The sequence below is a fragment of the Nerophis ophidion genome, linkage group LG17 (assembly GCF_033978795.1).
Source record: "Nerophis ophidion isolate RoL-2023_Sa linkage group LG17, RoL_Noph_v1.0, whole genome shotgun sequence".
NCBI lineage: Eukaryota > Metazoa > Chordata > Actinopteri > Syngnathiformes > Syngnathidae > Nerophis > Nerophis ophidion.
Genome location: NC_084627.1, coordinates 16,536,505 through 16,680,683, shown reverse-complemented (window position 1 = coordinate 16,680,683; position 144,179 = coordinate 16,536,505).

The following is a 144,179-nucleotide window of genomic DNA, read 5'->3' as shown; positions in this document are numbered from 1 at the left end:
TTATATTTATATAGCGCTTTTCTCTAGTGACTCAAAGCGCTCTACATAGTGAAACCCAATATCTATGTTACAATTAAACCAGTGTGGGTGGCACTGGGAGCAGGTGGGTAAAGTGTCTTGCTTAAGGACACAAAGGCAGTGAGTAGGATGGCGGAAGCGGGAATCAAACCTGCAACCCTCAAGTTGATGGCACGGCCACTCTACCAACCGAGCTCTACCGCCCCAGGTACTTTTGACCTTTGGACTCTAAGTTCCTTTTTTTTTTCACTCCCTGTTTTGTTGCCATGACGACCAATCAGTTCACCTATCTTGTCTCACACCTGTTTTCACTTATCATGTTCATTATTTAAGCCACAGTTACCAGATAGTCAGTCTGGCAACATCACCTCCTTCACGACCTCGATTGTCTGCTTCATGCCTTGCTATGCTGTTCATTTTGTCCACGTAAGTTTTTGTCATTCATGCCATAGCACAAGTGTTTTGTTTCATTTTTATGGTTTGTAGCCTTTGTGCTAGTCTTTTGTTTCATAGCCCAAGTTTCGTACATCGATTGTGAGCGCTTTTTGTTTGTTCCTGTTTTTAGTTTATGAGTAAATAAATTAAATATGTTCCTACCATCACGCCGTTTCCACTCCATTTGCTTCGCACCTCGGGATAACAACCCAAGACCAAGTCCAAGCATGACACAAATAGCAGCACTTACCAGTGAGCTGCCTCTATTATTTAAATTGTATTTATTTACTAGCAAGCTGGTCTTGCTTTGCGCAACATTTTTAATTCTAAGAGAAACAAAACTCAAATAGAATTTGAAATTCCAAGAAAATATTTAAAAAACTTTAAATAAATTCATTGATATTTTTACTTTGCTTCTTATAACTTTCAGAAAGACAATTTTAGAGAAAAAATACAACCTTAAAAATGATTTTAGGATTTTTAAACACATGAACCTTTTTACCTTTTAAATTCCTCCTTCTTCTTTCCTGACAATTTAAATCAATGTTCAAGTAAATGTATTTTTTTACTGTAAAGAATAATAAGTACATTTTAATTTAATGCTTCATTTTAGCTTCTGTTTTTTTCGACGAAGAATATTTGTGAAATATTTCTTCAAACTTATTATGGTTAAAATTCTAATAAGATATTTGTCTTTGTTAGAAATATAGCTTGGTCCAATTTGTTACACATTCTAACAAAGTGCAGATTGGATTTTAACCTATTTAAAACACGTCATCAACAATCTAAAATTAATCTTAATCAGGAAAAATAACTAATGATGTTCCATGATTAATTTTTTTTTAATTTTTTAAAAAGATTCAAATTAGCTAGTTTTTCTGTTTTGTTTTTCCGGTTGAATTTTGAATTATAAAGAGTCGAAATGTATTTATAAAAAATATGTATCTGTTTCTATATACATTTGTGAGAAATCATTTAGGTAATCAGTGTTTCCACAAAGATAAATATCAATTATTAATAATAACATAGAGTTAAAGGTAAATTGAGCAAATTGGCTATTTCTGGCAATTGATTTAAGTGTGTATCAAACTGGTAGCCCTTCGCATTAATCAGTACCCAAGAAGTAGCTCTTGGTTTCAAAAAGGTTGGTGACTCCAGGTCTACTCAGTAGCTACTTTTTAAACGACTTCCCAACTGTAATAGTGTCCAAAAGCCTCAGAATCAAACTTTCAAACATTTTCTTTCAACGTTCCGGATTCTCATTATGTCATGAAGGACAATCCTTCTTCCTCGACATAACAGGTGTGAAACAAAAGGTGGGGGTCCAGATCTGGCCCGCCGCATCGTTTTAAATAGCCCGGGGAAGGCTGGAAAAAATATGCCTCAATAAAGTACTAGCACCTGCTCAGTGGCCTTGTGGTTAGAGTGTCCGCCCTGAGATTGGTAGGTTGAGAGTTCAAATCCCGGCCGAGTCATACCCAAGACCAAAAAATGGGACCCGTTACTTCCCTGCTTGGCACTCAGCATCAAGGGTTGGAATTCCAGATGTCCAATAATGGCTTTTTTGCTGATGTCCAAGATTGTCCAACTCTTAGTTACCGATACCGATATCAACCGATACCGATATATACAGTCGTGGAATTAACACATTATTCTGCGTAATTTTGTTGTGATGCCCCGCTGGATGCATTAAACAATGTAAGAAGGTTTTTCAAAATAAATCAACTCAAGTTATGGAAAAAAAAATGCCAACATATTTATTATTGAAGTCACAAAGTGCATTTTTTTTTTTTAACATGCCTCCAATTAGCAACTTGGAATTTGGGACATGCTCTCCCTGACAGAGCATAAGGAGGTTGAGGTGGGTGGGCGCGGGGTGTATATTGTAGCGTCTCGGAAGAGTTAGTGCAGCATGGGATTCTGGGTATGTGTTCTGTTGTATTTATGTTGTGTTACGTTGCGGATGTTCTCCGGAAATGTTTTGTTCATTCTTGTTTGGTGTGGGTTCACAGTGTGGCGCATATTTGTAACAGTGTTAAAGTTGTTTATACGACTACCCTCAGTGTCACCTGTATGGCTGTTGACCAAGTATGTTTGCATTCACTTGTGTGTGTAAAAAGCCGTAGATATTATGTGATTGGGCCGGCACACAAAGGCAGTGCCTTTAAGGTTTATAGTCGCTCTGTGTTTCTCCTTACGTCCATGTAAACAGCAACGTTTTAAAATGTCATCATTTTTACTTTTTGAAACCTATACTGATCAATTTGAAACCAATACCGATAATTTACGATATTACATTTTAAAGCATTTATCGGCCAATAATATTGCCAGTCCGATATTATCAGACATCTCTAGTTGGAATTGGGGGTTAATGTTGTGTTTTTAGTTTGCTCCTGCCTTCTCCTTGTCTGCACCTGTTTTTTAGTGATTAGTCCTCGGCGAAGGGCAGACCTTGTGGCGCACCTGCTTGTAATTAGCTCACCTGTATTTAGGCTCGTCACTCACAGCTTGACCCTGCCGGTTATTGTTTCCTGAACCCCGCACGTACATGTGCTTGCTTCGACTCATGTATCTTGGTACGTTACCTTTACTTAATCATGTTAATCTTAACCTCGGTGTGTTTGTTTTCTAGGCACCTCGATTTAAAGAGGACTTTTGCTGAGCTTAGTGTGTCCTGGCTTTTTCCCTGCCGACCACAGAAGAAACTGTTTTGTTAGTAATCATGGTGTGCACTTCTGCCCCATCGTTTTTTGTTACCCCTTTTGGACTTAATACATTTTTTCCCTTTTGTATTCAACCTTGACTCCTTTTGCTGCATCCTGGGGTCCACCATTGAACATTTCCTAACAGTTAAATCACCAAAATTATTCCACGCACACTAGGTGTGGCGAAATTATTCTCTGCATTTGACTCATCACCCTTGATCAGCCCCTGGGAGGTGAGGAGAGCAGTGAGCAGCAGCGGTGGCTGCGCCCGGGAATCATTTTTAGTGATTCGACCCCCAATTCTAACCTTTGATGCTGAGTGCCAAGCAGAGAGGTAATGGGTCCCATGTTTATAGTTTTTGGTATGACTCGGCCGGGGTTTGAACTCGCAACTTACTGATCTCAGGGTGGACATATTTTGTTTTGCCTCATCAAATAGGCTAACCGATCATGATGTCGCTGGTAAAATTTGAGTGCAATGTTAGCATTGTCGATAACATTGCTATGTTAGTGTTGCTAACATTGGTGTCCCACCGCCGTCGTACTGTATGTCAGTCTTTTTCAACCTTTTTTTAGCGAAGGCACATTTTTTGCGTTGACAAAATGCGGAGGCACACCACCAGCAGAAATCATTAAAAAACTAAACTCAGTTGACAGCAAAAAGTAATTGTCGCAATTGTTGGATATGACTTTAAAGCATAACCAAGCATGCATCACTATGGCTCTTTGTCTCAAAGTAGGTGTACTGTCACTACCTGTCACATCACACCCTGACTCATTAGGAGTTGTTTGCTGTTTTCCTGTGTGTAGTGTTTTACTTGTTGTCTCGCGCTCCTATTTTGGTGGCTTTTTCTCTTTTTTTGGTATTTTCCTGTGGCAGTTTCATGTCTTCCTTTGAGCGATATTTCCGACATATACTTTGTTCTAGCAATCAAGAATATTTCAGTTGTTTTTAATCCTTCTTTGTGGGGTACACTGTTTATTGTCATGTCATGTTCGGCTGTACATTGTCTTTGCTCCACAGTAAGTCTTTGCTGTCGTCCAGCATTCATTTTGCGTTTACTTTGTAGCCAGTTCAGTTTTAGTTTCGTTCTGCATAGCCTTCCTTAAGCTTCAATACCTTCTCTTAGGGCATGGGTGTCAAACTCTGGCCCACCGTGTAATTTAATTTGGCCCTTGAGGCAATATCAATTTAGCATTAGAGCCGCTGTAACACCGCATTCACCGCTAATACTCATACTTGCCATACCCTCCTAATTTTCCCGGTAGACTCCCAAAGTTCAGTGCCCCTCCTGAAAATCTCCCGGGGCAATCATTCTCCCGAATTTCTACCGATTTCCACCTAGACAACTATATTGGGGCGTACATTTAAGGCACTGCCTTTAGCGTTCTCTACAACCTGTCGTCACGTCCGCTTTTCCTCCATACTAACAGCGTGTCACATAATATTTGTGGCTTTTACACACACACACAAGTGAATGCAAGGCATACTTGGTCAACAGCCATACAGGTCACACTGAAGGGTGGCCACATAAACAACTTTAGCACTGTTACAAATATGCGGCACGCTGTGAACCCACACCAAACAAGAATGACAAACACATTTCTGATGAACATCCGCACCGTAACACAATAGAACAAATACCCAGAAACCCTTGCAGCACTAACTTTTCCGGAAAACTTCCAGCAAATTGACCAATAACTAACGTTTTATTCATGCATTTTCTCTTGCTACTTCAAGGCTTGAATGTTTGGTCCATTCATTATTGTTATTACATTTTCAAATGTATTATTAGCCTGTGGAAAAAAAAAGATATTTACCTCAGAAGATTGCAAATAGGAAAAAAGACATAACATTTTTATTCAAATTCTATTTGATATGCCATTGATATTCTTTAAATTATTATTATTATTATTATTTAAAACTGGATTTTGCATGTCACTAAAGTTATATAAGCCTTGCTTGTTCAATATTTAATGCAAAACTTGTTTGGGTCCCTATTAAAAGGTTAATTTGTTCAACCTTGGCCCGCTGCTTTGTTCCGTTTAAAATTTTGGCCCACTCTCTAATTGAGTTTGACACCCCTGTCTTAGGGGCACTCACCTTTTTCTTTATTTTTGATTTTAGCAGTAGACAAATTTTTACCTTCGCACTACCTCCCACTGTTTCGACAAGTACAAAGCAATTAGCTACTGGCTGCCATCTACTGATATGGAAGAGTATTACACGGTTACTCTGCCGAGCTCCAGACAGCACAGACACTCAACAACAACACATCATTTGCAGACTAGAAATACTGCTTTGCAAAACATATTTTTAACACAAATAGGTTAGACTAGATAATCTCCCACGGCACAACAGACTGTATCCCACGGGAAACTAGTGTGCCACGGCACAGTGGTTGAAAAACACTGCTGTATGTGATACATCGCATCTATTATGTTGGACAAATGCAGCTTCTTGAAAAGACACACTGTTGGACGACCACTCGCTCATTAGCATTAAAGCTACAGACATACAAAACAGTGTTCCCATCTGGACTTACTTCCATCCATGCATTTTCTTTTAAAGGTGAAATCATTGAAAACTAATACGTGTGAATTCTGTTTTACGAGCTTACATTTGCATACCATTAAAAAGTGCTACGATGCAAGTTGGAGGACTCCACCTTGTCTATCAAGGGAAGGCTTTTGATCGACTGCGATACGCGTTTACGTGCCACCCGCTGACTCGTCGCTCTCGGTCTGCTATCAAAGCATAACTTGAATGCTTATTATATCCGACCGTCTCCAAAGCCTTTTTTAGTTAGCGGATGATGAAAGCTAATATAGTCTCCTGGAAAGACGCGCTCGGCAAGTCAGATTTGACAGCAGTGCTGACCCTCAGCTCTAAATTACAACACCGAGGTGCACGGCACAGGCAGTCGTGTAAGTTGTTTTACATTACAGCACGTACTGTTACTTATTTCAAATGCAAGACATATATTGAGCTGTACAAAACTGAATCATTTAAACCAGGGGTCTCAAACGCAATTTACCTGGGGGCCACTGGATGCAGAGTCCAGGTGAAGCTAGGCTGCAAGAAAATATTATTATTATTTTTTTTTTAAATGTCTTTTTTATTTTCAATGCAAAATAAAATCAAAATATATATGAACAAAATGAGAATTAAGTAATGCAAATTAAACAAAAAATAATAATAATAACGATTTGAATTGGTTCAGTTTATTTGGGACTGCAGTCAGACACGTAAGAAAACCCTCGTCTCCATGACAACGTTTCTGTTGCTTTCACTCATTTGCCGCTTTTCCACTAATGCAAGCGTAGGCGACCCAAAACATTGAAAGAGCTATTATGGACCCAAATAACAAAAATCGTCCCCGTCTGGAGCTAACGGGAGGGGGTGTAGTTTACAGTTATGGTAACATAATTAGCCCCAAACGGATTAATACCACGACTAACGTGTTACACGTTCGAATCGCACAGCGACTCTCTGTCGGAGTATCAGCGTTGGGGTCCAGTGCACTACAGTTTTGTATTGTCGCTCGGTCCTTCGATGGAGTGCTTTGGAAGCTACTGGGCCGCTCGTCTACCCGGCCTGGACTGTTTACAGCGGCGCCGGCTGAGGGAGCGAGAGAGAGACACACACACAGTGACAGTGAGAGCTTGAGAGCGAGAGAGAGAGGAGGCGGGCGAGTGAGGGAGGGAGGAAGAGAGGAAGAGCGTGTGCGGGTCTAGTGGAAAAACAGCAAAACGTTTCTCTGCTTGCATCACACAAGTCACTTCAATGTTCGGCCCTCGAGAGCCACATACCACACCGTGATTGGTAGATTCCTTCAGCTCCGCGCACAACGCCGTCAAGTGGCATTTATATAAAACTTGCGGGCCGCACTAACGATAAACTTTCACAATAAGGTTGGGGCCGCAAAATAACGTCTCGCGGGCCGCAATTGGCCGGCGGGCAGCGTGTTTGAGACCACTGATTCAAACACTTCTTTTTGTTTTTAAAAAACTGGTGTCTGCATATGTGCGCCTGACTGGTTCTCTACAGAAACATAATGAACTGCGTCATGTCATTTTATTACCTTGCAGTGCAATAGGAATCAATAAATAAACAGAGCTTGGCCCGACAAACTGAGCTGTCACCGCATACTTAGAAATATGGCATACATAAGAGAAGCAGGCAGAGTAATGCATTACTATGTTAATATGATATTGTAACACATTGCTATGAGTAGGAGTAACTTGGGGCAGGACACAAGAAACTGCATTTAACGAGTAATAATGTATGGGGAACTGCACTTTTTGGGAGTTTTGCCTACCGTTCACAATCTTTCTTAGAGACAAGAACCCATTTTTTGCGTTCTAATTAGTAAAATTGGCTCGTTCTAGGTGGCGAGCAACACAGCTAATGGAAGCAATCAATTCTGCCTCCGAATCACTCGGAAAAAAAAATGCATCAAAAAATTGCTAAGAAAATATAATTTATGTTCCGTAACCTGTATCATTTTTGTTGTAAGAGCGAACACAGAGGAACTCGTGGAGTAACACATCGCCTTGTGACGGCATGCTACGATATTAGCCGTACGCTCGCTTCTATGTCAGCAGCTGAATTGCTTTTGACTTCGTAATTGTTACGGCGCACGCGCAGTCCGCTTTTCCCTTTTTTGCGGGAGCACCGAGAAGCTAGCACCGCACCCATGCTCCACCACAGCCAGGGGCAATCTGCAATCTACGCACCTGATTTTTGATAAAAAGCGACGGTATAAGAAGCCTCGCCGCTGACTTCTCTTTGTCAGAACGTAGCTCTGTGTATGGTACGTTTCTCATCTCTGACTCCTCTACTGCTCTCTCTCTCGCCCGCTTGTCTCCCTCGTGCCTTTTCCTGATTGTCCTTGTCGTCTCTTGTCCCCACCGTCCTCCGTGTCTCAGCTTTAGCTGTGCGCCTCTGCAGCTGCTCTTCCACCTGGCCTTGATTGCCTTCCACGATCCTCGACCCCACGCTCGGACTTATGGATGCCTCTCCTGCCCCACAACCCCGCTCGAACCACAGACCTCTTTGTTTCGCCCCCTCTGGACTTGGTCGTTGCTACATCCAATACGCACTTCAACAAACCCTCCGGTATTTACATACGGTTAATTTCCACACACACACCTCCTCTCTGAGCTGCTACCTTACCGTGGTAGAGGAGTTTGCGTGTCCCAATGATCCTAGGAGCTATGTTGTCTGGGGGTTTTCATTCCCCCTGGTAGGGTCTCCCAAGACAAACAGGTCCTAGGTGAGTGATCAGACAAAGAGCAGCTCAAAGACTTCTATGGAATTACAACGAAATGAACCCAGATTTCCCTCGCCCGGACGTGGGTCACCGGGGCCCCGCTCTGGAGCCAGGCCCGGAGTTGGGGCACGATGGCGAGCGCCTGGTGGTCGGGCCTGTTCCCATGGGGCCCGACCGGGCACAGCCCGAAGAGGCAACGTGGGTCATCCCTCCAATGGGCTCACCACTCATAGGAGGGGCCATAGAGGTCGGGTGCATCGTGAGCTGGGCGGCAGCCGAAGGCAGGGCACTTGGCGGTCCGATCCTCGGCTACAGAAGCTAGCTCTTGGGACGTGGAACGTCACCTCACTGGGGGGGAAGGAGCCTGAGCTAGTGCGCGAGGTAGAGAAGTTCCGGCTGGATATAGTCGGACTCACCTCGACGCACAGCAAGGGCTCTGGAACCAGTTCTCTCGAGAGGGACTGGACCCTCTTCCACTCTGGCGTTGCCGGCAGTGAGAGGCGACGGGCTGGGGTGGCAATTCTGGTTGCCCCCCGGCTCAAAGCCTGTACGTTTGAGTTCAACCCAGTGGACGAGAGGGTAGCTTCCCTTCGCCTTCGGGCGGGGGGACGGGTCCTGACTGTTGTTTGTGCTTACGCACCAAACAGCAGTTCAGAATACCCACCCTTTTTGGGTACACTCGAGGGAGTACTGGAAAGTGCTCCTCCGGGTGATTCCCTTGTTCTACTGGGAGACTTCAACGCTCATGTTGGCAACGACAGTGAAACCTGGAGAGGCGTGATTGGGAAGAATGGTCGCCCGGATCTAAACCCGAGTGGTGTTTTGTTATTGGACTTTTGTGCTCGTCACAGTTTGTCGATAACAAACACCATGTTCAAACATAAGGGTGTCCATATGTGCACTTGGCACCAGGACACCCTAGGCCGCAGTTCCATGATCGACTTTGTAGTTGTGTCATCGGATTTGCGGCCTTATGTTTTGGACACTCGGGTGAAGAGAGGGGCGGAGCTTTCTACCGATCACCACCTGGTGGTGAGTTGGCTGCGATGGTGGGGGAGGATGCCGGACAGACCTGGCAGGCCCAAGCGCATTGTGAGGGTCTGCTGGGAACGTCTGGCAGAGTCTCCTGTCAGAGAGAGTTTCAATTCACACCTCCGGGAGAACTTTGAACATGTCACGAGGGAGGTGCGGGACATTGAGTCCGAGTGGACCATGTTCCGCACCTCTATTGTCGAGGCGGCTGATTGGAGCTGTGGCCGCAAGGTTGTTGGTGCCTGTCGTGGCGGTAATCCCAGAACCCGTTGGTGGACACCAGCAGTGAGGGATGCCGTCAAGCTGAAGAAGGAGTCCTATCGGGTTCTTTTGGCTCATAGGACTCCGGAGGCAGTGGACGGGTACCGACGGGCCAAGCGGTGTGCAGCTTTAGCGGTCGCGGAGGCAAAAACTCAGACATGGGAAGAGTTCGGGGAAGCCATGGAAAACGACTTCCGGACGGCTTCGAAGCGATTCTGGACCACCATACGGCGCCTCAGGAAGGGGAAGCAGTGCACTATCAACACCGTGTATGGTGCGGATGGTGTTCTGCTGACTTCGACTGCGGATGTTGTGGATCGGTGGAGGGAATACTTCGAAGACCTCCTCAATCCCACCAACACGTCTTTCTTTGAGGAAGCGGTGCCTGGGGGATCTGTAGTGGACTCTCCTATTTCTGGGGCTGAGGTCGCTGAGGTAGTTAAAAAGCTCCTCGGCGGCAAGGCCCCGGGGGTGGATGAGATCCGCCCGGAGTTCCTTAAGGCTCTGGATGCTGTGGGGCTGTCTTGGTTGACAAGACTCTGCAGCATCGCGTGGACATCGGGGGCGGTACCTCTGGATTGGCAGACCGGGGTGGTGGTCCCTCTCTTTAAGAAGGGGGACCGGAGGGTGTGTTCCAACTATCGTGGGATCACACTCCTCAGCCTTCCCGGTAAGGTTTATTCAGGTGTACTGGAGAGGAGGCTTCGCCGGATAGTCGAACCTCGGATTCAGGAAGAACAGTGTGGTTTTCGTCCTGGTCGTGGAACTGTGGACCAGCTCTATACTCTCGGCAGGGTTCTTGAGGGTGCATGGGAGTTTGCCCAACCAGTCTACATGTGCTTTGTGGACTTGGAGAAGGCATTCGACCGTGTCCCTCGGGAAGTCCTGTGGGGAGTGCTCAGAGAGTATGGGGTATCGGAATGTCTTATTGTGGCAGTCCGCTCCCTGTATGATCAGTGTCAGAGCTTGGTCCGCATTGCTGGCAGTAAGTCGGACACGTTTCCAGTGAAGGTTGGACTCCGCCAAGGCTGTCCTTTGTCACCGATTCTGTTCATAGCTTTTATGGACAGAATTTCTAGGCGCAGTCAAGGTGTTGAGGGGTTCCGGTTTGGTGGCCACGGGATTAGGTCTCTGCTTTTTGCAGATGATGTAGTCCTGATGGCTCCATCTGGCCGGGATCTTCAGCTCTCACTGGATCGGTTCGCAGCCGAGTGTGAAGCGACCGGAATGAGAATCAGCACCTCCAAGTCCGAGTCCATGGTTCTCGCCCGGAAAAGGGTGGAGTGCCATCTCCGGGTTGGGGAGGAGACCCTGCCCCAAGTGGAGGAGTTCAAGTACCTAGGAGTCTTGTTCACGAGTGGGGGAAGAGTGGATCGTGAGATCGACAGGCGAATCGGTGCGGCGTCTTCAGTAATGCGGACGTTGTATCGATCCGCTGTGGTGAAGAAGGAGCTGAGCCGGAAGGCAAAGCTCTCAATTTACCGGTCGATCTACGTTCCCATCCTCACCTATGGTCATGAGCTTTGGGTCATGACCGAAAGGATAAGATCACGGGTACAAGCGGCCGAAATGAGTTTCCTCCGCCGGGTGGCGGGGCTCTCCCTTAGAGATAGGGTGAGAAGCTCTGCCATCCGGGAGGAGCTCAACGTAAAGCCGCTGCTCCTCCACATCGAGAGGAGCCAGATGAGGTGGTTCGGGCATCTGGTCAGGATGCCACCCGAACGCCTCCCTCGGGATGTGTTTAGGGCACGTCCAGCTGGTAGGAGGCCACGGGGAAGACCCAGGACACGTTGGAAAGACTATGTCTCCCGGCTGGCCTGGGAACGCCTCGGGATCCCCCGGGAAGAGCTAGACGAAGTGGCTGGAGATAGGGAAGTCTGGGCTTCCCTGCTTAGGCTGCTGCCCCCGCGACCCGACCTCGGATAAGCGGAGGATGATGGATGGATGGATGGATAATTTCCACACATATTAGTCCATTCACACACATAGTAGCATACACACCCCACGTAATCATCTCGTGCTCAATAAAGCTAGATCTCCGTTGTCTCCTTCCCCCTTATCGACATATAACCGTACATTCCACCAAGATAGAACCAGTCGGTACGCCAAGGTCCCACAACTACTGGCTTGTCGGACATCCAATCTGTCTTCCGACAACATCAGACCCGCTTTTCCAACCTGGAGGACAAATTGAACGTCACCTTCGCCAGCCTGTTGTCCAGGTTGGACACCCTCGGTCCCGGCCAGGTGACACCTCCCATACCAGCCTTGACGCCTTGTCGACACATAACAATAATGGCCAACACAATGCGATAAGACACCAATTTGTACTGACTAAAAAATATGAACAATCATACTACAGTATCTTTAATGTATTAATCCACATTTCATGTTTTGTTTGTACACAGCTTGCTCGACTGTGTATTAGTGTTGTACCGATATCAATGGAAAATAATTATGGTACCGGTACCAAAATTATTTCGATACTTTTCGATACTTTTCTAAATAAAGTGGACCACAAACAATTGCATTATTGGCTTTATTTTAACAAAAATCTCAGGGTACATTGAACATATTTTTCTTATTGCACATAGTCCCTTAAATAAAATAGTGAACATATTTGATAACTTGTCTTTTAGTAGTAATTCAGCAAATAAATGCTCGTAATTTATATCGTGTCATTTTCCATTATATAGTTTTGTCAAAATTATTAAAAACAAGTGGTAGAAATTGACCGGTACATTTCAGAGGTGGTATAGTACTGAATACGATTCATTAGTATTGCGGCATTATACTAATATCGGTATACCGTACAACCCTACTCTGTGTGTAGTTGTATTAACAAGCATGGTGTGCTGAGTAGATCATTGATCAATATTATCGTGACTCATTCAATGGACAGTTGTCCGTCTGGTCCAGCTGGCTGGGAACATTATTTTCCAGTTGATTTTGTTTATGCGCTACATTCCTGTCGGCTTATCTAGGCTCTGAGCTCCACATTGACACCGTCAAGTAATTACGGTCTTGACTCTCTCAGCTTCCATTTGCTCCGACGTTTCAATCTCTTTGTGCTAGCCTAGCTTCTATACCCGGCAGTTCATCTTCAGTATGTTCATGTTCAAAAAGATCAGGTTGTCTAAAGAATTGTCATATTCGTCTTCTATTACCATGTTTGCCATGATTAAAAAACATACGCGTTTGTTTCCGGATGTAGGAAGTGTGTTGCATTGCATTATATTTCTACTTGCAGCTTGTAAATGTTGATGGAGGGTTTTGAAGTTGTTTCAGAGGGCTTTGAAGGCATCATAGAGGACTCCCATTAGCTGCATCTTGCAGGCAATTTTTTAACAATTCCGAAAAAAGTGCAGCCGCCCATTATGATGTAAATGAAACTATACTGCATGACCTTGGGAACAAAGCGATGACACTGTGAAGCTTCACAGTTGACACCTGCACATCCGATACGTGTGGAAGTGGACAGTGACATTCAAGGCTTTACATAATATTAGTGCAGAAAGGCTCGGAAAAAAAGATCATTTTAATAGACAGTAGGAATGATTAGATGTCAAAAATGGCCGTCTTAGTTATGATGCATAAACAGAAGAGGGACTTGGTAGAATGATTAGTAGTAGTGTTGCTGTGGTTTGAAGAAATACTCACCAAAAATGCTCAATTGAGAAAGTACTTAGGTTGTTGAAAAGTGATGATGCTTCTGTATTATTATTGTTGCCATTATTTTGTTTTATTGAATTTCACTTTGGACATTATAAGTGGCCTTTAAGCGTATGGATCCCAATTCTCTCACCAGGTGTTTTGGTAGTGTCGTGGAAATTTCTCAAAGACGATCCTTTAGTGACAAATAGCTTTAAAATGATTTATTAAAGTAACAAACAAATAATAACAAGTTTTGCAAAGCGAGACCAAACCAGAACGACACATCCGTTCGTTCCAGCTTGTTCCAACTCCTTTAAAATTCGACATGACAATTATACATTCTCAGAAGTCCCACCCTCCATGCTCATTTACATACAGTACACCAGTGGAATGAATACCCAAAGTCCTGCGAAGGGGAGAGGGTGTCGTTTGCCCAGAGGAGGGGGGTCACTCAGGAAAGGGGAACAATTTAGCTCTGTTGGGGGTAAGGAAGAGGGAAAACACAAGCCCATGTCAACTATAGTCCACATGTTACATCAAAGACACAGGAGACAGAGCTTAATCAGATAATAGATCTCTTGCTAAGTGTCACATTCCTGAGCCCAGTAAACAACTTTTGGCGACCCGTTCAAAGAACATCATCAATTAAAATGAGTACAAGTAATTTTGCTATCACAGTAGCTGTTAAGGGTTTTACTTCCAGTACCATGGCTGTCTATGACCAGTAAGGAAAAACTACCATTTTTATCTGATACACTGGAAAACATCCCCCTATTATAAATAGTATGAAGACAAGAAGACTTAAGGCTCTGGATGCTGTGGGGCTGTCTTGACTGACAAGACTCTGCAGCATCACGTGGACATCGGGGGCGGTGCTTCTGGATTGGCAGACCGGGGTGGTGGTTCCTCTCTTTAAGAATTGAAACCGGAAGGTTCGTTCCAACTATCGTGGGATCACACTCCTCAGCCTTCCCGGTATTGTGTATTCAGGTGTACTGGAGAGGAGGCTACGCCGGATAGTCGAACCCTGGATTCAAGAGGAACAGTGTGGTTTTTCGTCCTGGTCGGGGAACTGTGGACCAGCTCTGTACTCTCAGCAGGGTCCTTGAGGGTGCATGGGAGTTTGTCCAAGCAGTCTACATGTGCTTTGTGGACTTGGAAAAGGCAGTCGACTGTGTCCTTCGAGAAGTCCTGTGGGGAGTGCTCAGAGAGTATGGGGTATTGGACTGTCTGATTGTGGCGGTCCACTCCCTGTATGATCAGTGTCAGAGCTTGGCCCGCATTTCTGGACACGTTTCCAGTGAGGGTTGGACTCCGCCAAGGCTGTCCTTTGTCACTGATTCTGTTCACAACTTTTATGGACAGAATTTCTAGGCACAGTCAGGGCGTTGAGGGGATCCGGTTTGGTGGCTGCGGGAATAGGTCTCGCTTTTTGCAGAGGATGTGGTCCTGATGGCTTCATCTGACCAGGATCTTCAGCTCTTACTGGATCGGTTCACAGTCGAGTGTGAAGCGACTGGTATGAGAATCAACACCTCCAAGTCCGAGTCCATGGTTCTCGCCCGGAAAAAAGTGGAGTGCTATCTGCAGGTTGGGTAGGAGACCCTGCCCCAAGCGGAGGAGTTCAAGTACCTCGGAGTCTTGTTCACGAGTGAGGGAAGAGTGGATCGTGAGATGTCTTCAGTAATGCGGAGGCTGTATCAATTCGTTGTGGCGCAGAAGGAGCTGAGCCGGAAGGCAAAGCTCTCAATTTACCGGTCGATCTACCTTCCCCTTTCTCGGTCTTTTTTTGCCACTTGTGCCAGCTTTTTGAAACATGTTGCAGGCATCAAATTCCAAATGAGCTAATATTTACGAAAAACAACCATTTCCAGTTTGAACGTTAAGTATCTTGTCTATGTAGTCCATTCAATTGAATATAGGTTGAAAAAGATTTGCAAATCATTGTATTTTGTTTTTATTTACAATTTACACAACGTGTCAACTTCACTGGTTTATGGTAGGCTGACCATACGTCCTCTTTTCCCCGGACATGTCCTCTTTTGCGGCGTTGTCCGGCGTGTCCGGGCGTTTTTTTTTTTTTAAAGGGGAACATTATCACCAGACCTATGTAAGCGTCAATATATACCTTGATGGTGCAGAAAAAAGACCATATATTTCTTTTCAACCGATTTCCAAACTCTAAATGGGTGAATTTTGGCGAATTAATCGCCTTCCTGTTTATCGCTCTTGTTGTGATGACGTCAGAACGTGACGTCTCTGAGGTAATACAGCCGCCATTTTCATTTTCAACACATTACAAACACCGGGTCTCAGCTCTAATATTTTCCGTTTTATCGACTATTTTTGGGAACTTTGGAGACATCATGCCTCATCGGTGTGTTGTCAGAGGGTGTAACAACACTAACAGGGAGGGATTCAAGTTGCACCACTGGCCCGAAGATGCGAAAGTGTCTGCCGCCAGACCCCCATTGAATGTGCCGGTGTCTGCACATTTTGCCGGCGATGACAGACATGGCACAGAGATATATGGATAACCTGCAGATGCATTTGCAACGATAAAGTCAACAAAATCACAAAGGTGAGTTTTGTTGATGTTGACTTATGTGCTAATCAGACATATTTGGTTGCGGCGTGACTCCCAGCTAATCGATGTTAACATGCTATTTACCGGCGGTGCTAAAGCAGACATGGCACAGAGATATATGGATAACCTGCAGATGCATTTGCAACTATAAAGTCAACAAAATCACAAAGGTGAGTTTTTTTTATGTTGACTGCCAGCTAATCGATGCTAAAATCAATCAATCAATGTTTATTTATATAGCCCCAAATCACAAATGTCTCAAAGGACTGCACAAATCATTACGACTACAACATCCTCGGAAGAACCCACAAAAGGGCAAGGAAAACTCACACCCAGTGGGCAGGGAGAATTCACATCCAGTGGGACGCCAGTGACAATGCTGACTATGAGAAACCTTGGAGAGGACCTCAGATGTGGGCAACCCCCCCTCTCTAGGGGACCGAAAGCAATGGATGTCGAGCGGGTCTAAAAAATGCTACGCTAATTGATGCTAACATGCTATTTACCAGAGGTGCTGAAGCAGACATGGCACAGAGATGTATGGATAACCTGCAGATGCATTTGCAACTATATTACATTTCCTTCCACCCACATTTAATGCGAAAAAAACACTTACCAATCGAAGGATTTAAGTTGCTCCAGTGTCACGAGATGCGAAAGTCCTGATCGTTTGGTCCGCACATTTTACCGGCGATGCTAACGCAGCTATTCGGCCATGCTATGGCTATGAATAGCGTCAATAGCTATTCGCTCAACAGCTTCAGTTTCTTCTTCAATACTTTCATACTCCAACCATCCGTTTCAATACATGCGTAATCTGTTGAATCGCTTAAGCCGCTGAAATCCGAGTCTGAATCCGAGCTAATGTCGCTATATTTTGCTGTGCTATTCGCCATTGTTTGTTTACATTAGCAGCACTGTGTGACGTCACAGGGAAATGGATAGTCGCATCGCAAATAGCGAAAATCAAGCACTTTAAAGCATTTTTAAGGGATATTCCGGGACCGGTAAAATTTTGAAAAAAACTTCAAAAAATACAACAAGCCACTGGGAACTGATATTTATTGTTTTTAACCCTTTTGAAATTGTGATAAGGTTCCCCTTTAAATGCGTCAAATGTCCGGCATTTTGCATTGGGGTTGCGTGTATTTGTTGGCTGAGTTCTTAACGTTTACTTTCAGAGCGTGCATATCACAACATGCAAGATGCCGTCATGGCGACACATCACCCCCCTTTACCGGGCTACCGCGCATGCTCGTCACTCCTGTTGCATGCTGGGTAGTGCAGTCCTTTTATTCCCTGGCTCATAACATCACACTAGCTGTAAATATTGTAGCGGCTGGCTAAGGGGTGTTTACCAGTGGCTTTGTAGGGGGGGCGGGACTTCCGGGGAAGTTATGGAAGTGACGCTATTGACAGGAAGTGTTGGTTCGAGTTTTGCCGGGAAAAGTAAATAGCCTTTTTGGTAAACACTAAGGTGAGTGTAAGACTCCAGAGATTTAAGCGCTAAATATAAAATGTATGTTTGCCCTGACACACCATTATCATCATTTTATGACCCAAGCAAAACAATTTTTACACTTTTATACTGAAATAAATACACCTACAACCTATTAAATTAAAACATAGGAAAAACTACCAGCAGCGGTAAAGTTTAGATCCATGAAGGAAAGAAGAAAGTGAATGAATGTTTACAACTGAATACTGTGACGGTCTCTTACTGTCGTTGCTCGGGTTCAGCAGACCACCAAGGAAGGACATCTCTATAGCAGGTTTGACTTCTTTATTTTGCAATAAAGCTTTGCTGCAGTTTGGGTCGCTTTTCAGCCGCCGTCGTCGTTGTTGTCGTCGTCTGCTTCCTGTCGCTCTTGCTCTTCATGCACTGCATCTGCTGCGGACACTCCAACTCCTTCCCTGATCTCTCCTCCTTCTCCCCTTTTATACAGCAGGAGGAGATGAGTTAATTGTGTGCAGGTGTGTGTGCCACGCACCTGATTTAGATTGTGGAGGCATTGCTCCCAGCAAGCCCCGCTTCTCCGCTCCACCGCATCCTCCACCTCCTTGCCGCCATCTTGGGCAGGGCACCGCTGCCCTGCCCTGCTGTCGGCCCGTTAGCTCCGCCTCTCCACAAATACATTTACATATGTATACACATTTGTTTCCTTTTTTTATTATCTTTTTAAATGAATTAAGTAACATTTATGACAACCCTTTTTCCGAAACACGATATAGAATGTGAGATACAACAGGATAATGAATACGTTTATCATTTGTTTTTCAAAACGCTTACAAAAAAGTGGGACCCCAGAAATTTACTGTGGGACCCCATTTTTATGACTTGAAATCCCTGGATTTAGAAATCCCTAGCGCCAACACAGCCGTCAACAGAAGAGAAAAAATGCTTTATTTAAATAAATATATTATTCATAAAGCAAGTTAGGGTATCATTGGCAAATTTTCACCTACTCCCGGCCTTGGCACATATATATGTGTCCTCTTTATGGGATTTCAGAATATGGTCAGCCTAGTTTATGGGGTTTGTAAATCAAATGAATTATCATTTATTAGTATGTCTCATATTCAGTGGATAGATATTTAGATATTTTGACTAGAAATGAAAAATATCTACCTGATGAGATTGTGAGTTTGTTCCAGTGTACCTACTGCAAGCACAGCTAGCTCCACAATGAAATGGCAACGCCATATTGTAGCACGCCACAGGTTAGCTGACGCTGGTAGCGCTTTGACACAGCAGAAGTGTTGGAACTGCACAATTGATTGGATCAATGCAACGATAAAGAATGGAGGAGGGCAACAGGACTTTTCACACTTATTAGACTCCTGTGATGAGAGTGGAAGCATGTGAGGCACGTCCTACGTGTTTCCAACCATGACGCATTTTCTAAAAAAAATAAAATAAAAAAAAAATGAGTCAGTGCTCCAAGCAAGACCAGAGGGTGGAAGGTCTTATAACTGAACACACCAATGTTATGACTCAGTTCAGGTTTCGGATTGTATTTGGTTTAAAAAGTTACCTTTTAGATTGTGACATCTTGGACAAGAAAATACAAGTAGTGTTTGAAGCACAGTAAACATAAAATGTCAAAGCTCACACTGGTGAATGAATGATGAATGAATGAATGAATGATTGGCGGTGGTCAGAGGGCCGTAGGCGCAGACTGGCAGCCACGCTTCCGTCAGTCTACCCCAGGGCAGCTGTGGCTACAGATGTAGCTTACCACCACCAGGTGTGAATGAATGATGGGTTCCCACTTCTCTAACAATAGAAAAGCGTGATATAAATCTACTCCATTATTATGATTATTATTAAAGCTTACATACTGGGGTGTTATGATCTGCTGCCCGGATCATATTTTTTTTACATTTTCAGTTCACTTGTGTTCTCAGCACCTTTTTGAGTCTGTATGTCTAAGTTGCCATGACGGCAGATTGCATTCACCTGCCTCTGGTTAGTGTTCGGGATGCGCACCTGTTGCCCATGCCCTGGCCTCAGTCGGTCTGGCTTCCTAATTTGCGCGACCCCGAAAGGGAATAAGCGGTAGAAAATGGATGGATGGATGGACTACAGATGACGACGTTTGATTCCTGTTCTGTACCTGCTAGCTTCCACAATAGGCTCTTTTTACCTTCTAGCTCCCACGCTAGCTCCTTTAGTTTCTGCCTTGAAGGGGAACATTATCACCAGACCTATGTAAGCGTCAATATATACCTTGATGTTGCAGAAAAAAGACCATATACTTTTTTAACCGATTTCCGAACTCTAAATGGGTGAATTTTCGCGACTTAAGCGCCTTTCTGTTTATGGCTCTCGTAGCGATGACGTCAGTACGTGACGTTGCCTAGGTAAGACAGGCGCCATTTTCATTTTTTCAAACACGTTACAAATACCGGGTCTCAGCTCTGTTATTTTCCGTTTTTTCAACTATTTTTTGGAACCTTCGAGACATCATGCCTCGTCGGTGTGTTGTCGGAGTGTGTAACAACACTAACAGGGAGGGATTTAAGTTGCACCACTGGCCCAAAGGTGCGAAAGTGGCATTAAATCTGCCGCTAGACCCCCATTGAATGTGCCGTAGTGTCTGCACATATTACCGGCGATGACAGACATGGCACAGAGATGTATGGATAACCTGCAGATGCATTTGCAACGATTAAGTCAACGAAATCACAAAGGTGAGTTTTGTTGATGTTGACTTATGTGCTAATCAGACATATTTGGTCGCGGCGTGACTGCCAGCTAATCGATGCTAACATGCTATTTACGCTAGCTGTATGTACATTTGAAACTAGATACCCACATTTAATGCAAAACATACACTTACCAATCGACGCATTTAAGTTGCTCCAGTGCCACAAGATGCGAAAGTCCTGATCGTTTTGGTCGGCACATTTTACCGGCAATGCTGACACAGCTATTCGGCAATGCTATGGGCCACTTCATTAGGTACACCCATGTTATGACCGAATAGCGTCAATAGCTATTCGCTCAATAGCTTCATTTTCTTATTCAACTTCATTTTCGCTATCTGCCTCCACACTCCAACCATCCGTTTCAATACATGCGTAATCTGTTGTATCGCTTAAGCCGCTGAAATCCGAGTCTGAATCCGAGCTAATGTCGCTATATCTTGCTGTGCTATTCGCCATTGTTTGTTTACATTGGCAGCACTGTATGACGTCACAGGAAAATACAGTGACTTCGAGAGAGCGAAAATAAAGCACTTTAAAGCTTGTTTTAAGGATATTCCGGGACGGGTAAAATTGTGAAAAAAACTTCCAAAAATAAAATAAGCCACTGAGAACTGATTTTTATTGGTTTTAACCCTTTTGAAATTGTGATAATGTTCCCCTTTAAGTGCTATGAGCACGTTTTTCTTTGTTACCGTCTGATAGTGATGCATCGGCACATGCGTCGAGCCCATAGAGCGAAACCCTGTGTTGGTGCGCGTACCACTCTTAGAAAGTCACGTGACCGATCATGAGCTGTTTTGGTCACGTGCCCGATACGCGAACTGTGTCACAATGGCACTTGCGCGCCAAACTGTGTTTATAAGGAAGCGTTATCTGTCAACGAGATGCTGCTGCCAACACAATCGCCGCACTTCTGTCAATCAATCAATCAATCAATGTTTATTTATATAGCCCCAAATCACAAATGTCTCAAAGAACTGCACAAATCATTACGACTACAACATCCTCGGAAGAACCCACAAAAGGGCAAGGAACTCACACCCAGTGGGCAGGGAGAATTCACATCCAGTGGGACGCCAGTGACAATGCTGACTATGAGAAACCTTGGAGAGGACCTCAGATGTGGGGAAAAAAAAAAAAGAATTCCCAATCCACAAGTATCCTCATTCACAACATGTTCTCTTAGAGTTCCATGTTATGATACATGTGCATACCATTTAGTGGTCAATTGTACGGAATATGTACTGAACTGTGCAATCTACTAATAAAAGTTTCAATCAATCAATCATGTTCACAATATTTATTGACTGTATCTAAAAAATGTAAAACATATTTTTTATTTAAATGAAAATATGAAATAATCCTAAATGAAACACAATGATTTGGTTTATATTTTTGTATATACTAGGTCATAAAATCAGTGTCAGTTGAGTCGGTCCATAGGCTGCCTGTAGGGATTTTTAAAGTCCAGCAGATATCGATATTTAGGGACACAGTATTGACACAGTATCAATACAGTTTTGCAATGTGTCGAAACGATACATGAAGCCTCATCAACCCATCACTACCGTCTGATTTATTTCTAAATAAATCATTTGTTCCTACCTGCACGCTGTGTCCGAAGCCTGGTCTGCATTCCTGGGAGAACAAACCCTGCATCACGATGCGACCCGGTCGTCACACTGGCGTACGCCGTTTTTTATTCAAAAAGGTCAAACGTGTGATGAATCATGTTTGGTTTTAGTTTAAGACTCTGGAGTTTGTGTTTCATGGTTGTCATGGGTGCTGATTATTTTCACCTGCCTCTGATTAGTGTTAGTGATTCTCACCTGCTCCTGGGAACTAATCAGAGATCTATTTGTACCTGCCTTTCACCACACTCGGTCTGGCTGTCTGGTTTGCTTCGTGCAACATGACATCTGTGTATACCTCACTTCTGGTGCCTATGCCTGTTTATCTTTCGATTCCTGTGCTAAGTTTAGCCTTAGCTCCCCGTGCTTGTTTGTATTTTTGTATTTTTTGAACAATTTATGAGAAAAAAACATTGCCTTACCTTCACTTTGCCTCCGGAGTTCCTGCTTGCATCCTGGGAGAACGATCCGCGCAGTATAATGCGACCCAAGCGTAACAGAACGATGACCGATTTGCCTGAAAACTATCCATCCATTCATCCATTTCCTACCGCTTGTCCCTTTTTGCGGTCGCGGGGGGTGCTGGAGCCTATCTCAGCTGCATTCGGGCGTAAGGCGGTTTACACCCTGGACAAGTCGCTGGGCCAAAACAGATAGACAACATTCACACTCACATTCACACACTAGGGCCAATTTAGTGTTGCCAATCAACCTATCCCCAGGTGCATATCTTTGGAAGTGGAAGGACGCAGTCACGGGGAGAACATGCAAACTCCACACAGAAAGATCCCGAGCCCGAGATTGAACTCAGGATTACTCAGGACCTTCATAATGTGAGGCACATGCACTAACCCCTCTGCCACCGTGAAAACTACAATAATGCAAATCCAATGAATCTGTTCAATCCACTCAAAATGTCCTATAAAATCTTACATTTCCCGCCTTTCTTGCGCTTTGTTTACACATTTTAATTTGTTGGTCAGTCCTGCCTGTTGGCTTTACACAGCAGTAAAATACGAAAACATTGGTACGCACAGCACTACCATGATGTACCACAAGAGACGAGGAAGGGGACTATTCTGGGGGGGTATTACCCACAAAGTGACTGAGATAGTCACGGAGGTCAGTCGTGGAAAACATTCCATTCGTACATTGGCCTGGTTTGGATTTTATGACATGCCCGGGGCGGCAATAGGTGAACCCGTGTCACCTTTAATGCGGGTCGATGTTAGAAATACACGCTGAGGAGTGTTCTGTGGAACACCAGAACACAGAGCAAAGTCCACGCTGTCGTAAAATCGGACCTTGGCACACACGTCAACTTAGAACGCTGAAAATTATTTGCCACTAGCCAATGTTTGAATATTTTAGACCTAGAAAAGTCCTAGTTTTAAGAGCCATTTACTTATTTTAAGTCACTGACCAATCTTAATTTTAGCATGAATACCTCATTTTTTCTTTGTTAGGTCATATGTGTTAAAACTGAGAAAATAACTATTCGATATGATGATTTGGTTTTCCCCTACATAGAAAATCTTGTTTAAAAATTCTGCAAAATCTCAAGGATGCTTGATTTAAAAACTAACAATGCTTGTTTTAAGAATAAAATACTTATTTCTGTCTTAAAAATCATGCTAATTTCTAGATAAACAAATCTTAATTTAGGGTGTCTTATCCGTCTATGCAGCTAGTTAATTTCATTAGTTTTTAATATATTTTCCTAAAAATCTAGTCTTATCTTATATTTGGACAGCTTTTATTTGCAGTGAATACTCGCCGATCTCTGTGGACTCCGATCTGCTCGACTATGTTTGGGACTTTTGAGTGCTTGAACGACTCATCACGTGAATAATGCCATCGGACAACCCAGATTGATCCAGTTATGACACAAACAAAATATACACTGGGGTGTTCATCTTTTTGTGTCCATTCTATAGACAAATAAACCAGAAACACTATACAGATGGTTAAAGGATTCCATGGACATAACAGGTCTGAGTACCCCGTGTGTGTGACAATCATTGGTACTCAGAGGTGGGTAGTAACGCGCTACATTTACTCCGTTACATTTACTTGAGTAACTTTTGGGATAAATTGTACTTGTACGAGTATTTTTCATGCAACATACTTTTACTTTTACTTGAGTATATTTATAGAGAAGAAACGCTACTTTTACTCCGCTCCATTTATCTACATTCAGCTCGCTACTCGCTACTTTTTTTATCGATCTGTCAATGTTTGTTTTGGTTTGTCAGACAGACCTTCAATGTAGGATACGCATGCCTGCGTTTCACCAATCACATGCAGTCACTGGTGACGTTGGACTAATCAAACAGACCCAGGCGGTCACATGACCGTCTCACGTTCAACCCGATTTAAGTTGAAAAACTTATTGGGGTGTTACCATTTAGTGGTCAATTGTACGGAATATGTACTGTACTGTGCAATATACTAATAAAAGTTCCAATCAATCAATCAAAAGTGTAAAGGAAAAAAGACACTTTTTATTTCAACCGTACTTCCCGTCAAAAGCCTAAAGACTGATCGCACAGTTCCTGTCTTCAAAACAAAAGTGCCGCTCCATCGTGCCTGCGCTAACAAAATAAGAGTGTCCGAAAACCAGTGCAAACAAGCTAGCAAGATACGGAGTTTGCCGCCGATGTAGTTCTTGTAACGTGTATAAAAACGAATATGGAAGCTGGACTAATAAGATGCCAAAAACGTTCGACTTTCATGTGGTATTAGACAGAAAACAGGAACTTTTTTTTTCTCCATTTGAAAACGTGGACGTTATCATCTATACTGTCTGATTCCAATCGATGCAAGTCATCAGAATCAGGTAATACACCAACTTATATTCTTGTCTTCATGAAAGATAGGAATCTATATGTTAAACATGCATGTATATTCATTAAAACACCTTTAACATGTCAACAAAAACGGCAAAATAAATAAATATAAATTATATATTATATACTGTATATATAAATGTATGTATATATACATATATATATATATATATATATATATATATATATATATATATATATATATATATATATGATATCTGTGTGTATATATGATATGTGTGTGTATGTATATGTATATATGAGGTAGATCACCTCAACTAGGTCATTTATTAAGTAATTGATAAACGTTGAAAACTTATTGGGGTGTTACCATTTAGTGGTCAATTGTACGGAATATGTACTGTACTGTGCAATCTACTAATACAAGTTTCAATCAATCAATCAATCAATCAATCAATCAATCAATCAATCAAATCAATTAATGCCTACTGAGCCTATGGTGCTGTTAAGTTATTGTGGCTCAATGTGCCATTTTTTTTATTTTATTTATTTAATATATATTATTGTTTTAGTTGCATAAGAGATATTCCTGGCTCTGAATTTGCTCATTGCTATTTTTATGTTTTTGTGCAATATTTGTTGCCGTAATCAGTTTACTCATCAGTTACTCAGTACTTGAGTACTTTTTTCACAACATCCTTTTTACTTTTACTCAAGTAAATATTTGGGTGACTACTCCTTACTTTTACTTGAGTAATAAATCTGTAAAGTAACACTACTCTTACTTGAGTACAATTTCTGGCTACTCTACCCACCTCTGTTGGTACTTTAGCTTTAACTCAAAAAGAATCACTATTCATTCGTCACAGAGACTGAGTCACCAGTGATTGGTATTCTTTATTTAAGTCTCATCTTAAAACTCATCTGTATACTCTAGCCTTTAAATAGACCTCCCTTTTAGACCAGTTGATCTGCCGCTTCTTTTCTTTCTCCTATGTTCCCCGCTCCCTTGTGGAGGGGGTCCGGTCCGATGACCATGGATGAAGTACTGACTGTCCAGAGTCGAGACCCAGGATGGACCGCTCGTCGGGACCCAGGATGGACCGCTCGCCTGTATCGGTTGGGGACATCTCTACGCTGCTGATCCGCTTGAGATGGTTTCCTGTGGACGGGACTCTCACTGCTGTCTTGGAGCCACTATGGATTGAACTTTCACAGTATCATGTTAGACCCGCTCGACATCCATTGCTTTCGGTACCCTAGAGGGGGGGGGTTGCCCACATCTGAGGTCCTCTCCAAGGTTTCTCATAGTCAGCATTGTCACTGGCGTCCCACTGAATGTGAATTCTCCCTGCCCACTGGGTGTGAGTTTTCCTTGCCCTTTTGTGGGTTCTTCCGAGGATGTTGTAGTCGTAATGATTTGTGCAGTCCTTTGAGACATTTGTGATTTGGGGCTATATAAATAAACATTGATTGATTGATGATTATTTGAGTACGGAGAATTATCGTGACGGCAAATGAAAATCTAGGCTTTTGCTGAAAAAACAATCAGAGCGTAGAGTGCAAAAAAAGCGAAACTGTACTGTCTTAAATTCATTGGAATTAGTAAGGGCAAAGTACTTCCTGTATTGCGTGTATCATTTTATATCACAATATATTCTGTTTCATCTGCGGGACGCACCCTGTTGTCGGTATTGCCCCTGTGGATTGAATCAATACCGTTCTGTGGATGTGTACCACTCTGATCTTGTTCCATGCTTCAATTATTATCGCCTTGTCGATGGGGAGTCATTGAGAGCCATTCAGAAGTGCAGAACAAAGACAAAAGTGGACGTGGTAATCAAGAACGTCACTCGGTCTAAGATACAATAAATTATGCGACGATTAAATCTGATAGTGTGGCATGTCGGAAGATAAAATACCACAATAAGTGTCTACCTGAGACGACTTTGATACTATCTCTGACATGGAGCTACATATAGCTTTTAGTTCAGTAATGGGCTTTTCCAAGACAAAAATGCTCCCCAATTTTAAGAATTTCACAGAAAAACAACTATAATTAGATTTTAAAAATGATGTTGTAGCCCCAGGTTTTAAATAAATCAATCTGTAATTAAAGAGTAAAATTCCATCCATCCATCCATTTTCTACCGCTTATTCCCTTTTGGGGTCGCTGGCGCCTATTTCAGCTACAGTCGGGCGGAAGGCGGGGTACACCCTGGACAAGTCGCCAACTCATTGCAGGGCTAACACAGATAGACAGACAACATTCACACTCACATTCACACACTAGGGCCAATTTTTAGTGTTTCCAATCAACCTATCCCCAGGTGCATGTTTTTGGAGGTGGGAGGAAGCCGGAGTACCCGGAGGGAACCCACGCATTCACGGGGAGAACATGCAAACTCCACACAGAAAGATCCCGAGCCTGGATTTGAACCCAGGACTGCAGGACCTTCGTATTGTGAGGCAGACGCACTAACCCCTCTGCCACCGTGAAGCCCAAGAGAAAAATTGATCTATTTAAATATATAGAACAAACCACCATGTTGAGGCATATGGATCCTCTCCTATCTTACTTTAAGGAAGGAATTTACCAGAAGGCCCAGCGGAGACTCCACTTCCTGAGGGTGCTGAGGAAGAACAGACTGGAGAGGTAGCTGAACGTGACTTCCTATCGTTTGGCTGTCGAGAGCCTGCTGTCGTACTGCATAACAGTGTGGTACGCCAGCTGCACTGAAGCAGACAAACAGGCGATTCAGAGGGTCATAAAGTCTGCACCAAAAATCCTCGGCTGCCCCCTGGGATTTACATAACTCTCGTTGCCTTAAGAAAGCAAAAACCATCACCAAAGAGAGTACACACCCTGGCTACCACCAGTTCCACCTGCTACTATCTGGCAGGCGCTACAGGTGCATCAAAGCCAGAACAAACAGGCTCAGAGACAGCTTTTTTTCCCAGAGTTGTCACCATGTTAAACTCTAACTTATGATAATAATAATTCACCCTAATAATAATAATAATATCCTGCCCTAATACCCTACTGTGCAATACTACCCTTCGAGTGCAATACGTCCGACACTGATTGTTATTTTTTTATTCGGTACTCTTGTCTTGTTCTGTATATTGTACAGTATTTTGTATTTCTACAGTGTTTTGTATATTGTGCAGGATTGCTTGTTATTTTTATTGGATAGTAGTCTGTTTATTTCAATTATTCATTTTTTCCTTTATTACCATCCATCCCCATCCATTTTCTACCGCTTATTCCCTTTTGGGGTCGCGGGGGGCGCTGGCGCCTATCTCAGCTACAATCGGGCGGAAGGCGGGGTACACCCTGGACAAGTCGCCACCTCATCGCAGGGCCCTTTATTACCTCTTGTGGTATTTATTTTACCCCGTATTTGTTCCCACGACCGCACCTTAAGTTGGAGTCTTTAATCTCGTTATATGCAAACATAATGACAATAAAGTCAATTCCATTCTATTCTTCTATTCTAAACATCTATTTGACAAGGAAACTGTTTTCAATTGGAATCTGAGGCGAGGATGCCGTTGGGGCTTGTGCAGCCCTTTGAGACACCCGTGATTTAGGGCTATAGAAGTAAACATTGATTGATTGATTGATTGATTGATTGATTGATTGAACTGACCCACACCCATAGAAGAGATTGCTAGATGCTCACCCACACTGTAGTGTTAAACTCTAAAGGCACTAAAATATCAATCTCTGTCGCTGCCCCATATTACAGTTGAATTATAGGATGTTTAATTATCAAACGTTTACATTTGAGATACTTCACAACATTACTAACCTGGAAAACACAGGCAATGTTTAAGGCACATAAAATCGTTGAAGCTTCCCAAGTTTCCTTAATGGGGGAGGGGGAGGATATACCCACACCTTTAAAGGGACCTACTGGCAACTACTACACTACACTTTAGTTCCGCTCTTCATTTCTATATTTACATTAACATGGATGGAAAATGACTATATTATACCTTCGTCAATAAAAAGTGGTTGACACAAAAAAACATATATACCATGTTTTTCGAACCATAGGGCACACCGGGTTATAGGGTGCACTGCCGCTGAGCGGGTCTATTTAGATCTATTTTCATACAGAAGGTGCACTGGATTATAAGGTGCATTAAAGGGGTCATATTATGATTTTTTTTTCTAGATTTAAAACATTTCCTTGTGGTCTACATGAAATGTGATGGTGATTCTTTGGTGAAAGTGTTGCATAGATTCAAAAAAATATTTTTTCAGGATACGCCGTTTAGTGGGTGGTTTTACTTATGTGGCTCACCTTTGGCAGCGTCTTCTCCCCGCCATTTTTGTTGTAGTGGTGTAGCGTGCAAGGACAGGAGTTATGCGCTTATTTTTTTATTCGATTTTGTGCGAGGCCTAGATTTGCCGTGCGCAGAGGACGCGTGAGGGAACGTTGGTCTGCACATATTTCTCATATATCACTGCCATCTACTGGCCACACTTATCATGTACCAAATAAAATTGCTTCGAGGTTGGTAAGCACAACCAGAATTATACCATGCATTAGGTGCACCGGGTTATAAAGCGCAGTCAATTTTCTTAGAAAATTAAAGGATTTTAGGTTCGCCTTCTAGTCCCAGAAATACAGTAACCCAAATGTAATCACATTGAGAAGGCATCACATAATGCAAATTATGTAGAAATATATATAAATATATAAATATATGAATAATAGAAGCATTTAAGTCTCACCTTAAAACTCATTTGTATACTCTAGCCTTTAAATAGACTCCCTTTTTAGACCAGTTGATCTGCCGTTTCTTTTCTTTTTCTTCTATGTCCCACTCTCCCTTGTGGAGAGGGTCCGGTCCGATCCGGTGGCCATGTACTGCTTGCCTGTGTATCGGCTGGGGACATCTCTGCGCTACTGATCCGCCTCTGCTTGGGATGGTTTCCTGCTGGCTCCGCTATGAACGGGACTCTCGCTGCTGTGTTGGATCCGCTTTGGACTGGACTCTCACGACTGTGTTGGATCCATTATGGATTGAACTTTCACAGTATCATGTTAGACCCGCTCGACATCCATTGCTTTCCTCCTCTCCGAGGTTCTCATAGTCATCATTGTCACCGACGTCCCACTGGGTCATTATTGTCACTGATGTCCCACTGGGTGTGAGTTTTCCTTGCCCTTATGTGGGCCTACCGAGGATGTCGTAGTGGTTTGTGCAGCCCTTTGAGACACTAGTGATTTAGGGCTATATAAGTAAACATCGATTGATTGATGATTGATATTATTATTAGCTTTGAGGAGTGGCTCCATACTGCGCATGGAGTCACATAATTAGCTGCTGGCTGCTCGTCAGTGGAGGGGGGCTTGAAATAAGTACAGTATCAGCCATGGGGGATCGGTGTTTGTGATCGACATTAAAAGGCAACGGCGATCACACGAGCGTCTTTCGCAGCGTTTTGAAGAAAAGCAACAAAATATAACGAGAGTATTGGAGGATTTTAATTGCTACGTCTGCATGTCTTGTTGGAAGCCATATTCCTTCGCCCATGCATGTTATCATTCTTTAGGAGAGACACTGCTAACGACCTCCCGGTTCCACCCCCATTACACACTGTCACTCTTTGGCATTTTTCCGAGGAAACACCACAATGGCCTCCAATTGCGAGCATGTTAAAAAGGTCACTCGTCCAAATAAATGCCAACAGTTCCAAAGTATCCCTCCCCACCATACATAAACACTCAAGCAACACATGGGGTTTGCTACATCCCAGTACGGTGGAAACAGCTTGACGTAATACAAGCCGTGGCCTTTAATTAAATAGCGCTCAATTGATTTTTTTTTTTTTTTTTTTTTTTTCAACCAGGACTGTACAAGTCAGTTACCTTTATTGGGACGTGATGTTTGATATCATTAAATCGCTTTTACAAATACAGTGGGGCAAAAAAGTATTTAGTCAGCCACCGATTGTGCAAGTTCTCCCACTTAAAATGATGACAGAGGTCTGTAATTTTCATTATAGGTACACTTCAACTGTGAGAGACAGAATGTGAAAAAAAATCCGGGAATTGACATTATAGGAATTTTAAAGAATGTATATGTTAATTATGGTGGAAAATAAGTATTTGGTCAACCATTCAAAGCTCTCACTGATGGAAGGAGGTTTTGGCTTAAAATCTCACGATACATGGCCCCATTCATTCTTTCCTTCACACGGATCAATCGTCCTGTCCCCTTAGCAGGAAAACAGTCCCAAAGCATGATGTTTCCACCCCCATGCTTCACAGTAGGTGTGGTGTTCTTTGGATTCAACTCAGTATTCTTCTTCCTCCAAACACGACGAGTTGAGTTTATACCAAAAAATTCTGTTTTGGGTTCATCTGACCACATGACATTCTCCTAATCCTCTGCTGTATCATCCATGTATCTATTTTGATATAAACTAAACTCGTCGTGTTTGGAGGAAGAAGAATACTGAGTTGCATCCCAAGAAGTCGACACCTACTGTAAAGCATGGGGGTGGAAACATCATGCTTTGGGGCTGTTTTTCTGCTAAGGGGACAGGACGTGTTAAGGAATGAACAAATGGGGCCATGTATCGTGAGATTTTGAGCCAAAACCTCCTTCCATCAGTGAGAGCTTTGAATGGTTGACCAAATACTGTTTTTCCATCATAATTTACCAATAAATTCTTAAAAAATTCCTACAATGTGAATTCCTGGATTTTTTTTTCAGATTCTGTCTCTCACAGTAGAAGTGTACCTATGATGAAAATTACAGACCTCTGTCATCATTTTAAGTGGGAGAACTTGCACAATCGGTGGCTGACTAGATACTTTTTTGCCCCACTGTAACTCAGTTCCACCATTAAAGCTCATTAAAATGTTTATTTTATTTTATTTTTTTTTAAATACATTGTCAATTTTTCTAGATTTTTTTATTCCCTTAAGTGCTTGTCAGGGAGGAGTGTGGTTGCATGACTGATGAGGAGGCGATTATATCGCTGAGAATAGCGTGCATTTAACGTTAACCTCCATCCGACGACTTGGCCAAGGTTACAGAGACATATGCCGGGTTGCCGTGGATTTGCACAATAGAAGAGAAAAAACTATAGGGAAAACTGTGATTTACAGTCGGCACGGCGTGTTGAGCAGCGAATTGAGGGTTCCAGGTTGTGTCCTTGGGCCCCTTCTCCCGTGCCGCTCTCACTGTATGTGTATGAATGTTTGGTGGTGGTCGGAGGGGCCGTAGTTGCAAATTGGTCCAGGTCTACCCCAGGGAAGATGTGGCTACAAATGTAGCTTACCACCACTAAGGTGTTATTGTGGAGTGAATGAATGATGGGTTCTCACTTCTCTGTGAGCGCTGTGAGTGTCTAGTCCAGGGGTCCCCAAACTACGGCTCGCCACCGTCCAAAATTAGGCCCGCGGGAAGTCCCAAGTAAAAACAAATAAAAATAAATGGTGGTTTATTTTATTATTAGTTTTTTTAATCTGTCCTTTCTCATCTATTTTCTACCGCTTGTTACTCTCGTTGTTTCTCAGATGCTCAGGCAAATCATATTGTCTAAAAATTTCCCATCGATAATGTGACATCATCCTGCTGTATATATACATATATATATATATATATATATATATATATATATATATATCTACATATATATATATATATATATATATATATATATATATATATATATATATATATATCTACATGTACTGCGATGAGGTAGCGACTTGTCCAGGGTGTACGCCGCCTTCCGCCCGAATGCAGCTGATAGGCTCCAGCGACCCCCCGCGACACCCAAAAGGGACAAGCGGTAGAAAATGTATATGTATATGTATATATATATGTATATATATATATATATATATATATATATATATATATATATATATATATATATATATATATATATATATATAGATATTTATATATAGATATCCTTTGGTCTGATTACTGTTTTGTACACTCTTGGCATTCTCTTGATGGGCCTCAGAGGTAGTCACCTGAAATGGTATTAACTTCACAGGTGTGCTTGAAGCTCATCGAGAGAATGCCGAGTGTGTGCAAAGCAGTAATCAGAGCAAAGGGTGGCTATTTTGATGTTACTAGACCATGAAACATGTTTTCAGTTATTTCACCTTTTTTTGTTAAGTACATAACTCCACATGTGTTCATTCATAGTTTTGATGATTTCAGTGACAATCTACAATGTAAATAGTCATGAAAATGAAATAAAAACGCAATGAATGACGAGAAGGTTTGTCCTAACTTTTGGCCTGTATTGCATATTTTTATTTATATGTATATATATATATATATATATTTATATATATATATATATATATATATATATATATATATATATATTTACATATATATATATATATATATATATATATATATATATATATATATATATATATATATATATATATATATATATATATATATATATATACATGGCCCCCGGGCAATTTTGTTTTAACCCAATGCAGCCCCCCACACAAAAAGTTTGGGGACCCCTGGTCTAGTGTATAGAAAAAGTGCTGTATCAATAAAATCCATTATTATTATTATTAGGGAAGGGATTCGTATGGCTCCATACCTGGGTGGATTTCCCGTGAGAGAAATAGGGAGGGGTTAATTGTTTTGCAATACAGTCTGCTGAAAATGACGGAAAGTCCCACTCTACAGTCCCACTCTTTATCGAATCACACATATTAAAATTCAATGATTTGGTGCATGTGCAAACAGCTAAAATTATATATAAATCAAACTATAACCTGCTACCCAAGAATGTACAAAAATTATTCCAACAAAAGAGGAGAAATAACCTTAGAGGAAAATATAATTAAAAACATTTGTATGTATGTACAACACTTAAAACCTTTAGTATATCAGTATGTGGAATTGAATTATGGAACGGATTAACCAAAAAATCAAACTAATCACCAACATAATTTTAAGTTAAGAGACTGTTAAAACTACTAATCTTCACAAAGTACACAGAACAATAATTATCATGAACATCTTGAACCCTTTTGTTTTTTTTGTTTTTTTTATTGAATTTAAAAAATATATATATTATTCATGTAATTAATATCTGTTTACTTACTATGGTATGTTATTTATTTATTATTTATTTATTCACTTTTCTGTTACAGAGAACAAGGAAATGGGATACAATTACTATGGTATGAAAGGGGGTACGATTAATGAAGCTCATTTTCTTCCTACGCCTTTACATTATATTGTATGCATGTTAGAAATAAACTGAAACTGAAACCAAACTGAACTAAAATAAATACCAACAGACATGTGGTCAAAGGCAGCGGGTCTCAGTCCGTTCATTTGTGGCAATTTCAATAATTTTTTGCAAAAGGAGTCAACATTTTCTTGACTAAATTATTTTGCATAGGAAATTAGGAATTGAAAAAATATTTTACCCTCGCATAGGCCAGGGTTTATAATAAAAAAATAAATAAATAATTGTAACAGAGTGCAAGAGGGTTCACTCTGTGCATCGCTCTCAGCAATCAAGCGGGTTTGTTCAATCGCGGAGTGAAATGAACGCAGTCAATCCTCCTGTCAGTCTTCCACTATGTTTGTTTGTGTGGGTGAAGGCAGGACTAATAGCTTACAGACAGAATGCACAGACAGAGAGCCGTGTAAAATGACCGCAAGATAACAAAAAATAAAAGGGAAGAAAGATGATTGCAAAGGCAAATGTCTGATGTGGGAATATTTTGCCTTCAAACTGAACGGGCAAAATAACAACACGTAAAAGCGAGCCAGTGTGATGAATTTGTCAGAGAGTGATGGCTATAAAAAAAAACAGTGCCAACCTATTTTTTTTCAATTGGCAAAAAAACTGCACTTAAAGATGTATACTATTTATTGAAGTTCAATGTTGTCAACAGAGATTGAGTCCATTTTATTTGTAGTATATTTTTACTTATTTAGGACTAATCAAAAAGATCTTGCTCTAAAAAAATATTTTACGCCATGGTCACAATTTCCTTCCTCCAGGATGCAGACGGAACTCTAGAAGCAAAGTACAGGTAAGAAAATCAATTAATGTCCATAAATCATTCAGGATACAAAAATACAGACTATCATGCAGATAGCATGGGCCTAGTGGTTAGAGTGTCCGCCCTGAGATCGGTAGGTTGTGAGTTCAAACCCCGGCTGAGTCATACCGGAGACCATACAAATGGGACCCACTACCTCCCTGCTTGGCACTCATAATCAACGGTTGGAATTGGGGGTTAAATCACCATAAATGATGCCCGGGCGCGTCACTGCTGCTGCCCACTGCTCCCCTCACTTCCCAGGGGGTGATCAAGGGGATGGGTCAAATGCAGAGGACAAATTTCACCACACCTAGTGTGTGTGTGACAATCATTGGTACTTTAACTTTAACTATGGTGAAGCTTAGCACATAAATAAAAATCAAGAATCATAGAAATTATCAACGCAACTCTTTGCATAGAGCAAATAAGATATCCAGACTGATTGTGGCGAAAAACGGGGATAAGTAGGTCTCGGATTAGTGCCCAGTAACACGTGAGCGTCCCGAACACTAATCAGAGGAAGGTGATACTAATCAGCATCCATGTTAACCAAAACTACAAACCCAGGGGTGCTAAAAAAGAACTAAGGTAGTCAAAAACTAAACAAAACATGATCCGGGCCACAGATCATAAAAAAAAACAACCAATAAGAAATCAAGGTTTACTGCGTTGAAAGGGGTTAATTGCATTATTATTATGATTATGATTATGTTTGTCCCTAATTTGGTCCTAAAACAATGCTGACAATAATCTTGTTTATCGACAATATTTTGTGGGACAGCAACATTTTTACCGGTCCAGGTCTACTCTCGCAGTTTGTTTCTACGTGTGTTCCGAGGAGTGTGTTGGAGACATTGACACAAGTTCTAAATTATTTTCTTTTTCCTTGGTGCCTGCTCATTCGTCCACTCTTCCTTTTTGCGACAGTCTATTTTGGCCGATTAATTATGACGCGTGTCCCTTTTTTTTTTTTTTTTAAAGTCCGTTGAACACAACCAGATCGATCATCCTGCAGTTGCAAATATGAGACTTTAATCCACATACGACAGAGGCTTGGGTCGGATTTTTGAAAAAATCTGATTTATACCTTTCAGATTGACATAAAAAAAATCAGATGTACAGTACAGGCCAAACGTTTGGACACACCTTTTCCTCATTCAATGTGTTTTCTTTATTTTCATGACTATTTACATTGTAGATTGTCACTGAAGGCATCAAAACTATGACACCTGTGAAGTGAAAACCCTTTCAGGTGACTACTACCGCATTTTTCGGCGTATAAGTCGCTCCGGAGTATAAGTCGCACCTGCCGAAAATGCACAATAAAGAAGAAAAAAAAACATACATAAGTCGCACTGGAGTATAAGTCGCATTTTTGGGGGAAATTTATTTTATAAAACCCAACACCAAGAATAGACATGTGAAAGGCAATTTAAAATAAATAAAAATAGTGAACAACATGCTGAATAAGTGTATGTTAAATGATGCATAATTAACCAACTGAGAAGGTGCCTGGTATGTTAACGTAACATATTATGGTAGGAGTCATTCAAATAACTATAACAGCTTCACGGTGGCAGAGGGGTTAGTGCGTCTGCCTCACAATACAAAGTTCCTGCAGTCCTGGGTTCAAATCCAGGCTCGGGATCTTTCTGTGTGGAGTTTGCATGTTCTCCCCGTGAATGCGTGGGTTCCCTCCGGGTACTCCGGCTTCCTCCCACTTCCAAAAACATGCACCTGGGGATAGGTTGATTGGCAACACTAAATTGGCCCTAGTGTGTGAATGTGAGTGTGAATGTTGTCTGTCTGTCTGTGTTGGCCCTGTGATGAGGTGGCGACTTGTCCAGGGTGTACCCCGCCTTCCACCCGATTGTAGCTGAGATAGGCGCCAGCGTCCCCCGCGACCCCAAATGGGAATAAGCGGTAGAAAATGGATGGATGGATATAAAACATGCTATAAGTTTACCAAACAATCCGTCACTCCAAATTGCTAAATCCCATGAATTCTTATACGTCTAGTCTCTTACGTGAAAGAGCTAAATAATAATGTTTGATATTTTTTACGGTAATGTGTTCGTAATTTCACACATAAGTAGCCCCTGAGTATAAGTCGCACCCCCGGCCAAACTGTGAAAAAAACTGCGACTTATAGTCCGAGAAATACGGAACTTGAAGCTCATCTAGAGAATCCCACGAGTGTGCAAAACGGCAATCAGAGCAAAGGGTGGCTATTTTGAAGAAACTACAATACAAAACATGTTTGCAGTTATTTCACCTTTTTTTGTTAAGTACATAACTCCACATGTGTTCATTCATAGTTTTGATGCCTTCAGTGACAATCTATAATGCAAATAGTCATGAAAATAAATAATTCACCATGTAGCTAAATATATTTGGTAATTGTCTAAAGTCAAAAAGAGCCTTTGAGTCTGTTACGTCACAATTCCGTTTCACTGCTACGGTAAGTCCAGTCTGACAATCCAAAGTAATATGGGGTTCAGCGGCTGTCCTAAGTAGTTTGGTTGAAATCCTGATCTTGCACTGATACCCTGAGGCAGAATTTCCTCGGACCAAGACCGCTGCAAGCGCTGCTCGTGGTCAACTACTTTCAAAAGTGCACAGCGTCTTCAAAACAAATAGCCTGAGATAGCACTTTTAAAATAGAATGTTCCATTCTACCTAATACGGTCGGTGAATGCTTCACTTGAAAAACAACGCAATTAACCACGGCAAAAAGAGAGTAGGTGTGACTAACTGAGCTTTATTTGGGTGCAAAAATAATTCCTTGGATTTGGTTTATGTGAATACCCTTTTGCAGTGTTTCATGGATTTTAGCTGTGTAGTTTTTGTGGAATCCCGAGAACAAACAAACGGTCTTTTGTGGCACCTCATTTGGGTGGTGCTCAAAATATTCTGGAAGACAAGTCTGCATGTAGTACAGACATTCTCAATGTTTTATAACCATTAGGCCAGCGGTGGGCATCCCAAAACGTTTAAAGAGCCATATTGGACCAAAAATACAAAAAAAAAATCTGCTCCAGCACCCCCTACTACCCTAAAAGGGACAAACGGTAGAAAATGGATGGATGGATGGATGTCTGGAGCCGCAAACAATTTAAAAGCCGTATATGAGTGTTATAATTAAGACAACACATGACGTAAGTGTCTATATTAGCTTTAATAGCCTACTATCAAAATGACTATGTGTCACAAATCTTCCTTTACAGAAATGTTGAAAAGTAATATTCATTCTACACATTTTTGCAACATTAGAAATTATTAGTACATCATTAGTGAGAAATGACTGGTTTTTAATGACCAAAAGGTATAAATGTGTGTCCAAGTTAAAGAAAATGGATGTATTACAATCTTTGGCAAGCTATATAGTGTTTCCTGTGGTCTGGAACAACATGGCACACAAACGACTATCTAAAATGCATCCAATACTACATGAGACATGCAAAACTAAGTTTTATACAAACAGAATATAAGTAAAATATATGAAGGACGGCGTGGCGCAGTGGGGAGAGTGGCCGTGCATGGCAGCTCCCTCCATCAGTGTGTGAATGTGTGTGTGAATGGGTAAATGTGGAAGTAGTGTCAAAAGCGCTTTGAGTACCTTGAAGGTAGAAAAGCGCTATACAAGTACAACCCATTTATCATTTATTTATTTAAAAGAGCTCAATATACTTACAAGTGAGGCATAATGGTGCAATATGTATATACATCTAGCCTAGATAGCATGTTAGCATTGAAAATCTTGCTGTCATGCACTGACCAAATATGTCTGATTCGCACTCCATCAAGTCAATAACATCAACAAAGCGCACCTTTGTGCATTCACGCACAGTATAAAACTTTTGGTGGACAAAATGAGAAGAAGGAGTGAAAGATTTCACATGTAAACAAACTGTTGCATCACAGTCCACACTATGGTGAGTTCAAAAACTGTCGAAATTATTAGGACAAAACGATGTTCACCAAAAACTCTCATCAGCGAAGCATACACACAAACATATTAAACAGTGGGCTTTCTAACAATTAGGAATGTTTATGTCATGTTTGTCCTCAAACAAAAAAACAGATATATATACAAATATATATATATTTTTCCCTCAGCTTTTCCATTTTCATCCATCCATCCATCCATTTTCTACCGCTTATTCCCTTTTAGGGGTCGCGGGGGGCGCTGGCGCCTATCTCAGCTACAATTGGGCGGAAGGCGGGGTACACCCTGGACAAGTCGCCACCTCATCGCAAGGCCAACACAGATAGACAGACAACATTCACACTCACATTCACACACTAGGGCCAATTTAGTGTTGCCAATCAACCTATCCCCAGGTGCATGTTTTTGGAAGTGGGAGGAAGCCGGAGTACCCGGAGGGAACCCACGCATTCACGGGGAGAATAAGCACAATCCTTTTTAAAACATTCTCCAGGAAGCCACTAGGGCAGCACTAAAAAGCTGACCCCTGCATTAGACAAATAGTCCTTAACTTAAGGACATTTAGTTGCTAAATCTGCCAAGACGTTTTGATTGATGACACCCATGTTTTTCAAACAATCTTGCTCAAATTTTACACACCTGTGCTTGTCAGCCCCCTGGAAGTACGTACCAATTTTTGCGGCGATCCAGCCAAACACCCTAAAGTTACGGTGGGTATTCGTAGAGCGTATTGAGCCTTGTGATACATTTCAAGTCAATCTGACTAATGGGTGAATGGTTTTCTTTTTCAAAAGAATAATAGCCCAGGCTACACAGTAAATTTGAACGGAGTTACAGAGTAGAAGAGCTAGCCTACGCGAACATATTTTCATGTAAAAACGGAGGACATAACTGTCACGTCGCGGACTCGAACCCGTTTTTTCTTGGCAGCTGGAGCTGACGGGACCTCTGCTGGCAGCGAGCACGGACACGCCCCTGGTCGCGCTGAGCACAGCACACCCACGCAGCGACAAGCCTGCAGACTATCAGCAATCTGCACACTTGGGACAAGCGGTATAAGGACCAGTGGACCCTAGAATCTTTCTGGGAACTTAATTTCTCAATGGTGAACCGTGTGCGACAAGCTTTATGCCCCCTCTCCTTGTTTTTTCTCTGTGGCTTGATCTGTCTCCCCTGTTTCCAAAGTGTTTTCCTTTTCTTTGCCCTGGATCTTCACTGCCTCCTTCGATCCTCGACCCCTGTCTGGACACGAACCTTGTCACCTCTCTCTCTCTGCGCCACGGACCACACTTGGATCACGGACCCCTTTCGCCTAGCCCCCTTTGGATTTGTCTGCTTCCCCATCCAACATCACAATAACACACAACAGTTAATTACACACATTGTTTAACACCACACACACTCTTGGATTTTGGTCACACATTTCATTCCTTAGTTTAAGTACCGTTAGTTAGTATTATTCATTATTATTATATATATGTATTGACAATATATGTAACACATCATTGAACATTACCGGCCCCCAGTGTCTGAGCCGTCATCTCCCTCAATAACTGCAATACTAATAAAAATATTGCTGTTAATTTAGTGGAATAAAATTCAAGTGAACTCGGATAGAGTTCAAACTGAAATGTGTTTTTGTAAAATGGGTCCCATGTCAAACTAAAACTATATTTCTTATCTCCCCTATCATAAAGAAAACTTGTTTACGGTTAAAAATAGCCAAAATAGATGTGTTCCATTGGACAAGGAAAGTATATTTTCCCCATTTCACCCAAGTTCCTGGAGCTGAAGTGGCAAAAAAACCATCAGTGTATTACTTTTTTTTTTCTATTTGGCAATCTTATGCGCAGTGTGAGGTACAAGTCGAGCAGGTAAATGAGCCATGTGATGCGCCCTCTTCATTACCAAAACTGCATGTTGCTGCTTACGACCATATAGATAATTTCATGTGGCTTGCGTGAAATATGAACACCAGCAATTGGAGGCATTTTTGAACTAAATGATGGGGAAATATAACACGTTTCTTTCTGCTTAATGACTTTCAAAATAAGCAGTGAGGAGGTGAAAGTATAGGAATTACGATTCAACTCCAGAAAGGAAACAGTGCGGATGAATTAAAAAGTTACCGAAAGGAAGTTTACCTGAAAATAATTGTTGGGCAATTTGCAATATACTGTAGTGACATGAATATAAGACAAATCCTGTGTTTGAAGACATGCTTATGGAAAATGATCAACAAAATCAGAAAACATTTTATTTTCAGTTTGTAGAAATGGATTTCTTATGTTTGATGATTTACGCTCTATTGACCATCATTACCGTATTTTTCAGACTATAAGGCGCACTTAAAATCTTTTCATTTTCTCAAAACTCGCAAGTGTGCCTAATAACCCGGTGCGCGTTGGTTGTGCTTACCGACCTCGAAGCTATTTTATTTGGTACACGGTGAAATATGTGTGACCAGTCGATGGCAGTCACACATAAGAGATACAAATAGACCGCAATATGACTTGAGTAAACAACACCAACATGTTATATGTTCCATTGAAAATATTGAACATTACACAAGGCGTTCAAAAAAATATCAAAATGTTGTAGTACGACTTTGGTAAGCTATGAAGCCGCATCGCTTGATGGATTGTACTGTGCTTCAAAATACGAGTATTAATATGGTCTGTGTATAAGGTAAGACACAACATCTGGCGTTTTGTTTCGTAATATTATGCAAAAGCACCTTTTCTAACCTTCTGGTACCTGTTGATCTGTATTTGAGATCTGCATAAGTCCTGAAAATGTGTTGCCGTTCGCCTTTGTAGTCCGTAAAGACTCCACAGTCGATAAGCTTCTTCTTTTTCTCTATCTTCTTGTTATGGGACATTCATCCTTCGCTGTTGCCATTTGTAATATAAAGTAGTGTAATGTTCTTACCATGAATTGATTAACGTGGACTCCGACTTAGACAAGTTGAAAAACGTATTCGAGTGTTACCATTTAGTGGTCAATTGTACGGAATATGTACTGAACTGTGCAATCTACACCCAATGAACTTTAGTTTTTAGAAAGTTCCATGCGCACATTTTTAACGGGACACATTTCCGGCGTTATGATTGCACTAGTGAGGCATGGATGAGAAGATGCTGCTCCGTTATTGATTTAGGAAAAGTCTGAATGTCATTAAAACAGTTTACTCCATCTTTTGACACTTCTTCCACTTTCGTCCTTGCACGCTACACTGCTACAACATAGATGACAGAGAAAAGACGTTGTCGACGGTGAGCCACGTAAATAAGAGTGCCCTCAAAATGGTGCATCCTGAAGCGACTGTCAGAAAGCGGTTTGAAGATGATCTGTAAAACATAATCCATGCAACATTTTGACCAAAGAACCACCATTATATGTTAATGTGGACCACAAGGAAGTGTTTGACCTTTCGAAAAAAATAACAATAATATGACTCCTTTATGGGCCCTATAATCCGGTGCGACATCTGTATGAAAATAGACCTGACTAGACCCGCTCATCTGCAGTGCGCCTTATGATCCGGTGCGCCCTATGGTACGGAAAATAGGGTATCTTAAAATTAGCATCCTAACTCCCTCTCACTTGTTTGCTAACTTGAAGACAACCTTGGAGACTTTTCCCAGTGAGTCTTTATGTTGTGTAGCATGAAAGTATGTGAGTGACAGAATACAAGCTCTGACTGATTTCAAGAGATGTACCAACTGCTATGTTGTTTATACAAACCCCGTTTCCATATGAGTTGGGAAATTGGGTTGGATGTAAATATAAACGGAATACAATGATTTGCAAATCATTTACAACCCATATTCAGTTGAATGCACTAAAAAGACAAGATATTTGATGGGTTTTTTTTGCAAATACTAGTAATAATTAACTTAAAATTTCATGGTTGCAACATGTGCCAAAGTAGTTGGGAAAGGGCATGTTCACCACTGTGTTACATCACCTTTTCTTTTAACAACACTCAATAAACATTTGGGAACTGAGAAAACTAATTGTTGAAGCTTTGAAAGTGGAATTCTTTCTCATTCTTGTTTTATGTAGAGCTTCAGTGGTTCAACAGTCTGGGGTCTCCACTGTCGTATTTTACGCTTTACAATGCGCCACACATTTTCCATGGGAGACAGGTCTGGACTGCAGGCAGGCCAGGAAAGTACCCGCACTCTTTTTTTTTTTCGAAGCCACGCTGTTGTAACACGTGCTGAATGTGGCTTGGCATTGTCTTGCTGAAATAAGCAGGGGCGTCCATGAAAAAGACGGCGCTTAGATGGCAGCATATGTTGTTCCAAAACCTGTATGTACAAACGTTTGTATACAAACATCTCTAGACTGGTCTTTTTTAGAGTGTTTGTTTTTCTCCCAAAAAATAAATGTTTTACATCCGAGTCGACATGGTATTTAGTTTGCTTGAGCATTAGTGTAATGGTTAACATGCTAGTCCGGTCAATGAAACATTGACATACAGGCTAACGAGATATATGCCCGATAGCCTGTATGATACATTGACATACAGGCTATCGGGCATATATCTCGTTAGCCTGTATGTCAATGTATCATCCAACTGACAGGGCAAAATATATTTTCGACAAATAAAATATGCGGATATGTGTAGTGTCAATGCCTATTTCGTTCTCAATATGCTGATACGCTCTGGCGAAATGGGTTCCAACATTAGCACGGCTGTCATCATGGCAATGTAAAACGTATGAAGAAAGCCAAATCACATGCATAAAATAATTATTCATTCGTGCAGAATTAAACGTACCACTCACATGCTGTCAGGGGAGGCAAGTGAGGCAGTGCCTCACCTTTCCACCAGGAGGGGTAAAAGGCTTTACTATGAGATGTTCATAAAATAAAATAAAATAAGTTTGAATATTTATCTTTTGGTCTATGCTTTCTATGTGATTTTGGTGTGGTTCCTGTATATTTGGATAATTGTCATGGTCATAATCGCGGAAATTCTGTGTTTCCTGATCAAAATAACGCAGCAGACCAGAAGTGAGGCAGACACAGGTGGCGCCTCCATGGCTACACACAAAGTGTATTGAGCGTGTGCATGTGAGGGTTCTCGTACTTGATGCCACGGGGAAAAGGCAGGGCATGAGGCAGCAAGTACCTATGCCTCTAAGTAGGGGGCGATATATTGTTCAATGCCTCAGCAGTATTCTGACTCACCACACTGGGGGAAATGGGCGCGCTAAAGCTAGCAGACACATTTCTTATCAGCAGAAGCCAGCCTTTTTTCTTTTTCTTTTTTAAACTGTATTCATAACAAAGCTGGCATTTTTATTTGAGTAAGCCAGCGTTTGAGGGTGTTATTGCTGCTTCAGGTACAAATACAGAAAGGTAAGATACACTCACAATACTTGATTTATTTTTTTTAAAGAAAATGGGACCAAAAAGTATTTAATAACAACTTTGTCAAATACTTTTTGGACCAAATTGTCAAACCATAATATCATTATGACAATGTTTATATGAAAGCAAATTACTCGCTTCCTTTTCCTGTTATTCTAATATGCAACCTAAATCAACAATGGTTAGAACTGCTCTTATGAATTTAAGTAAAAAAAAAAAAGTTTTGAAAAGAAGAAAAAAAACTCCAAATGTATCTATGACTCACCTGGTGTTTAGTTCACCGAACGTCACTGAAACATACCTTGGTAAAATGTCTCCTCTTTAGTTTTGAGCGTACATTAGGCTGCTAAGCATGCTTTAAGTATTTTCACCAGTACAACCATTGCTAGCGTCCGTGTAGTTTATTTTAGTCTTTGTTTTCTAATAGTACTTAAAATAACTATATGATTGCCATTTGTTGTGATATTATACACAAACATGACGTAAGTCGTCCTGAAAATAGCCTCGTTGCTGTGTAAAATGTGTTGGTTGGAGATTTGTAATTGGCAAAACATTTGTCTATCCAGCTATTATGGTCCCAGCACCTCAACCCTTAGTAAGAGGCAGTGGAAGTTTGAAGTTCCTTGGACTAGCCCAGTCGATCAAGCTGGATTCGGCTGCATATCTGGCAACTTCAGTCAGGGAGAGAGGGAGAGTGGTCAGGTTCAAACACTGATGAGATCTATTAATCAGACAAGAAGCAAGGAACCAAGCAGAGACAGAGTTCAATAAAGCTCATGAGGAGAAGGCACAGCGCTGAACACTTAGTCACAGTCTCGCCCTACGCTCTAAGGTTCAGCACCCGCGTCCCTCTTTTTATTCAGAGTTCCATATTCAACATCACTGAGGTCGCCTTTAAGAGGAATGTGTTACGGTTCAGACCCCTGCCAGCGCCGCTCGTCCATCTGTGCGCCACTCGGGACACGCCCACGGGCGCACACATCCAGGAACGAGCCGCGCGCGTCCCCGCCCTGCAGCAGCCGCCAGCTGCAATCAGTCACCTGCAAACTTCACACCTGATGGTAATGACGGAGCTGCCTTTATAGACCTGGACAACCTGCCATCACTGGCCGGATTATAGCCATCTGTACCTGACTATTCCCGTGTTTCTCCTGGATCCCCTGTTATTCCCCTTGCCTGCCTTTTGGATTCTCGACCTCCCGCTTGGACACGTTTTCCCACGGACTTCCGCGTTACTTCACTCTCGTCAACATTTTGGTAAGACATCCTCCATCTAATCTACACACATAGCCTTACACCATACACACTTGAGTTTTGGTCAGACTTCATTTCCTTGGTTTATTCATTAGCAGTATTAGTATTATTATTATTATTATTATTATTATTATTATTATTAGTACTACAGATTTATGTATATATTTACTATATATAATAAATCTTTGAACATACTGCCACCTGGTGTTCGTTTGCCGTCACCTCCCCTTTAGTCAAACATAACAGTATAATCCGGCCAATTGATTAGGGACCTGACGGTACCTTAGCCCTGCCCCAGTGACTTTCGTTCAGCCCCCTGTGAATTTTTTTTCTTTCTCCTCCTCTTCTCCCATTCACTTTCTTTTTTTTTGCTCCACACGGGAGGATTTGTCTTGTCCCGTCAACATGTCTTGGAAGGGGATGTTCAGTAGCAATATTAGCAAAGAGGAATTTTCTCGTCGCCTGGACACCCTCTTTCCACCCTTAGAGACTGTTCCTCAGTCTGCAGGAAGCGTCTGGCATCCGATTTTGGAGGGGGGGGATAGTACTGGTGGCTGTGCTGGTGTGGCGGCGCAGTGGCACCCAGACAGGCTACCCCCTGCCAAACTAATTCCACCTGTCTTCCGCTTTTCTCAGCCACAGCCACCAGTTCCCTGGCTAGCCTCCGAACTAGCACCAGTTCCCTGGCTAGCGACCGAGCTAGCTCCAGTCCCCAGACTAGCCTCTGAGCTGGCACCAGTCCCCAGGTTAGCGCCCGAACTAGCACCAGCCCCACAGCTAGCCTCCGAGCTAGCGTCTGTCCCCGAGCTAGCCCCTGAGTTAGCACCAGCCCCACAGTTAGCCTCCGAGCTAGCGGCAGTCCCCGAGCTAGCCTCCGAGCTAGCGGCAGTACCCGAGCTAGCAGCAGTACCCGAGCTAGCAGCAGTACCCGAGCTAGCGGTAGTCTCCGAGCTAGCCTCCGAGCTAGCGGCAGTCCCTGAGCTAGCACCCGAACTAGTGCCTGCCCCAAGGCTTAACCCCTCGTTTCCACCAGCTCCATGGCTGGCCCCTGTGTCTCCACCAGCTCCCAGGCTGGCCTCGACCTCTGCTCCTCGGCCTGCAGCGCCGACTTCAGTACATCGGCCAGCTCCTCAGCTGCCCTCCTCGTCTTTGGCTTTGATGACTTCCGCTGCTTCCACGCCGCAGATGACGTCCGCTGCCTTCACGCCGCCGTCTTCCTATGCCTCCACGCTTCAGACGTCACCTCCTCGTTTCTGGCGAGACTCACCATGGCGTCACTCGCGTCCGCCTCCACGACTTCCAAGATGGTGGCCGTTCCTTGGTTGCCCGCCTCGCCGGCGTCAGCTGCATTCTACTCGCCATCGCCACCAGACTCGTCCCCGGTGGATTCGGGGACACTTGGGCTGGCGACCCACCACCAGTTCGCCCCTCCGCCCTCCCTTGACTTTTGTTCCTGTGCTCTTGGTGTTTTGACCTGTGGGACATCTGGAAGCTGTCCATAAGAAGGGGGGTACTGTTACGGTTCAGACCCCTGCCAGCGCCGCTCGTCCATCTGTGCGCCACTCGGGACACGCCCACGGGCGCACACATCCAGGAACGAGCCGCGCGCGTCCCCGCCCTGCAGCAGCCGCCAGCTGCAATCAGTCACCTGCAAACTTCACACCTGATGGTAATGACGGAGCTGCCTTTATAGACCTGGACAACCTGCCATCACTGGCCGGATTATAGCCATCTGTACCTGACTCTTCCCGTGTTTCTCCTGGATCCCCTGTTATTCCCCTTGCCTGCCTTTTGGATTCTCGACCTCCCGCTTGGACACGTTTTCCCACGGACTTCCGCGTTACTTCACTCTCGTCAACATTTTGGTAAGACATCCTCCATCTAATCTACACACATAGCCTTACACCATACACACTTGAGTTTTGGTCGGACTTCATTTCCTTGGTTTATTCATTAGCAGTATTAGTATTATTATTATTATTATTATTATTATTATTATTATTAGTACTACAGATTTATGTATATATTTACTATATATAATAAATCTTTGAACATACTGCCACCTGGTGTTCGTTTGCCGTCACCTCCCCTTTAGTCAAACATAACAGTATAATCCGGCCAATTGATTAGGGACCTGACGGTACCTTAGCCCTGCCCCAGTGACTTTCGTTCAGCCCCCTGTGAATTTTTTTTCTTTCTCCTCCTCTTCTCCCATTCACTTTCTTTTTTTTTGCTCCACACGGGAGGATTTGTCTTGTCCCGTCAACATGTCTTGGAAGGGGATGTTCAGTAGCAATATTAACAAAGAGGAATTTTCTCGTCGCCTGGACACCCTCTTTCCACCCTTAGAGACTGTTCCTCAGTCTGCAGGAAGCGTCTGGCATCCGATTTTGGAGGGGGGGGATAGTACTGGTGGCTGTGCTGGTGTGGCGGCGCAGTGGCACCCAGACAGGCTACCCCCTGCCAAACTAATTCCACCTGTCTTCCGCTTTTCTCAACCACAGCCACCAGTTCCCTGGCTAGCCTCCGAACTAGCACCAGTTCCCTGGCTAGCGACCGAGCTAGCTCCAGTCCCCAGACTAGCCTCTGAGCTGGCACCAGTCCCCAGGTTAGCGCCCGAACTAGCACCAGCCCCACAGCTAGCCTCCGAGCTAGCGTCTGTCCCCGAGCTAGCCCCTGAGTTAGCACCAGCCCCACAGTTAGCCTCCGAGCTAGCGGCAGTCCCCGAGCTAGCCTCCGAGCTAGCGGCAGTACCCGAGCTAGCAGCAGTACCCGAGCTAGCGGTAGTCTCCGAGCTAGCCTCCGAGCTAGCAGCAGTCCCTGAGCTAGCACCCGAACTAGTGCCTGCCCCAAGGCTTAACCCCTCGTTTCCACCAGCTCCCTGCAATCAGCTGCAATCAGTCACCTGCAAACTTCACACCTGATGGTAATGACGGAGCTGCCTTTATAGACCTGGACAACCTGCCATCACTGGCCGGATTATAGCCATCTGTACCTGACTCTTCCCGTGTTTCTCCTGGATCCCCTGTTATTCCCCTTGCCTGCCTTTTGGATTCTCGACCTCCCGCTTGGACACGTTTTCCCACGGACTTCCGCGTTACTTCACTCTCGTCAACATTTTGGTAAGACATCCTCCATCTAATCTACACACATAGCCTTACACCATACACACTTGAGTTTTGGTCAGACTTCATTTCCTTGGTTTATTCATTAGCAGTATTAGTATTATTATTATTATTATTATTATTATTATTATTATTAGTACTACAGATTTATGTATATATTTACTATATATAATAAATCTTTGAACATACTGCCACCTGGTGTTCGTTTGCCGTCACCTCCCCTTTAGTCAAACATAACAGAATGGTCACATATATTATGCAATATAGGTCCAGGACGCACAGTACGTGATGGAATGGCCTGGAGGCCTTGTGATTTCGCCTTGTCCTCGCTTCATCTGCATGTTGTCATATTATCTTTGTTGAGGTCCTTGAAGTCCTTGACTGTTAGCCGGCTAAAACTCTGGCAGAGGCCACCCCTCAGACAAGAATTTTTGTCCTTGCATAGATTCAAAAAAGTCTAAATTGAGCACATTAGCTAATAACTAAAGCAACGGACTTTAGGCATACTAAAGTTAGTGTGATAATATATGCATAATTATTCTAAGAGAGAGGTACCACATATGATATGTTTTAAATTGCAGATGTGTTTAATTGTCAGAAAATAACCCGTTTGTACACTGTTGATGTGTTTCAATGAAGAGTAGTGCGTAAATGTGTTCCTGTATAGTATTTTTCCAGCAACGGTCATGTGGTGACATAAATTATGTTATTTTTGAGAAGTAATCATTGAAGTCAGACACCACCGATTAAGACCTTCAGTTTACTAGTATGTGGAATTAAATTATGGAATGGATTAAGGAAAGAAATCAAACAATGTACTAATATGATGCACTTCAAGAAACTCTTCAAACTTTAAGTGTTTACAACGTAAGAAGAATCAATCCATCCATCCATCCATCCATTTTCGACCGTTTATTCCTTGTTTGGGGTTGCGGGGGCGCTGGCGCCTATCTCAGCTACAATTGGGCGGAAGGCGGTGTACACCCTGGACAAGTCGCCACCTCATCGCAGAAGTAAGAAGAAGAACCATGATAAACATTCTGAATTTATTTCATCCATCCATTCATTTTCTAGATAATCTTACACATCTCACCATATGAAATATAACTTACTTCACAGAGTATTATGTATTTATTTTCAATGTTAGTACTTATAGAGTATATTGAGCATAAATTCAGAACAGGAAGTGAACAAAAGTTTTAGCAACTGCAATGCAAAGGAAACGGCGTTGGATTGAATAAGTTCTACTTCTTGCTACTCCTTTTCGAACATGTTCAATAGAGAAACTGGAAATGGTGATGTGTATTGTTGTATGCATGCATGTTCCAAATAAACACAAACTCAAACCAACCCACTGAAGGCCCAGGCGGGAAAGGCATGACCCGCCACTGGTAAAAAGTAAAAAAGACGAATAAAATCAGTCTTGCTGTTGGAATACTTGCGAGATTAGGGCCTGTTCACAAAATGCCAGCCGTTGATTTTGTTTTGGGTGGATTGCAATGCTTCGAGTTGGATATTTCCCCCATTTCCAAGTTCTCTCAAATGCAGCAGAACACCATCTGTGTAGACAAGGGAATCATTTGTTTGAGAAAAAAAAAAAAAATACCGAAAGCTGTTGAAGAAAGCCAAATAAAAATGGGGGCATTGCTCGGTTGGTAGAGTGGCCGTGCTAGCAACTTGAGGGTTCCAGGATCGATTCCCGCTCCCGCCATCGTAGTCACTGCCATTGTGTCTGTCAATACTTGGAGTTGGGCGTGGATTGTTTTTCCGATGCAAAGGAAGATTGGCACGAGCGAGACTACAAACAAAGGAAGCAAACAAAAGGCGCGCACAAGGGCGGAGAACAAACTTGACTAGAAAACAAAACTAGCACTACGGCATGACTAAAGACAAAAACTAGACTCAACAACTGTGACATAACCAAACCAAAAACTTACTATCAATCAATCAATCAATGTTTACTTATATAGCCCTAAATCACTAGTGTCTCAAAGGGCTGCACAAACCACCACGACATCCTCGGTAGGCCCACATAAGGGCAAGGAAAACTCACACCCAGTGGGACGTCGGTGACAATAATGACTATGAGAACCTTAGAGAGGAGGAAAGCAATGGATGTCGAGCGGGTCTAACATGATACTGTGAAAGTTCAATCCACAATGGATCCAACACAGTCGCAAGAGTCCAGTCCAAAGCGGGTCCAACTCAGCAGAGAGAGTCCCGTTCACAGCGGAGCCACCAGGAAACCATCCCAAGCGGAGGCGGATCAGCAGCGCAGAGATGTCCCCAGCCGATACACAGGCAAGCAGTACATGGCCACCGGATCGGACCGGACCCCCTCCACAAGGGAGAGTGGGACATAGAAGAAAAAGAAAAGAAACAGCAGATCAACTGGTCTAAAAAGGGAGTCTATTTAAAGGCTACAGCATACAAATGAGTTTTAAGGTGAGACTTAAATGCTTCTACTGAGGTGGCATCTCGAACTGTTACCGGGAGGGCATTCCAGAGTACTGGAGCCCGAACGGAAAACGCTCTATAGCCCGCAGACTTTTTTTGGGCTTTGGGAATCACTAATAAGCCGGAGTCCTTTGAACGCAGATTTCTTGCCGGGACATATGGTACAATACAATCGGCAAGATAGGATGGAGCTAGACCGTGTAGTATTTTATACGTAAGTAGTAAAACCTTAAAGTCACATCTTAAGTGCACAGGAAGCCAGTGCAGGTGAGCCAGTACAGGCGTAATGTGATCAAACTTTCTTGTTCTTGTCAAAAGTCTAGCAGCCGCATTTTGTACCAACTGTAATCTTTTAATGCTAGACATGGGGAGACCCGAAAATAATACGTTACAGTAGTCGAGGCGAGACGTAACAAACGCATGGATAATGATCTCAGCGTCTTTAGTGGACAGAATGGAGCGAATTTTAGCGATATTACGGAGATGAAAGAAGGAAAGTTTTACTAGGCATGAGCAAGAGGGAATAAACAGCATGGCATGGCATGAAGGAGGTATGTGTATATGTAAAGTCGCTATGATGAGTGCAAACAAGTGTGAGACGTGAGGACTGGGGCGTGACATGAGGACAAGGTGAAAACTAATGAGTTGCTATGGTATTAAGACAAACAAGGAAGTGCAGGAACAAGAACTGAATGTCCAAAAAACAAAACCAAACATGACGGAAACAAAAGGTGATCCATAGACGTGACAGTGTCCTTGGGCAAGACACTTTTTTACCTACCTGCTCCCAGTGCCACCCACACTGGTTTAAAAGTAACTTAGATATTGGGTTTCACTATGTAAAGCGCTTTGAGTCAATAGAGAAAAGAATAGAAACATAATTCACTTCAAAAAGGGCGTCTTCGTTGCAATGCATAAAAAGGCCCTCCTGCACAACTCGTCCTGATGCGCTCGGTTTTCTCTTCAGTCGCAGGTTGGTCCTCCCCCCCTCCGCTCTCCTTAATACCGTCCTCTCCTGCTCTTCTCGCTCCACTGGCCTCCTTCTGCCTCCCTCTTCAACTCTCAGCTCTTCATTTCCTGGAGATACACCAGCCAATCTGGTAACTGCTGTGTGCTCCTCCGCCTCCTCCTCTTCAGGATCCGTCCCTGTGTATTTATGTTTCAAACACTCGTGTTTGTGGTGGAGAAGGGAGCGCCGTGTCCTTGGGGTGGGGGGCTGGGGGGTGTACGCGTGGGGGGGTGGATGTCTCACCGGGCCGGAGAATTAATGTGATGTTTAGATGTGAGCGTATCGTCCATCATTGTGAACTATTTCCTGCGTGCGCCGACGCTTACTCTTCCCTCCGCTGCCCACTCCTGTGGGCGAGTCGCTTTAGTTACGAAAAAGACGGATGATGTTGTGAATTTGACGGAGCTGTCCGATGTTCTGTGTCAACAAAAATAAAGTTTCACTTTTATGTGTTTATTTTGCTTACTGTTTTCGTTTTATTAGAGGGGCTTCTTAATTTATGAGCACGCTCGTTCATACGAGTCAATAAAATTTGCTGGTAACACTTTAGTATGGGGTACATATTCAGCGTTAATGAGTTGCTTATTAACATGCAAATTAGTAACATATTGGCTCTTAGTTAGTCATTATTAAGTACTTATTATGCATGGCTTATTATAACCCTAACCCGAACCAAAAAACTCTAAATTAAGTCTTTGTTTCTTAGAATATGTTCCCCATAATAAAGTGTTACCAAAACTGCTTAATTCTTATGGAAGGGAAAATAACCTCCCAAAATTAAGGCTGCAACGATTATTGGAATAATTATGTATATATTATCACACAACTCTTATGCTTAACGGCCGTTGTTATAGTTATTATCAATCGTGCTGAAATTGCTTTTTCTTTGTCAGTGCAAAGCTGGCAATCAAAAAGATTGCAAGCCAGTCTCGTATCAACCTGCTGTCTGCCAAGGCCGAACATCGAGTACCGTGATGCAGACAGAGCAGAGACAAGGCGATATCACGACTGTCAGCACATTTGCATCTTTGTATAATCATATATTGTGTCTAACTGGAGCTGTCGAGATTACCCTCTTCCCTCAGCGACAGCTTCAGTGATGTAACCAGGGACCTCCCAAATAAATAGAGGAAGGACTTGGGCTGGACTTTTAGAACGTAGTTTGGATCTGTAACTGGAGTACTGTCAAAGTTAGTTTGTGTCGAACCCCAATATGCAGGGAAGGAGGGAGGCATTTTGCAGGAAAACATGATTTAATTTAAATACAAAGAGAAAAATAAACAAAGGGTTCAAACAAAAAGCGCGCACGTGGGCGGATAACAAACAAAAGGCCTAGCGTGGATGCTAACAGGTATCTAGCAGGAAACAAAAGTCGTACTTGTAAAATGAAAGAACAAACTGGAAGCAGGGAACAAAAAAACAGTATACTACAAACATCAAACGAATATAGCTTACCGCTACGCTGCAAAGACACGACTAGGTACGACACGACAGGACCAATAATATATGACAAGAGCGACAAGAAGTGACATCGACAAATCAATAATCTAGCACTGACTGGAAGAAAAAGCAGGTACAAATAAGAGTGGGCTGATTGACACCAGGTGTGGCCAGGTGCCAATCAACCGCAGCTGAGGGGAAACAAAGCACTCAGGGAAACAAACAGGAAGCTGAACCAAAATAAGAGTGCTGACAGGAAATACTAAACACACAGAGGAAAATCTAAAACACAAACAAACTGTCAGTGGCAAGCCTGACATGTACTGCCCAAAGCACGTCTCTCTTCAATTGAGCAAAATTTAATTCTGTCTCTGCATGATTCCTTGCTTCTCATCTGTTTAATAGATGTCATCAGTGTTTGAACCTGACACGATTAGTCGACGTTAGAATTTGCCACCGACATTTATATTTGTCGACAATAGTCGTGACGTCATCGCTCGTGTTTTCTTCCGGGCAGAAGTGGGTCACTCGCAAAAACATTGCACGTGATTACTCATAACTTATTCTTGTTAAAACATGAATACCTTGTGTAATGGAGTTATTAATACTTCGCAATGTTTTTATTTTGTTATTGAAGTATTGTGTTTTTGTGAATTTGATCTTTAAAGAGTTCTTTATTTTTGTTGTTATTTAATGTTACTCCTTCCTGTCATGGCTTCAATAGTTTCCTCCAGCTTCTTCAGTTCCTCCCCATCCTCCTCACTTAACTGCTTGCGATGCGGAGGTGAGTTGTGTCCGAATTGGTGTCGTCCTGTGTGTCGTTTTCTAACAAAAAAAAAAAAAACGGTTTATTTTTGTAATACTTGCAATGTATTGTTCAGTGGCCTTGTGGTTAGAGTGTTCGCCCTGAGATAGGTAGGTCTTGAGTTCAAACCCTGACCGAGTCATACCAAAGACTATAAAAATGGGACCCATTACCTCCATGCTTGGCACTCATCATTAAAGGTTGGAATGGGGGGTTAAATCACCAAAATGATTCCTGAGCGCAGCCACCACTGCTGCTCATTGCTCCCCTCACCTTCCAGTGGGTGGAACAAGGGGATGCGTCAAACGCAGAGGGTAATTTCACCACACCTAGTGTATGTGTGTGACTATCAGTGGTACTGTGACGGACTCCTGCTGTCGTGCGGGTTCCATGGACCATCAAGGAAGGACATTCCTTTGCAGGTTTGACTCTTGTTTTTTTTCAATAATACAAGCTTTGTCTTTTGGTCGGATCGCTTTTCAGCTGCTCCTCTCCTGCTCGCTCCTCGCTCGCTTTCAGTCGGCCGCGTCGTCGCTGTCTTCGGCTCGCTGTCTGTCGCTTTCGGTACTCAGGTTCTCTACCTCCTTCTGCCACGATCCCTCCTCCTTCTCCCCTTTTATACAGTCAGAGGAGATAAGATGATTGTGGGCCGGTGTGCGAGCCACGCACCTGATCTCTGCCTCCTTGCCGCCATCTTGGGCAGGGCTCCAGCATGCCCAGCCCAGCTGCTCGTTCGCTGACTCCGCCTCTCTACAGGTACTTTTTTTTTTTTCTTTACTTTATGTGTACCCTTGGGATATTGGGTGTTTTTGTGTTGTTTTGAGCACTACAAGCATTTTGTTTGAGTAACAGTGTTGGCGCGATTTGTTTGAAGTGGTCCTCTTTCATGCCATGTGACCACTACGCAGCCTATGTCCTGTTGGTAAAAAGTACACTATTATTGCCAAAAGTATTTGGCCACCCATCCAAATGATCAGAATCAGGTGTCCTAATCACTTGACCCGGACACAGGTGTAGAAAATCAAGCACTTAGGCATGGAGACTGTTTCTATAAACATTTGTGAAAGAATGGGCCGCTCTCAGTGATTTCCAGCGTGGAACTGTCAAAGTACATTCACGAAATGTCCTCGCTCCTAAATATTCCAAAGCAAACTGTCGGCTTTATTATAAGAAAATGGAAGAGTTTGGTAACATAGTGCAAAGAGGTGTGTCGACTTTTTGCAGTTGCTACAGAGCTCCAAACTTCATGTGACCTTCAAATTAGCCCACGTACAGTATGCAGAGAGCTTCATGGAATGGCTTTCCATGGCCGAGCAGCTGAATCTAAGCCATACATGGACTCTAGAGCAGTGGAGACGCGTTCCTTGGAGTGATTAATCACGATTTTCCATCTGGCAATCTGATGGGCGAGTCTGGGTTTGGAGAAGAAGGAGGAATCGTGGCAGAAGGAGTTGGAGAGCCTGCAGGAGCAGATGAAGAGCAAGAGTGATCAAAGAGCGATAGAGAGCGAGCCATAGAAGAGGACGGCGACAACGACGGCGGCTGAAAGAGCGGACCGTGAGCGATCAGTGGAAAGGAGCACCTGAAAAGCGATCCGACCTACACTAAAGCTTGTTTATTGAAAAATAAACCTGAGTCAAACCTGCTAAAAACATGTCCTTCCTGGGTGGTCCATTGAGCCCGCACGAGGACGGCAAGAGACTGTCACAGATATTTTTCGTGGTCCCCTTTATTTTGAAAAGTATTGAAATACATTTTGGTACCGGAACCAAAATATTGGTATTGGGACAAGTGATATCCTTGAACAAAATATAGCATGTCTTTCAGATTTTCCAGATTATTTTTTTTTTTGGTTAAAGAAACGAATGCACAATAATAACATTGCCGCCACTGATGTAGTATAATCCCCTCATGTTGGCAGCTGTTGTGTTCTGCTAAATACTTAATATCGGGCACACGCACAACTTTTTACCCCCCTAACTTTTGCAGGGAATACATCTTCCTGCCCATCTGGCAGCTCACCAGCCAAATGACCTCACTATGGAGAAGGTCGTCCTTTTTCGTTATTTGCACCACTAGCTCTTGCAACACCGTGTTCATATCTTTTTTTTTTTCAGTTTATTTTATCATCTTTAGCCAAGACGGAGATTAGCGGGGCACCGCAGGAAATAGTCTGACTAAAAGGGTAGCGAGATGTAATAAAGGATTATTAAAACGAGGTTAAAGAACGGAGCGGGGTTTGGTATTTAAGAAAAGAATAAATGACATAAAAGGATATTAATGGCAGCCGGCCGTATGTTAATGAAGCTGCAGTTCTAATTGAATGTCTCCCAAGGAAGAGGACAAACTAGGGCAAAGAACACTCAACAGGCGGACATTTCCTAATTATATGCGGTGACTTGCATGCTGTTCTACTTTTGTCCTTAATGACGCATCTGCTCAGAAAAAAACATGACTTGCCTAATCACTGAATCTTGTAACATGGCAGCCATTCGAGAGTCCAGTTTATATTTGCCTTGTGTCAGGACTTGAACTTGGATTTGTTTTGCTTCCTCGACGCAGAGGATGATTTGCACAAGCGAGACGTGAGTGTAAGTACACTGTTAATTTATTTAAACACTACAATACAAATGCAGGAAAACAAAGGACGTGCACAATGGCGGATAATAACTCCAAACAAAACAGCACAATGGCATGACTATGTACAAATAAACAAAAGATACTATCTATGGTACAAAACAAACCAAAAACTTGCACTAAGGCATAAATAATATAAATACAATCAAAAATCTTACGTGGCGTGGTCAAATCACTAAGCAGCGTGGCAAGGCATGAAGTTTGGCAAGGCAAGGTATGTGCGTGGTCATGAGGGTTCAATACAAAGTCCGGTAGGTAGGCAAAGTTCCCAGCCAGAGGAACAGAAAACAAATGACTTAAATACTAGCTGCGGTAATTGGAAACAGGTGTGAGAGCTGAGGACCGGGGCGTGACTAGGAGACCAGGTGGAAACTAATGGGCTACTATGGAAACCAAAATAAAACCAGGAAGTGCAAAACGGGAATTGAGTCCAAAAAACAAAACATGAACAAACATAAGACCTGATTCACAGGCATGACACCTTGCCGACATATTTTTGATGATATGGGTTATATAGCACTTTTCTACCTTCAAGTTACTCAAAGCACTTTGACACTATTTCCACATTCATCCATTCACACACACATTCACACACTGATGGTGGGAGCTGCCATGCAAGGCTCAAACCCCGACCCTTCAGGAGCAAGGGTGAAGTGTCTTGCTCAAGGACACAACGGATGTGACGAGGTTGGTAGAAGGTGGGGATTGAACCAGGAACCCTCAGTTTTGCTAGCACTGCCACTCTCTCAACCGTGCCACGTTGTGCCCATTATCGTATTTTCCGTACAATTTTCGGATTTCTCTGAACCTTATGATGATATTATGGACCATAGATTCTAAAATCCCTATATTTCTTGCAATTTCACTTTGAGAAACGTTGTTCTTAAATTATTTGACAATTTGCTCACCCAGTTGTGGATATTGAGCATTTTTTGGGAAGCTGTTTTATACCCAACCATGACACCCACCTGTTCTCAATTAGCCTGCACACCTGTGGGATGTTACAAATAAGTGTTTGATGAGCATTCCTCAACTTTATCGGTAGTATTTATTGCCACCTTTCCCAACTTCTTTGTCACGTGTTGCTGGCATCAAATTCTAAAGTTAATGATTATTTGCAAAAAATAAAATGTTGTCTTTGTAGCATATTCAACTGAATATGGGTTGAGAATGATTTGCAAATCATTGTATTCTGTTTATATTTACATCTAACACAATTTCCCAATTCATATGGAAACGGGGTTTGTATTAGGTGCACCGGATTATAGGGTGCAATAGCGGAGTTATATTTTTTATTTATTTTTTCCAAATGTAAAACACTTCCTTGTGGTCTATATAACATGTAATGGTGGTTCTTTGGTCAAAATGTTGCAAAGATTACGTTTTACAGATCATCTTTACGCCACTTTCTGACCGTCGCTTCCGGGCGGTCTTATTTACGTGGCTCACATTCGACACCGTCTTCTAACCATCATCTTTGTTGTAGCGGTGTAGCGTGCAAGGATGGGAGTGGAAGACGTGTCAGAAAGATGGAGCTAACTATTATAATGACATTCAGACTTTACTTCAATCAATAAAGGAACAGCATCTCCTCATCCAGAAACAACAACACCGGAAATGTGTCCTGTGAAAAAACGTCCGATCAGAACTCTAATAACTAAAGTTCCTTGGGTGAATAATCTAAACTCACTACGCCGGTATGTTTTAGCACTTTCATGGCGAGTTTACTTACAGATAAAAGTAAGAACTTGAGGACTCCAGGTTTGATAAGACACTTTACTTCCTGCTCACACTAGTTTAAATGCATCCTAAAGCTGTAGACAATGTGTTTCACTGTGTAAAACGTTTAGAGTCTCTACAGAAAAGCACTGTATAAATATAATTTATATAAACCCTGTTTCCATATGAGTTGGGAAATTGTTAGATTTAAATATAAATGGAATAAAATGATTTGCAAATCATTTTCAACGCATATTCAGTTGAATATGCTACAAAGACAACATGTTTGATGTTCTCTGGGCCCGAGATCATCTAAGATGGACTGATCTAAAGTGGAAAAGTGTTCTGTGGTCTGATGAGTCCACATTTCAAATTTTTGGGGGAAATATTCGACATCGTGTCATCCGGACCAAAGGGAAAGCGAACCATCCAGACTGTTATCGATGCAAAGTTCAAAAGCCAGCATCTGTGATGGTATGGGGGTGCAGTAGTGCCCAAGACATGGGTAACTTACACATCTGTGAAGGCACCATTAATGCTGAAAGGTACATACAGGTTTTGAAACAACATATGCTGCCATCCAAGCACCGTATTTTTCATGGACGCCCCTGCTTATTTCAGCAAGACAATGCCAAGCCACATTCAGCGTGTGTTACAACAGCGTGGCTTCGTAAAAAAAGAGTGCGGGTACTTTCCTGGCCCGCCTGCAGTCCAGACCTGTCTCCCATCAAAAATGTGTGGCACATTATGAAGCGTAAAATACGACAGCGGAGACTTCGGACTGTTGAACGACTGAATCTCTACATAAAACAAGAATGGGAAAGAAATCCATTTTAAACACTTCAACAATTAGTTTTCTCAGTTCCCAAACATTTATTGAGTGTTGTTAAAAGAAAAGGTGATGTAACACAGTGGTGAACATGCCCTGAAATTGTAAGTCAATTATTATTTGCAAAAAAAAATAAAGTTTATGAGTTTGAACATCAAATATCTTGTCTTTGTAGTGCATTCAAATGAATATGAAAAGGATTTGCAAATCATTGTATTCCGTTTATATTTACATTTAACAAAATTTCCCAACTCATATCGAAAGGGGGTTTGTACTTCAAATGTTATAAAACACCATTTTAACCCCTATGAAATGTAATTTGGTGTTGTATTACTACTTCTACCAGACGTATAACATTATCTAATATGCCATCCATGTTTCATGCACAGGATGACACTGCCGGCGTGATGTAATAGTTGCATGCAATCTCTTAGTACAGGCGTCGGGAACCTTTTTGGCTGAGGGAGCCATGAAAGCTAAATATTTTAAAATGTATTTCCGTGAGAGCCATATAGTATTTTTAACACTGAATACAACTGTCAGGTACAAACACTGATGACATCTATTGAACAGAAAAGAAGCAAGGAATCAAACAGAGACTGGATTCAATTTAGCTCAATGAGAAGAAACGCGTAGACCTGTACCCTTGTATCAATCAATCAATCAATCAATGTTTATTTATATAGCCCCAATTCACAAATGTCTCAAAGGACTGCACGAATCATTACGACTACAACATCCTCGGAAGAACCCACAAAGTGTACAGAGTCGTCCCACGCTCTGACAAGAGATTTGTATGCCTCCTCTTTTATTTGGACTTTCCCTGATTCCAACAACTAAATGCATGCATCTCGTATTCTTTTTAAAAAAAAACATTGATTTTCTGAAGGTAACCAATAATAAATAAAATACTTTTGACCATTAATGTGACTTCTTGAACAGGTGCGATAGAAAACGGATGGTTGGATTAAAATGCATGAGAATGTTTTATAATTTGAACATTATTTTTAACACTGTGATTACTAGCGGAATTATGAATTACTTATCGAATTAAGCAATGTCAGTTCAGATTTATCTGAGAGCCAGATGCAGTCATCAAAAGAGCCACATCTGGCTCTAGAGCCATAGGTTCCCTACCCCTGTGTTAGTACATTTGAGGAAGTAAACAGCAGAAGAAGTCTACAGACGAAAGAAGAAGAAGTAGAAGAAAACAAACGGGGACTGTGACAGCTTAAATGGGCCGCTCAATTGTCTGTGGCAAAATGCAAGCTCAGCTGATGCGCCACCTGAACTGCTAGGACAACAAGCCCCACAAAGAAAAAGGAAAACTGCAGACGCCGTAGTTTCCTCCTCTTTTCCAAAGCGTTTTATCGAATCGGAACAATGCTCCACCCAGAATGAATTATTTACGTTGAGATTCTGATGCGAGGCTCAGCTTGTTTGTTTTGGAGAAAAGCTCGCCAAAGCTCTTTTCTTCATCGTTCTACCGATTGAGGCTGTCAGCCAACCGTTTTTTTTGGGGGGGGGGACTTTTGCGACGGAGTATGACAAGAGCAGAGTTTACAAAAGAGGCAAAATATTGAAAGTGTGGCCATGTGCAACGTGTTTTTTTTTTTTTTTGCCGTGCTCGATTTAGTCCGTATTGGTATGAAAAGTCTAGAGGTAAGAGGTTCTGGAGAAACTTCAAAACTCCTTTACATCCTTTCTAACGCTCGCAAAGGCTTTGGACTACCTCCTTTCTTTTGCACGTTTCTGGCACCACAATAGCCGATCGCTGTTTTTTCTCCGTCACTGTTATTTCCTTCAAGTGTCGCCATCACTCCCTCTATCAGATCGACGTCCCAGCAACCAACCTGCCTCTGTACTCCGCCATCAGTACTCAAGCCCTCGGGGATTCCATCTGTCCCGTAATCCTCATGGGCTTGTGCCTAATGAAGATACATAACAGTGGTGGGGCCTCGTCGCCAAACTCTTTTCATGTCTTTGAATCTCATTGCTGCGTCTCTAAATGCGATGCTTGACACCTCATTGGTATGCACGTCTCATAGCACGCTTTATAGTGAGCTCCACCACCTTGTTAGTCCACCTTAAATATCCGAGTCAGTTTCAATTGATTCAAGACTACTCCTGCAAATGCTCTATTTAAGGCCGATGTACAGCTGGGGCTGGAGACAAACATCATTGCTCAATGTCATGAAGTCCCATGACAATTATTCTTAGTTTCTGGTATTGTTTTAACTCCTTTTTGCCAAATACTTCTCCCTCACCTAGTCCTGATTGGCAATTAGGACACACCGGTTCCTGGTTGCCAATCAGGATACTTTTTTTGTGCTGGTTTTGTATATTTGATTGATGAGTGATGAGCCAAGACGACGCCAACGAGAAATTGTCGAAGAAAAAGCTTTAAATGTTACAGTGAGCCTCAGACTGGAACTGCAGTTTCCGGGAGAAAAAGTGGGCCTGATTACTCCTCTGTTGTCTTCTTAGACAACTGTCCTTTAATACCTTTTACACGAACGGTCAGTCTGGCCTGTCAATTTTTCCATGACATTATTCTTCTGATCAGTTTGAGTCAGGTGACTTCCGAACCCTATCCTCTACTCCAGGGCTCGGGAACCTATTTGGCTGAGAGCGTCATAAAAGCCTATACAACTTTCCTTTAAACCTTTTACACGAAGACCCTTACTCTTCATAGTTCTAGCCTTAGAGACGGTCAGTCTGGCCTGTCAATTTTTCCATGACATTATTCTTCTGATCAGTTTGAGTCAGCTGACTTCCGACCCCTATCCTCTACTCCAGGGGTCGGGAACCTTTTTGGCTGAGAGAGCCATGAGAGCCTATACAACTGTCCTTTAAACCTTTTACACAAAGACCCTTACTCTTCGTAGTTCTAGCCTTAGAGACGGTCAGTCTGGCCTGTCAATTTTTCCATGACATTATTCTTCTGATCAGTTTGAGTCAGGTGACTTCCGACCCCTATCCTCTACTCCAGGGGTCGGGAACCTTTTTGGCTGAGAGAACCATGAAAGCCAAATATTTCAAAATGTATTTCCGTGAGCGCCATATAATATTTTTTTACACTAAAAACAACAGTCGCTCCAATTCTCCTTCTCCTCCTGCACCCGGCCGCTCACTGTTAAAGACAACGGATGATTAGATTAACACGTACCACCTGTGCAATCTTAATCATCTGCCAGCTGTGTCTTGCCGTCAGCACATGCCACGCCCCCGTCTGACGGCGCTCTGTTTTCAGCACCCCGGATAGAGGCGGTGACCTTTTTCTCCTGCAAGCGCGCTGATCACATTCCCTTTCCACAGCTCGATTAAAACGCATGCCTCATGACTTCTTTTTGACCTGATAAACCTGATGACGTTCAGTTACTGTTGAGCCACAAGCTCGGAAATAGCGAGCAGACGTTAGAAATGGGAATCTCAGATCCAAAGACATGATAAGGCATTCTCCCAACAAGACAAAACTGTTTTATCTCCGGTCCGGCATCACGATAACAGCGCTATGTGTCACAATCAGTCCAACTACCATATAGAAATTAAAAATTGGTTTTACATTGCAATCCTGCTTTGTCAAAGATGTTTTGTCATGCAATCTGTGATATGTCTACCTAAATACATGTTTTCTGGCAAACGGAAATAAAGTTTATGTTCTTTTATAACAAGTTCTGATCAATAGTCCACAATTACAGAATGTTTAGTAGACAGAATATTAGATTTTAATAATAAATAGAGAAGATTAAGACATAGTCATGCAGCAATACGAAGACCATTATGTTGTACATGTTGTCAATCAATCAATCAATCAATGTTTACTTTTGCAGCCCTAAATCACGAGTGTCTCAAAGGGCTGCATGTAATGTGCAGAATATCAGAAGCTTTAATTCGGGTGCATATATCACAGATCTCCCGTCCAAAGGCAAAACCCAGTAACTCAATTTTGGTCAAAACAGAGCTTATAACAATTTTGGAGTTCCTAGGTGATATGCTTTAAATTAGTGTATGCGATATTGTAATTTTTTCCGTAAGTAAGCTGTTACACGCATGGCAGGACCTAGCAACTACCACATAACCGCGTAGATACAACAGAAAAACCTAGTATCTCAAGGGACCAATCGGAGCTTCTTTGTCAGTCGCCTTATTGTCTTTAATGAGACATTTGCACGAATGGGGGCCGACGGTCAACCTGATTATGTGATATTATGGCACGAGGGGATATTTGGAAGATTGGCCCAGGACGTTGCAAGCACCTTCATTAAATGTATTGTTCTTGATTCTTCCCCTTGCATACTCTTTTGGGCAGATAACTGTGGAGGTCAAAATGAAAACTGGACGCTGTACAAGGCTCTTGCCTAATGTGCAAACACAGAATGGGGTCCACCCGAGATTGTGATAAAATATCTGGAGAAAGGGCACAAGTTCATGAGAGCAGATTCAATCCATGGCTCAATCGGCAAGAAAATGAAAGCTCAAGAAAACATCTATACGTTTGATGACTTTGTAGATCTTTGTAAGACAGCATCAAGATAGATTGGTTTTCCTTTGTTTTCTCGAAATCAGCTAGAGGTGAGTTACTAGGTTTTGCCTTTGGACGGGAGAGATTACATCACCAAAGATCTTTGACAATCAAAGCACGAGCGAAACAATCCACATTTTGTGTTATAAATGCTTGAAACTGGTATCTAAACATGGTGTATGTACCTCCTCTCCTCTGAAGGCAAGTGCTCCTAAAGCAGGAATACAAGAAAATACAAAATATGGCAAGACACCAACACATTGCAAGTATTTTTTATTGTCATTATTGTCATTAAAAGCGTTTTTATCTAGGGTACCCTTAAAAAAATATATCTATATGTGATTCATCTTAAGTGAACTATGACCAAACTGTGAACAATCATGATTAAATATTGTAATAATTTGACAGCCTTAGTATAAAGGTGTTACTTTTTGTGTCCTTGAGACCGGACTAGAGAGTTCCGGAACATGCGTGACACCTTTTAGTTTTGGGAAAGGTCTAAACGAGCAACACATGAGACAAGAACCACAATCGTGAAGTAGATCTGCCCCTCGGAACGTCACTCTAAAAATATTTCACTGTCTTATCGATCTTCGATGGCCGAGGGCGTCAGTCTATGATTGGATGGACTCAGGACAAGCTGTGCTAATGGAGTCAAATGGTGTGGTCTCCTGCTGGGTGAGGTCAAACACCCTGCGAATTTGAGGAAAATATGTCCGCTGACAGCCCTTTAGGCGACCTACTGTAGGGACGAAGTCAATCCGGCGTTGTTTGCCTTTCGCTCGTGCGGACCTCGTGTTTGGCGCTGGAATTGTATTATACTTGTACGCTATAACCCCAAAGGGGACTTGTGTTATTTTTGGTCAAATGCACTTCACATGCTCCAGTGGATTTTAGGGACATGCAAAGCAAAGGGAGAAATGTCAAAGTCGTGTCCCTGAGCTGGGGAACCTTTCTCGAGCCTTGTTCAAAGGCACCTTGACAGTGTGCAATTGTTTCTTTGCAACAACCACTCCTAATTTCCATCCGTTTTTTTTCTGTACAGTTTTTTAAGCCTCAACCTAGTCCTTACACCCAGTTTCGGCTATGTAATTGAAATGATACTCCGAAAACAGAAAATACATTTTATTGATATAATACAAACGACTGAGTCAAGGCAATGCAATCTCAGCTCTCGGGAAAAACAGATTTACAACCCTCAAAAGAGCAGTTGCCGGCAAACTGGATCGGTTTGCAGCCGAGTGTGAAGCGACCGGAATGAGAATCAGCACCTCCAAGTCCGAGTCCATGGTTCTCGCCCGGAAAAGGGTGGAGTGCCATCTCCGGGTTGGGGAGGAGACCCTGCCCCAAGTGGAGGAGTTCAAGTACCTAGGAGTCTTGTTCACGAGTGGGGGAAGAGTGGATCATGAGATCGACAGGCGGATCGGTGCGGCGTTTTCAGTAATGCGGACATTGTACCGATCCGTTGTGGTGAAGAAGGAGCTGAGCCGGAAGACAAAGCTCTCAATTTACCGGTCGATCTACGTTCCCATCCTCACCTATGGTCATGAGCTTTGGGTCATGACCGAAAAAATAAGATCACGGGTACAAGCGGCTGAAATGATTTTCCTCTGCTGTGTGGCGGGGCTCTCCCTTAGAGATAGGGTGAGACGCTCTGAAATCCGGGAGGAGCTCAAAGTAAAGACGCTGCTCCTTCACATCGAGAGAAGCCAGATGAGGTGGTTCGGGCATCTGGTCAGGATGCCACCCGAACGCCTCCCTAGGGAGGTGTTTAGGGCACGTCCAACCGGTAGGAGGCCACGGGGAAGACCCAGGACACGTTGGGAAGACTATGTCTCCCGGCTGGCCTGGGAACGCCTCGGGATCCCCCGGGAAGAGCTAGACGAAGTGACTGGGGAGAGGGAAGTCTGGGTTTCCCTGCTTAGGCTGTTGCCCCCACGACCCGACCTCGGATAAGCGGAAGAAGATGGATGGATGGAAAAAAGCAATTAGTTTCTCTGGGTTTGGATTTATCCCTAAAAGTGTTGCACTCCTTCTAAGCGGGTTGGGTGTGAGGCCTCCTCAAAACCACTGTGCAATCATTTTGGACTGATATGAGCTAAACAGATTATAAGGCCTTCTATCCTGATAAGACTCCCTGGGTGTCTTTTGATTTTGAACAATATGTATTATAATGAAAATATGCGTTTTCGTGCATTGGAATTGGTACCAAAAACGGGCCAAACTCAACCGCATTACGTATCTGAGTCAGGAGTGAGAAGATTCTTTAATAGAGACATCTTTGCTTGTACTTCACAATCCCGATGAGATATAAAAACACATGATGTTTTAAAGCATTCAAAATTGTACAAACCCCCGTTTCCATATGAGTTGGGAAATTGTGTTAGATGTAAATATAAACGGAATACAATGATTTGCAAATCATTTTCAACCCATATTCAGTTGAATATGCTACAAAGACAACATTTTTGATGTTCAAACTGATAAACATTTTTTTGTTTGCAAATAATCATTAGCTTTAGAATTTGATGCTAGCAACACGTGACAAAGAAGTTGGGAAAGGTAGCAATAAATACTGATAAAGTTGAGGAATGTTCATCGACACTTATTTGGAACATCCCACAGGTGTGCAGGCTAATTGGGAACAGGTGGGTGCCTTGATTGGGTATAAAAGCAGCTTCCATGAAATGCTAAGTAATTCACAAACAAGGATGGGGCGAGGGTCACCAATTTGTAAGCAAATTGTCGAACAGTTTAAGAACATTTTTCAACGAACTATTGCAAGGAATTTAGGGATTTTACCATCCACGGTCTGTAAAATCATCAAAAGGTTCAGAGAATTTGGAGAAATCACTGCACGTAAGCGATGATATTACCGACCTTTGATCTCTCAGGCGGTACTGCATCAAAAAACCGACATCAGTGTGTAAAGGATATCACTACATGGGCTCAGGAAGACTTCATAAAACTACTGGTAGTTCTTACAGTTGGTCGTTACATCTGTAAGTGCAAGTTAAAACTGTACTATGCAAAGCGAAAGCCATTTATTAACAACACCCAGGAACGCCGCCGGCTTCGCTGGGCCCGAGCTCATCTAAGATGGACTGATGCAAAGTGGAAAAATGTTTCGTGGCCTGACGAGTCCACATTTCAAATTATATTTGTAAACTGTGGATGTGGTGTCCTCCAGAACAAAGGGGAAAATAACCATCCAGATTGTTATAGGTGCAAAGTTCAAAAGCCAGCATCTGTGACGTTATGGGGGTGTATTAGTGCCCAAAGCATGGGTAACTTACACATTTGTGAAAGCACCATTAATGCTGAAAGGTACATACAGGTTTTGGAGCAACATATGTTGTCATCCAAGCAACGTTTTCATGGACGCCCCTGCTTATTTTAGCAAAACAATGCCAAGATACGTGTTACAACAGCGTGGCTTCATAGTAAAAGAGTGCGAGTACTTTCCTGGCCCGCATGCAGTCTAGACCTGTCTCCCATCGAAAATTTGTGGTGAAAGCGTAAAATACGACAGCGGAGACCCCGGACTGTTGAACAACTGAAGCTCTACATAAAGCAAGAATGGGAACGAATCCACTTTCAAAACTTCAACAATTAGTTTCTTCATTTCCCAAAAGTTTATTGAGTGTTGTTAAAATAAATGTGATGTAACACAGTGGTGAACATGCCCATTCACAACTACTTTGGCATGTGTTGCAGCCATGAAATTCTAAGTTAATTATTATTTGCAAAAAAAAATAAAGTTTATGAGTTTGAACATCAAATATCTCGTCTTTGTAGTGCATTCAACTGAATATGAGGTGAAAATGATTTGCAAATCATTGTATTCCGTTTATATTTACATCTAACACAGTTTCCCAACTCATATGGAAACGGGGTTTGTAAGTAGTCTGCATCCAATGGAGCCAATGGGAGCTATGACGTCTTATTGCGTCTTTTCCGACTATAAACCTACAAAAAACCAACTACATTTACATTTTGTGACCTGAATATTAGTCAAGTATTGCATTATTGTCATTATAAGTGCTAACGTGAAGGCATACTTGCCAACTTTGAGACCTCCGAATTCGGGAGATGGAGGGCGGGGTTTGGTGGTAGCTGGGGTGTTTATTGTAGCATCCTGGAAGAGTTAGCGCTGCAAGGGGTTCTGGGTATTTGTTCTGTTTTGTTCATGTTGTGTTACGGTGCGGATGTTCTCCCAAAATGTGTTCGTCATTCTTGTTTGGTGTGGGTTCACAGTGTGGCGCATATTTGTAACAGTTTTAAAGTTGTTTATATGGCCACCCTCAGTGTGACCTGTATGGCTGTTGATCAAGTATGCCTTGCATTTTCTCAAGCGTGTGCAAAAGACGTATGTATTATAAGACTGGGCCGGCACGCTGTTTGTATAGAGGAAAAACGGACGTGACGACAGGGTGTAGAGGTTTGCCAAAGGCGGTGCCTTTAAGGCACGCCCCCAATATTTTTGTCCGGGCGGAAATCGGGAGAAATTCTGGAGAATGGTTGCCCTAGAAGATTTTCGGGAGGGGCACTGTCTCCCTGGAGGGTTGTAAAGTATGCGTGAAGGACCAGAGAGGGGTAACTTCCTTATGCTGCTTCATTGACATTATCAGATGGTGAGCTGCTTTCTCACCTGGGAGCTTGTGTAAGTGTATTCTAGACTATAAATAATGCCTCTCACCTGGATAGTAAAATGATGTGGACATGAACTGAGAAGTTGGTACACTTTGACAGCCGACTGTCCGTTTTTATTTCTTTGCAAGGATTAAACGAGAATATATCAACATCCTAACAGTTGGCATTCCAGTGAGCGTGGACATTGTGCAGGAAGTGAAATGTTGTTATGTTTGTTGGCTCTCGTGAGGTCTGCGATGAGTACGGTATATTCGGACTATAAGGTGCACTTAAAATCATTTTTATTTTTCAAAACTCGATAGTGCGCCTTATAACCTGGTGCGCCTAATGTATGGACTAAGTTTGGTTGAGCTTACCCACTTTGAAGCAATTTTATTTGGTACAAGGTGTAATGAAAAGTGTGACCACCAGTCAAACATAAGATATAAGTATAGGCTACACCGTTTGATGTGTGTCAACATATGGCTGGGCAATGTATCGATATACTCGATATATCTCGGGTTTGTCTCTGTGTGATATAGAACATGACTACATCGTGATATTTGAGTATACATTTTCAGGCAGTTGCTTTTAGCTGCGGGTATTACACTACAGCCTTTTCTTCAAAGCTACGGCAAAATATCGAGATATATATCGTGTATCGCGATATGGCCTAAAAATATCGAGATATTAAAAAAAGGCCATATCGCCCAGCCCTACTTCAACATACAAGTATTATTATGGTGTGTGTATAAGGTAAGACATATTATCTTCTTTTGCAATATAATGGAAGTGTCACTTTTCTTACCTTCTGGTACCTGCTGATCTGTATTTGGGATCTGCATGAATCCTTAAAATTTATACCCGTCCCCCTTTGTAGTCCACCGTAGTCGATAAGCTTCTTTTTTTCTCTATCTTCTTGTTATAGAACATTCATCCTCCGCTGTTGCGATTTCTAATATAAAGTAGGGTAAAGTTCTTACTTAAATCCGTCAGTAAACTCGCCATGAAAACACTGAAACGTAGTGAGTTTACATTATTCTCCCAAAGAACTTTAGTTATTAGACTTCCGGTCGAACTGTCAGACTTGCCACTGACAGTTTGTTTGTGTTTTAGTTTCTCCTCTGTTTAGTATTTCCTATCCTTAGTTCCTGTCAGCACTCTTATTTTGGTTCAGCTTCCTGTTTGTCTCCCTGAGTGCTTTGTTTTCCCTCAGCTGTGGCTGATTGGTACCTGGCCACACCTGATGTCAATCAGCCAGCTCCTATTTTACCTGCTTTGTTCCTCCAGTCAGGGCTGGATTATTGATTTGTCGATGTCACTTCTTGTCGTTTTTGTAATGTGTTATCGCTCCTGTTGTGTCGTACCTTGTCGTGTCTTTGCAGCGTAGCGGTAAGCTATATTCGGTTGATGTTTGTAGCTTACTGTTTTTTGTTCCCTGCTTGCAGTTTGTTCATTCATTTTACAAGTACGACTTCTGTCTCCTGCTAGATACCTGTTAGCTTCCACACTAGGCCTTTTGTTTGTTATCCGCCCACGTGCACACTTTTAGTTTGAACCCTTTGTTTGTTTTTGTCTTAGTGTTTAATTAAATCATGTTTTCCTGCAAAATGCCTCCCTCCATCTCTGCATCTTGGGGTTCGTCAACAACAAACCTTGACAAAAACTTTTTTTTAATGGGACACATTTCCGGTGTTGTTTCCAGATGAGGAGATGCTGCTCCGTTTTTGACCAGAAAAGGGTATGTATGGCACGATAGACTATTTTCTTGGGTTTGGAATATGTTAGTCAAGGTTCACATTCTTTGGGAAAAAATCTGTAAAACTATTGGTAAAATATTCCGCACCATCCATCAAAAGATTGTTGTTTCATTCCACTGCACACAACAGGAATGCCTATTCCATCTCAATCGTCAGGATCCTACTTAAAGTGTCTCTTCTCTGGTAACTGCAGATGCAAATGAGGTTCTCCAAAGACAAATTGGCCTCCCTGAAAAAGAAGGCCCAATGTCCCCTCGTTGGCTCGTCCAACGGAGGGTAAAATGTTCCCCGCCGAGATTAATAAAAAGTGACTGATAGGCCGCTTAGAAGTGTACTTAAATGAAAAGTAAAAGTTCTGCTTTCATTTTTCTCAATCCTGCCTGCAAATTATGACCAAAGCAAAGCCCAGAATTTACATAAAGGGAGGGGAGGAAAAAACATTTAAAAGAAATGGAAAATTCCTACTTGTGAACTTTCTTTTCCAACTTTAATTGAGATTCTCTTTTTAAGCTAACCCAGAATCCTTTTGCATCTCAAGCAGGGGTGTCTGATTTTTTTTTTCCACTGTGGGACACACATTGAAAAATTAAAGCATGCAGGGGCCATTTTGATATTATTCATTTTCAAAACCAATACACAATATATTGTGACCAATGGGGCTTCCCTCAATTTTGGTCACTGTTAAAGGTCCCGGAGCCCTAAAAAGGTCTCCGTCATCAAAGTGTTGAAAATAAATCATAGATTTTTTTTATTTATTTATTTACTTCCAACACTTAAATATCTATAGATCAACTTCAGATCCAACAATTAACCTCATGGGAGTTTTTTTATGTTGTTTGCATTTTTTGTCAAAACCCACATTTTTAAAAGGAAAAACACAAAATATGCAAAATGTTCCCCCTAAAGTTCAAAGTGAAATATTTGATGTGAAGTAATTGGAGCCAGAAATGGGTAGATATGTTATAAAATAATTTATTTTGATTCTTTTTTTTTTTTTTTTTTTAACAATGACAGTTTAAAAAAGACAAATCCCACTACAGGCTTTGGAATCCAGAAGGCCCCCACTCATAAAAGTGTTGAAAATAGGTCATATATCATCCATCCATCCATTTTCTACCGCTTATTCCCTTTTTGGGGTCACGGGGGGCGCTGGCGCCTATCTCAGCTACAATCGGACGGAAGGCGGGGTACACCCTGGACAAGTTGCCACCTCATCGCAGGGCCAACACAGATAGACAGACAACATTCACACTCACATTCACACACTAGGGCCAATTTAGTGTTGCCAATCAACCTATCCCCAGGTGCATGTCTTTGGAAGTGGGAGGAAGCCGGAGTACCCGGAGGGAACCCACGCATTCACGGGGAGAACATGCAAACTCCACACAGAAAGATCCCGAGCCTGGATTTGAACCCAGGACTGCAGGACCTTCGTATTGTGAGGCAGACGCAATAACCCCTCTGCCACCGTGAAGCCTGTCATATATCAATAGTGTAATATTATAGGAATGTAGGTTCACACATCTTGTTGACTTTATTCCACAAGATGCAACACAACCAGACAAAAACACACCAAGGTGCGTCACTTCTCTGTTCCCCGCTATGCAAAGAGCATGCAGATGAGCTTCTCTCAGATGGTTTCTCACAGTTTGTGCAGAAATTATTTGGTTATGCAAACCAATTGTTGCAGCAACTGTCGAGGTGACTGGTATCAGGTGCAACTGCTGGATGTAGAGGTCCTGGGCTGGTGTGAGTACACGTGGTCTGCAGTTGTGAGGCCGGTTAGATGTACTGCCAAATTCTCCGAAACGCCTTTCGAGACGGCTTATGGTAGGGAAATTAACATTTAATTCACAGGCAACCGCTCTGGTGGACATTCCTGCATTCAGAATGCCAAAACTTGCGACATCTATAAAAATATTTACCCAATGCTGGCCTAAGCCATGATCATGTGAACCCCTAGTGGTTGTGATCATAGGCAACCATAGTGTTTATGCGACGGGCTGGCCCTGGGTATGGTTATGTTTCATCACCTAATCAGATATCGTAAAAAACAGACAGAACAGTGCTCAGGCACCAAGTTGTCTCGCCGTAGTAATTTAACATTACAATCATGTCAGGGCTTAATAAGGACAATGCGGAGTGAAATCATTCATGTTAATTTGGGCATACACAGGTGCAACCGGGAGAGCAGTCATGCATTTTAATTAAGCCGACACTGAACTCTTGGGTAGCGGTGTGTTCAGGTGTGGAAAATATGTTACCGCCGAAGTTCTCTGGAACCACAGCCCTTGCATGGCCCCGTGAACGGAACACAAATTATCAGGTGCGATTAACATGCACACTGACTCGTCGCGATTCATTTGAAGACGTAATGAAGCGTCGTTCATACCTAACGCTTGCATGCCATCTCTGAACAGTTGGCGACAAAGTGATGACACGGTTTACCTATCCCGTTTGGTTCGCATGGCTGCGACGGTCGTGTTTCCCGAGATGCGGAAGTACAGGCAGGGGCAGCGTGCAGGTGAGAGTACTATTAGTTCCGACGACGAGGCAAAATAGAAAACGGCGTGTAGCTCGCAGGTGCCCAAGGCAGAAACTTATAAGTAAGGCTGCCAAAATGACTGCATTTACGCGGATTAATCCATCATCGTTATTAATCGATTTAACATTTTCACACAATTAAAATCCCTGAAATACGCTGTATTGCCAAAAGTATTTGGCCACTCATCCAAATTATCAGAATCACTTTGTCCGGCCACAGGTGTATAAACTCAAGCATTTAGGCATGGAGACTGATTCTAAAAACATTTGTGTAAGAATGGGCCACTCTCAGGAGCTCAGTGTGAAATTTGGTGGAGGAGGAATTATGGTGTGGGGTGTTTTGTCAGGAGTTGGGCCAGGCCCTTTAGTTCCAGTGAAAGGAAATTTTAAATGCTCCAGGACACCAAAACATTTTGGACAATTCCATGCTCCCAACCTTGTGGGAACAGTTTGGAGCGGGCCCCTTCCTCTTCCAATATGGCTGTGCACCAGTCCACAAAGCAAGGTCAGTAAGGACATTGATGACAAAGTATGGAATGGATTAACTTGACTGGCCTGCACAGAGTCCTGACCTGAATCCGATAGAACGCCGCTGGGATAAATTAGAACGGAGACTGAGAGCCAGACCTTCTCGACCAACATAAGTGTGTGACCTCACCAATGCGCTTTTGGAAGAATGGGCGAATATTCCTATAAAGACACTCCACAACCTTGTGGACAGCCTTCCCAGAGGAATTGAAGCTGTAATAGCTGCAAAATTATATTAAACCCTATTGGTTAGGAAAGGGATGGCTCATATGTGGGTATATAGTTGAAGTTCATATGTGAGTCAAGGCTGGTGGCCAAATACTTTTGGCAATATCGTGTTTCTCTGGCAACGCAGGCAGTTTGTCCAAGTAGTGTCACAAATGCAGAAAAGGGCAGTTGGTCTGGTAATGACAGGCTGAACAAACAAACAAACAAACACGTTGGTCCTTTGATTACCACAAAATATATATTAACAGTAAATGAACTAATAGATTAATCATTAATTTCCTACCACTTGTCCTTAACAATGTTGACAAAATAATAGAATGGAAAATGACACAATATGTTATTGCAAATGTCAGCAGACTAAATTATTGTTTCCTTAATTACTACTAAAAGACAAGTTGTTTAGTATGTTTACTATTTTATTTAAGGACAAACTTGCAAAGGGAAACACATGTTTAATGTACCTGTGGAGGGGGGTGTGGCCTGCGGGCCTGCAGCAAAGCGGGGTGTGCCAAGACCGGGCTATAAGTCAGCGACAAGTGAGTAGATGGCCCACATGGGCCTTGTTAGCTAATCACTTTTCGGTCTGTATAAGCAGCAACCGGGATGAGAGACGTTGTTGGAGCTGGAGGGAGAGCGAGAGCGAGTCTGACAGAGAGACAAAAGACAATTGCGGAAAAGCAACCCATGGACATTGAGACAATACAACTGTATTATAACCATGAAACAGGCTCACATGGCAATGCCTGGTGGTCTGGAGAACTTCCACAGTACCGTGAGATTGTTTTGTTAAAATAAAGCCAATATTGCCATTTTTGTGGTTCTTTTTATTTAGAAAAGTATCGAAAAGTATCAAAATACATTTTGGTACAGGTACCGATACTAATAAATTTATTTATATATATATACATATATATATATATATATATATATATATATATGTATATATATATAAATAAATTTAATATGTTTTTTATATATATAGATTAAATTTAGTTAGATATATATATATATATATATATATGATCGTACATTATAAACATTACAGTCATGTCGGGTTAATATATATAGATGTATAGATATATATTTTTTATATATATATATATATATATATATATATATATATATATATATATATATATATATATATATATATATATATATGTATATTGTGTATAACCAATAATAATAACTTTATGAAAGATGAATAAGGAAACCATTTTTTTTCACAATAGAACTTGATTTAAATAGAACTATAATGTTTGCTCTTCGCACATGTCTAAGCTCTCTTCCGGTGGGTCCTCTTGACCACCAATCATCTCCCAGCGAGCCCGTTTCATGGTTTGAAATGCAGTTTTATTTTTCCAATAATGTTCTCAGGTTGCTTTTCAGCAGTAGTCTGTTGGTCTCTCACTCTCGCTCGAGCTCTTGCTTCAGCTCCAACAACCTCTCTCCTCCCGGTTTGCTGCTTATACAGAGTGCCAGGTGATTAGATAACAAGGCCCAGGTGGGTCTTCTACGCACCTGACATTGACTTCGAGGCTGGTCCTGCCACAACCTGCTTTGCTGCAGGCCTGCAGGCCACGACCCCCCCCCCCCCCCCCCCTCCACGGCACAATAAAACAGAGATGACGGGCAATTGAAGAATAATCTAAAGTATAATATATTATACTACCCCCAAAAAATATCACAGGATTATAGTGCAGCGTTCAGAGAATATTAAAGGCAAAACATTCATTAATTTGTTTTCGTACATTTACACTAAATCTGTTCATAAGGCATGGTGAGGGATCATACTTTTGATAATGCAAGGAACGTCATCAACTAATAAGCCAAGAAGAAGAGCTCATTGAACTAAATAAACTGCTACAAGGGTATAGAGGCAGGTTAACAAGGTAAGCATTTTGGCATTCTTCTAACGAGAGGCAAGGCAGGCCCACTCAATCTCCCTCAAATAGCCCACCGAGAGTAACATCTCATTTTGCAGTATTGTTCAACAGATGTTCGCTTATACAAGATTTATGAAAAGGGACCGTGGTTGTTTGGAAAGCCACACAGCGGGGGATACCTTGGGAGTCGGTAGCCTTTAGGTTTTGATTACTTCAACAAAAGCGCGAGTGGGGCCTTGCATCATGGAGACGTTGTGAGGAGTGTTTCTGGGACATTAAAGGACAACTGCAAAAAGTAAAGGCAAAAAAAACGTGTTGATTTTGAAATTGTTCATTTGTATTTTGAACACGAATGACATGTATAACATCTTATTTGTATGATCAAGGTAATAATAAAATAATGGTAATGCGTGGATTTGAAAGCATAAAGAAAACAATCTCCCGTTGACTACATGTTCTTTTAAAAACAATCATATTGAACATCACAACAGCAACACAATCTGTGTTGTAATAGCGGATAAGGGGGAACATGCTGATTCAGCATTAATATTGCACATAAAAGTGAAACAGGCAAGATTTTAACCATTTTTAAAAATTATGATACTTCAAATGTAGCGACTACTCCCGGTAGCATTTAAGTCCCATTTTAAAACTAATTTGTATACTCTAGCATTTAAATAGTTATGTTAGATCCACTATGGACTGGAGTCTCACTATTATGTTAGATCCACTATGGACTGGAATCTCATTATTATGTTAGATCCACTATGGACTGGACTCTCACTATTATGTTAGATCCACTATGGACTGGACTCTCACTATTATGTTAGATCCAGTATAGACTGGACTCTCACTATTATGTTAGATCCACTAAGGACTGGAATCTCATTATTATGTCAGATCCACTATGGACTGGACTCTCACTATTATGTTAGATCCAGTCTGGACTGGACTCCCACTATTATTTAGATCCAGTATGGACTGGACTCTCACTATTATGTTAGATCCACTATGGACTGGACTCTCACTATTATGTTAGATCCACTAGGGACTGGAATCTCATTATTATGTTAGATCCACTATGGACTGGACTCTCACTATTATGTTAGATCCAGTCTGGACTGGACTCTCACTATTATGTTAGATCCAGTCTGGACTGGACTCTCACTATTATTTAGATCCAATATGGACTGGAGTCTCACTATTATGTTAGAGCCACTCTGGACTGGACTCTCACTATTATTCAGATCCACTATGGACTGGACTCTCACTATTATGTTAGATCCACTATGGACTGGACTCTCACTATTAAGTTAGATCCACTATGGACTGGACTCTCACTATTAAGTTGGATCCAGTCTGAACTGGACTCTCACTATTATTTAGATCCAATATGGACTGGAGTGTCACTATTATTTAGATCCACTATGGACTGGACTCTCACTATTATTTTAGATCCACTATGGACTGGACTCTCACTATTATGTTAGATCCACTATGGACTGGACTCTCACTATTATTTAGATCCACTATGGACTGGACTCTCACTATTATGTTAGATCCACTATGGACTGGACTCTCACTATTATGTTAAATCCACTATGGACTGGACTCTCACTATTATGTTAGATCCCGTCTGGACTGGACTCTCACTATTATGTTAGATCCACTATGGACTGGACCCAGTCTGGACTGGACTCTCACTATTATTTAGATCCACTATGGACTGGACTCTCACTATTATGTTAGATCCACTATGGACTGGACTCTCACTATTATGTTCAATCCACTATGGACTGGACTCTCACTATTATGTTAGATCCCATCTGGACTGGACTCTCACTATTATTTAGATCCACTATGGACTGGAGTCTCACTATTATTTTGGATCCACTATGGACTGGACTCTCACTATTATGTTAGATCCACTATGGACTGGACTCTCACTATTATGTTAAATCCACTTTGGACTGGACTCTCACTATTATGTTAGTTCCAGTCCGGACTGGACCCTCACTATTATTTAGATCAACTATGGACTGGAGTCCCACTACTATGTTAGATTCACTTTGGACTGGACTCTCACTATTATGTTAGATCCACTATGGACTAGACTCTCACTATTATGTTAGTTGTAGTCTGGACTGGACTCTCACTACTATTTAGATCAACTATGGACTGGAGTCCCACTATTATGTTAGTTCCAGTCTGGACTGGACTCTCACTATTATTTAGATCAACTATGGACTGGAGTCCCACTACTATGTTAGATTCACTTTGGACTGGACTCTCACTATTATGTTAGATCCACTATGGACTAGACTCTCACTATTATGTTAGATCCAGTCTGGACTGGCCTCTCACTATTATTTATATCCACTATGGACTGGAGTCTCACAATTATGTTAGATCGACTATGGACTGTACTTTTACTATATTATATGAGACCCAATCGACATCCATTGCATCTGGTCTCCCCTAGAGGGGGTGGGGGGTTTCCCTTATTTGCGGCCCTCATAGTCATTCACATTGACATCCCACTGGGTTGTGAGTTTTTCCTTGCCCTTATGTGGGATCTGAACCGAGGATGTTGTTGTGGCTTGTGCAGCCCTTTGCGACATTTGTGATTTAGGGCTATATAAATAAACATTGATTGATTGATCAACCGGTTGACCGTGTTGGACTGGTTCAGCCCCTCAGCTGTTGGTAGCATCAAATTGCCAGCGTGTGTATTTTCGAAGTTGACCAACTTCCCGGCTTGGTACCACAACATTCTACTCGAGGGGTGAAATGCATGATTTATAACCTGGCATTATTTTTTAATGATTCAAAGGCAATGAATGCAGCAGGAACAGAAGTAGCTGAAGCTCCTTCTTTATTTCATGGAGGTTCGCAACCAAGTTATTGGCAGCTCAAGCTCACTAGTATCTGACTAGTGTCGATGTTTTTCTTTTTCTAAATCCAATTTCGATTCTCAAAAAGGTGGATTGGCATCAATTGTGTTTAGTTTCGAAGTAACATGACCTTACAAAGCCGGTGGTGAGGTCTTAGAAGACACATAATATAGACAACAAAATAACTTTTGACAATAAATCAAATAAATTGATATTCTTCTGTTGTATTGAACACAATAAAACTTGTGCAAGAACGTAATTTTTTATTGACATTTTCAAAACTTTTAAGTATCTTTCATCATCTCCCTAGAACAGGGGTGTCCAACTTGTTTTCATTGAGGGCCACACTGCAGTCATGGCTGCCATTAGAGGGTCGCTTGTAACAGTCGATAATTCATGAATTTGCCTATGAATTTAAATATTTTCAATTTTTTTAGGTAAAGAGTATAATAAAACAATCTGTGTATTTTACCACCGTTTTTTTTACAGAAAAAAATGGCATCTTAGTTGCCAGACATTTACTGTAAATTGTATGGTGTTTTTATTTTATTTTCATTATTTTTACATTATTACATTACATTATGTCACAGTAAATATAAAGACAATACCGTTGTTTGGGCTTCACGGTGGGAGAAGGGTTAGTGCGTCTGCCTCACAGTACGAAGTTCCTGCAGTCCTGGGTTCAAATCCCACTTCCAAAGACATGCACCTGGGGATAGGTTGATTGGCAACACTAAATTGGCCCTAGTGTGTGAATGTGAGTGTGAATGTTGTCTGTCTATCTGTGTTGGCCCTGCGATGAGGTGGCGACTTGTCCAGGGTGTACCCCGCCTTCCGCCCGATTGTAGCTGAGATAGGCGCCAGCGCCTCCCGCGACCCCAAAAGGGAATAAGCGGTAGAAAATGGATGAATGGATACCGTTGTTTGATTTAATTTTGGTAACTCAGCAGCCAGTTTTTTTTACCATTATAAAAATTTCTACCATAAAATCATCAACCGTGAATTTTACAGTAAAAGAATAAATACATTAATTTAAAAAAAATCACAGCTAAATTGACTTAATTTTGCTGTAAAAAAACAAACATTGGTCTTTTTTTTTTTTCATGATGAGGTGGCGACTTGTCCAGGGTGTACACCGCCCTCCGCCCGAATGCAGATAGGCTCTAATGTCTCCCGTTTATTATTTTATTAGATAAGTACACAGTATAAGCAAAACCCAGGACCCTCGGCTACATAAAGAAAGAAAATATAAGGTATTTTATTGCAAACATATTATTTCCAGGCTTTTGCGGGCCAAATAAAATGGCGCTGACGGCCAGATTGATTGATTGATTGGTTGATTGATTGATACTTGTATTAATAGATTTCACAGTACAGTACATATTCCGTAAAATTGACCACTAAATGGTAACACCCGAATAAGTTTTTCAACTTGTTTAAGTCGGGGTCCACGTTAATCAACACATGGTAAGATCTGGTCTTCAGTTTGACACCTGTGCTTCAGAATATATATTGGTGGAACTCAAAATATTAGAATAGTTTGCTTAGATTTACAAGGTATATCTATCATAAACATAACATGCAACTCAAGATTTTTCAAGCCTTCTTTTGATATAATTTTAATGATTATAAGCTTATTGCTTATAATTGGAGAAGGCATTCGACCGTGTCCCTCGGGAAGTCCTGTGGTGAGTGCTCAGAGAGTATGGGGTATCGGACTGTCTTATTGCGGCAGTCCGCTCCCTGTATGATCAGTGTCAGAGCTTGGTCCGCATTGCCGGCAGTAAGTCGAACACATTTCCAGTGAGGGTTGGACTCCGCCAAGGCTGTCCTTTGTCACCGATTCTGTTCATAACTTTTATGGACAGAATTTCTGGGCGCAGTCAAGGCGTTGAGGGGTTCCGGTTTGGTGACCGCAGGATTAGGTCTCTGCTTTTTGCAGATGATGTGGTCCTGATGGCTTCATCTGACCGGGATCTTCAGCTCTCACTGGATCGGTTCGCAGCCGAGTGTGAAGCGACCGGAATGAGAATCAGCACCTCCCAGTCCGAGTCCATGGTTCTCGCCCGGAAAAGGGTGGAATGCCATCTCCGGGTTGGGGAGGAGACCCTGCCCCAAGTGGAGGAGTTCAAGTACCTAGGAGTCTTGTTCACGAGTGAGGGAAGAGTGGATCGTGAGATCGACAGGCGGATCGGTGCGGCGTCTTCAGTAATGCGGACGTTGTACCGATCCGTTGTGGTGAAGAAGGAGCTGAGCCGGAAGGCAAAGCTCTCAATTTACCGGTCGATCTACGTTCCCATCCTCACCTATGGTCATGAGCTTTGGGTCATGACCGAAAGGATAAGATCACGGGTACAAGCGGCCGAAATGAGTTTCCTCCGCCGGGTGGCGGGGCTCTCCCTTAGAGATAGGGTGAGAAGCTCTGCCATCCAGGAGGAACTCAAAGTAAAGCCGCTGCTCCTTCACATCGAGAGGAGCCAGATGAGGTGGTTCGGGCATCTGGTCAGGATGGCACCCGAACGCCTCCCTAGGGAGGTGTTTAGGGCACGTCCAACCGGTAGGAGGCCACGGGGAAGACCAAGGACACGTTGGGAAGACTATGTCTCCCGGCTGGCCTGGGAACGCCTCGGGATCCCCCGGGAAGAGCTAGACAAAGTGGCTGGGGAGAGGGAAGTCTGGGTTTCCCTGCTTAGGCTGTTGCCCCCGCGACCCGACCTCGGATAAGCGGAAGAAGATGGATGGATGGATGGATGCTTATAAAAACCTTAAATTAAAAATCTCTGTTCAAATGTGGAGTCCTCAAAAGTTCTAAACTATTACGATCCAAATTACATTCAATTAGTGTTGTACGGTAAACCGGTGCGAGTACAGTACAGCGATACTAATGAATTATATTCTCTAAAAAGTACCGGTCCCCCATTTCCCCGCACTCTCTGGAGTACATAGTTCCAGTACATAACTCCAAATATGTTCTTTCATAATTTTGATGCCTTCAGTGACAATCTACAATGTAAATAGTTATGAAAACGCATTGAATGAGGAGAAGGTGTGTCCAAACTTTTAGCCTGTACTGTGTATGTATATATATATATATATATATATATATATATATATATATATATACACACACACATATATATAACATAAAGTGATACATGTATTTACTTATTATATATATATATATATATATATATATATATATGTAATAATCATTTTTATTTTAATTTTTTTGCATATATATATATATATATATATATTGTTAATATATACATTAAAAAAAAAATATATATATATATATATATATACATCCATCCATCCATCCATCCATCTTCCGCTTATCCGAGGTCGGGTCGCGGGGGCAGCAGCCTAAGCAGGGAAACCCAGACTTCCCTCTCCCCAGCCACTTTGTCTAGCTCTTCCCGGGGGATCCCGAGGCGTTCCCAGGCCAGCCGGGAGACATAGTCTTCCCAACGTGTCCTGGGTCTTCCCTGTGGCCTCCTACCGGTTGGACGTGCCCTAAACACCTCTCTAGGGAGGCGTTCGGGTGGCATCCTGACCAGATGCCCGAACCACCTCATCTGGCTCCTCTCGATGTGGAGGAGCAGCGGCTTTACTTTGAGTTCCTCCCGGATGAGCTTCTCACCCTATCTCTAAGGGAGAGCCCCGCCACCCGGCGGAGGAAACTCATTTCGGCCGCTTGTACCCGTGATCTTATCCTTTCGATCGTGAACCAAAGCTCATGACCATAGGTGAGGATGGGAACGTAGATCGACCGGTAAATTTAGAGCTTGGCCTTCCGGCTCAGCTCTTTCTTCACTACAACGGATCGATACAACGTCCGCATTACTGAAGACGCCGCACCGATCCGCCTGTCGATCTCACGATCCACTCTTCCCTCACTCGTGAACAAGACTCCTAGGTACTTGAACTCCTCCACTTGGGGCAGGGTCTCCTCCCCAACCCGGAGATGGCATTCCACTCTTTTCCGGGCGAGAACCATGGACTCGGACTTGGAGGTGCTGATTCTTATATATATATATATATATATATATATATATATATATATATATATATATATATATATACATATATATAGGGAGTGAGTGAGTAGACGACTTATCTAGAATGTATACAAAATGCAAAGACATGCGGGGATTTTGGATGATGGGCAAAATTCCAAAAACTGCAGTCTTCCTCTAAAAAAAAACAAACATCAAGGTGTTGCCTACAGTCACAGCCATTAATGCCAATGATTTTTAATGAGGGACTCGGGTGGTTATTTGTTTTTGTCCACCATGATAGCAGATTCAGCAGTTTTATTGAATGGGAACTCTACTTTAATTGGAGAAGATGTAAAGTAATTTAGGTTAACTCTGAATTAGTTTTTTTTTTTTTTCCAAAGCTTGGACTGGAGTGTTCACTTTGTTATCATATCTTGTGTAAGACGACATATTTACGGTAGGCCATTATTACACTAGGGTGTTTTTATCACAGGTTATTACAAAAGACTATAAAAAATGGGACCCATTACCTCCCTGCTTCGCACTCAGCATCAAGGGTTGGAATTGGGAGGTTAAATCATCAAAAATGATTCTTGGGCGCGGCCACTGCCGCTGCTCACTGCTCCCCTCAACTCCCAGAAGGTGATCAAGGTTCACACCTGGTGTGTGTGTGACTATCATGGGTTAATAACTTTAACAACCGTTCCTTGAGCCACTTAGCATGCATTCAAAGGTTTTCAAACAGCTGTTAACACGTGAAGCTGGCCTACCTGCTCTTTGAATATTATTTTATTAATTCTTTATAGATATGTATTTTGCATACAGATAAAGTCGCGATCAAAAGTTTACATACACTTGTAAAGTGTTATGGCTGTCTTGAGTTTCCAATCATTTCTCTTATTTTTGTTTGTGATAGAGAGATTGGAGCACATGAAGTTTGGTTCTTTTATGAATTTATTATGGGTCTACTGAAAATGTGAGCAAATCTGCTGGCTCAAAAGTATACATACAGCAATGTTAATATTTGCTTACATGTCCCTTGGCAAGTTTCACTGCAATAAGGCGCTTTTAGTAGCCATCCACAAGTTTCTGGCAAGCTTCTGGTTTAATTTTTAACCACTACTCTTGAGAAAAATTGGTGCAGATAAGCCAAATTTGTTGGTTTAATGACATGGACTTGTTTGTTCAGCATTGTCCTCACGTTCAAGTCAGGATTTTGGGAAGGGCATTCTAAAACCTTGATTCTAGCCTGATTCAGCCATTCCTTTACCACTTTTGACAGCTCAATGGTTGTTTCATCTGACATCACATGGATAAATATAAAACCTTCTGGAGGAAAGTTCTGTGGTCATGAAACGAAAATGTTACCGTCAAGCATGATGGTGGTAGTCTTATGCTCTGGGCCTGCTTTGCTGCCAATGGAACTGGTGCTTTACAGAGAGTAAATGGGACATTGAAAAAGGAGGATGTCAGCTTCAAAGACTGATGACATCTATTAAACAAAACAAGAAGCAAGGAATCAAACAGAGACAGAATTAAATTTGGCTCAGTGAGGAGAAATGTCTGGACTATACTCTTTGTACAGTTCCACCACGCTCTGCCGAAATATTGTACTTGAAACTTTTATTAGTAGAGTGCACAGTTCAGTACATATTCCGTACAATTGACCACTAAATGGTAACACCCGAATACGTTTTTCAAATTGTTTAAGTTGGGGTCCATATTAATCAATTCATGGTACAAATATATAGTATCAGCATAATACAGTCATCACACAAATTAATCACAATAGTATATACATTGATTTTTTTACATTATTTACAATCTGGGGGGTGGGATGAGGAGCTTTGGTTGATATCAGTACTTCAGTCATCAACAATTGTATCAACAGAGAAACGGACATTGAAACAGTGTAGGTCTTACTTAGTAAGTCTTACTTAGATTACATGGCAACAGCTGTTTTTAAGGGGCGGGGGTCATAAACTGTCATTGCCTTTGATCACAGAACAGTTAAAAAAAAGTTGTAAAACAGTTCAAAGAACAGGTCCCTGGAGGGGAGTCAGGTCCTGCTTCCTTTTTGCGTTGTAAATCTCGGGTCAAGACAATATATTTCTGTTGATTACAATACATGAAAGAAACATAACACCTTCATGTTGCTTCCCATCCTACACAGTGGAGTTTTACAAGCTTTCTTCTTGGTAGGATCAAAGACAGCGTTTGTCTTTTTGCCGGGAACTCATTGAAACACAAAGTTTTGTGATAACTTAGATACAATTATTCTGACAGAGGATTACCTCCAGATTCTTGAGGACAACCTAAAATTATCAGCTTGGAGGTTGAGTCTTGGGTGCAGTTGAGTGTTCCAACAGGACAATGACCCAAACACATGTCAAAAGTGGTAAAGGAATGGCTAAATCAGGCTAGACTTAAAGTTTTGGAAAGTCCTTGGGACAGACTTCTGAAGCCGTTGTGTGGGTTCCAACGACCGTCAAGGAAGGACATAGCGGCGGCACATTTAGACTTCTTTATTTTTCAATAAAGACTGTGTGAACGGCTTCCTGCCGCCATCGTGCGGGTTGCATGGACCACTGAGGAATGACATCGCTGAGGAGGTTTGACTCGCTTTATTTTCAATAACAGCTTTGTCTTTTCTTCGGATCGCTTTTCAGCTGCTCCGCTCCTTCCTGCTCGCTCCTCCTCGCCTTCAGTCCGCCGCGTCTTCGTCGCTGTGTTCGGCTCGCTCTCGATCGTTCTCGCTCTTCAGATCTTTCTGCTGGTTCTCCTACTTCTGCCTCGATTGCTCTCCCGTCCAAAGGCAAAACCAAGTAACTCACTTCTAGCGGATTTTGAGAAAACAAAGGAAAACCAATCTATCTTGATGCTGTCTTACAAAGAACTACAAAGTCGTCAGACGTATAGATGTTTTCTTGAGCTTTCATTTTCTTGCCGATTGAGCCATGGATTGAATCTGCTCTCATGAACGTGTGCCCTTTCTCCAGATATTTTATCACAATCTCGGGTGGGCCCCATTCTGCGTTTGCACATTGGGCAAGAGCCGTGTACAGCGTCCAGTTTTTATTTTTACCTCCACAGTTATCTGCCCAAAAGAGTATGCAAGGGGAAGAATCAAGAACACTACATTTAATGAAGGTGCTTGCAACGTCCTGGGCCAATCTTCCAAATATCCCCTCGTGCCATAATATCACATAATCAGGTTGACCGTCCGCCCCCATTCGTGCAAATGTCTCATTAAAGACAATACGGCGACTAGGTTTTTCTGTTGTATCTACTTGGTTATGTGGTAGTTGCTAGGTCCTGCCATGTGCGTAACAGCTTACTTACGGAACAAATTACAATATCGCATACACTAATGAAAAACATATCACCTAGGAACTCCAAAATTATAATCAGCTCAGTTTTTACCAAACTTGAGTTACTGGGTTTTGCCTTTGGCCGGGAGTGCTCCTCCTTCTCCCCTTTTATACAGCAGGAGGAGATGCATTAATTGTCTGCCGGTGCGCGATCTACGCACCCGAATTTGATTGCCGCGGCGTCACTTCCAGCACGCCCCGCTTCTATGTTCTGCTGCATCCTCCGCCTCCTGGCCGCCATCTTGAGTAGGACCACTGCTTGTCCTGTCCCGCCGTCGACCCGTTGGCTCCGTCTCTCCACTGACTGCTTTGCAGCTGCTCCGTCTGCCGCTCGCTTTTCCGCTTGCCTTTCCGCTTCGGGTGTCGTCGCCTCTCTCGCGCTCTCAGTCTCTCTCTCTCCGTGTCAACTTCCCTCTGGCTCCTTCTCATCTCTCCGCCTCTCTCCCTGACGTTCACGGCTGTCGCCCTTTTATACAGTGCGAGAGGATTACTCAATTCTCCTCAGGTGCGCGATCCACGCACCTGATCTTGATTGCGGCGTCGCTCCCGCCGCCCCCCGCCTCGCCGCTCGCTCGCCGTCCAACCCTCCTCACCGCCACCTTGGCCCTGCCTCGCTGTCGGACTGCCGGCCACGCCTCTCCACAGTCCTGACTTAAACGTGTGGACAATGCTGAAGAAACAAGTCCATGTCAGAAAACCAACAAATTTAGCTGAACTGCACCAATTTTATCAAGAGGAGTGGTCAAAAACTCAACCAGAAGCTTGTGGATGGCTACCAAAAGCGCCTTATTGCTGTGAAACTTGCCAAGGGTCGGTCACATTTTCAGTAGACCCATAATAAATTCATAAAAGAACCAAACTTCATTATTTATTATTTGAAACTCAAGACAGCCATGACATTATGTTCTTTACAAGTGTATGTAAAACACTGTACATGCATGAATAATTCTTTCCCTCCAAGTTACCGGGGTCAATGTGATTTGTAAGTTTTATGTGGGCGCTAATGATGTAATATGAAGTGATTACGTTGTTATTGTTACGCCGTGGAGGTCAATGAATGTTTACTGACATGTTTTTTTTGCGTTTGTTTTTTTTTTACACGCATTCTAATGCGGCACAAATGTTTCAACGCCCGACATGCAAAGTGTGAATACATTCCCCGTTTAACCTACGCATCTAAAAGTCACAAACCGCAGCGACGTTAGTATTCACCGACCATCGCGGACGACACACCACCCTGCACATTAATATAGATTATTCCCCGTGTTTTAATTCGCCCTGCATATTGTTTTTTATTCTGTTTTATTTTAAGGTCATCGTAGATTTGAATAATAGCTTTTTTTTTCTCCCTCCCGCCCTCCCGTGCGTGGACAGACATTACGGAGAGGAAAGTTTTGTTATGAACCCTGCAAATATAAAAATGATTCATTCGGTTCAGGGAGTTCATAGTGGAGTGTTCGAGGATGGCCGTGGAAAAATAAATGAGCTTTTCAAAGCACGTGTAGGTGGAATATTTCAGCGCTGATGTGCGGGTTCCAAAAAGTAAATTATACGTCTAACCCCCTTGACAGCAAGTTGAGGGACAGATGAGGTGGAAAAAATGATGTTTGGGTGTATCATGCTCATCTCTGTCAATGTGTGATCACAGAATAAATTCTGTGCCTATGAGCAGACATCAATCAGCGATTAATGTTTATTTCTACAGCCCTAAATCAGGAGTGTCTCAAAGGGCTGCACAAGCCACAACGACATTCGCGATTCAGCGCCCACATCAGGGCAAGGAAAAACTCACAACCCAGGGGGACGTCATGAGAATGACTATCAGAAACCTTGGAGTGGTCTCCCGTCTCCCTCTAGACGAGACCGAATGCAATGGACGTCGAGTGGGTCTTACATAATATTGTAAAAAGTTTAGTCCATAGTGGCTCTAACATAATAGTGAGAGTCCAGTCCATAGTGGATCTAACTTAATAGTGAGAGTCCAGTCCATAGTGGCTCTAACATAATAGTGAGTGTCCAGTCCATAGTGGATCTAACATAATAGTGAGTGTCCAGTCCATAGTGGATCTAACATAATAGTGAGTGTTCAGTCCATAGTGGATCTAACATAATAGTGAGCGTCCAGTCCATAGTGGATCCAACTTAATAGTGAGAGTCCAGTCCATAAATGCTCTAACATAATAGTGAGTGTCCAGTCCATAGTGGATCTAACATAATAGTGAGTGTTCAGTCCATAGTGGATCTAACATAATAGTGAGCGTCCAGTCCATAGTGGATCCAACTTAATAGTGAGAGTCCAGTCCATAAATGCTCTAACATAATAGTGAGTGTCCAGTCCATAGTGGATCTAACATAATAGTGACTGTCCAGTCCATAGTGGATGTAACTTAATAGTGAGAGTCCAGTCCATAGTGGATCTAACATAATAGTGAGAGTCCAGTCCATAGTGGATCTAACTTAATAGTGAGAGTCCAGTCCATAGTGGCTCTAACATAATAGTGAGAGTCCAGTCCATAGTGGCTCTAACATAATAGTGAGTGTCCAGTCCATAGTGGATGTAACTTAATAGTGAGAGTCCAGTCCATAGTGGCTCTAACATAATAGTGAGCGTCCAGTCCATAGTGGATCCAACTTAATAGTGAGAGTCCAGTCCATAGTGGATCCAACTTAATAGTGAGAGTCCAGTCCATAGTGGCTCTAACATAATAGTGAGTGTCCAGTCCATAGTGGATCTAACATAATAGTGAGTGTCCAGTCCATAGTGTATCTAACATAATAGTGAGAGTCCAGTCCATGGTGGGGCCAGCAGGAGACAGGTAAGCAGTGCAGATATGTCCCCAACCGATACACAGGCGAGTGGTCCACGCCGGGTCCTGACTCTACCCTCCCCACGAGGGAGAGGAGAAAAGAAAAGAAACGGCAGATCAACTGGTCTAAAAAGGGAGTCTATTTAAAGCAGGCCTGGGAAAATGATTTGACTCGGGGGCCACATTTAGAGAAAAAAAATGTGTCTAGGGTCCGGTATATCTATTTTTGGGGACATAAATAAATAAAATAATTCACATTAATGTCTGATTTAATGCTAAAAACGTTATGACAGACCGCCTTAAAAAACGTATTGAAATTTTACATTTCTCTATGAACAATAAAACACTGAATATTGACAAAATAATAATGTCACACCCACTTTCGATCGACATATTTTACATTTAAGTGAAACGCAAAAAAAATGCAACAAACAGTGAAATATGACCGGGAAGGGTACAAAATAAACCCACCTACAATCTGATACATCAGATACATCGCTAAGCTTTAGAACTTCGTTGTGAAAATCTCTTTCCGCGCCAGTGGAAACGCTTCTTGCCCACACTCTTGGTGCCTCATCTGAGCTGTTGTGACATAGATTACCATAGTAACTAATTAAATGACCATAGTACTTAATTAGATTACCATTCATCCATTTCCTTCCGCTTATCCGGGGTTGGGTCGCGGGGGCAGCAGCCTAAGCAGAGGAGTCCATACTCCTCTCTCCCTAGCCATTTCTTCCAGCTTCTCTTGGGGGATCCCGAGGCGTTCCCAGGCCAGCCGGTAGAGATAGTCTTCCCAACTTGTCCTGGGTTTTCCCCGTGGCCTCCTGTCGGTCAGACGTGCCCTAAGCACTTCCCTAGGGAGGCTTCGGGTGGTAGTAACTAATTACATTACCATAGTAACTGGTATATCATCCCAAAGCGCGGATTCCAACCATTGAAATACTTTGTATAGTTCAAGACTTACGGTCATTAGAAAAAATCACTGCACATCATAATGGCAGCTACACTTTCCATCTTAAAGACCTAAAACAAATATTTGGGAATGTCCGCGGGCCAGATTGAAAAGCTTAACGGGCCGCATGTGGCCCCCGGGCCTTAATTTGCCCAGGTCTGATTTAAAAGCTAGAGTATACAAATGAGTTTTAAGATGGGACTTAAATGCTTCTACTGAGGTAGCATCTCTAACTGTTACCGGGAGGGCATTCCAGAGTACTGGAGCCCGAATACAAAATGCTCTATAGCCCGCAGACTTTTTTTGGGCTCTGGTAATCACAAATAAGCCGGAAATCTTTGAACGCATATTTTTTGCCAGGACATACAATACAATCAGCAAGATAGGATGGAACTGGACCGTGTAGTATTTTATACGTAAGTAGCAAAACCTTAGAGTCACATCTTAAGTGCACAGGAAGCCAGTGCAGGTGAGCCAGTATATGTGTATATATAGGTATATATTTATGTAGGTATATAAAGGTATATACAGCTTAGACGTAATATGATCAACATTTCTTGTTCTTGTCAAAAGTCTAGCAGCCGCATTTTGTACCAACTGTAATCTTTTAATGCTAGACATGGGGAGACCCGAAAATAATACGTTACAGTAATTGAGACGAGACGTAACGAACGCATGAATAATGATCCCAGCGTCGCTAGTCGACAAAATGGAACACATTTTAGCGATATTACGGAGACGAAAGAAGGCAGTTTTAGTAACATTCTTAATGTGTGACACAAACGAGAGAGTCGGGTCGAGGATAACACCCAGGACATCAGCATTATCATCCTGTAGACCAGTGTTTTTCACCCTTTTTTGAGCCAAGGCCCAATTTTTGCGTTGAAAAGAGCCATAGGCATGCCACCAGCAGAAATCATTAAAAATGAAACTAGGTTGACAGTAAAAAGTCATCGTCGCAATTGTTGGATGAGACTTTAAACCCTAACCAAGCATGCATCAATGTAGCTCTTGTCTCAAAGTAGGTGTACTGTATCAATATAGGTCTTGTCTCAAAGTAGGTGTAATGTATCAATATAGGTCTTGTCTCAAAGTAGGTGTACTGTATCAATATAGGTCTTGTCTTAAAGTAGGTGTACTCTATCAATATAGGTCTTGTCTCAAATAAGGTGTACTGTATCAATATAGGTCTTGTCTCAAAGTAGGTGTAATGTATCAATATAGGTCTTGTCTCAAAGTAGGTGTACTGTATCAATATAGGTCTTGTCTTAAAGTAGGCGTACTGTATCAATATAGGTCTTGTCTTAAAGTAGGTGTACTCTATCAATATAGGTCTTGTCTCAAAGTAGGTGTACTGTATCAATATAGGTCTTGTCTCAAAGTAGGTGTACTGTATCAATATAGGATTTGTCTCAAAGTAGGTGTACTGTATCATGTGAAGGTAATGCAACCTTTCCAAACCAGACTTTCAAACCAAGGATGGCAAGGCACGCAGTTGGTAACAGTTTACAAACATTTATTTGAATCCCAAAAGGTGAACAACAACAGAAGGAAACAAAAGACCCACAATCTCAGTAGATATTTGATGCATGGAGACCTGAGCTCCGTCTCAAGACAGAGAACCTCCTTTGGCAGCAGACTGTCAGAAAAATTGCATTTTCCAACTAAAATAGCCCATAGCCCCGCCCACTAGCTGGGACCAATTTGACAGGGGGACTTAAGAATGCCATTCTTTTGTAAATTACACCACAAATAGCCATCACACATCTATAAGTGTTCACATAGTACTTTATTTTTGTGGAACAGTCATATTTGTATTCAGTGTATTCATGCTCGGATAACATAACTTTTAAATGTCCAGCGTCCTTCTGTATCACCTAGCTTTTGAGAACCATGGTTCGGCCCAAATTAGGCCTAATCAGTCAAGGCAGGTGTGTTCACCAATGTAAAAACCCTCAACCCCACCCTGACTCTTTTAGCCACCCATTCAGAGCCATGGTGAGTGACAGGCTATTATTTGTTTGAGCGCATTGGTGTTGTTTGTCCAAGTTGTGCTTCCTGACAAATGTGCACGGTTTGTAGGGAAATTCAAGGTCAAACAGTGACAGTGGGGGGAGAGCGGTCGAACTGTCACATAGTGTTTTAGTTCTTGTCTTGCGCTCCTATTTTGGTGGCTTTTCCTGATTTGTTTGTTAGCGATATTTCCCCTCATCTACTTTGTTTTAGCAATCAAGACTATTTCAGTTGTTTTTATCCTTCTTTGTGGGGACATTGTTGATTGTCATGTCATGTACGGATGTACCTTGTCTGCTCCACACGCTGTAAGTTTTTGCTGTCGTCCAGCATTCTGTTTTTTTTTGTTTTCTTTGCAGCCATTTCAGTTTTAGCTTCATTTTGCATACTTAATCCTCGTCGTCCTTGACAGGACATAAGGCTTTGACGATCTGCCTCCATCGGGACTTGTCTTGAGCAACATGCTGTGCCTCACCACAGGTTAGGTTCATCTTCTTCAGCTCAGCTGTCACCAAACGTCGCCACGTGTTCTTGGGCCGGCCTCGCTTCCTTTTCCCAGGTGGAGTCCAACATAGTGCGATCTCAGGGATGCGGTCTCGGTTCATCCTGAGAACATGCCTGTAGAAGTCGCTGTCTTGTGGTACCACGGATGCACCTCAAAGAAGCCAAGCACATCGACTTTTCAACAGGTTTAAAGTTTTTCAACACAACCATTCAGTAATCAGATTTCTTTTTTTTGGACGTCTCCCAACTTTCCTCCTCCTCCTCCTCCTACACCCGGACGCTCACCTTTAACACGTACCACCAGTGCAATCAAATCATAGACCAGTTGATCTGCCGCTTCTTTTCTTTTTCTCCTCTGTCCCCCCCTCCCTTGTGGAGGGGGTCCGGTCCAATGGCCATGGATGAAGTAATGGCTGTCCAGAGTCGAGACCCAGGATGGACCGCTCATCGGGACCCAGCATGGACTGCTCGCCTGTGTATCGGTTGGGGACATTTCTATGATGCTGATCCTATGATGCTGATCCGACTCCGCTTGGGATGGTTTCCTGTGGACGGGACTCTCGCTGCTGTCTTGGATCCGCTTTGAACTGAAGTCTCGCGGCTGTGTTGGAGCCACTATGGATTGAACTTTCACAGTATCATGTTAGACCCGCTCGACATCCATTGCTTTCGGTCCCCTAGAGGGGGGGTTTGCCCACATTTGAAATCCTCTCCAAGGTTTCTCATAGTCATCATTGTCACTGGCATCCCACTGGGTGTGAGTTTTCCTTGCCCTTTTGTGGGTTGATATCGTAGTCGTAGTGGTTTGTACAGTCCTTTGAGACATTTGTGATTTAGGGCTATATAAATAAACATTGATTGATTGATTGTATAGATGTGCATTGGATATTTTCTCAGGCCAAAAAATTTGGGTTTTGCATAGCCATCGTTAAGCTTCAAAGAATTTTCTTAGCGGCACTTGCCTTTGGTTTATTTTTGGTTTAAGCTTTAGATACCTTTTTACCTGCAAACAATAGTCGTCGTTCCCGACATCTACAAAGCACCACCTACCACCTACTGCATTACACGATTACTCTGCCGAGCTCTAGACAGCACATACACTCAACAATGCCACATTTGTGGATTATAATTACTGGTTTGCAAAACATATTTTTAACCCAATTCGGTACCATGAATTGATTTACCTGGACCCTAACTTAAACAAGTTGAAAAACTTATTCGGGTGTTAACATTTTGTGGTCAATTGTACGGAATATGTACTGAATTGTGCAATCTACTAATAAAAGTTTAAATCAATCAATGAAATTCCATAATCTCCCATGGCACAAAAAACAATATCTCACGGTACGCTAGTGTGCCGCGGCACAGCGGTTGAAAAACACTGCAATAGACAACAGAAAGTGGCGCTCCAGAAAGAGAAACCCTGTTTGTGTTGGCATTGATTGCTCCCAATTAAGCCTGAGGGTGCACCAGCTCTGTTGCGGTACTAATTATGGTGGATGGAATCCAAAAATGAGCCCAAGTACTTCCCCAAACTGATAGTAGGAAATATGCAGAGAAGTATTATTAAAACTAATAAACAACGTAAGCAAGGAACTGAGAGTGTTTGAAAAGTGTAGCTATTGAGAACAGATGGTGTGGCATCATTATTTTATTTCTATCGTACGCTACTGGGTTGAAACCGCTGTCAATGGAATGTCAAGGCTTTGTGTGAATCGACCTGGTTAGTTGTTGTATCTCTTTAGTCCTGTTGTTCTGTCAATGTGTCTGACAAAATAACTTTTCTTCCCAAATTTCTGTCACACCAAGACACATCGGGCGTTGCCAATCATCTTCACTTTCTTCTGGTACTCTTCGGGTCAATGCTTAACTTCAGAGTCAGGGTGAAAAGTAAGTCAGACCATAGTTCCTCCACACGTGGCTAATCATCTCGAAACAATATGTCCATTTTTTTATAGCTTGAAGTGAAATAATTTACTCCTTATGTCCTACATATTGTGAATGTTTATATTTAACTTGAAGAAAGCGAACCACCAGGTTTAAGTAAGTAATGGTTGAGCCCATAATAAATTAAGGAGCCTTAGTTGGACATTCAGATGTGGACTGGACTTATCTCTCTCATGAGAAAAAGCAATAAAACCAGGCTTCGGAATGCAAAAGTTGTCAGAGGACCAAGAAGATGTCAGGTTCAAACACTGATGACATATATTAAACAAACAAAGAAGCAAGGAATCAAACAGAGACATAATTCAATTTAGCTCAATGGAGGAGAAACGTCTGGGCTGTACTCTTGTACGGTCTCCCACCACGATCTGACAAAAGATTGTTCGCTTCCTCTTATTTTTGAACTTTCCCTGATTACATGGCAACAGCTGTTACTAAAGGAAGGGGGTCGTAAACAGCCGCTGCCTTTGGTCACAAAACAGTTGAAAGAAAAGGTGCCTGGAGGGGGGTTGATTGGCAACACTAAATTGGCCTTAGTGTGTGAATGTGAGTGTGAATGTTGTCTGTGTATCTGTGTTGACCCTGTGATAAGGTGGCGACTTGTCCAGGATGTATCCCCCCTTCCACACGAATGCAGCTGAGATAGGCTCCAGCAACCCATGCGACCCCAAAAGGGACAAGCGGTAGAAAACGGATGGATGGATGGATTAACATTATCATTAAAAGGGATTAATAGTTAGCATATATTTTCAAATGCGAATAATCCTAGGGACAACTGAATAATGTATCCATCCATCTTCTACCTCTTTTCCGAGGTCGGGTCGCGGGGGCAGCAGCCTAAGCAGGGAAGCCTAGACTTTCCTTTCCCCAGCCACTTCGTCTAGCTCTTCCCGGGGGATCCCGAGGCGTTCCCAGGCCAGCCGGGAGACATAGTCTTCCCAATGTGTCCTGGGTTTTCCCCGTGGCTTCCTACTAGTTGGACGTGCCCTAAACACTACCCAAAGGTGGCGTTCGGGTGGCATCCTGACCAGATGCCCGAACGACCTCATCTGGCTCCTCTCGATGTTGAGGAGCAGCGGCTTTACTTTGAGTTCCTCCCGGATGGCAGAGCTTCTCGCCCTATCTCTAAGGGAGAGCCCAGCCACCTGGCGGCGGAAACTCATTTTGGCCGCTTTTACCCGTGATCTTGTCCTTTCGGTCATAACCCAAAGCTCATGACCATAGGTGAGGATGGGAACGTACTATAGATCGACCGGTAAATTGAGAGCTTTGCCTTCCGGTTCAACTTTTTCTTCACTACAACGGATCGATACAGCGTCCACATTACTGAAAACGCCGCACTGATCCGCCTGTCGATCTCACGATCCACTCTTCCCTCACTCTGGAACAAGACTCCTAGGTACTTGAATTCCTCCACTTGGAGTAGGGTCTCTTCCCCAACCTGCAGATGGCACTCCACCCTTTTCCGGGCGAAAACCATGGCCTCGGACATGGAGGTGGTGATTCTCATCCCAATCGCTTCACACTCTGCTGCGAACCGATCCAGTGAGAGCTGAAGATCCTGGCCAGATGAAGCCATCAGGACCACATCATCCGCACAAAGCAGAGACCTAATCCTGCAGCCACCAAACCGGAACGCCTTGACTGCGCCTAGAAATTCTGTCCATAAAAGTTATGAACAGAATCGGTGACAAAGGACAGCCTTGGCGGAGTCCAACCCTCACAGGAAATGTGTCCGACTTACTGCCGGCAATGCGGACCAAGCTCTGACACTGATCGTACAGGAAGCGAACCGCCACAATAAGCCAGTCCGATACCTCATACTCTCTGAGCACTCCCCACAGGACTTCCTGAGGGACACGGTCGAATGCCTTCTCCAAGTCCACAAAGCACATATAGACTGGTTGGGAAAACTCCCATGCACCCTCAAGGACCCTGGGAGTTTAGAGCTGGGCCACAGTTCCACGACCAGGACGAAAACCAGACTGTTCCTCTTGAATCTGAGATGTAGCGTAGCATCCTCTCCAGTATACCTGAATAAACCTTACCGGGAAGGCTGAGGAGTGTGATCCCACGATAGTTGGAACACACCCTCCAGTTCCCCTTCTTTAAAATAGCAACCACCACCCCAGTCTGCCAATCCCGAGGTACCGCCCCCCGATGTCCACGCAATGTTTTAGAGTCTCGTCAACCAAGACAGCAGCTCAGAGAGGAGGAATAATGCATCCAACAAATCAAAAACATGTACTACTTGGATCTTTGAAACAAACTACCAAACCCAATGCAATGAAAACAGCCTCCATAACAGATGGGCTACTTTGCCCGAACTGTAAGTACAAGTGCCAACTGGAAGAGACATAGAAACCTCTGGGAATGAGCCGTCCTGAGGTTTCCAAGCGAAGCTCAATACATTTTACACCGTCTATGGGTTTTCTTTCATACAGCCATAGCTCCCACAGCTAATGACTCCCATACCTCACTGTCAGACAGGCCGGGAAAATATGACCGTTGCAGCTGACCATCTCAGCTCTACAGGGATTTACCTCCCACTGAGGGTCGCATTCAGCCAGACAAGAGGAAACAGGTGGTACTCGCTGCGGGCAGTTTACCTGCACACAGAATACTGGGACCAAAAGAAAAAAAACGTTTTCTGTTCTTCGCATATGGCGGGGTTTGATGTTTGTAGTGCGATTTGGCCATCTGCTGCAGTGTTGACAGTTTGCATCGACTGTTCAGTTAATTATGGCTGTGATTGTCTATTGCACTTTTAATCAGACTTGCACGGAAACATTTTCCGTTCTGAACTTTTGATTTTTAATCAAGCGTTTGTTGTACGCGTTGGTCGGAATGAAACAAGCAAACTGGAAATAGTGATAAAGGAGAACGAGGAACCTCAGTATTGTTTACCACGATAAAAAGTCAGATTTTATCCAAAAAGAGACTGAGGGCATGAAGCAAAAAGGGATATAGCGGAGCAAAGCTAGCGTCTTGCGATAACGATAAATATCACAATACATTTTTTTGTTTTTAAGTGTTGATACAAACATTTAAAACAACCCCCGATTCGTAACATATTGCATAATTTCTAGTTGTGTTATTTTCTCGAAATTATTACTAATCTACTAATTTACCGTTGATAGCTAATTACTAATGCATGTACACTAATGTTAAAGTTTATATAGTACTTAAAGGGGAACATTATCACCAGACCTATGTAAGCGTCAATATATGCCTTGATGGTGCAGAAAAAAGACCATATATTTTTTTAACCGATTTCCGAACTCTAAATGGGTGAATTTTGGCGAATTAAACGCCTTTCTGTTCATCGCTCTTTTTGCGATGACGTCAGAACGTGACGTCTCCGAGGTAATACAGCCGCCATCTTCATTTTCAACACATTACAAATACTGGGTCTCAGCTCTGTTATTTTCCGTTTTTTCGACTATTTTTTGGAACTTTGGAGACATTATGCCTCGTCGGTGTGTTGTCGGAGGGTGTAACAACACTAACAGGGAGGGATTCAAGTTGCACCACTGGCCCGAAGATGCGAAAGTGTCTGCCGCCAGACCCCCATTGAATGTGCGGGAGTGTCTCCACATTTTACAGGCGATGACAGACATGGCACAGAGATGTATGGATAACCTGCAGATGCATTTGCAACGATAAAGTCAACTAAATCACAAAGGTGAGTTTTGTTGATGTTGACTTATGTGCTAATCAGACATATTTGGTTGCGGCGTGACTGCCAGCTAATCGATGCTAACATGCTATGCTAATCGACGCTAACATGCTATTTACCGGCGGTGCTAAAGCAGACATGGCACAGAGCTGTATGGCTAACCTGCAGATGCATTTGCAACTATAAAGTCAACTAAATCACAAAGGTGAGTTTTGTTGATGTTGACTGCCAGCTAATCGATGCTAACATGCTATGCTAATCAATGCTAACATGCTATTTACTGGCGGTGCTAAAGCAGACATGGCACAGAAATGTATGGATAACCTGCAGATGCCTTTTCAACTATATTACGTTTCCTTCCACCCACATTTAATGCGAAACAAACACTTACCAATCGAAGGATTTAAGTTGCTCCAGTGTCACGAGATGCGAAAGTCCCGATCGTTTGGTCCGCAATTTTTACCGGCGATGCTAACGCAGCTATTAGGCCATGCTATGGCTATGAATAGCGTCAATAGCTATTCGCTCAATAGCTTCAGTTTCTTCTTCAATACTTTCATACTCCAACCATCCGTTTCAATACATGCATAATCTGTTAAATTGCTTAAGTCGCTGAAATCCGAGTCTGAATCCGAGCTAATGTCGCTATATCTTGCTGTGGTATTCGCCGTTGTTTGTTTACATTGGCAGCACTGTATGACGTCACAGGGAAATGGATAGTCGCATCGCAAATAGCAAAAATCAAGCACTTTAGGGCTTTTTTTAGGGATATTCGGGGACCGGTAAAATTTTGAAAAAAACTTCAAAAAATACAACAGGCCACTGGGAACTGATTTTTATTGTTTTTATCCCTTTTGAAATTGTGATAATGTTCCCCTTTAATCATTTGTCTGGATACTTTACAGTAGTCAGTGGCCTAGTGTCCACCCTGAGATCGGTAGGTTGTGAGTTCAAACCCCGGGCTGAGTCATACCAAAGACTATAAAAATGGGACCCTGTTTATCACTCAGCATCAATGGTTGAAATTGGGGGTTAAATAACCAAAAATGATTCCCAGACGCAGTCACCGCTGGTGCTCACTGCTCCCCTCACCTCCCAGGGGATGATCAAGAGGATGAGAATTCAGAGAATAACTTTGCCACACCTAATGTGTGTGTGACAATCATTGGTACTTTAACTTATTGAGGGAACTCTTCCAAAAGATGGCGCCATAGCCAAAACGACAACACACCTTTTCAGTGTCTCTGTCGGTGTCGTATGAGAACTATTTCTTGAATACAAAACATTATGGGCGCAAAATCCATAAGTTAACCACTCCGTTTTATAAGCCGCAGAGTTCAAAGCGTAGGAATAAAGTAGTCCAAAAAAGCAGTAGTCAGTCCTTGTCCTCCAGTTCTCCAGTGATAACAATACTGTAGTTAGAGTGCCCACCCTGAGATCAGCATGTTGTGAGTTCAAACACCGTCCGAGTCAAACCAAAGACTAAAACAAATGGGTACCATTAACTCTCTGCTTGGTACTCAGCATCAAGGGTTGGGATTTGGGGTTGAGTCACCAAAAATGATTCCCGGGCATGGCCAACGCTGCTGCTCACTGCTCCCCTCACCTCTAAAAGGGGGTGATCATGGGTCAAATGAAGAGAATCATTTCGGCACACCTAGTTTGTGTGACAATCATTGGTATTTTAACTTTGACTTATTAAGGGAACTCATCCTAAAGATGGCGCCTTAGTGCAAACAACAACACACCCTTTCAGTGTCTCTGTCGGTGTCGTATGGAAAGTTGTTGAATACCAAACATTATGGGCGTAAAATCCTTAAGTTAGCCGCACTGTTTTATGAACCGCAGAGTTCAAAACGTAGGAATAAAGTAGTCCAAAAAAGCAGTAGTCAGTCCTTGTCCTCCAGTTCTCCAGTGATAACGATACTGTAGTTAGAGTGCCCACCCTGAGATCGGTATGTTGTGAGTTCAAACACTGGCCGAGTCAAACCAAAGACTAAAAAAATGGGCACCATTAACTCCCTGCTTGGTACTCAGCATCAATGGTTGGGATTGGGGGTTGACTCACCAAAAATGATTCCCGGGCTTTGCCACCGCTGCTGCTCACTGCTCCCCTCACCTCCAAAGGGGGTGATCATGGGTCAAATGAAGAGAATCATTTCGGCACACTTAGTGTGTGTGTGACAATCATTGGTACTTTAACTCTTTGAGGGAACATATCCAAAAGATGGCGCCATAGCACAAACAACAACACACCTTCTCAGTGTCTCTGTCGGTGTCGTATGAAAACTTGTTGAATACCAAACATTATGGGCGTAAAATCCATAAGTTAGCCGCACCGTTTTATAAGCCGCAGAGTTCAAAGCGTAGGAATAATGTAGTCCAAAAAAGCAGGATTAAATCCTTGTCCTTTAGTTTCCAATGATAACGATACTGTGGTAAGAGTGCCCGCCCTGAGATTGGTAGGTTGTGAGTTCAAACCCTGGCCGAGTCATACCAAAGACTATAAAAATGAGTACCATTAACTCCCTGCTTGGTACTCAGCATCAAGGGTTGGAATTGGGGGTTAAATCACCAAAAATGATTCCCGGGCGTGGCCACTGCTGCTGCTCACTGCTGCTGCTCACTGCTCTCCTCAACTCCAAAAGGGGTGATCATGGGTCAAATGCAGAGAAAAATTTTGCCACACCTAATGTGTGTGTGACAATCATTGGTTCTTTAACTTTAATTTATTGAGGGAACACATCCAAAAGAAGGCGCCATAGCGCAAACAACCACACACCTTTTCAGTGTCTCTGTCGGCGTCGTATGAAAACGTGTTGTGTACAAAACATTATAGGCGTAAAATCCATGAGTTAGCCACACCGTTTTATAAGCCGCAGAGTTCAAAGCGTAGGAATAAAGTATCATTATCACTCCAGTGATAACGTTACTTGTAAAAACAGTATGTTAGCCGCCATGGAGGCGAAAATTACTCACTTAGAACTACACTATTAGGGGACATTAGACGAAAGACGCTATAATCTGTCTTTGTCAGCAATACATCATCAACATGCATGATCATGATGTGATGATAGGATCTAAAGCTCTAATGTTGGCCAAATTCCAATCTTGACTCTATCATAGTACCTCCCCCTATTGTTTAATAATCAAATATATATACTTGTTCTTATGCTATCTGAGCTCACCATGTTCACTGCTCGCTGTACATATCCTACCAAGTCAGACTTACACTGTTACAATGTCCATTTCTCTGATGATATTATTGTTGATGACTGAAGTGCTGCGTGAACGACTCTTGCTGTCGTCGTGTGGGTTGCGTGGACCACTCAGGAAGGACATCGCTTTCCCACAGGTTTGACTCTTTGTTTTTCAATAAAGCTGCAGTGTCGGTCGGGTCGCTCTTTCAGCTCCTCCTCCGCTGCTCGCTCCGGTCTGCTTTTCAGCTGCCGTGTCGTTGTCTTCGACTGTGCAGCAGCTCCCGTCCAAAGAGAAAACCTACTAACTCATGTCTAGCTGATTTTGAGAAAACAAAGGAAAACCAATCTATCTTGATGCTGTCTTACAAAGATTTACAAAGTCATCAAACGTATAGATGTTTTCTTGAGCTTTCATTTTCTTGCCGATTGAGCCATGGATTGAATCTGCTCTGATATTTTATCACAATCTCGGGTGGGCCCCATTCTGCGTTTGCACATTGGGCAAGAGGCGTGTACAGCGTCCAGTTTTTATTTTGACCTCCACAGTTATCTGCCCAAAAAGAGTATGCAAGGGGAAGAATCAAGAACAATACATTTAATGAAGGTGCTTGCAACGTCCTGGGCCAATCTTCCAAATATCCCCTCGTGCCATAATATCACATAATCAGGTTGACCGTCGGCCCCCATTCGTGCAAATGTCTCATTAAAGACAATAAGGCGACTGACAAAGAAGCTCCGATTGGTCCCTTGAGATACTAGGTTTTTCTGTTGTATCCACGCGGTTATGTGGTAGTTGCTGGGTCCTGCCATGCGCGTAACAGCTCACTTACGGAACAAATTACAATATCGCATACACTAATGTAAAGCATATCACCTAGGAACTCCAAAATTACTATAAGGTCAGTTTTGACCAAAATTGAGTTACTGGGTTTTGCCTTTGGACGGGAGTGCTGTTCTCTGTCGCTCTGTGACTCGCTCTCTGATTGTTCTCGTTTCTCCTGCACTGCTGCGGACACTCCACTCGCTTCTCTCGATCTTTCCTCCTTCTCTTCTTTTATACTCTGAGAGGAGATAGGTAGATTCATCACCGGTGTGTGAGCCACGCACCTGATCTCGATTGCGCCTCTCCGTTCCGCCGCATTCTCCGCCTCCTTGCCGCCATCTTGAGCAGGGCTATGGCTCCGCTCTCCGCATGCTGATATCAACCAAACCTAACCCTCCATCCACATTGTATTGTAAATAATGTAAATAATGTAAATAATTCAGGGTATATACTGTGATGATTTACTTGTGTGATGACTGTATTATGCTGATAGTATAAATTTGTACCATGAATTGATAAACGTGGACCCTTATTCCGGTGTCACCATATAGTGGTCAATTGTACGGAATATGTACTGTACTGTGCAATCTACTAATAAAAGTCTAAATGGATCAATCAATCAGTCAAAGGAAAAGCCTCATGTAACAAGTGGAGTTGTGCTAAATCAAGTAGTTAATAGTCCTCAGTGATCAAATGTACTATTTTACATTTCCTGACAGTAAACCAAAGTGAACTGCAAGATGAAATCAAAAAGCCATCAATATTAGACTTAAAAAAAAGAAAAAAAAAACATACCACGCGTCTCCAGGCTGGAAACATCTATTACTTTCCAAGAGGAAAAATAGCCCGCGAAAAGACAGTCGCCTCTGACGGAGCTGAATTTATTTAATTGCATCTGCGGTTATTAGAAATGTGTCTCGAGTCCTGCGTGATTTATAGTCAGAATGGGAGCCAGGAAAACGGTAAAGGCACTGATGTGTGTTGCACCAGCTAAGGCGCCACCTGCTCACCAGCATGTCCGAGAGGAATCGCTGCAATCTATTACAAGCTCTCTCCGGAGCACAGCTTGTTGTGTCGCCGCATGCCCACTGGCGGACTTGGAAGCTGGCCCACTGCTTTCAAAAACATCCTTGACACTTAAATCGCTAACATATTTCGGAAAGCATAAACATATTTCTGTAGTACAGTCGGCCTCATACACAAAGTTAATTAAATATTACATAAAGGCCCTGTTTACACTAAGGTAAATCCCACCTAACCTAACCACACACACAACGATACCACCGTTTACAAACCCTGTTTCCATATGAGTTGGGAAATTGTGTTAGATGTAAATATAAACGGAATACAATGATTTGCAAATCCTTTTTTCAACCCATATTCAATTGAATGCACTACAAAGACAAGATATTTGATGTTTAAACTCATAAACTTTATTTTTTTTTGTGCAAATAATCATTAACTTAGAATTTCATGGCTGCAACACGTGCCAAAGTAGTTGGGAAAGGGCATGTTCACCACTGTGTTACATCACCTTTTCTTTTAACAACACTCAATAAACGTTTGGGAATTGAGGAAACTAATTGTTGAAGCTTTGAAAGTGGAATTCTTTCCCATTCTTGTTTTATGTAGCGCTTCAGTCGTTCAACAGTCCGGGGTCTCCGCTGTCATATTTTACGCTTCATAATGCACCACACATTTTCGATGGGAGACAGGTCTGGACTGCAGGCGGGCCAGGAGAGTGCCCGCACTCTTTTACTAAGAAGCCACTCTGTTGTAACACGTGCTGAATGTGGCTTGGCATTGTCTTGCTGAAATAAGCAGGGGTGTCCATGCAAAAGACGGCGCTTATATGTTGTTACAAGACCTGTATGTACCTTTCAGTATTAATGGTGCCTCCACAGATGTGTAAGTTACCCATGTCTTGGGCACTAATGCACCTCCATACCATCACAGATGCTGGCTTTTCAACTTTGCGTCGATATCAGTCTGGAAGGTTCGCTTCCCCTTTGGTCCGGATGACACCATGTTGAATATTTCCAAAAATAATTTTAAATATGGACTCGTCAGACCACAGAACACTTTTACACTTTGCATCAGTCCATCTTAGATGATCTCGGGCACAGCGGCGTTTCTGGATGTTGTTGATAAATAGCTTTTGCTTTGCATAGTAGAGCTTTAACTTGCACATACAGATGTAGCGACCAACTGTATTTAGTGACAGTGGTTTTCTGAAGTGTTCCTGAGCCCATGTGGTGATATCCTTTAGAGAATGAAGTCGTATTTTATGCCGTCTGAAGGATCATTCAATGTGGAGTGATTTCTCCAGATTCTCTGTACCTTTTGATGATATTATGGACCGTAGATGTTGAAATCCCTAAATGTCTTGCAATTGCACTTTGAGAAACGTTGTTCTTAAACTGTTTGACTGTTTGCTCACGCAGTTGTGGACCAAGGGGTGTACCTCGCCCCATCCTTTCTTGTGAAAGACTGAGCATTTTTTGGGAAGCTGTTTTTATACCCAATTATGGCACCCACCTGTTCCCAATCAGCCTGCACACCTGTGGGTTGTTCCAAATAAGTGTTTGATGAGCATTCCTCAACTTTATCAGCATTTATTGCCACTTTCCCAACTTCTTTGTCGCATGTTGCTGGCATCAAATTCTAAAGTTAATGATTATTTGCAAAAAAAAAAAGTTTATCAGTTTGAACATCAAATATGTTGTCTTTGTAGCATATTCAACTGAATATGGGCTGAAAATGATTTGCAAATCATTTTATTCCCTTTATATTTATATCGAACAAAATTTACCAACTCATATGGAAACGGGGTTTGTAATACCAATCAAATATCATCCTACAGATAATTCTATGACTTTGACACTACTGTTGTATAGTATCAGTTATTTACTACACGGAGTAAATAATTGCATATTGGCACCTTGAGACAAGGATATGTTTATTGCTGGTCTAAATATATCATGTTTTCCTTCACTTGTTATGTTTGCAGTTTTATGCATAAATTGGATCAAATATAAAAATCGCCAATCCAAGCCCAGCCGCAATTTTGGGGAGAAAAACTGTGATTCTTCCATCAAAACGATGTCTCTTTTAATGTCGCTTGCTGTGCTATGATTATTCTTTGTCACTGTCGGTTTGTTGCTATGTCGCGATTATAGCGCCTTCACGTTAAGACCAAACACACCACGGGAGGCTGGAACAATGGCGTGAGTCCCTCATTTGTTGTTCTTCTCGTCTGTTTGTTTGATTTTGCTGTCGCTCTTGACTTGCAGAAGGCATTTTCGCCCGCTCGTCATACATTATTCTTCTGATCAGTTGACGCTGGGCAAAGTCCGTGTAGAAAACAAAGCAGAACGTACATTTGGTGTGCCTGTGAGCGCAAACGACATGAATTCAAGGGGAACTGTGCTTTTTCTGGAATGTTACCTATCGTTCACAATCCTTATGAGGGACATGAAGACATGTGAATTATATTTATATAGTGAAGTGAAGTTAATTATATTCATATAGCGCTTTTCTCTAGTGACTCATAGCGCTTTACATAGTGAAACCCAATATCTAAGTTACATTTAAACCAGTGTGGGTGGCAATGGGAGCAGGTGGGTAAAGTGTCTTGCCCAAGGACACAATGGCAATGACTAGGGTGGCGGAAGCGGGAATCGAACCTGCAACCCTCAAGTTGCTGGCATGGCCACTCACCAACCGAGCTATGCCGCCCCATGTTTGTATTATCTAATGCATTCTAACTCGTAAATAAAAATCAGCTTATAATGAATCCCATGGGAGGTCCGCTATCCTGTTCATAAAACTCAATAAATAATCATCCCAAAATCAGCAACAAAACTCCATTTAAACTTCATGGTCTGATTATTATCATATTTTTCGGACTATAAGGCGCACTTAAAATCCTTTCATTTTCTCAAAACTGGACAGGGCGCCTTACAACCCGTTACACCTAATGTAGGGAATCATTTTGGTGGTGCTGACTAACCTCGAAGCTATTTTATTTGATGCATGGTGAAATGATAAGTGTAACTAGTGGATGGCAGTCACACATAAAAGATACGTGTCGACTGCAATATGATGGCAGTCACACATAAGAGATTACATTATGACTCAAGTTAACAACACCAACATTTTTTATGTGCCATTGAAAATATAGAACATTTCAGAGAGCTCTTAAAAATATATTAAAATGTTTTAGTACGACGTTGGTAAGCTATGAAGCCGCACCGTTTGATTGATTGTACTGTGCTTCAACATATGAGTAGGGACGGTGTGGCGCAGTGGGAGAGTGGCCGTGCCCAACCTAAGGGTCCCTGGTTGAATCCCCACCTATTACCAACCTCGTCACGTCCGTTGTGTTCTTGAGCAAGACACTTCACCCTTGCTCCTGATGGGTGCTGGTTAGCGCCTTGCATGGCAGCTCCCTCCATCAGTGTGTGAATGTGTGTGTGAATGGGTAAATGTGGAAGTAGTGTCAAAGTGCTTTGAGTACCTTAAAGGTAGAAAAGCGCTTTACAAGTACAACCCATTTATTTATTTATTATAATGGTGTAAGACATATTATCTAGCATTTTGTTTCGCAATATTATGCAAAAGTAACTTTTCTTACTTTTTGATCTATATTTGTGATCTGCATAATTCTGACGATGTGCTCGTGTCCGCCTTGGTAGTCAGTTTTGTTGTCGACATGCTTTTTCTTTTACTCTATCTTCTTGTTATGGGACATTCCTCTTCTGCTGTTGCCATTTCTAATATAGAGTAGCATAAAGTTCTTACCTATATCTGTTAGTAAACTCCCATGAAAGCATTAAAACATACCGGTGTAGTGTGTTTAAATTATTCACCCAAGGAACTTTATTATTAGAGAGTTCTGGTTGGCCGATTTTTCACGGGACCTTGTTTGTTGCACTAGTGAGACACGGATGAGGAGATGCTGCTCCCTTACTGATTTTAAAGTCAAGTCTGAATGTCATTAAAACCGTTTGGTCCATCTTTTGACACTTCTTCCACTCCCGTCCTTGCACGCTACACGTAACTAAGACCGCTCACAAAATGGCGCATCCTAAAGCGACTGTCAGAAAGCGGCTTGAAGATGATCTGTAAAACATAATCTATGCAACATTTTTACCAAACAATATTGTTATTATAAGCGCTATTGCAGATGAACTATTCAGAGTAACGCTGTGATTACTAGCTCGTTTGGCTATGTTGACATCATCGGCTGGTCAGCTGCTGCCTCGCCTCGCTTGGTGAAAGTTTATTCTAGCTCAAACCTGGGGCAAATTAGGGCTCGCTTGATTGTAAAATATTTCGATTGAGAGGGTGTGAAGTTCATATATTATCAATATTCAGTGTTTTATCGTTCGTAGTAATTATTGTAAATACCACATTCTTGATTTTCATTTACATTCTGGGTGTCTCATTCAGTAAAAAATGTTTAAAATTCCATTCTTTTTTTTTTAAGCAGTCCGTTGTAAAATTGTTAACATTCAATCAGACATTATTGTGAGGTGTTGTATTAGTGTTCCTAAAAATAAATACACCGGCCTCCGGACACTGGTTTTTCTCCAAATTCGGCCCCCGGAGTCAAAATAATTGCCCAGACCTATTCTAGATCATATATCATGCCTCTCACCTTGACAATAGAAGGATGAGGACATAATCTGACAAGTTGGTACACTTTAACTTCGAATTTAGACTCGGGAATGGCGAAAAAGGCACGGAAAGACTTTGCAAGGGTTATGAGTCATTCTTCATCTAAACGGGAATATTAGACTTAGACTTCCTTTATTGTCATTCAAATTTGATCTTTACTCTACAGATAACAACAAAATGTTGTCGCATTAGCTCGTTGTAGTGCAAGATAAAAGAGCAATAAGGTGCAGAGTGTTTGCATTTACAAAATATTGTACAGATAAATATATTGCACTTTTGCATATCCATCCATGTTTACATGTTATATTGTCTTTATAGTCCAGCGAGTTAATATATATATATATATATATATATATATATATATATATATATATATATATATATATATATGTCTTGCCCAAGGACACAACGGCAGTGACTAGGATGGCAGAAGAGGGAATCGAACCTGCAACCCTCTAATTGCTGGCACGGCCACTCTACCGACCGAGCTAAACCGTATATATGTATATATGTATATATATATATATATATATATATATATATATATATATATATATATATATATATATATATATATTTATATATATATATATATCTATATATATATATAAATATATATATATATATATATATTTATATATATATATATATATATATATATATATATATATATATATATATAGATAGATATAGATATATATATATAGATATATATATATATATAGATATATATATATATATATATATATATATATATATATATATATATATATATATATATATATATATATATATATATATATATATATATATATATATATATATATATATATTGTGGCATTGTGCCATGGTGTAAGGACCATCCTTCAGGGGCGGGGCAGGGGCGGGGCAAGGCTGTGGCATGTGCTGACGGCGAGACACAGCAGGCAGGTGATTAGATTTCACAGGTGGTACGTCTTAATCTAATCAGCTGTTGTCTTTAGCAGTAAGCGGCCGGGAGCAGAAGGGGAGAGAGGTTACGGGTGTGGCTGAAAAATTGTGTCCTGTTTGAGAGAGAACTTGCTGAAAACAATCTGATGATTAAAACCTTGGGAAAACCTACACACTTGGCTTTGGTGCTGTGTCTAACAGTGGAACTATGGGGAAGTACGTATATATACATGTATATATATATATATATATATATATATATATATATATATATATATATTTATATATATATATATGAACATCCTAACAGTCGCCATCACAGTGACAGCAGTCGTTGTACAGTAAGTTATGTGTATTATGTGTGTTGGCTTTCATGAAGCCTGCAGTGAGTAAAAATCAGGGATATTGTCGAAAGAAAAAGCTGACATCGTGATGCGTTTGTAAAATAAATGTGCTGCCGTTTGCTATATATAATGAAAATACGTAAATATTTCATGTTATTATGAATGTGCCTGCTACTGCATTACATACTTACTGTGTGTGTATATAAAACCTTAATGGAGGTGTTTGGATGTTGTTGTTTTTTAATGCTTTATATGCAGAATAAAGCAACTCTCATTGGCTCCATTGCAAGCAGACTTTGGCTCGCAATTATTTATGAGCTAGAATGCATACAAAAAACAAAAAACATGAGGATTATGAATGAAAGGCACAATTCCAAAATTAAAGTAGATAAACTCTGCTTCTTCTTATTCCTTTTTAGACGTGTTGGATTGAGCAATTAAAGTAAACATGATGTACTTGAATGCATCACATTTTTGCCACATATGTTTAAAACCATTGCCATCATTACACTTTCAGTTTCAAACTACTTCAGCTGCACAAAATGTTGTCATATTGATGTTTTCTCTCGCCAGCAGGACTGCATGCGACCGCGATTAGTTTTCAAACACTCCCTCCTCCATCACGATAAGAAAACATCCCCAGCTTTTGCCTGAAAAGACACATCAGCTCTAAAGTCAAGAGGATGTTTTGAAGTAGAAGGTCATTTCACATAGTGCCTTTTCCAATTGTGAGTCATTTCTGAGCGGCCTTTGGAAGGACCACCGAGGCAGGGCATTCACTTCATAAAGAACACAAAAATATAATCTCTTAATGGCTTTAAGGAGCGGAGAAATTCATTTTCTTGAAAGCTTTTTCGGTTTGCAAAACAACAACATTTTAAAAAAAAAAGGGTCCCTGCTTGAATCTACAAAAAATGGACAACAGTTTGATTGGAAACTTGTTTTTGATTAAAGCAGCGGTGCATTTTTTTTTTTTTGTTCAACCTGAAGCAGTCATCATGAGGAAAATCTCCAACAAGAGAGAAAATTACAAGTATTTTGCCTGCTTTTCCTATCAACTCACAAAAGAAACAGACCATATTTCTAGAATTGGAATAAAAGCTCCCCAAAAAGATTAACTTTGTGTCCCTATGAGCTTCAAATGTGAAAAAGCATCTTCAGCATTGACTGGAACATGTGCTCAAATTAGGGCTGCAACAATCCATTGATGAGAAAAAACAAAAAAACATTGATTTATATTCAGTTGCTCCGATTAATCATTAGTGAGTGTAACTCTAAAAAATCCAGACCGCATGGTGTGCTCCAGACCTTCTCCGTGCAAATAATTCCTGCGCAACACAACAATAACAACAAAAACAACAGAAGAACATCAGCAAAAAGGATATGTACAAATATGATGGTAAAAGTGATAGCAGAGAAGCAGTTAGTGAAATAAATATAAATAATACAGAAATAAAAAAGAACGTTATTACACTACAAACGGAGCAATACAAGTACCAATCGAAATAGCACTATTGATAATGGATAATAACAATATTTATCTCTATTATCAACAAAATAATTGTTTCAAATGCAACGATACATATATGTAGTAATAACTTGAAAAACAAACCCCGTTTCCATAAGAGTTGGGAAATTGTGTTAGATGTAAATATAAACGGAATACAATGATTTGCAAATCCTTTTCAACCCATATTCAATTGAATGCACTACAAAGACAACATATTCGATGTTCAAACTCACAAACTTTAGTTTTTTTTGCAACTAAAAATCAACTTAGAATTTCATGGCTGCACGTGCCAAAGTAGTTGGGAAAGGGCATGTTCACCACTGTGTTACATCACCTTTCCTTTTAACAACACTCAATAAACGTTTGGGAATTGAGGAAACTAATTGTTGAAGCTATGAAAGTGGAATTCTCTCCCATTCTTGTTTTATGTAGAGCTTCAGTCGTTCAACAGTCCCCGGACTGTTGAACTGTTGTGGTATTTTAGGCTTCATAATGTGTCACACATTTTCAATGGGAGACAGGTCTGGACTACAGGCTGGCCAGTCTAGTACCCGCACTCTTTTACTATGAAGCCACACTGTTGTAACAAGTGACTTGATATTGTCTTGCTGAAATAAGCAGGGGCGTCCATGATAACGTTGCTTGGATGACAGCATATGTTGTTCCAAAACCTGTATGTACCTTTCAGCATTAATGGTTCCTTCACAGATGTGTAAGTTACCCATGCCTTGGGCATTAATACACCCCCATACCATCACAGATGCTGGCTTTTCAACTTTGCACCTAGAACAGTCCTGATGGTTCTTTTCCTCTTTGGTCCGGAGGACATGACGTTCAATCTTTTCCAAAAAACAATTTGAAATGTGGACTCGTCAGACCACAGAACACTTTTCCACTTTGCAGCAGTCCATCTTAGCTGAGCTCAAGCCCAGAGAAGCCGGCGGCGTTTCTGGATGTCGTTGATAAATGGCTTTGGCTTAGTAGAGTTTTAACTTGCACTTACAGATGTAGCGACAAACTGTATTTACTGACAGTGGTTTTCTGAAGTGTTCCTGAAACCATGTGGTGATCTCCTTTACACACTGATGTCGCTTTTTGATGCAGTACCGCCTGAAGAAACGAAAGTCTGTTATATCATCGCTTATGTTCAGTGGTTTCTCCAGATTTTCTGAACATTTTGATGGTATTACGGACCGTAGATGGTGAAATTCCTAAATTCCTTGCAATAGACCGTTGAGGAATGTTGTTCTTAAACTGTTTGACTATTTGCTCACGCATTTGTTCACAAAGTGGTGACCTTCACCCCGTCCTTGTTTGTGAAAGACTGAGCATTTCACGGAAGCTGCATTTATACCTAATCATGGCACCCACCTGTTCCCAATTAGCCTGCACACCTGTGGGATGTTTCAAATAAGTGTTTGATGAGCATTCCTCAACTTAATCAGTATTTATAGCCACCTTTCCCAACTTCTTTGTCACGTGTTGCTGGCATCAAATTCTAAAGTTAATGATTATTTGCAAACAAAAAACTGTTAATCAGTTTGAACATCAAATATGTTGTCTTTGTAGCATATTCAACTGAATATGGGTTGAAAATTATTTGTAAATCATTGTATTCCGTTTATATTTACATCTAACACAATTTCCCAACTCATATGGAAACGGGGTTTGTACAAAAGAAGATAAATGGAGGGGAAAAAACAGAAGCCAACTGTATTAACCTTGTAGATTGTTATAGTAACAATATTTTACGCTTTGTCAGTGTGCCTAGGACAACAACGTTAATATATGTTTGCTGAAATGTGATTATTGTTTATGAGTGTATGTATGTATCTGTACAGTATGCATATATGTATGTTTGTACAGTTTGTGTACATTATTTACTTTAATGTTTAATTAATGCATAAGTGTTAAAGGGGGCTTTTTTTTGTTTTTTTTACATTTAAAACACGTCCTTGTGGTCTACATAACATGTAATGGTGGTTCTTCGGTCAAATATTTGCGTAGATTATATTTTACAGACCCTCTTCAAGCTGCTTTCTGATTTACGTGCCTCCACTTCAACAGAGTCTTCTTCCCGCCCTCTTTGATGTAGTTTTTAGCGTTTCCATATGGAGGCTACTGGTAGATGTAAATTAGAACCAGAGCTGACAAACAATTAAAATATATAATCGTGATTAATTTCTTTTTGTTCCCAGTGTAGTTAACTTAGAATTAATAGGAGACAGGTATAATTTTTCATTAATAAGTTTAACCTTGACGGATAGTTTTCAATTTTTTATTAATTAATTATAATGAAATGTGTTTTAAATAGGGCTGTCAAAAAAGTTTAATATTTAATCCCGATTAATCGCATTGTCCATAGATAACTCAAAACATTTTGTGATTAATCACAAAAAGATGTAATTTTTTATCTTTAATACAGATAATTTTTAAAGTTTTCCATACATGAATCAACAATTAATTTTCTTTAATAAAATGTTGTTTAAACACTATGCTTTTTGAAACGGCTCAATATAAACAAGTTTTTAAAGAGAATAAAAATACTTCTAGATGTTCTACTATGTCGGAATACAAATTATGTATCCCTGCTTTAGGAACACTTGCATATAGAGGAGAGGAGCTACACTTCCATGTGAAGATAGCAGTTTCACAGATTAATAACACAAAATGTGAATTGTTACGATCGTGCTTTAAAGGTCAAATATGTTTGGGGATATGTTTTCTACATGATTAAATGTTTCTGATATTATTGACTTTACATGTTACAAGTTAGTAGTAGTAGTACTTTTGGTTTGGACTTGTTAAAAACAAAGCAAAAGGAAAATTAATCTAAAAATGTAATAATCTTGATAACATTACAATAAGGTACAGAGAGAGAATCAAATATTTTACAATGAAAACACATACAAATTAAAACAATACAATAATGTTTTTTTTTCATATCCAAAAAGAAGTGGGAAGAAGGGAAACTTCTTAACTACCAACACTTATTTTCTAAATCAAATATCTAGCTTTCATATCATTATTATTATTATATGCAATGATACATTTACCGATCTTTTACAACATATTATCAACAATCTTTTACCCACTTTACTCACTTTACACTTGTTTTGCTTTGTATGTAATTTGTACTGTTCGTGTCATGATCTGTGTCCTGGATTATGTTTTTTTATTTTCAATCTGAGATTCCTTCGGTTCCTGTTTTTTGTGCACCCTTGTTTGTTTTGGTTACCATGGTTACTTATTATTTCCTCCTGCTTCTGATTAGTGTTCAACCGCTCACCTGCTGCCTGAGCACTAATCAGAGGCATTATTTAAACCTGCCTTTCCCTCTAATGAGGGCTGGAGTATATTTTGATGTTTGCTGTGGACTGCCTTTTTTTGGAAGCTGAGAGCTATTCCCTGGATGCTGTCCCTGTTTGCTGTTTCCTGGTTTCTGGTTTGTGTTTTCCTTGCCTTTTTTTTTAAACATTAAAACCAGGTTTACATTTTCCAAGCCTGTCATCTCTGCATCTTGGGGTTCGTCACCACCACTCCCTGACAGTTTGTAGTTTCACAAGATATTTATTTTTCAATACTTTTCAATGTTAAATAAATGTATTGGTGGGAATATCCTGCATTATGAATGACCCTTATTTCTTTCTTCTGCAGGGTGATGACACTATAGTGTGCTCATGTAAAACAGGCTGAATATTAAATGGTGTTAACAAGTGGGTAGGGAAGGTTAAAATGTAGTCATGCAGATTAAAAAATCTGTCATGCAGATTAGAAAAAGAATAAACCATTGTGATGGTAATATTGTGTAGTGAACTGTAATTACCCCATGTGGGCTGCAGAGGGCATGCCGGCATTATTAAACCTAATAGGTATTGGTCGTGAAGAAGAGGCGAGATTGTTCAAAGACAACCTTCCTTCATATCGCTGCTCCCATTACAATATACTTCATTTCAATCCGCCCAAAAAATAATTTATTTTAAATAAAAATGTATCACAGGATAACACAGATTAGCATGATCGTATTGTAAGACGATTTTTCGTTGTTTTGTTAGACCGGATGTGAAGCGGAGCGCTATTATTGTGAAGGCAACTACCGGATACCTGTGATTCGTATGAGAAAAGACTTGACATGTATGGGACAGATTTAGATGAATAAAATAGATAGATAGATAGATAGATAGAGTTTTAGACATACACTGTACTTTCCAGACCATAGGGCGCACCGGATTATAAAGCGCACTGCCGATGAATGGTCTATTTTCAATATTTTTTCATACATAAGGCGCACCGGATTATTAGCGCATTAAAGGGGTCATATTATGATTTTTTCCCAAAATGTTTAACATTTCCTTGTGGTCTACATAACATGTAATGGTGTTTTTTTGGTCAACATGTTGCATAAATAATGTTTACAGATCATCTTTAAGCCGCTTTCTGACAGTGAGTGGAAGAATTGTCAAAAGATTGAGCTAACTGTTTTTTAATCATCTATAGCATCTCCACATCCGGAAAAAACAACACCGGAAAAATATCCTGTGAAAAAACGTCCGACTGGAACTTTCTAATAACTAAAGTTCTTTGGGTGAATAATGTAAACTCACTCCACCGGTATGTTCTACCGCTTTCATTGCGAGATTACTGAAAGATATGAGTAAAAAATGTACACTACTTTATGTTAGAAATGGCAACAGCGGAGGATGAATGTCTCATTACAAGAAGATTGAGAAAACAAAGAAGCTTATCGACTGACTCCAAAGGCGGCTGCTCGTAATTTTACAGGATTTATGCAGATCCTAAATACAGATCGGCAGGTACCAGAAAGTAAGAAAAAGTTGCTTTTGCATAATATTGCAAAACAAAACACCAAATATGTCTTACCTTATACATGCACCATAATAATACTGGTATGTTGAAGCACAGTGCAATCCATCAGGCCGTGCGGCTTCTTAGCTTACCAAAGACGTACTAAAACATTTTGATGGATTTTTGAGCGCCGTGTGTAATGTTCTATATTTTCAATGGAACATGTAAAATGTTGGTGTTGTTTACTTGAGTCATATTGCAGTCCACACATATCTCTTGTGTGTGAATGTCATCATATTGCAGTCTGGATGGATGGATGGATGGATGGATGGATGGATGGATGGATGGATGGATGGATGGATGGATGGATGGATGGATGGATGGATAGATAGATAGATAGATAGATAAATAGATAGATAGATGGAGAGATACATCGTACTTTATTAATTCTTTCAGGAGAGTTCCCCCTGGAAAATTCAAACGTATCTCTTATGTTTGACTGCCATCTACTAATCACACTTTTCATTACACCATGTACCAAATAAAATAGTTTCGAGGTCGGTAAGGAAAACCATGAATATTCTGTACATTAGGAGGTTATAAGGCGCACTGTCGAGTTTTGAGGGGGAAAAAAAGGATTTTAAGTGTGTCTTATAGTCCAAAAAATACGGCCCATTTAATCATTAAATCCAGGACTTGAGTATTACATTTTTAAACAGTTAATTACTGCCTTCATTATGTCATAATTTAAATAATAGTTTCGATGATTTAAATAATTGTGAAGACTGACGATTTGTTGTCGTAGACATCTGTCTTTACCACAACATACACCATCTGCAGGACGGACGTGGCATCTGTAAAGCTGTAATTTGAGGAGGAATGAATAGAATGTGCTGCTGTATTCGGTGTGGAAAGCAAACATTTGTCATTCAGTCATAATATAATGTTTGCCAATCATTTGTCATGATCCGCTGCCCGGATCATATTATGTTTAGATTTTTGAGTCTTTTTGTATCATGTTCTGTTAGTTTTGGACTTCCTTAGTTCCTGGTTGCACTTCCTTGTTTGTTTTGTCACCATAGTTACGTATGATTTTTATCAGCCTCGGTTTTTTGGGACACACCTATGTCCAATCAAGAGACTATATTTAAGCCTGCCCTTTTTATAAGTCTGTCTGGGTTCCTTGTTTGCGGTAAGCAACAGTCGCGTGTGTGTTTCTGGTTCCAGTCTCCGTGCTAAGTATTAGCCTTAGATTCCCGGCACACTGTTATTTTGTTTATTTCTGTCTGTTTAGTACTGTGTATTATTTATTAAATCATCCTACCTTTACGTTTTCCCTTGGATGTGTGACTTACCAATAAGCCTTCACTTCATTACCTATAATCATAGACCAATGTGACTTCTTTTATGACACAATACAGCACCAACAAATCTCCCTGTCGAAAGATTTACTGAAGAAAGCGTGAGAACAAGGTTATCACTATTGTATTGTACCATATGTCCCGGCAAGAAATCTGCGTTCAAAAGACTCCGGCTTATTAGTGATTCCTAGAGCCCAAAAAAAGTCTGCGGGCTATAGAGCGTTTTCCGTTCGGGCTCCAGTACTCTGGAATGCCCTCCCGGTAACAGTTCGAGATGCTACCTCAGTAGAAGCCTTTAAGTCTCACCTTAAAACTCATCTGTATACTCTAGCCTTTAAATAGACCTCCTTTTTAGACCAGTTGATCTGCCGCTTCTTTTCTTTCTCCTATGTCCCCCCCTCCCTTGTGGAGGGGGTCCGGTCCGATGACCATAGATGAAGTACTGGCTGTCCAGAGTCGAGACCCAGGATGGACCGCTCGTCGGGACCCAGGATGGACCGCTCGTCGGGACCCAGGATGGACCGCTCGCCTGTATCGATTGGGGACATCTCTACGCTGCTGATCCGCCTCCGCTTGGGATGGTTTCCTGTGGACGGGACTCTCGCTGCTGTCTTGGATCCGCTTTGAACTGAACTCTCGCGGCTGTGTTGGAGCCACTATGGATTGAACCTTCACAGTATCATGTTAGACCCGCTCGACATCCATTGCTTTCGGTCCCCTAGAGGGGCGGGGGGGTTGCCCACATCTGAGGTCCTCTCCAAGGTTTCTCATAGTCAGCATTGTCACTGGCGTCCCACTGGATGTGAATTCTCCCTGCCCACTGGGTGTGAGTTTTCCTTGCCCTTTTGTGGGTTCTTCCGAGGATGTTGTAGTCGTAATGATTTGTGCAGTCCTTTGAGACATTTGTGATTTGGGGCTATATAAATAAACATCGATTGATTGATTGATTGATCCCCCAGTGAGCTTCAAAGAATGTAACTTCTCATTCCATTTTTTTTTTTTTTTTTTTAAATATAATAAAGGTAGCATGCTCGCTTCGTCCTTTTTTGACGTGTGTCGTACAGCCGGTAATTGATTCCACTCACTCCCATCACGCTTTTTGCCCGCAATTTGCTCCGCAATACGCCACCCTGAACGTTGGGAACCCTATAGCATAATGGGAAAGCTGCAAGGCCTGCAGAGTGCAAATTATCACCTGTTTTTTGTTGTTGTTGTTGTTGTTGTTGGGTTTTTTTGCATGTTGGTGCATCTGGCAGCAGCAGCAGGTCCACAGTACAGACTATTGGCTCCGTGTGAAATAAAGGGAATTATAAAACAAAAGTTTGCAGGTGAGGCTGCTGTCGCTTGTCCATAAAAGGTTTCTCTGTAATTGACGGTCTCTGGCCGTAAGTACTGCATAAATTGATACTTTTGTGCATGACGCCAGCACTCGGCACTGAAAGTGTCACTGAGGAATAACTTCCAAAGCATAAAATGCTCTTCTTTTTGAGCACTTTCTCCCCCTTATGAGGATGGAAGGTTTAATATTATCACAAAATGAGGCGAGGTCAGTTTATGTACTCAACGACAGAGAGTGTCCATTGGGGCATTTACTTTGGAACATTTTTGGACACCACCCTGTCAATTTTCTCCCGCAGGGCATTTAGGGCAAAAGCTCCCTTTAGAGTTAACTGTAAACTTCAGCGTGGTTTGGTTTAATTTGATTCAATTAAGAACGTTTTATGTTGTTTTTTTATTTTCCATTCATTTGTTAATTTTCCAGTAGATAGAGAAAATGATAGAACATCCATGTTTCTACCGCTGGTCTCTTTCTGGGTCACGGGGGGTGCTGGTCATGCTTAATAATAATATATATTCATAATAGCTTATGATTTTTTTTTAAATAAATAATAAATCTAAAAGACAATTAATAAAAATGTATAAACATTCGATACTTAGCTAATGCATCAATGAAAGAAATGGGAAATGATAAGTCTGACAATGAATAAATAAATCAATAAATAATACGAAAAACATTCAAATAAATCTTAGAGAGGGTGAACATGAATAAAATATAAATATTTGGCTCATGCTTTGATGAAGTAAGCGAGATATAAAAATAAAAAAACAAAGTAAAAAAATTGGTAAATAACATTTTGTTTAAACAAACCTAAAATAGAACGAATATAAATGATCAAACAATAGATACTTAGTTCCTGCATTATTAAATAAATAGAAGAAATGTGTGTTAAAAAAAAATGAGTATTTAGCTGAAAGGGAAGTTTTACATTAAAAAATGGAATATAAATCTAAAAGAAAATTAATATAAAAAAATAGATACACTATATTGCTAAAAGTATTTGGCCACCAATTCAAATGATGAGAATCAGGTGTCCTAATCACTTTGTATAAAATCAAGCACTTAGGCATGGAGACTGTTTCTACAAACATTTGTGAAAGAATGGGCCGCTTTCAGTGATTTCCAGCATGGAACTTTCATAGGGATGCCACCTGTGCAACAAATCCAGTCGTGAAATTTCCTCGCTGCTAAATGTTCCAAAGTAAACTTTATTATAAGAAAATTAAGGAGTTTGGGAACAACAGCAACTCAGCCACCAAGTGGTAGGCCACGAAAACTGACAAGAGAGGGGTCAACGGATGATGAAGCACATGGTGCAAAGACTTTCTGCTACAGAGCTCCAAACTTCATGTGACTTTCCAATTAGCCCACATACAGTACGCAGAGAGCTTCATGGAATGGGTTTCCATGGCCGAGCAGCTGAATCTAAGCCATACATCACCAAGCCCAATGCAAAGCGTCGGATGCAGTTGTGTAAAACACGTCGCCACTGGACTCTAGAGCAGTGGAGACACCTTCACTGGACTGATGATTCACACTTTAAAGAAATAAATCACACCTCCGCTTATGGTGGTTTCCTGCTGGCTCCACTGTGGACGGGACTCTCTCTACTGTGTTGGATCCACTTTGGACAGGACTCTCACGGTTGAGTTGGATCCACTATGGATTGAACTTTCACAGTATTATGTTGGACCCGCTCGACATCCATTGTTTTTGGTCCTCTCCAAGGTTTCTCATAGCCATCATTGTCACCGACGACCCACTGAGTGTGAGTCCCACTGGGTGTGAGTCCCACTGGGTGTGAGTTTTCCTTGCCCTTATGTGGGCTCTGCCGAGGATGTCGTTGTGGTTTGTGTTGTGGTTTGTGCAGCCCATTGAGACACTAGTGATTTAGGGCTATATAAATAATCATTGATTGATTGATTGACTTTTCCATCTGGCAATCTGATGGACGAGTCTGGGTTTGGAGGTTGCCAGGAGAACACTACATTTTGAGTGTGAAATTTGGTGGAGGAGGAATTATGGTGTGTTTTTTCTTTTTTTTTTTTTTTTTTTCAGAAGTTGGGCTTGGCCCCTTAGTTCCAGTGAAAGGAACCTTGAATGCTCCAGGATACCAAAACATTTTCGACAATTCCATGGGATAATATGTGAGTAAAGGCAGGTGGTTAAATTATTTTGTCAATATAGTGTATTTAGCTTTCCAAATAATGATGAACATGGGAAAAATATGTGTTAAAATGTTTTTTTTTTAAATACATCTGAGGGAATAAACATGAATCGATAAATTAGCTAATGTATTGCTCAATGCTCCTTCACATCGAGAGGAGCCAGATGAGGTGGTTGGGCATCTGGTCAGGATGCCACCTGAACGCCTCCCGAGGGAGGTGTTTAGGGCACGTCCAACCGGTAGGAGGCCACGGGGAAGACCCAGGACACGTTGGGAAGACTATGTCTCCCGGCTGGCCTGGGAACGCCTCGGGATCCCCCGGGAAGAGCTAGACAAAGTGGCTGGGGAGAGGGAAGTCTTGGTTTCCCTGCTTAGGCTGTTGCCCCCGCGACCCGACCTCGGATAAGCGGAAGAAGATGGATGGATGGATGGATGGATAGCTCAATGAAATCGAAAAAAGAAGTAAAAATAAATGTACTATTAAATAAAAATGTAATACATAAAAGAAAATGAATTTACATGTATAAACAAATTTACCGCCGCGGCTTCCCTGCTTAGGCTGCTGCCCCCGCGACCCGACCTCAGATAAGCGGAAGAAGATGGATGCATGGATGGTATAAACAAATACAGAATTAAAAGTGGCAGATACATGATATAATACATAAATAAATTCTGGTTGCAGACCAATTATAACTTAAAGAGGTGACATATGGTACTGTCAGTTATAGCAAGACGGGGGTGAAAGGAAGCTGTCTATGGCTGTTGGGTTTTTGTCAAGTTAATTGAGACATCTGTATTTGTGCAAAAAAATTATATATGTCTCTTTGCCACTTGCTTATATATTACCTGTGCTTGTTTGCCCTGTCAGTCTGTCAATTACCAGAACCCGGCGCTATGTTTATGATGAAACTGGTCGCAAATGCATCCCGACAAGCACGGAGGCGAAAATCCGCGAAAAGACGACATGTCTCTTTCTCGTCCTCGCCGGCCTAGGTCTTACCTCCACCCCAGCAGTGAGGAGGATTAAACCATTTAGGCGTCTCTCAACGGAAGAAATCCAAATTCTTGTCACAGAACACCCACATCATTTTTTTTTTCCTCAAACCTGCAAGTCAGATATGCCGGCGATGATTTTAATTAAGCTGCAGCAGTTTATGGTAATGTGTCACATCGAGTTCGGTACACACATTGGTCCAAAAATGTCTCTCACATTTAAAAAAGAAAAAAAAGTTTTTAGCAAATTGCTGCCTAATCGGGCCATAACATTAGGTACATGGGCACAATCTATCAATTATGCAAAGGCTTGGTTGTGATTGACAATGTTTTGAATTGGCGGTTAGGTGTCTTTTTCACATCTGATATGACACCAACATACTGATGTGGACCCGATACCATGATAGGTATGCAAAACGCTAACATCCATCCATCCATTATGTACTGCTTGTCCTTTCATATTTGTTGTTAACTGTCTGGAAAGGATTTATGCTCTCTTTAATTAAGTAAAGTGGCATGGATCAGTTTTTTTGGGGCGACATCTAGTGGCCACAAAAATGCATTAAGTTAAGCACATGACACACGGACACATTACTGTATACTTTCTAATTTGAGACCTTGTGTCTGGAAGTACAAGCCCCAAAACCAGGGAAGTTGGCACGTTGTGTAATTCATAAATTAAAACAGAATACAACAATCTGCAAGTCATTTTCAACTTATATTCAATTGAATAGACTACAAAGACAAGATATTAAATACTCAAACTGAGAAACTTCTTTTTTTTTTTGGCAAATAATCATTAACTTATAATTTAATGGCAGCAACACATTGCAAAAAAGTTGGCACAGAGGCATTTTTACCACTGTGTTACATGGCCTTTCCTTTAAACAACACTCGGTAAACATTTGGGAACTGAAGAGACTAAGTTTTGAAGCTTTTCAGGTGGAATTATTTCCCATTGTCACGACTAGGACTTGGGCGTGGATTGTTTTCCCCGAGGTAGAGGAAAATTGGCGCGAGCAAGGCGTGAATGTAAGTATTCAGTTGGCCCACATTTCTAAAAAATATTTTTTGGTACAAGTCGTAACTAATATTCAAATTTTCTGAGATACTAAATTTGGGATTTTCAGTAATTGTCAGTACTAATATTGTCAGTATTTTACTACTTACGTATAAAATACTACACAGTCTAGCTCCATCCTATCTAGCCGATTGTATTGTACCATATGTCCCGGCAAGAAATCTGCGTTCAAAAGACTCCGGCTTATTAGTGATTCCTAAAGCCCCAAAAAAAGTCTGCGGGCTATAGAGCGTTTTCTGTTCGGGCTTCAGTACTCTGGAATGCCCTCCCGGTAACAGTTCGAGATGCTACCTCAGTAGAAGCATTTATGTCTCACCTTAAAACTCATTTGTATACTCTAGCCTTTAAATAGACCTCCTTTTTAGAGCAGTTGATCTGCTGCTTCTTTTCTTTTTCTCCTCTGTCCCCCCCTCCCTTGTGGAGGGGGTCCGGTTCAATGACCATGGATGAAGTACTGGCTGTCCAGAGTCGAGACCCAGGATGGACCGCTCGTCGGGACCCAGGATGAACCGCTCGCCTGTGTATCGGTTGGGGACATCTCTGCGCAGCTGATCCGCCTCCGCTTGAGATGGTTTCCTGTCTTGGATCCGCTTTGAACTGAACTCTCGCGGCTGTGTTGGAGCCACTATGGATTGAACTTTCACAGTATCATGTTAGACCCGCTCGACATCCATTGCTTTCGGTCCCCTAGAGGGGGGGGGGTTGCCCACATTTGAGGTCCACTCAAAGGTTTCTCCTAGTCATCATTGTCACTGGCGTCCCACTGGGTGTGAATTCTCCCTGCCCACTGGGTGTGAGTTTTTCTTGCCCTTATGTGGGTTCTTCCGAGGATGTTGTAGTCGTAATGGTTTGTACAGTCCTTTGAGACATTTGTTATTTAGGGCTGTATAAATAAACATTGATTGATTTATTGATTGTCATATCTTTATTACACTAACGAACTACAAAAAAAGGAAGCAAAAAAAAGGTGCGCACAATGGCGGAGAACAAACTTGACTAATTAAAAACAAAAGACTAGCACAAAGGCAATTAACTATGAACTACAAACAGAAACTTACTTGACATGGAACTGTGAAAGGAACATGGATCATTGTAAGGTGCGTAGCAGGTGGTAGACGTGGGAAGGAGGTGATAGACCGTGATGTTGCCAGGACGAAGTACAGAAACAGAATGGCTTAAAAAGCAGTGACAACAGGTGCGAGACATGAGGACAGGTGAAAATTAATGAGTTGCTAAAACAAACAAGGAAGTGCAAAAACATGAAACAATGGAGTCTTAAGTAAAACAGAACATAACTAAACAAAACATGATCACAAGGCATGACACCCATTCTTGCTTGATGTACACCTTAAGTTGTTAAATAGTCCGTTGTGGTATTTTAGGCTTCATATTGCGCCACACATTTTCAATGGGAGACAGGTCTGGACTACAGGCAGGCCAGTCTAGTACCCGCACTTTTTTACTATGAAGCCACGCTGTTATAACACGTGGCTTGGTATTGTCTTGCTGAAATAAGCAGGGGCGTCCGTGATAACTTTGCTTGGATGGCAACATATGTTGCTCCAAAACATATATGTAACTTTCAGCATTAATGGTGCCTTCACAGATGTGTAAGTTACCCATGCCTTGGGCATTAATACACCCCCATACCATCACAGATGCTGGCTTTTGAACTTTGCACCTATAACAATCCGGATTGGTTCTTTTCCTCTTTGGTCGGGAGGAAACGATGTCCACAGTTTCCAGAAACTATTTAAAATGTGGACTCGACGGACCACAGAACAGTTTTACACTTTGCATCAGTCCATCTTAGATGAGCTCGGGCCCAGCGAAGCCGGCAGCCTTTGTGGGTGTTGTTGATAAATGACTTTTGCTTTACATAGTAGAGTTTTAACTTGCACTTATAGATGTAGTGATTAACTGTAGTTACTGACAGTGGTTTTCTGAAGTATTCCTGAGCCAATGTGGTGATATTCTTTACACACTGATGTCGCTTTTTAATGCAGTACAGCCTGTGGGATTTAAGGTGTGTAATATCATTGCTTACGTGCAGTGATCTCTCCAGATTTTCTGAACCTTTTTATGATACTACGGACAGTAGATGGTGAAATTCCTAAATTCCTTGCAATGGCTCGTTGAGAAATGTTGTTCTTAAACTGTTCGACAATTTGCTCACAAAGTGGTGACCCTCATCCCATCCTTGTTTGTGAATGACTAAGCCTTTCATGGAAGCTGCTTTTATACCCAATCATGGCACCCACCTTTTCTCAATTAGCCTGTTCACCGATGGGATGTTCCAAATAAGTGTTTGATGAGCATTCTTCAACTTTCTCAATCAACTTTTTTGAAACATGTTGCAGGCATCAAAATCCAAATGAGCTGATATTTGCAAAAAATAACAAGTTTCCATTTCGAACGTTAAGTACTTATCTTGTCTTTGCAGTCTATTCAATTGAATATAAGTTGGAAAGGATTTGCAAATTATTGTATTCTGTTTTTATTTACGATTCACACAACGTGCCAACTTCACTGGTTTTGGGTTTTGTAATACGCAATCAATTATCTAATACATACTTATATTGATATTGATATTGACTGTAATATTGTTTAATTAGGGATACTTATCATCTATGTTAAGTTTGTGTGCTGTTGTGTGCTTGGCTGTTGATTCAATCACATCCATGAGCTGGACAGTTTTACTGCACAACACGTCACACTGTCGGGAATCCGCCAACCCCCATAGCATGCTCGAACTCCCAACTTTCTTTGGCCCCATGTCATTTGGATAATAAATATTATCCACATGACAATGCATTCACATTTTTTAGGAAAAGTATTTTTACTATATTATCATTTTCTATGCATAGTTTCCTACTTACGGAGATTACTTTCCTCAGGCAAAATGGGCAAAAAAAAGATTTGATTGACTCCGAAAAGCCAGAAATAGTAAAAGTCTTCCCGAAGGGATGGAAGACATTTGAATTTGCACCAGTGTTAGAAGAGGCAAAACATTTTATTGCAAAAAGTTCAATTAAGTTTTATATTAATAATCAAGCATTGAGCTCCTAAGAACCATGTTTCTGTCATAGCGGAAATTATTAACAAGCTTATGTCTTCTACTCCGGAACCAATGTGCACATGCTACCATTTTCCTGACAAGCACACCACATGGTGGCGCTGTTATTAAACCTCAAAATTTGACCCCCTCTAGCGTCAGACTGACTTGGAATTTCTCACACAGCTCAGTGTACTAAAAACAGTGACGGGCAAGCTATTTGGAAAATGTAGCGAACTAACCTACAAGTTACTCTTCAATAAATGTAGCCAAGCTACAGGTGGAGCTATTGAATGACCGTAACCTTCAATCCCTCAGACGGCACTGTATCAAAAACCGACATCAATCTCTAAAGGATATCACCACATGGGCTCAGGAACACTTCAGAAAACTACTGTCTCTAAATAGTGTTTTGTAAATGCGAGTTAAAGTTCTACTATGCAAAGCAAAAGCCATTTATCAACAACATCCAGAACACCACCGGCTTCTCTGGGCCCGAGATCATCCAAGATGGACTGATGCAAAGTGGAAAAGTGTTCTGCGCTCTGACGAGTCCACATTTCAAATCTTTTTGGAAATATTCGACATCGTTTCATCCGGACCAAAGGGGAAGCGAACCATCCTGACTGTTATCAACGCAAAGTTCAAAAGCCAGCATCTGTGATGGTATGGGGGTGCATTAGTGCCCAAAGCATGGGTAACTTACACATCTGTGAAGGCACCATTAATGCTGAAAGGTATATACAGGTTTTGGAACAACATATGCTGCCATCCAAGCGCCGTCTTTTTCATGGACGCCCCTGCTTATTTCAGCAAGACAATGCCGAGCCACATTCAGCATGTGTTACAACAGCGTGGCTTCGTAAGAAAAAGTGTGGGAAACTTTTTCTGGCCCGCCTGCAGTCCAGACCTGTCTCCCATCGAAAATGTGTGGCCCATTATGAAGAGTAAAATATGACAGCAGAGACCCCGAACTGTTGAACGACTGAAACTCTACATAAAAACAAGAATGGGAAAGAATTCCACTGTCAAAGCTTCAACAATTAGTTTCTTCAGTTCCAAAACGTTTATTGAGTGTCGTTGAAAGAAAAGGTGATGTAACACAGAAGTGAACATGCCCTTCCCCAACTACTTTGGCACGTGTTGCAGCCATGAAATTGTTAGTTAATTATTATTTGCAAAAAAAATAAAAACAAATTATGAGTTTTAACATCAAATATCTTGTCTTTGTAATGCATTCAATTGAATATGGGTTGAAAATGGTTTGCAAATCATTATATTTCGTTTATTTTTACATCTAACACAATTCCCCAACTCATATGGAAACGGGGTTTGTAGAACTTTCCACCAAACAAGAGAAAAATGCTCAGTTTGATTGTTTATTCAAGTAAACTCTAGCGAGTAAGATGTTCTCTGTCTGGCTTTTTAACATTTCTTTTAAATTGTGTGCAAAGGGAGTGAAAAAACACAGAAAATAAATTAAATAAAAGGCAGTGAAACAATAATAATATTAATAAATAAATACCATAATATATACTCCAATGACTTTTCAGCACAAGGTAAATTACATTTTTAACAGTGGCATAATGACAATAACCTGGCCAAAGGAACAACATATTTGTCTCAAAAAAGAGACATTAAAGGGGATTTTTTAAATATATATTTTCAATTTTGCCTATCGTTCACAATCCTTATGAAATTATTTTTTTAATGCTCTAGTCAACTTGCAGCGGCACCAAGAGGAGATGAAGTAAAGTGAATTATATTTATATAGCACTTTTCTCTCGCCACTCAAAGCGCTTTATATAATAAAACCCATTATCTCAGAGAATCCCTGCTTAGGCTGCTGCCTCCGCGACCCGACCTCGGATAAGCGGAAGAAGATGGATGGATGAATGGATGGATCTCAGAGAATTTTAAAGAAAGAAACATTTAAGAAACATTCATAACAACATTGATTTTGTTTAATAAAAAAAAAAGATATTTGTAAAATTATTTAAAAAGTGTTAGAATTAAGTCATATATTGTTTTTTGTTTTTTACTTCAAAGACTAAAAAATCTCTAGCTCATCTTGAGGATTTTTAATAAGTTTTTATGTTTTTTGTTTGTTTTTTGTTGTTTTTTTATGGTAAACACACAAAATATATGTTTTTAGTTTTTATAGATAATGTCAACGAGGGATTTCCAATCCCTGCTATGTTGTAATTCTTATTAATATTGATACTGTTGTTGATATTAATTTTTGTTTGACTACTTTTGGATTATTTTGAGTCATGTTTGTGTGTCCTCTCAATTGCTCTGTTGATTGCTATTCTGAATGTTACTGGTTTTGGAATTGGAATTGTATTATTAAGGTATTATTGTGTATTATTTTGTTGGACTTATTAACAAAAGGAATAAAATAAAAAAAATATTATGAACAATAGGCAAAATCCAAAAAAAAGGGTGCTTCCCCTTTAACAAAATCCATCTTTACTTGAACTGAACATATTTAAAGTAAACATATTTACCCGACTGGGGAACAGAGTCAAACAAAAAGAAATTCCTCCCCAACTTCTACATTTTAAGTTGTTATGTGGGTATTAATGTAAATGTAACTGAGAGTGTACACGTGGAATCAAATGGACCCACTAAGGGTCAATTAAATGAACTAACTGTCATTAAGCAAGGAACAACATACGACTCCCTCTGGGGGTCCCTACTCCCCACTGTATGTGTTTATTTTTATTGCTCATTTTCTTCTGGCCCACCCCCTATAATGTCATGAACTCACGTGAGAGGAAGAGGAGGTGTTAATCATTTTGCAATGCATTTTGCTGGAAATGATGGAAAGCGCCACTCGTCACAGCAACTGGGACTGTGGTCGAAGTTGGAATTGCCACAAAACACGTTTTACGATATTCAACACTCTACTGGGTGAATCTCACGTGAGAGGAATAGGAGGTGTTAATCATAATGCGAGGCAGTCTGCTGGAAATGATGGAAAGTGCCACTCTTCATAACAACTGGGACCGTGGTCAAAGTTTTTATAGCCACAAAACACATTTTAAGATATTCAACACTCTACTGGGTGAATCTCACATGAGCGGAAGAGGAGGTGTTAATCATTTTGCAATGCAGTCTGCTGGAAATGATGGAAAGGCGCCACTCATTGTAACAACTGGGACTGTGGTCGAAGTTGGAATTACCACAAAACATGTTTTAAGATGTTCAACACTCGACTGGGGGAAATCTCACATCAGAGGAATAGGAGGTGTTAATCATAATGCGAGGCAGTCTGCTGGAAATGATGGAAAGTGCCACTCTTCATAACAACTGGGACCGTGGTCAAAGTTTTTATAGCCACAAAACACATTTTAAGATATTCAACACTCTACTGGGTGAATCTCACATGAGCGGAAGAGGATGTGTTAATCATTTTGCAATGCAGTCTGCTGGAAATGATGGAAAGTGCCACTCTTTGTAGCAACTGGGACTGTGTGGTCAAAGTTGGAATTGTCACAAAACACATTTTAAATACTCAACACTACTGGGTGAATCTCACGCAAGAGGAAAAAATGTTAATCATTTTGCAATGCAGTCTGCTGGAAAATATGGAAAGTGACACTCTTCATAGCAACTGGGACTGTGGCCGTTGTTGTTATTGCCACAAAACACGTTTTAAGATATTCAACACTACTGGGTGAATCTCACGCGAGAGGAAGAGGAAGTGTTAATCATTTTGCAATGCAGTCTGCTGGAAATGATGGAAAGCGCCACTCTTCATGGCAACTGGGACTGTGGTTGAAGCTGTATTTTCCACAAAACACATTTTAAGATATTCAACACTCTACTGGGTGAATTTTATGTGAGAGGAAGAGGAAGTGTTAATCATTTTGCAATGCAGTCTGCTGAAAATTATGGAAAGGCGCCACTCATTGTAACAACTGGGACTGTGGTCGAAGTTGGAATTACCACAAAACATGTTTTAAGGTGTTCAACACTCGACTGGGGGAAATCTCACATGAGAGGAATAGGAGGCGTTAATAACTTTGTAATGCAGTCTGCTGGAAATAATGGAAAGTGCCACTCTTCATAACAACTGGGACCGTGGTCAAAGTTTTTATAGCTACAAAACACATGTTAAGATATTCAACACTCTACTGGGTGAATCTCACATGAGCGGAAGAGGAGGTGTTAATCATTTTGCAATGCAGTCTGCTGGAAATGATGGAAAGTGCCACTCTTCATAGCAACTGGGACTGTGTGGTCAAAGTTGGAATCGTCACAAAACACATTTTAAATACTCAACACTACTGGGTGAATCTCACGCAAGAGGAAAAAGTGTTAATCATTTTGCAATGCAGTCTGCTGGAAAATATAGAAAGTGACACTCTTCATAGCAACTGGGACTGTGGCCGTTGTTGTTATTGCCACAAAACACGTTTTAAGATATTCAACACCACTGGGTGAATCTCACGCGAGAGGAAGAGGAAGTGTTAATCATTTTGCAATGCAGTCTGCTGGAAATGATGGAAGGCGCCACTGTTCGTGGCAACTGGGACTGTGGCCATTGTTGTTATTGCCACAAAACACGTTTTAAGATATTCAACACTCTACTGGTTGAATTTCACGTGAGAGGAAGAAGAAGTGTTAATCATTTTGCAATGCAGTCTGCTGGGAATTATGGAAAGCACCACTTTACATAGCAACTGGGACTGTGGTCGAACTTGGAATTGCCACAAAACACGTCTTAAGATATTCAACACTCTACTGGGTGAATCTCACATGAGCGGAAGAGGAGGTGTTAATCATTTTGCAATGCAGTCTGCTGGAAATGATGGAAAGTGCCACTCTTCATAGCAACTGGGACTGTGTGGTAAAAGTTGGAATTGTCACAAAACACATTTTAAATACTCAACACTACTGGGTGAATCTCACGCAAGAGGAACAAGTGTTAATCATTTGGCAATGCAGTCTGCTGGAAAATATGGAAAGCGCCACTCTTCCTGGCAACTGGGACTGTGGTTGAAGCTGTATTTTCCACAAAACACGTTTTAAGATATTCAACACTCTACTGGGTGAATTTTACGTGAGAGGAAGAGGAAGTGTTAATCATTTTGCAATGCAGTCTGCTGGAAATGATGGAAAGGTTCCACTCATTGTAGCAACTGGGCCTGTGGTCGAACTTGGAATTGCTACAAAACACGTTTTAAGATATTCAACATTCTACTGGGGGAATCTCACGTGAGAGGAAGAGGAGGTGTTAATCATTTTGCAATTCAGTCTGCTGGAAATGATGGAAAGCACCACTCATTGTAGCAACTGGGCCTGTGGTCGAAGTTGTAATGCCCACAAAACACGTTTTTAGATATTCAACACTCTACTTGGTGAATCTCACGTGAGAGGAAGATGAGGTGTTAATCATTATGCAATGCAGTCTGCTGGAAATGATGGAAAGCGCCACTCTTCATGGCAACTGGGACTGTGGTTGAAGCTGTATTTGCCACAAAACACATTTTAAGATATTCAACACTCTACTGGGTGAATTTCATGTGAGAGGAAGAGGAAGTGTTAATCATTTTGTAATTCAGTGTGCTGGAAATGATGGAAAGCACCACTCGTCGTAGCAACTGGGAATGTGGGGTCAAAGTTGGTATTGTAAAAAAACAGATTTTAAGATATTCAACACTATTGGGTGAATCTCGCGTGAGAGGAAGAGAAGGTGTTAATCATTTTGCAATGCAGTCTGCTGAAAATGATGGAAAGGCGCCACTCATTGTAACAACTTGGACTGTGGTCGAAGTTGGAATTGCCACAAAACACGTTTTACGATGTTCAACACTCTACTGGGTGAATCTCACGTGAGCGGAAGAGGGGGTGTTAATAACTGTGCAATGCAGTCTGCTGAAAATGATGGAAAGGCGCCACTCATTGTAGCAACTGGGACTGTGGTCGAAGTTGGAATTACCACAAAACATGTTTTAAGATGTTCAACACTCAACTGGGGGAATCTCACATGAGAGGAAGTGAAGTGAATTATATTTATATAGCGCTTTTCTCTAGAGACTCAAAGCGCTTTACATAGTGAAACCCAATATTTAAGTTACATTTAAACCAGTGTGGGTGGAACTGGGAGCACGTGGGTAAAGTGTCTTGCCCAAGGACACAACGGCAGTGACTAGAATGGCGGAAGCGGGAATCGAACCTGCAACCCTCAAGTTGCTAGCACGGCCACTCTACCAACCGAGCTATACCGCCCCGAATAGGAGGAATAGGTGGTGTTAATCATAATGCGAGGCAGTCTGCTGGAAATGATGGAAAGTGCCACTCTTCATAACAACTGGGACCGTGGTCAAAGTTTTCATAGCCACAAAACACATTTTAAGATATTCAACACTCTAATGGGTGAATCTCACATGAGCGGAATTGGAGGTGTTAATCATTTTGCAATGCAGTCTGCTGGAAATGATGGAAAGTGCCACTCTTCATAGCAGCTGGAACTGTGTGGTCAAAGTTGGAATTGTCACAAAACACATTTTAAATACTCAACACTACTGGGTGAATCTCACGCAAGAGGAAAAAGTGTTAATCATTTGGCAATGCAGTCTGCTGGAAAATATGGAAAGTGACACTCTTCATAGCAACTGGGACTGTGGCCATTGTTGTTATTGCCACAAAACACGTTTTAAGATATTCAACACTACTGGGTGAATCTCACGCGAGAGGAAGAGGAAGTGTTAATCATTTTGCAATGCAGTCTGCTGGAAATGATGGAAAGCGCCACTCTTCATGGCAACTGGGACTGTGGTTGAAGCTGTATTTTCCAAAAAACACGTTTTAAGATATTCAACACTCTACTGGGTGAATTTTACGTGAGAGGAAGAGGAAGTGTTAATCATTTTGCAATGCAGTCTGCTGGAAATGATGGAAAGGCGCCACTCATTGTAGCAACTGGGCCTGTGGTCGAACTTGGAATTGCTACAAAACACGTTTTAAGATATTCAACATTCTACTGGGGGAATCTCACGTGAGAGGAAGAGGAAGTGTTAATCATTTTGCAACACAGTCTGCTGGAAATGATGGAAAGCACCACTCGTCATAGCAATTGGGGCTGTGCTCGAAGTTGGAATTGCCACAATACACGTTTTAAGATATTCAACACTCTACTGAGTGAATCTCACGTGAGAGGAAGAGGAGGTGTTAATCATTTTGCAATGCAGTCTGCTGAAAATGATGGAAAGGCGCCACTCATTGTAGCAACTGGGCCTGTGGTCGAAGTTGTAATGCCCACAAAACACGTTTTTAGATATTCAACACTCTACTTGGTGAATCTCACGTGAGAGGAAGATGAGGTGTTAATCATTATGCAATGCAGTCTGCTGGAAATGATGGAAAGCACCACTCTTCATGGCAACTGGGACTGTGGTTGCAGCTGTATTTTCCACAAAACAAGTTTTAAGATATTCAACACTCTACTGGGTGAATTTTATGTGAGAGGAAGAGGAAGTGTTAATCATTTTACAATGCGGTCTGCTGAAAATGATGGAAAGGCGCCACTCATTGTAACAACTGGGACTGTGGTCGAAGTTGGAATTACCACAAAACATGTTTTAAGATGTTCAACACTCGACTGGGGGAAATCTCACATGAGAGGAATAGGAGGTGTTAATAACTTTGTAATGCAGTCTGCTGGAAATAATGGAAAGTGCCACTCTTCATAACAAATGGGACCGTGGTCAAAGTTTTTATAGCCACAAAACACATTTTAAGATATTCAACACTCTACTGGGTGAATCTCACATGAGCGGAAGAGGAGGTGTTAATCATTTTGCAATGCAGTCTGCTGGAAATGATGGAAAGTGCCACTCTTCATAGCAACTGGGACTGCGTGGTCAAAGTTGGAATTGTCACAAAACACATTTTAAATACTCAACACTACTGGGTGAATCTCACGCAAGAGGAAAAAGTGTTAATCATTTTGCAATGCAGTCTGCTGGAAAATATGGAAAGTGACACTCTTCATAGCAACTGGGACTGTGGCCATAGTTGTTATTGCCACAAAACACGTTCTAAGATATTCAACACCACTGGGTGAATCTCACGCGAGAGGAAGAGGAAGTGTTAATCATTTTGCAATGTTTGTCTGCTGGAAATGATGGAAAGTGCCACTCTTCATGGCAACTGGGACTGTGGTTGAAGCTGTATTTTCCACAAAACACGTTTTAAGATATTCAACACTCTACTGGGTGAATTTCACGTGAGAGGAAGAGGAAGTGTTAATCATTTTGCAATGCAGTCTGCTGGAAATGATGGAAAGTGCCACTTTACATAGCAACTGGGACTGTGGTCGAACTTGGAATTGCTACAAAACATGTTTTAAGATATTCAACATTCTACTTGGGGAATCTCACGTGAGAGGAAGAGGAAGTGTTAATCATTTTGCAATTCAGTCTGCTGGAAATGATGGAAAGCGCCACTCGTCACAGCGACTGGGACTGTGGTCGAAATTGGAATTGCCACAAAACACGTTTTACGATATTCAACACTCTACTGGGTGAATCTCACTTGAGAGGAAAAGGGGGTGTTAATAACTTTGCAATGCAGTCTGCTGAAAATGATGGAAAGGCGCCACTCATTGTAACAACTGGGACTGTGGTCGAAGTTGGAATTACCACAAAACATGTTTTAAGATGTTCAACACTCGACTGGGGGAATCTCACAAGAGAGGAAGAGGAGGTGTTAATCATAATGCGAGGCAGTCTGCTGGAAATGATGGAAAGTGCCACTCTTCATAACAACTGGGACCGTGGTCAAAGTTTTTATAGCCACAAAACACATTTTAAGATATTCAACACTCTACTGGGTGAATCTCACATGAGCGGAAGAGGAGGTGTTAATCATTTTGCAATGCAGTCTGCTGGAAATGATGGAAAGTGCCACTCTTCGTAGCAACTGGGACTGTGTGGTCAAAGTTGGAATTGTCACAAAACACATTTTAAATACTCAACACTACTGGGTGAATCTCACGCAAGAGGAAAAAGTGTTAATCATTTTGCAATGCAGTCTGCTGGAAAATATGGAAAGTGACACTCTTCATAGCAACTGGGACTATGGCCATTGTTGTTATTGCCACAAAACACGTTTTAAGATATTCAACACTACTGGGTGAATCTCACGCGAGAGGAAGAGGAAGTGTTAATCATTTTGCAATGCAGTCTGCTGGAAATGATGGAAAGCGCCACTCTTCATGGCAACTGGGACTGTGGTTGAAGATGTATTTTCCACAAAACACGTTTTAAGATATTCAACACTCTACTGGGTGAATTTCATGTGAGAGGAAGAGGAAGTGTTAATCATTTTGCAATTCAGTCTGCTGAAATGATGGAAAGCGCCACTTTACATAGCAACTGCGACTGTGGTCAAACTTGGAATTGCCACAAAACACGTTTTAAGATATTCAACACTCTACTGGGGGAATTTCACGTGAGAGGAAGAGGAAGTGTTAATCATTTTTCAATTCAGTGTGCTGGAAATGATTGAAAGCACCATTCGTCGTAGCAACTGGGAATGTGGGGTCAAAGTTGGTATTGTAAAAAAACACATTTTAAGATATTCAACACTATTGGGTGAATCTCACGTGAGAGGAAGAGAAGGTGTTGATCATTTTGCAATGCAGGGTGCTGGAAAATATGGAAAGCGACACTCTTCATAGCAGCTGGGATGGTGGCCATTGTTGTTATTGCCACAAAACACGGTTTAAGATATTCAACACTCTACTGGGTGAATCTCATGTGAGATGAAGAGGAAGTGTTAAACATTTTGCAATTCAGTCTGCTGGAAATGATGGAAAGCGCCACTCTAAACAGCAACTGGGACAGTGGTCGAAGTTGTAATTGCCACTAAACATGTTTTAAGATATTCAACACTCTACTGCCATCTGGCGGCTGAAGTGTTGAGTGCACGCCTCACATATGTCACATTTCATGTGTCGGGTAAACAAACTTGGCCTTTTCTACTGTAGCTGTCCAGTGGATTTTGCTGCCAAGTCTTTGTTTAATGTTTTCTCCTCAGCTTGAAGTCAAAAGTCAAACAAAAAAGTGGTTCTAACAGGGAGTTCTCGCCTTTGTTTCCCTTTTTTTTTTTGGAACAGCTGCGACTTTTGTACCGCAGTGTCACCCTTCCCGCCGACCTGCCGAAAAGTGCACCCGCATCATTTCAATACGCAGACCTTCAATACTGGAGGTTGACTTTGAATTGTGTTTAGGTGAGAGCAGGCGGTGGGAGAAAAAAAAATGGCACTAGATAGGAGAGAATTGAAAGGGAATAAAGAAGAGAAAGTATAAAGACTGCAGGACACATGCTGAAAGCTCACAGTGTATATCAGCTCCAATCAAAAGGTTCCCAGTCTTTTAGTGCACGGCTTTCTTTTCCTTTTGTCTTCTTTGTATTACTGGCTCTCTGTAGTCTCGCTGTGGTGCAGTGGCGCTCTGGAGGGCAGTCATTAGATCCGGACCGACGTGAACGGACCTCTGCTGCCACCTAAAGGCCGTGGGGATAACGGCAGCACATCCAATGAAGGGGTCAAAATTAAAGGCCTACTGAAATGAGATTTTCTTATTCAAACAGGAATAGCAGGTCCATTCTATGTGTCATACTTGATCATTTCGCGATATTGCCCTATTTTTGCTGAAAGGATTTAGTAGAGAACATTGAAGATAAAGTTTGCAACTTTTGGTCGCTAATAAAAAAGCCCTGCCTGTACCGGAAGTATGTGCGTGTGACGTCACGAGTTGCAGGGCTCCACACATATTAACATTGTTTATAATGGGAGCCACCAGCAGTAACACCAATTCTGACCAAAAAGCGACAATTTCCCGATTAATTTGTGTGAGGATGAAAGATTTGTGAATTAGGATAATGATAAAGAAGGAATAGAAAAAAAAAAAAAAAAGCGACGTCTCCGGGCGACGCCAGTGTGAGCGTTTCAGATGTAATTGGACACATTTACTAGGATAATTCTGGAATATCCCTTATCTGCTCATTGTTTTTAATAATGTTTTAGTGAGATTTTAAAGATTGTAAAGACATACCTAGAGGTCGAATGGCTGTGGTGAACACAAAGTGTCTTAGAGAGAAGCCGAGGAGCCAAGCTCACAGCTGCCACTGCTGCAGGACGACCAATAATCCACTGATGTCTCCGGTAAGATATATATATCACAATTTCCCCATCCAAAAACATGCTGGTTGACGTAGAGAAAACATGTTCGCTTGACCGCTCCTCTTCACAACAAACAAAGAAACACCGGCTGTGTCTCGGTGCTAAAGACAGCTGCAATCCGCCGCTTTCCACCAACAGCATTGTTCTTTTATAGTCTTCATTATTAAATGAACAAATTGCAAAATATTCAGCAACACACATGTCCAAAATACTGTGTAATTATGCAGTTAAAGCGGACAACTTTTAGCCGCGAGTGGTGCAGCTGCTAATATTTCCTGACATTCAGTGACGTTACGCGTCCGCGTCATCATTCCGCGACGTTTTCAACAAGAAACTCGCGGGAAATTTAAAATTGCAATTCAGTAAACTAAAACGGCCATATTTGCATGTGTTGCAATGTTAATATTTCATCATTGATATATAAACTTACCACCTGCGTGGTCGGTAGTAGTGGGTTTCAGTAGGCCTTTAAGCATGAGAAGAGTCAATGACTGCATTTTTAGTAGGCTGACCATATTGTGAAATCCCAAAGTTGGGAAAGGGCATGTTCACCACTGTGTTGCATCACCTTTTCTTTTAACAACACTAAATAAACCTTTGGGAACTGAGGAAACTAATTGTTGAAGCTATGAATGTCAGGCTTGGTTTTGTTTTAGTTTTTCCTCTGCGTATGTCTTTGTTTCCTGTCAGCGCTTTTATTTTGGTCCTGCTTTGCTCCCTGAGCGCTGTTTCCCCTCAGCTGCGGCTGATTGGCACCTGGCCCCACCTGGTGTCAATCAGCCCGCTCTTATTTAAACCTGCTTTGTCCTCCAGTCAGTGCTGGATTATTGTTGCTCCTACCGGTTGTTTGTCACCACTACCTGTCATAGTCATTAATACTAATTGTTGTAGCTGTGTCTACTTCTGTTCATTCTGCTCATGTCATAGTTTGTTCGTGGCACAGTAAGTGCTTTTTGTTTCTAGTCCACAGTTAGCCTTTGTGCTAGTTTTTGTTCATAGCCAAGTTTGTTATCCGCCTCGTGCGCGCCTTTTTTTTGCACCCTTTTGCTTGTTCTTGTTCTCGTGTTTTTTTAAATCATGTTTTCCTATTCAATGCCTGCCGCCTTTTCTGCATCTTGGGGTTCGACAACAACAAAATGTGACATTGGAAGTGGAATTCTTTCCCGTTCTTGTTTTATGTAGCACTTCAGTCGTTCAACAGTCCGGGGTCTCCGCTGTCGTATTTTTTGCTTCATAATGTGCCACACATTTTCGATGGGAGACAGGTCTGGACTGCAGGTGGGCCAGGAAAGTACCCGCACTCTTTTTTTACGAAGCCATGCTGTTGTAACACGTGCTGAATGTGGCTTGGCATTGTCTTGCTGAAATAAGCAGGGGCGCCCATGAAAAAGACAGCGCTTAGATGGCAGCATATGTTCTTCCAAAACCTGTATGTACCTTTCAGCATTAATGGTGCCTTCACAGATGTGTAAATTAATTACCCATGCCTTGGGCACTAATACACCCCCATACCATCACAGATGCTGGCTTTTCAACTTTGCGTCGATAACAGTCTGGATGGTTCACTTCCCCTTAGGTCCGGAGGACATGAACATCCAACAAAATTTCCCAACTCGTATGGAAACGGGTTTATGTACTTGTTTTTTTTTGCTTGTTTTTTGCCCTTTATTGTCAAACAAAACTATGTTGTTTTTTTTATGGCAAACACACAAAATATGTAAAATTTTCCACCAATTTTTTTTTTCAAAGTGGAATATTTGATGTGACGTAATCGGGGTTGGGAGTTGGGGGTATATTGTAGCATCCCGTAAGAGTTAATGCTGCAAGGGGTTCTGGGTATTTGTTCTTTTGTGTTTATGTTGTGTTACGGTGCGGAGGTTCTCCCGAAATGTGTTTGTCATTCTTGTTTGGTGTGGGTTCACAGTGTGGTGTATATTTGTAACAGTGTTAAAGGTGTTTATCCGCTATCTCACTCTCTCGCTCTCCCTGCCCCTCCCTCGAATTCTGCTGCGTGCACACACCTTCACAATTTGTTTTGTTTTTTAACCCCTTCTTAACCCTGAACATACATTGAAAATACATGCAACCCTGGCTCAAAACGGCGGACATATGAGGCATTTAAGAGACCCCGTCCGGACAGCCCCACAAAAGAGGACATGTTCGGGTAAAAGAGGACGTGTGGTCAGTCTATTTTCAGTATAATAACACAAGCAAATATATTTGACTTCATTAAAGTACATGCATGTGAAATTTACCCTCAAAATATTTAAAAACCAAGACAGAGTGAAAATATTGGTTCTGTTAGCATTTAGCTTAATTAGCAGAAGTTTTCGCAGATAAAGCTGCAAAGTCAGTTGAAAACATTCACTGAGTACTGTTTGTCTGCAAGTGTAATATAGTTAAATGCAGAGTTTATTATCCATAGGGCCCTGTGCGCCCCCGAGAGTGCTGCAAAGAAATATATGTTTTTCTTAGTTGTGGACCGTAGTTGTAATACACTTTTCAACCACTTATGGCAGTAATGACGATATCAAACAAACAAAGTCTGGAGCTAAAGTCGTAGAGAAGTTTCTTCCATCCATCATTCATCCACTTCACACTCTAGGGCCAATTCAGTGTTGCCAATCAGCCTATGCCCAGGTGCATGTGTTTGCAGGTGGAAAGAAGCTTCAATGTACTTCAAAAAAGCGCAAAACTTATGACTAAAGTGGTCAAGTTGCATTTTCATTTGCACTTTGACTTTATTGACAGTTTAGTTAAGAAACATGTTTATTATTCATTTATCTATTTTAGCACTGCATCTACACTTTTTTACCATGAATTGATTAACGTGGACCCCGACTTAAACAAGTTGAAAAATGTATTTGGGTGTTAGCATTTAGTGGTCAATTGTACGGATTATGTACTGAACTGTGCAATATTCTAATAAAAGTATCAATCAATTAATCAATCAATATCTTTTGTCAGTTCCGTCTAATACAATATATTTGGTTAGTATTTATTTTTTCAACGAGCCTAACCTATGCCTTAAGTTTATGTGTTGTATCAATAATCCCACACAGTTTCATATTCAGTAGGTTAGACATGATTATTGAATTAAATCAAGAGTAACATTACTAATTGAGTGTTAATATTTGAGTGGGCCCTAGGCCCCTTTCCAGTGGACAAGTTGGGCCCCCAGGTCAAAAAGGTTTAGAGCCTGTGACGCTTGGCGGGCATCGTGATGCAAGTGGTGCTCTTCCTGGATGCAGTTCGGGCTCGGACACAGCGCAAAGGTAAGAAGTATTGTTTTATTAAAACTAAAAACAAGCTAGGAACAAAAACACTGGTGCTAGGCAGAAAAAGGCAAACAAAGAACTACTAGCATGTGAGCTAGAGAAACAAACAAAACACTTGCACGAGGCACAACAGGTAAAATAAAGAGCTAGCATATGAGCTAGAAATCACAAAAGGCTAAGCCTGGAAGCTAGCGAGTCCAAATACAGAAACTGAGCCGTCACTTGTGAACACAAACAGTGTGTAACACAAACTACGAGGAGAAAACGAGAGAACGGAAAGGGCAGGCTTAAATACAGAACGTGATTAATAACCACAGGTGTGCGTCAAGGCAGGTGAAAATTAAGTTACCATGGTGACAAAAACAAAAAAGGAAGTGCACAAACTAAGAATCGGAAGAGTCCAAGAACAAACAAGATACACAAAAGGACTCAAAAACAAAAACTAAATATGATCCGGCCGGCGGATCATAACAGAACCCCTGGTAATGTATATAGTTTCATTAAATATTCGATATTATGTTTTATTTTTATATTTCTGTTTAAAGTAAATGTATGTACCTACTTCCTGTTATTTTCACGAACTTCCTGGTTGGTGTAGATGAGGGCGGGGCCTATTTTCCTTTAAGGCAGAGCTTTGACCTGATTCCGGGAGATCTGATTTGTCTCCTGGAATTTTATAATGTGGCATTTGTGTCCTCTCCTTTTTGTGTGTGTGTGTTTTGTTTTAATAATTCAGTCAGACACTAGTGAAGCTGCCTCACTGCCTTACCTGTAAGTATTACATTTACTAGCAAGAGCCAAGGATACATGCTAATGCTAATATTTCTCACAATGCTATGCTAACTGTGATACTCTGACAGTTATTTAGTCGTGTTATATGTTGTTAATTGCACTTAGTTTTGTTTATTGCATTTAAAGTGTGCTTAATGGGGTAGGCTCCAGCACCCCTCTGCGACTCCGAAAGAGACAAGCGGTAGAAAATGGATGGATGGAGTAATGGCACCTGAGGCTGAGCCAATCAGTGGCCACAACATTGATGTTTGGTTTCTTCTTAGTGTTTAATACTGTTGTAGCATTCTTTCTCCTATGTCCTCCCCTCCCTTGTGGAGGGGGTCCGGTCCGATGACCATGGATGAAGTACTGGATGGCCAGAGTCGAGACCCAGGATGGACCGCTCGTCTGTATCGGTTGGGGACATCTCTACGCTGCTGATCTGCCTCCGCTTGAGATGGTTTCCTGTGGACGGGACTCTCGCTGCTGTCTTGGATCCGCTTGAACTGAACTCTCGCGGCTGTGTTGGAGCCACTATGGATTGAACCTTCACAGTATCATGTTAGACCCGCTCGACATCCATTGCTTTCGGTCCCCTAGAGGGGGGGGGGGGGGTTGCCCACATCTGAGGTCCTCTCCAAGGTTTCTCATAGTCAGCATTGTCACTGGCGTCCCACTGGATGTGAATTCTCCCTGCCCACTGGGTGTGAGTTTTCCTTGCCCTTTTGTGGGTTCTTCCGAGGATGTTGCAGTCGTAATGATTTGTGCAGTCCTTTGAGACATTTGTGATTTGGGGCTATATAAATAATCATTGATTGATTGATTGATATAGTATAGCTCAGTTGGTAGAGCGGCCGTGCCAGCAACTTGAGGGTTGCAGGTTCGATCCCCGCTTCCACCATCCTAGTCACTGCCGTTGTGTCCTTGGGCAAGACACTTTACCCACCTGCTCCCAGTGCCACCCACACTGGTTTAAATGTAACTTAGATATTGGGTTTCACTATGTAAAGTGCTTTGAGTCACTAGAGAAAAGCGCTATATAAATATAATTCACTTCACTTATTGTATTTTGGTTCTATTCAGGACTTGAGCAGCAGCATTCTGGAGTTACCGCAGCTGGTTTAGAGAGCCCAGTGAGAAGGCCATTACAGTCATCTAACCGGCCAGAGACCAACTATTTCAGCTTTTGTTTAAGCCTCTCTTTAAAGCACTAATTGGTTATTAATATATTATTTTATATATTACACGTGGTTCCCATTGCTATTAAAGCAGTGCAGTAGAACTAATCGCTGCCATCTCCTGTCACAGTCAATTTACAACCAATCAAGGCTCACCCCTGACACCATCGCTCACATGATCAGCCTCCAGAGGAGTCCTTGTTTCAGTCGCTATCAAAGCGCGACATTAAAACCTTGCCGACTATTTTTTTTTTTCCCACCGTCTCTGTGCTAACTCGAATCGCTTTTTCATTAAATCCACCCAGCTGAGAGTGGTCCATAATGATGGTGACAGGTTATAAAAAAAATAAATGAAAAAAAAAAGACACTCCTGAAACTGAGGTCATCAAGCTGTGGCTCTCTAACTGTAAGTCCAGCTTTTGACATATTAGGCGACTTTCTACCTTCATGTTATTACGTTAGCGAGCTGTCTCCAGCCTGATTAAGGTTTTATCTGCAGCCACAGATGTTGAAAAGATCATAACCTCCCTGTGTGTGATATTTGAGACATGGGAGTCGCCTCTATCTTCCAGCTGTTGGAAACTATTGCATTGATAGCACAGGGAAAAAAAAAAAGGTGTGAAGGGGAATTCCAATAAGTCCCTTTTTTTTTTCCATATAAGAGCTTCACAAGGAGCACATTTAAAAAAAAAAAAAAGACAGACTTCACATGGCGCACAAAGCTTTGTTCTCGTGTTACATTTGTCAGCAGGCTTCGGAAATGAAGGTCTTTTAAATCCCGATCCCCGGTGGTCAGCCCCCGACTCCGACGCTAAAGGGCTTAACGGCGCCGAAGCTCTTTTGTAATAATTTTTTAAGGTTTTATCTCGCATGATTTATGTTGACATCTGCAAAATTAAAAAAAAAAAAAAAAAAAAAACGTTAGGCCTCGCTGTAATTCCAAGGAGACGACACAAATTTATTTACACGGCGAACAGGAACAGTTGAACGTTTCGCCTCATCAGACAGTTTAAGGGGCAATTTTGTGAATTATCTTGCATTTGTTATGATCCGATGTCCGGATCATAACATATTCTTGCTTTGTTCCTTTTTACATCACATTTTGTAGTTTGACCTCCTTATTTCCTGTTTTGCTCCGTCACCATGGTTGCATATTGTTTGCACCTGCTACTCTCGGTTTACGCACAACTGTTCCTCGTGATTACTACCTTATTTAAGCCTGCCCCTTTTCGTTCTTCTGTCTCGGTTCCTAATTTGCTCTCATGCAACAAGTGACGTGTTACGTCTGTTTGGCATCGTGGTGCCGGGTTTGATTCCCTCGTGGATGTTTCAACAAGTGAACACAGCAAAGGTAAGATATAACAATTTATTTAACGAAAAGGATCTATGAAACAAAACACTGGTGCTAATAAAAGGCAAACCAAAGACGCTAGCATAAAAGCTGGGATATACAACAATGAGAACTAAACTGGCACGTAGGCACATAAGAGTAAAACAAAACATACAGCATGAGAGCTGGAATGAACAAATGGCTTAGCGTGAAAAGCTAGCGAGAATATACATACGTGACAGAGTGCAGGCGTAACTCGTTGCGTGAAAGCAAATTAGAGTCCCAGGCAGAAGAATGAAAAGAGGAAGGCTTATAAAGGGAAGGTGATTAACAGAGAACAGGTGTGCAGGAACCGGGAGTAACAGCTGAAACTAATAGGTAACCATGGTGATGGACTAAACGGGAAATAAACGGATCAAACGGAGAATGAGAACAAAGATGGAAAAATAAACAACAATATGTGAAGATCCGAGTCATGGATCGCAACACATGACGACTGTTTTTCCATGCTCTACTCGCTAGCTTTCGTGCCACGCTTTATTTATTCCTAGTTCTCATGCTAGTTGTTTTTGTTTTCCCTTTTTGTGCCTTCGTGCCAAGTGTTACTGTATCTGTTTGTTTCCCTAGCTTCCATGCTAGCGCCTTTTGTTTGCCTTTTCTGCCTAGCACGAGTATTTTTGTTCTCAGCCTTTTATTAGTTAAATAAATCCTTTATTTCTTACCTTACGCTGTGTTCTTGCCCGACACATCCACAGAAGAACAAATCCGGCATCGCTATGCCACGCAAGTCTCACAGCGTTTATTCTATAGACGTCAACCTTCGCGATTAATCCAGTTTTATAAGATTGAAGCTCCTGCACAAATATCATTGACAACATGATGCTTTGTGTTGCTATTCACCCTATTATTTCACAACGCTTTATTTATTCCTAGTTCTCAAGCTAGTTGTTTCTGTTTTCCCTTTTTGTGCCTTCGTGCCAAGTGTTACTGTGTCTATTTGTTTCCCTAGCTTCCATGCTAGCGCCTTTTGTTTGCCTTTTCTGTCTAGCACCAGTACATTTGTTCTCAGCCTTTTATTTGTTAAATGAATCCTTTATTTCTTACCTTACGCTGTGTTCTTGCCCGACACATCCACAGAAGAACAAATCCGGCATCGCTATGCCACGCAAGTCTCACAGCGTTTATTCTATAGACGTCAACCTTCGCGATTAATCCAGTTTTATAAGATTGAAGCTCCTGCACAAATATCATTGACAACATGATGCTTAGTGTTGCTGTTCACCCTATTATTTCACAACGCTTTATTTATTCCTACTTCTCAAGCTAGTTGTTTTTGTTTTCCCTTTTTGTGCCTTTGTGCCAAGTGTTACTGTATCTGTTTGTTTCCCTAGCTTCCATGCTAGTGCCTTTTGTTTGCCTTTTCTGCCTAGCACCAGTATTTTTGTTCTGAGCCTTTTATTGATTGAAGCTTCTGCAGAAATATCATTGACAACATGATGCTTTGTGTTGCTATTCACCCTATTATTTCACAATTGTGAATACAAA